Below are 144,179 nucleotides of genomic sequence, written 5' to 3' on the forward strand. Positions count from 1 at the left end.
ATTGGGATATCCCAAAAACTGACCAACAAATTTTTATGATTCCTAAAACACTAAGTTTCTTTAGTACGTCTTTACTTGTGCTGTGGATTTCATCAATTTCCTTTACAAAAAAATGTATAGCACCTTACCATAACGATTGTATTTTTAAGCACGTTGCGTATTATTTAACGTAAACATTTATTAGTGATTTTAATTTTAAACCGAACCAAAGCACGAACCGTTCTTGGAAAGCTTTTCCGTTCAGTTTTCGCATTTTATAATAATAAAATAAATTTATACATTTAGTTATTTATTATTTCTGATTTTGGAATTCTTTGAATATGAGCGATTTATAAATACAGTCAAATGAACTGCATAGTTGCTTCTGTGAAAAACAAATATTAAGCAATTATTTTACGATGTTTTTAATTTAAAGAATTCACTGATAAATTTAAGAAATAAAAACAATCGGCAAACAACATCCATCAAAAATGATAAGGAAGTCATCTCTGTATTCAATGCGAATAATTCTGTTATACATTGTGACAAAAAAGTACCCGGATTTAAATCAATATTTATTTTGTCGCCTTGAAAGTAATCCCCACCAGATGTAATACATTTATGCCAAGAATTTTTCAAGACCTCGACCTCGATTCACTTTTCATAAGCACTTTTTGGTATGGTCTTAAGTCCTTCAGAGCCAAATCTGGTGAATACGGTGGTTGGTCGATGGTATTTATTGCATTTTTGGCATTAAATTTGGTCACAATTTTACTCTTTTTGAAATAAACTGAGCTTTAGCGTACATACATAAACACGAACACTTATCATACCCAAAATATCCATCAAAATCATTCGAACAGACTTGCGAGTGATGTGAAGCTCTCCTGCCATCTCTTTAACACTTGCATGACGATTTTTAAGCACCATATTCTTCACTTTTTTAATATTTTCATCAGTTCAAGAGTTCGAGGCATGCCTTCAACGATCTTACGACCGTTTTTAAATGCTTTGTACCACTCGTAGGCATGAGTTTTTGATTAAACTGAACCTTTTCAACAATCGTACCTATTCCGCACACAAAGTTCTGTTGAAATACAAAATTTGAGACAAACTCCTTGTACGGTATTTTTCTTAAAATCGCAATGTACTACTGAGGGGTACCGACTTAAGCAGCTCCTGTAAACAAACTGATTGACAGATCGCCCTCATATTTGACACGGAAATTAAGGACAGTCCTACCAATTTAGCGAAATATTTTTTTTTCTAATTTAATTACAATTTCCGGGTGCTTTTTTATCCCAATACAAATTATCGCAAGTGTGAAAAAATATACTTTTATATGAAAGAGATATGAACATCGTTTTCTGTCTAGGAATTTCAGTTACAACATTACATGTGTTGAGTAATTACATCTCTTGCAGAGATAAGAGTCACAAGCGCTGTAAAATATCTCTGCGTTGACATTCACGGTTTATTTAATTTGTGTAACGTTAGGTACATAGCGATAAAATGTGATAATTTCGGGCGATGATTTAATGAAAGTCGTTTGATTAACTTTTAGACTATAATAGATGAAGAATAAACAGAATAACAAAAGCAGTTTAATATTCTATCTCTTATTCGCCTAACTGTTGTTTAATCACCATTGTAATGTTCAATTAATATTTACTCGCTACGATGGCTTTGCTAATAACGCCTTAATGGAGGCGATATCTGCAGTACCTCTTGCATAAGGTGAATTGGATAACATCGAAACTCCCCAGAGCACTCTAATCGCTTCCAAAGCACAGTTATCAGACCGTACAATACTGAGATCTTCTAACGATGGTTATATGAAGACTGCGGTCTCAACATAACTTTAGATTCATGCCCGTACATAAGTAAGTAAGAAATAACTCTTCTAGATTTTTGCATTAGTTATCCCTTTTCATTTGATCTTATGACTGTATCTTCAAAAAGCTGTATGTGTACTCAAATCACGACATCAGAAGATCCAAATAATCACTTTAAACCTCAACCGCTTATGGACATCAATTGAAGCTTTTGTATTTCGTTATTATCTGTTATTTGGTTGTATACGTGTTACATACGGATATATCATAATTACTTAGATACCCTAGCCATTTTAGCATAGAACCTCAAATTTAAATGTTAATTATAAACGCACCATATATTAAAGTTCATCATAACTATTGTAATCGTTCGATAACATCAAAAAGTAGTAGAATGATAATAAATTACTCACATTCATGACAAAACATTTTCGTATATTTACTAATTATTTGGTGATATCAGCAAACCAATTATTTAAAAAAGTCTTCTATGAAAAAATATAATTCCGTCTGTCATTCCGAATGGAATTTTTGGAGATAACAAGGTATAGATACTTTGTGTTAGCGGCAAAACCAAGCCAAAAAATAAAAAAAACAGCAAAATTACGTTGAGTAATACTAACCGATTCATTAGAATTAGAAAAGATCTCAACAAGGTGCTCGAAGAAATTTAATAATTTATATAATATAAGTATGACTATGAGTTGATGTAACATCTGATCAAATATCAGAATCTGAGGAATCGTGGGTATCGTTTTGAAAAAGACAGCTTCGAGAAAACGCGTTTAAGGTTTCACAAACTGCCAGAACCAGTTTGGATACTGAGTGAGAAAAATACGAAATCTATCTTCGAAAATAATTTGAATTTTAAAAAATCCTCATATATTTTTAAATAGATAAACTTTGAAAGTATACATACAAAAAAATCGATTAGTTTTATTGCTCCTCTAATACAAATCTTTAATATGAGTTTCAAAATAGGTCTCTGAGGCAATACAAACATGCCAAAGCTTAATCCAATTTTCTATTTACTTGTCATAAGCCTCGACTGAGATGGTCTGTCAGTGACTTCAGCCAAATTAGATTTTTTCGGTTTTGGCTCATTTTTGGAGCTAAAATTGTTGGACAGTTTTAACGTCATATTCGTAAACACAAGGCTCTCTCCCAGTAGTGATGCATTAGATGAATGCAGGGTCCTCATCTACGTTCTCAAACATCTCTGTTGCGACCTCTTACCGACGTCGTTTTTGCAAAAGATTCAGATCTCTTGGTAAGAGTTTAGCAGTGAAACATATAAAACATCAACCACAACGATTTTCAAGATCTGTTTTTTAACTTTTTCGATGTTATTGTCATTAACAGAGTTGGGTGGATCATTCGCATGAGACAAATTTTGGGTGACTTCACGAAGTTCATTGAATGCTTTTATTCGTGATAAAGTATATTCCTCAAAAAAATTTTGCAACATTATCATTATATAGATGCTATTCCTTTGCAAAACAAAATTTTAAGCAAACTTTTTAGAGAAAAAGCGTCTGAACTCCATAAACATAACAAACATAAAGGTAGGGTATAAAATTATTGATCCGGTTTGCTCGCGCAGCTTAAACCAGTCCTGGTTAAATTCAGGTTAGATGATATTCCTTTGACATACCCTATCTTCTTAAAACGGAAATTACAATTTTTAGACTAATGGGTAGAGCTTTTCATGACGATTCTTTATAATGGTTGTAATATCTAGAATAGTTCTGAAGAAATAGCTACATCAAATTTCCATGAGATATTTACAAAGCTTTCAATAAAGTATTAAATTTTGAGCACTTTAAAATTTAAAACAGAGAAATTCTGTATTAAGCTTCAAACCACGTTTAACACAACAATAATTTAATTGACAAAGCCCCAGTGAAAGCTCAGTTCTACACATCACATCATAATTTGGATCTGAAATTCCACATTATATATGTAGAATAATTATGTACTATATATACTAAAAATACCTACATTATTATCATACATTTGTAGCATATGTTTGTCTTTCCCTACCGTCTGCAAATCACACCTTATTAAGCCTTTTAATGAGGCTTTCAACTTTTATTAATTACTAGTCGCGACCTTTAAAAATTTCATATCACATAAATTGTTCGTTAATGGAAATACACAATACAATATACATATATGTACACATATGTGCATATGTATGCAAGTATGTTGGAATTAATTAAAAAAGCTCAATTGAGTGACTTCTAGAGCTTTTTCACTTAACATGATTATTTCATAGCAAACTCTCAATCGGTTGAGTGAGTGCGTTCATAACTTTTGAGCGTGTGGGTGTAGCGACAAAATGCGACTTCTAACATTTGGTTGTGTTTGTTTATTATTGTTATGTTATTGAGTTACGTTTTCTGCTTTGCCATTGATGCTTTGGTTGCAGCTGCATTTCTTCATGTGCTTGTGGGAGTACATTGAAGGCGTTTTCTTGCATTCTTGCAGTTTATTTATTTTTTCTTGATAAGCTAATTAAAGTTTGTGTGGTTGAATACTTCACTTTCGGTTTCCACTTAATTTTAGAGGGTTCGAATATGTCATATACATATGTACACACACATATGTACATTTATCCATAAATTCATTAATATATGCATACATTGGGACAAAAAAGCACCTGGAAATTGTTAATAAATTCCAAGACGGAAGAAAATATTCAGTGGTGTTGTGGAATCTCATAGTTGTCGGAATCAGATTTGAAACCGATCAAAAAAAGAAGTAGGTGTCATGAATTCTGATATTATTCGTTTGATATTCGAAAAAGAATTTGTATCGGTTTCGGGTGTCCCCGAAACCAATTTTATCGGTTTTGCTATCAGAAACAAAGCAAGAAGATAGTCGCTCACAGATTTGAAATATAAGTTAAGAAATCAAGTTATTTTATTATTTCGAATTAATTTATCTTTATTTCTATAGGGGAAGACATAAGTATAAAACACAAAATGTTTTAATTATTGAGTTTTTGGAAAAAAAATCCGGATATTTAAAGACATTAGATTTACAAAACGTAATTTAATATCCAAAAGCGTCTTTATTCATTCGATAAATGTTATCTCTTAAAATCTTTCTTTAATTCGGAACTCATTAAAACTTTAATAGTACTGCTTCCAAATGTATTAATTTGCAAGTTTTGTCACATTAGTACACAGCTAATTCGAATATTGGTTTTGCGTATGTTCGAAAAGACGAAAATTCAATCAGATTCTGTGACTCCATTGAAAATCAGAATTGGTTTGCAATTCTGACAGCTAAGGAATTTTGTCTTGGATTCCACAACACCCCTGATTAAAAAAATGAAGGATATAGTGCTTGGAAATCGTCAGGCAAGTGTTACAGAGATGGAAAGAGAGTTCCACATCTCTCGCGAGTCTGTTCGTATGATGTTTCAACCACCATATTCACCAGATTTGGCAACATGTGATTTTTTTTTGTTTCCCAAACTGTAATTGCCGCTTCGTAGAACCCTTTTTCAGTCGATCGAAGAGATAAACCAAAATTCGCTGAAGCAACTGAAGGCCATCCCAAAAAGTCCTTAAGAAAAGTGTTTCGAGGACTAGAAAAATCCGGGCACTTTTTTGCCCCAATGTAAATCGAAGAATCAAGCCATATTATTATTAAAAAACTAGATCGTAAATTTAAATATTTGTATTCCATTTTCATGCAATATATATAGCAGTCAACTCATTTACCTTCGTTAAGATTCTATAACAATTAGATCACGTTGAATAGTAACCACAGGAATTTCCCAAGTGCAAATGACGTCACTAGAATGCATTTTCAATTGATATTTTCCAAGAAAATAATAATATTACTTTAGGGTACTTTAATATATTTAGTGCATATTTAGAGTGCACAGCATATGATGATTGAAACCAAAGCGTGAAAATATGCAACAGTCAGTTGAAAAAGTTATGGTATTTGGATTCGAATGCAATAATTTTCATCGATTAATTTGTATAGTAAAATCCATTATACTATTACAAAGCGCGGTCCAATTTGAAGAATAAGAAAGCTTTATTGTCCAAGAGAGCGGTACAATGGAAAAACATATAGTACGTATATATGTATGTAAGTTTACACCGTGTCGCAAATCAATGAAAACGATAGAAAACTGAATGAAAAATTAATTGGTATTCGTTTAGTTTCCACCGCATACTTTCTGGTCTCCAGCGAGCCACAATTTCTCTGGTTCTCCGATCTCAAGGTAATATTTGCTGGAAAGAAAATTATTGGTGATGAATAAGTAATCGTCTAAGGTTAACTAAAACCTGAATTAGAGAAAATGACATATCGTCCCATAAAGTCCTCATGTAGGGCGATGTCAACCGATTTCCCTTCGACATGAGACCATCCCATTTTGTCCCCGCTGTCCTGAAAGCAGGGTCCAGCTGCCCCGGAGCTTTTGCCAGCCTTTGGACAGGGTTACCGTCTGCTCTAAAATGGCGGTTTGCGAACTTATTTGTTCGTCTGTGACCGGGTTTGGAACCTTCAAAATTCGTGCCTCTGCCACAGCCGAAGCTTGGTTTACAACTTGTGTGAGTGACACCTGGAGTATTAATCCTTATGTTGTCACCTACTCTCATTTTGGTTTAAGCATTTTAGGTTTTTGCTAAAAGGTGGATGGGTCTTTCGCTTCTTTCTTTTAGCTTACTACAAGACAATCAGGACCCTTATCCAACCTTCCTCCTTTCACAATACAGGCTATAGACACTTTATTCAAGTAATCAAATGTAGTCTTGATAATTTTATCAAATCTCGGTTTGGTATTAAATATTTCTTTTCAGTGACAAATCTAGTTTTATTTTCATTTCTTTCATTTTATTACATAAAGTACATTTTACATTAATTTTTTTAATTTAAAGAATTGCTTCAAACAGAGATAAGTATCAGCCTAATGTGCAATAAGTTTTTATTTGGCAATTGCTCAAGTATAAACGAAAATAATAAAACCATAATAATTAATTTTCAAATGCTTTTTTGTCCCAAGAAATAAAAATTAAACCACATACACTAACATCGTTTGGTACGGAATTTTATGACATTAATTGTAGATATCCCGTCTTCAGTCTTCTTAATTCATTCTACCTTATTACTGCGTTGTGTTTGTGAAATTTTTAAACTTAAAAAATCTGCGTTCGAATCCAATATTTAGACAGATCCAAATGGAAATTTGTTCAGTTGTTGGAATCATGAGGAACCGAGATAGTACGAATATAATTACTGTGCAATAATTGGGTTTAGGGTGGTTTAATAAGTACTTATTCATACCGTTAGATGGCGAAATTTGCTATGGTATACATATAACTGTAGACGACTTTCTCAAGATTTCCAGCAGAATCGTACTTATAATTCCGTTTTGAACACATGTTAAAGCGGATCTATGCGGATTTTAGAAAATGGAAAAAGCAAATGTCGGGAATCCGATTCTTGTTTTTGGAAGGAAGTTCTCATTGAAGAGCTTTTGCGTGCTGAATACGGTGGCTCTTCTTCTTCGGTGGCGATCAACTTGGTTTCAACGTGCTTGCATACGTGGATTTGATGTACCAAGCATGAAGTAAAATCTGAACGCTCATCATGTGGCCATGTCCCCACCTTACAGCAGTATTTGGCGTCGTTTAAGCGCAATACGAAATAGTTCCTGCTTTGTAACAGTCGTGGCTCCATGGGTATGCAATCCTTGGGCTTTAGAGCGGTACAATTAGTAGATCCGTAAAATGTATGGCCACCATTTTCTTAGATTCACAAGATCACAGTGTTCTACCAATATCGATTTACTGATCGTTTCGATGCCCCATTGCACAGGAAAGTTACGCTACAAGGTGCGTTCCAAAGTAAACAGGATTTAAAAAAAAAACAGAAATGGTAATGGAAAAAAAATTTATTTTATTCAAAATAGCCTCCTTTTGCTTCAATACAGCTTTTTGCACGGTCCAAAAGCATGTCGAACAAATGTTTTAGCTCGTTGGCCGGTATGGCCGCCAGTATGCCGGTGCAAGCCTTTTGAATGGCTTCTACGTCTGCATAACGCTTTCCTGGTCAAATAATCGGTCACAAGCGTTAGTCAATTTGTGCGGAAGAAACTGTGCACACACCTTTCATAAGCCCAAATGTTCGGTCAAAATACGATAATTCGATGTTTTGGAGATGCTCAATTCCACTTCCAATTCCAATGATGATTTCGGCTGATTTTTGATGAATTCACGCACAGTTTCGATGGCATTTCCGGTGATCACGGATTTTGATTAGCCCACATGTTTATCGTCATTTATGTCCTCACGACCATGTCATGAAATTCTCACTGGACAATCGATAAAGATAGCAGATTCTAACGCACCAGTCGACATATAGATGACGCCACCAGGGGGCGCTAGATTCAAAAAGTCCTGTTTACTTTGGAGAGCAGGTCGCTTGTATTTGGCGTCGAATACTATGTTCGGACCGACAACGAAAACATGTTTTCGTGGGAAAAACTGGTTTTCGCACGAAAACTTGTGTTTTCGTGCATGTAAAATCTATCAAACGAAAACACAGTTTTCGCTGAAAACTACTTGAAAACTTACATTCCACTCATTATAATCGGTGCCTGCTCTAGTTTAATTGATGTTTTTGGAAGACATACATATTTGCCAGCTGCCACTTGATATTCTCATATTAGGGGAATTCTCTTGCTCTTGCAATACCTTGCACGGTGGAGAAATTGCAGAATTTTTCTCTGGTGTAACGGCACAACAACAAACACACGCAGAAAATTATTTGCAATGGCTGTAAAATATGTTAGACCAAAACCCATGTTTATTTTCGTGCCGTCATATATCACTAGATTCTGCAATGGGTGCTCTCTTGGCCTTGCATATTTCGGTATAGGATTTTTGCATTTTCTGTCATCGTGCAATCTTGCAAGAGCAAGAGAATGCCGCTATTGATAGTTGTCAGTGAAAACTCATCGAAAACACATATTGTCGGTCCGAACGACTTAGATTCCACAACATACAAATGTGTTTTTAAAATGTTTTCATTGTCGGTCCGAACATAGTAGAATAAAGTTATCTTTCCCCATCACAATACGCCAGATAACAGCTTCATTGTTTCCACAAATTGGTTCAATTACGTTATATCATATTCTCTAGATTTTACCCATTCGAGTTTTCATACAGGTTTATAAAGAATCGCGGTAGCTTATATCACAACAACTTATCATTTCATAGCACACCACATTCGGTCTCCTTTATATAATATGATTGTATATCGCATCACTTCTTACTACATCATAAGTCATCATCATATTCCAGCACATCACTTCCAATGACAACTTATCATATTACATCAAGTCACGCACATACGTCACATCACATCGTTTGATACAATGGAAGACAAATTTTACAAAATACTTTATAAGATTGCCAAAGCTGCTTAATTTTTAACTTAAGCGCATGATCTCATCATGATGTTGTTTTAACTCAGATTCGAAAAAAGTTATGTGACCAAACATTTCAAATTTCCTGTTGGGTCTCTGCCTATATACATATAAATATTTGATCGTTTCTCATGGCAACGATGTACTAAAAAACAATAACAATATAATATTTTGAAAACGAAAACAACAAATTTTAAAAGCATGAATATATTTGTCCACACCTATGATGACATACATACATATGTATGTATATATATGTATACTGTTTATACATACGCACAATGCTATAGTATTTATTTATGTTAGCGCTAGTTTGTTTGTATGTATGTATTTAACCCTGAGTAAGATCGAAGTGCTGCTGTTTTCATAATTAGCCCAACGCCGCTCCGCAATGCCCCGGCCAACACAACGAAGGTATTGCCCAGTTGGTGAGCAAGCGCTACATGTGCATTAATGGCATCTGTTTAGAGTCACAGTGTCAAAGTGACGTCATCACGGTACGCATGGCATAGAATAGTATGAACGTAATGGACGCGTTCGAGCGAAGCGAATGAGGACTTCAACGTTGGCGTCGACAGGCGGCATAGTCGCTAAGCTAAAGAAAAACTGAATACGCGGCAAGTGTTATAGGAAAAAACAACAACGCCACGGCGAGTCACAATGACAACAGCGGCAACAACCACAATAACAACAAGAGCAGCGGTGGCACTGGCAGTGGCGGTGGCGCCCGCGACCACGCTGACTTCAATGAAGCATATTCGTGAGCTTTTATATCAGTCGGCGTTTGAACGTCTAACGAAAAAGTTTCGAGATATTTTTTACTCCAAGTGAAAGTCGTGAAGAACGGAAATAAGAAAGTGAAGAGTGGTTTTATGTAAACATATTTTTATATTATATGCTCGTAAAATATTTGTATTAATTAAAAAAAAAAAAAAATTGTGAGAAGTAAAGCTTTTATAAATATATTTCTCAAGAACTCAAAACATTTAGAGAGCAGCAGTAATAAACGGCATTTTAATTAAAATAAGTGCATCTGTAGTATTGGGAGACCGTCGGAGCATCGCCTACGTATACTGAAGAGCTCGCCAAAACACCCACGCAATCGACGCCGCATTTGAGACAACTTAATTTAGAAAAAGTAAAAAAAAAATTAGAGCAAAATTTTTGGAAAATTGCGGTGAATTTTATGAGCCTGTTTAATTAACACAAAGCATATGTGTGTTTGTAGCTCATATTTAATTTTCGAACAGCAAGTGGCGTTGCAAAGAATTTGACTGCACCGATATTTTGTGGAATTCAAAAAAAAAAAAAAAATAAAATTATTTATGAGCTTTTAACAGCTGTTAACTGCTTGTGGTGATTTTTCAAAAGCAAACCGTGTTGGAAAAATAAATAAACTGCAAAGTGTATAAACAAATACACAGTGGTAACATACAAACCTAATAAAATCGTAAAATAAATAAACAACGATCCACTAGTAAGCCACTAAAGGTGAAAAATGGGCTGTGCTACGACCACCGTAAAAATATCTTCGATTCTCTTAAACACACTTTTGGCGGTAAGTTTGTTGACTTTGTGCTGTTGTTGTATTGTTTTTTTTTCAAACATTGTACTGTTATGACTGCGATTGGTGTTGCGCGTTGGTGGCGTTTGTACTATGATGTCATGGTCGTCACCTCAAAAGTAAAAAAGCTATAAAAAACGAATGGCCATTGGTATGAAAAAGACAAAATTAAATTGAAATTTTACTAGGCAATACATAGCAACTTAACCGATTTGGGGGTACAAATGAGATTTTTTGATGAAGTTTTGCGTAAATTCCCATTTTTGGTATAAACTTTAACTTTTGGTATAAAATGTTATAAACATAAACTGTTTCAACCGAAAAAAGATTTTTGGCTGGTAAATGAGGGGCAAACAACTCGAATATAATTAGAAATTCTTCCAGAAATGATTTGGAGTAAACTCTCAAACGCTTAGGAACACCACGGAATAATCATTCGAATGAGTCGTAACGAGTGATCATGAAAGCAACTCGAAGGAGAGACAAAAGTGATTAGAAAAAAAAAAAAAGAAAAATGGGGTAGAGAGATACTTTCTTAAAGGAAAAAAGAGAATCATATGTTCTGTATTAAGGATCCATTGCCATGAACTAGGCCAAGCATCAAGCATTCTACTTACCTGTTTGAGCTCGTTTCCAAATCCAGTAGACACCCTTTAGCATTATTTGAATGAATTACAAGTTCGTAATAGTGTACACTGGGTTAATATGAAACTATTTAGAAAGTATGTGTCATAAAAAAACGAGTTTTGAAAAATTAGTTAGAACACTACAAGTTTTAAGCCTACTTACGAATGGCTAATGGTTATAATAAGAAAATATTTGTGATGTCAGAATGATTTGATGATAGTTGGCAAGTGTTTGTCATTGCCTGCCGCTATTAATACAAGGTGCATTCCAAAGTAAACAAGACCTTAAAAAAAACAGAACAAATGGTTTTTTCGGCAAAATCAAATTATTTTATTCAAAATAGTCTCCTTCTGCTTCAATACAGCTTTTTGCATGGTTCAAAAGCATGTCGGACGAGTGTTTTAGCTCATTGGCCGGTATGGCCGCCAGTATGCCGGTGCAAGCTTTGAATGGCCCCTACGTCTGCATAACGCTTATCTTTCATGGGCAAATGCATTTTTCCGAAAAGGGGGAATGGTTAATGGTTAAAATGTGATTTTTGGTCAAATAATCGGTCACAAGCGTCGATCGTCAATTTGTCAATTTGGTCGACAGTCAATTTGTGCGGAACAAACCGTGCACACACCTTTCGTAAGCCCAAATGTTCGGCCAAAATGCGATAAATCGATGTTTTGGAGATGCTAAATTCCATTTCCATGAATTTCAATAATGATTTCGGCTGGTTTTTAATGAATTTATTGTAGAAACTTTAACGTAATACTGAATCTATAAGAAATTATTGCTTGTCGGGAATACACCTTCTATGCGGACTGAAGACTTTTAGAAGAATGAGTAGCTGGAACTATTTGAAAAATTTTGTTAATAAATTGTATTGGGCTAGAAGGAATTACTTTGGTTTCCTCGGGTAAAAACAGCATTTTCGAAAATTTTTTCACATATAAAAAATGAAATACTATTATATTTTTTAAAATTTTTTTATTGTTACAAACATACACAATTAACAAAGAAAATCCGAAATTTTTGGGAAAAAATATTTTAAACTCGCCAATTGTGACGCCATTTCCGGTGACCCCTCGGAAAAAATAGGCCTGCGTTGGTAGGATAACTCCTTACAGAATCATCTAAAGTGAAAAAATACGTTTTTTAGTTAAAAACTTTAACTTAGAACTTGGACGGGGGAAAAAACTAAAAATTGGATTTTTGGCAGACATTTTTACAAAATAATTAAAATTTCAGTGAAAATTTCGTAACATTTTTTTTTAAATTAGTTAGTTGTAATCGGAAAAAAACCTTCGCCCAAGTCTTTAAGAATTGTATTTCCAGGCCTTGTGTAAAATTTCATGAATATGAGCTTAATAGTTCTCGAGAAATCGTGCCACCGAAAACACAGTTTCGAGAAAAACGCTTTTAAAGACGGCGCACTTAGCCTAGCTAGCTTCGAGCGCACACGTTCTCAAGGCTGTATCTCCGAAACTATTACTCGGATCAACTTGAAGATTTAGGAAAATATTCTAGAGGTGTTGTAGAATTTAATAAGACAACAAAAAAATCGATTTTTTGAAACTCGTAGGCTTATTTAACCCCTTAAGAGACATGAGAGGCATTTTATTTAAATTGGATATCTGTTATAGAATACTTATATCTTATTTGAATACTGTAGTGCATTTTAATTTATATCTTATGTTTCTAAGAGTAACCGAAAATAGAGACAGACCTTGGAATATTATCCCGAAATGATCAGAATTGGCCAAGCTAGTTCTCAAATTCGTTTTTTATATGAGTAGAAGCTATAGCCTTAGTATTAAAGATATCCGATTGAAACTTGATATACAGTTGTATTGTAATAATTTCTTAAACACTTGTTTAAACTGATCAGATGTCCTTGAAACAAATTATGTTGAGTAAAAGTATTTTTACAATAGCCTTATTTGACAGATTACGCGTGCGTCGTGTCAAGCAGTTACGTTATTTTTGTTCAGTATTGTTTGGAATTTCATTATGAATAGACTTACGGGACCCAGCCTTCATTATTGTATAAAATTCGACCGAATGGACCACGTCCACTATGTAGTGAAGAAAATACAGATTTGAAGCCGCTGGACCATCCCAAGCGACATTACTTCGTTCTATGAGCTCTTGATCCAAGAAGATCCGACGTTTTCGAGCCAAATTTTGTTCAGCGATGAGGCCCGTTTCTGGCTTAACGGGTATGTAAACAAACAAAATTGCCGCATTTGGGACGAAGAGCAACCTGAACAGATTCAAGAGCTGGAATCAATGGATTCGGCCTTGGAGCAAAATATCACGCGTGTCATGCGCCATTTACCAGTCGAAATGCTCGAGCGAGTCATCGAAAATTGAACTCAGCGGATGGACCATCTGGAACGTAGCCGCGGCCAACATTAGAAAGAGATAATCTTCAAAAAATAAATACCAAAGAATGATCTTTCGCATTATTTCCATTGAATTTGAAGTTTCAGGGTGTATTAAGTTCGCTCTGAAATTTGTAACACCCAGAATAAAACGTCGGAGATCCTATATACAATATAAATGATCAGGGTGACGTGTTGAGTCAATTAGCTCTATCCGTTTGTCTATATGTACATACATACGAGAACTACTCCCACAATTTTTGAGATATTGAGCTAAAATGTTGCACACGACCCGCTCTAGCCAGGACTGCTGCTAGCCAACTGCTCATTTGTCGGAACCACCGATACAGATGCTATACAAACTGAGCGATCAAAATCAAAAAACTTTTTAATTTGACAAAATATCTTCACGAAATTTCGCATAAGTTATTATCCAAGGCAAAGATACAAGTTTCTAAGCGATTGCTCGTATTTAGCTGCCATACGAACTGACCGCGCAAAATCAAAATGAAGATCTCTTTATACCTTTTATGCTATAAGAAATGTACCTGTGAAGGGTATTAAGCTTTGGAGCAGCCGAAGTTAACGTTTTTTTAATTTTTTAGTTTTTTTTGGAAAAAATATATCCAAAGCTTAAAGCAATATATGTGTGTTTGTATGTAGTATCAAGGTCTGACTTTGCGCACAGATGGATATATGTACATATGTATGTATGGTAAAGCTCGATTTTAATGCTGACTATATAACAAAAAGTTAACATAAATTAACATAGACAAAGGTTAATCACGTTTTTGTTTTTGTTTGATCTTTTAACAACTCATTCAGTATCATTTATTAAAATATATACATATGTACATACATACATACATATATCTGCTATTATGATTGACTCCAATGTGTGTTTTAATTAAATGTGCACAAAAGTACAAAATGTATTTAGGCATGGCTAACCACAGTTATACGATCTGGAACCACATATATACATATTTACGAGTATAATTGTACTGAAAAACTATATTAATATATAGAAAAATTTGCGGTAATATTTTGCGATATGATTTTTTTGTTTTTTTCACAATTTTTTCATTGTCTCATTCGTTGAAGTTCAAAGAGACACATCAGTTGTGTTTGTTTACTAATAGTATGTGTTCTGACATACATATTATGACGCCAAAAGTAAATAGCAAAACTACAAAAATCAACTGTATGTAAAGTATATTAGGCTATACATAGCAACAAACATAACCCAACCGCCATTCATACGATTACGTGTACAAAAACCATCAAAACCACCACCAATCTCACTTGTGAACATTCGCCTGCAGACACCAACTTGTTAACCGCACCACCATTGACCTATTTACCGTTATTTACCAGAATTTTCCGCCAACACATACTCACGCAAACACATATAAGTACTACGTAGACAGTGAGAAATATGACAAAGTTGACTTTGGCGCCGTCCTTTCCACGGCAAAAATCATAGTTTAGTACAAACTTGTAAGCGCCACTATCATCGGCGCGCTTCTTCCCGCGCTAGACAAACTTTATTGCGCAGCAATCCAATTCTACCCAATTCATGTAATTGTGGCTTATTTATTGTTATATGCTTGTGTGTGTGCATGTGGGTGTGTGAAAATTTTCGAGCTGTAGTTCAAGTAAACACTGTATTTTCACTATAGTGCAGAAAAACTGTACTTTTGGTGTCATTTCACACGCTCTTTTGAATTTTGTATACCATTGGCATTCTCTTTCATCAGCAATATAGTTCTTACATCCTGAGCAGGGTATACATATAAAGTTTGCCACGATGTTTTTAAGACTCAAAAAAAAAAATGTCAAAGGAATATTCATCTCTCCAGCCCTCTGTATATACGCGAACTAGTCTCTGAGTTTTTGAAATATCAATCTGAAATCTTGCACACGTCCTTTTCTCTTCAAGAAGCTGCTCATTTGTCGGAACCACCGATATGGGACCACTATGGCATATAGCTGCCATACAAACTGAACGATAGGAATAAAGAGCTTGTATGGATAACTTTTTTTTTATGACGAGATATCTTCATCAAATTTAGCATGGGTTATTTTCCAAGGCAACGGCACAAACTTCGAAGAAATTGTTCAAATCGGGTCACTCTAGCATACGAGTATTGCTGCCGTAAAAACTGAACAATGAAAATCGAGTTCATATGACGAATCTTTCAATATAGCTGCGATTTTAGTTTTTTTTATAAATTTAATTTTTCTTCCATTCAGACTCGCATGAGCCTTCTTTACACTTGGCGTAGATTGTTTGAGCGTCATTTTTAATTAATATGACTAATTTCATTTGAAATTTAATTAATAGCAACATTTACGCTTGGTCGCGCTTAGGGGGTATGACGTTTTTAGATGTAAGAGTATAAAAATTAACTGTCTTTAATTCACAATTTTTCTCTCGCTACATTTGAGCATTATTTTATCAAAATTTTGTATGTAAAAGCAACAACAAAGTTAGTTTGTTGAATTTGGTATACAAGATACCATATGGTAAACCGCTTTCTTCAACGCTACCGAATTTTGGTTTACAAACTTTAGACAAGTTCTACCATTGTGAATGGAAAATTCTAGTTTGATACAAATATTTTATTATTATTAAAAAATAATTCTTGAAATAAAATGTAATTATTTTGCAAAATATTTATAGCGATACATGACTAGATGAATTGATATATTAGAACCGTCAGTTTGTTTGTACAACTGATATCGTTTGTTTGATTCGCTACTCTCTAACGTTTGTCAAATAAATTTCAGTCAATATTCTTAAATATAAGGTTATTAATCAATAAAAGTATTCAAATTATACTTTTCTTCCGAGTGACTTATGGGAACCCATTGTTTATTTATTATAATGGGCTAAAAAGTTAATAATCAGTTTAATTTTGATTTGACAGTTTGTGGTCTGTTAGAGTATTTCCAATGCTATACTTTTTTCATTTGTCGCGAAATTAGTTAACTGATATTCGTTGAGTTGCACATTTCGTTTCATCAAAAAAATTCCGCTTAATTGGAAATCTTAATGAATTAAATGATGCATTCGCGCGCTTATAGAGACAAGACTACGACATGCAATGTCATTTACAGAAGAAAGCGAAGATGCTACAAAAAAAAACTATCAAGTTGCATTAAAATTGTAAACAAAAACATAAGCCTTTTGTAAAATCGTTCAAAAAACTTTATCTATTATCTTTTTGCTTTGATTTCTTCCTTTTTATGACGTAATTTCTGTCAAATGCGAACCAAAAATAGTAATGGAGCAAAATTGTCGTAGTTTCGATTTCTATAATTTTTTACCCATTGTAAGATACAATTTAGTTCTGAATGTAACTTCATTCAAATGACCTCCTTCTTTTCCCGGAACGAATTCAATGAACCCAATTTTGGAGTACTTTTTTCACTAAATCAAGTCATTTGTCATGAATAGCACTTTCAATATTGACTTCTAAAGCTTGAAGAGAGTCTGGTAAATTGCTAAAGACCAATGATTACAAATAGAAAGAAGTAGTCTAATGGTGCTAAATCACAACTTCTTGAAGGCCATTCAATGCCAAAATTTTTTTAAATAATCAAATCTTCAAACTTCTGGCAATAATTTGGTTGTTGCATATGCTGTGTGGCACATATCCCCGTCTTGTTGTAACCTGACCTGACCTGATCTAAAATTAAACCAAATTAAACCAATGAAATGTTTGTTCATGTACATATGTTTTGTGGATTTTCTTCGTACCAAAATCGTCAGTTTTGTCAGATGAAAGTGAGCCTCATCCGAGAAGGTGATTTTCTTAAAAAATTCGTTATCGTTTCCAAGTTTTTGCAAAGTAAAATCAGCTAATTCCCGACGTTTACGGTGGTCCAATGACTTCAGTTCTTGAGTGAGAACAATTTTATATGAATGCAAAACTAAATCCTTTTTCAAAATCCGCCAAGTTGTGGTTTGGGACAGTCCCAATTCTTGAGAATCTCAAGAAGCTGACAATTCTTTCATAAAATGGCGGCTACTCAAAAACAAAGGTCGATTTTTTCACAAATTTTTTAACTTTGTCGAATTTTTTCAAAGTAATGCAAATTTGTATTATTATTTTTTTGTTGCTTCATGAGATAGATAGTCATATTCGAAGAAAATCGGCTGATTCTAGATTTTCTATCTGAACAGTGATTCTTAAATATATGAGAAACTATTTCGGGGAACTCTCGTACATAAATGAAAGTAGTTATTATATGTTGTGGTGGAGTTACTTTGATGCACTATATTAAATGGTTCCAACAGTTTTAACAAATTGTCAGCTTTTGGATACTTTTCTAGCAGATATTGATATAGTAAATTATTGACGCTCGTTCGCTCACTTGGCAATTATATAATATTTACGTGCTGTGGAAAAATGAACAACTGTTCTTCCCAGCTGTGGCCGCTTGTTAGTTCTCTTATATAGTATACCTGTATGCACTCGTATACATGCATATATAATAAACTGGTGAACTAGTTTTCGAGCAGTGAATTGAGTTAATTTGTTGTGTACTAATCGCTATATACTTATGTGAAAGGATAATTTTGTTTGCATTTATAATTTTCCTGCCATTATAAAAAATAGTTTTATACTCCAATATCTAGGTTGATCAGCTTATCTGACTAAAATTAAAAAAAAAAAAATAAGTAACAAATCTTCACATATTAAAAGTCGAAAAAATGTTCTGGCTTGTTAACAGAGAATGTTTGATAAAAACTCAATATTTTTTAATCGAAAATTTTAAATATATTTTCTCCTAATCTAAATTTTTAAGAATTTATAAAAAATCCAAGACTGTAATTGAATTTTTTGCTCCTGCAACAATGAAGGATATTAGCTTTAACATCATCATGGTTAATCAATAATTACAATTTTGCTTAAAGTCATCCTTAATATATATAAATACACTCGACAGTAATTTAAAAAATTAATTGAATTATCCTGATCTTCAAAAAAATATGCTTGCGCTGGATCTTATATTGGGACACAGTGAATTTCGAAATTTGGTTTATTGTATGAGGATAGTAGATCTATATAAAAGTCGTACCTATTACACTGGTCAACAAATTTGTAATTTTTTTTGTCACATGAAAATTTATATAAAATTTTAATATACTAGGGCCACCAAATAATAACATATCAATGAAAAAAATGTGCACATCATGTTTTCTTGTGACATCAAAACGTATATTTCCGTAAAAGGTACAAAATTCAGCCACACTTTCAGAACTATATCCTAATATCTAATAGATACTTATGATTTTCTTGAATAACAATAATCTGCGAGCATTCCTGGACTCAATTTCCCTTGATAATGCTTCTCCATTAAGGAAATGTCTTGATGGAACCTCTCACCTTGTTCGTCACTCACAGCACCCAAATTTGCAGGAAAGAAATTGAGATGAGAGTCCAGCATATATATTTTCAAGGACATATTACACCCCAAAGCTTTAAATGATATCATAAGTTCATTTATTAAATCTTTGTAATTTTCCGCTTTATGGTTACCTAGAAAATTTTGAACAACATTCACAAAACATTTCCAGGCGAGTTTTTCCTGATCATTCAGTTTTTCTTCAAATTTCTTATACTTCATCAATTGCCGTATTTGTGGGCCTACAAATATGCCCTCTTTGATTTTCGCCTCGCTGAGTTCAGCGAATTTCTCTTTTAGATATAAAATCCACCTCCATCTTTAGGCATAGCTTTTACCAAATTTTTTATCAGGCCAAGCTTAATGTGCAACGGTGGTAATAGTATGTCATCAGGGTTCACTAGAGGATCATTTTTAACATTTTTATGGCCTGGAGTTAGTGATTCACGCTTGAGCCACACTTTCTTTGTATAGTGACTTTTTCTGTCTCTACTATCCCATTCACAAATAAAACAGCAAAATTTCGTATAACCAAGCTGTAGTCCAAGTAAAAGTGCAATGACTTTAAAATCACCACAAATTTTCCAAGCGTGTTTACTGTATTCAATTTTTTCAAGTATAAATCTCATATTTTCGTAGGTCTTTTTCATATTAGAACTATGAGCAATCGACACTGAAGGAAGTTTGTATCTGTTATGCAGTAACACTGTTTTCAAACTAGTTTTTGAAAAGTCAATAAACAGTCGCCAGTGACTTGGATCATATTCGAAATTTAATAAATTCATCACAACAGGAACGTTATAACAATAGACTAAATCACCTCCTTCAGAAAAGTAAGGTTTTATTTCATCGTCACGACGTCGAAAATAAGAAATCTTTGTATCACGAGAAAGTAAATTCCAGTCGTTTAATATAGACCCCAAAAGCTCAGCCTGTTTTTTATACAGATTTCAATCACGTACTAAAGCACGTTGTGTCAATAAGTGCGGTTCTTTTGAAGTTGAAGGTTCATAACTTGAGTCGCTATCTTCAGATACCTTATTATGCTGTCTGAGAACATATTCCGGACTAAAATTCTCAATTTTTGATCGATTTGGAGGCATCGGCACAGGCATTTCGGCACTATGTAGGATGGGTCTCTTGGCCGAAGACAAGTTTGGATACTGGATAGTGTGTTTGGATTTGGTAGTAATACCTTTTGTTTGAGTCAAACAAACATAACAATCACTTACATGATTCTTTGGTTCCGTCCAAATCATTGGTATAGCAAATGACAAATGTCTAGGTTCTTGTTTAGCCCAACCTAAAAGGAGCCTCACACATGTTACACAACATTTATGTGGAACCCAGTATTTGTCTTGATTCCTCACAGGAAAACCAAAATAGTCTAAATAGCACTGTTCAATTAGTGATGTGAAATTTCGACGCTGAGATGTAAAAGTTAATTCTCCACACACATAACAAAAATTTTCCGGGTTGTTTAAACACTTTCGTGGCATATTTACGATCTAACTAATGTAAATAAAATGTAATTTAGCAAACACAATAGTTCCACAGTCGACTAAATGCAGTTATGTAAACAAAGAAACGTATATGAAGTCAGAAATGAATATGTAGCTGTCACAAGAAAACTGGATGTGATAGAAACAAAACTGTTATATATTTTTAATGAGGGTACACCAACATGAATAAAAATCATAACAAAGTTCATGTGACAAAAACAGTGTTTACCAGTGTTTTTTTTTTTTTTAATTTGAGGGTGTTAGAATGCTTGAACGAAAGCAACATTGAAACATAGTACCAAAAAAGTTGGGCCTAAGTTCCAAATGGATACGGAGTCCTGAAAATAGTCCTCCCAAAATAATTTGGATGGTAACACAGACCTTGTACTTTCAACCACTTGATAAACAAATTTGTTCAAAATATGAGTATTCTTTCAAAATAGAAATTTCTCGCACAAACTTGAAGAAACTGTGGGCATGTGCATTTTTGTTCGACTTTTATCTATGGGTTTCTGCGATCAGTGCTTGTTTTCTAATTACACAGGTCAACAAATTTTTTTTTTTTCATCATGGTCCATCTCCACTTGTTCTTTCCAACGGAGTGGAGGTCTTCCTCTTCCTCTAATTCCTCTGTTTCGGATGACTTGACCTTGCCAACATAGCCGCTGCCTTTCTCTCGAAAACTCGTAGCATCGACTTATCAGATGTTGTCATCGTCTATGCCTCTGCACCATATAGCAGGATGGAAAAAATGAGTGATTTATAAAGTTTGATTTTTGTTCGTCGAGAGAGGACTTTACTTCTCAATTCCCTACTCAGTCTGAAGTATCACATGTTGGCAAGAGTTATTTTACGTTGGATTTCGTGGCTGACGTTACTGTTGGTGTTAATACTGGTTCCAAGATAAACGAAAAAATCTACGACTTCGAAGTTATGACTGTCAACAGTGACGATGGAGCCAAGTCGTGAGTGCGGTGACTATTTGTTTGATGTCAGGAGATATTTCGTCTTGCCCTCGTTCACTACCAGACACATTGGGTTCGCTTCCTTATCCAGTTTGGAGAAAGTAGAACTAACGGCGCGGTTGTTGAGGTCAATGATATCAATATCAACGGCGTTCGCCAGCACCTGTACACTCTTATAGAAAATGGTACTTTCTATATTTAAAGGACGATTACAAAACGAAAATATTCAATCATGAGTCCGAAGATTTCACCTGTATGAAAAATTATTTTTCAAAGCTTTCAGGAGCTAAAATGAAAACTGGAAACCCATAGGGCTGCTAATTGAGACGAATTGATCACTGACATGCTTACGAATTTCTCAATCATCGAATTTAGAATACCTTTAAAGATAAATTTAAAAATAATATAATATCTTGGAAAAAGAAGCAAAATATTTCCATTAGGTTATACCATAATGTGATGTGGTTTGAGAGACGTTACCAAGGCCAGTATACTGAAAGCATAATGAATGACGAGATATTTTCAACAAATTTGGCGGGACTATTGTCTAAGAAAATATGTAATGGAATGTCCAATGAAATTGTTCCAATCGGATATAGCTACCGTATAAACTGAACGATCAAAAATGGAAAACTTTCTCATTTGACGAGACATCTTCGCGAAATTTGGTATGGGTTATTGGCATTGTTATTGAAAATAATGCACTCTCCGAAGAAGTTGTTCAGTTCGGATTACTATAGCCTATAGATGCCATATAAATTGAACGATCGGAATCAAGTGCTTGTTAGGAACCTTGTGTATTATAGCTTCGGTGCAACCGAAGTTAACATTTTTTCTTGTTTAAATTTTTTAGCTGCTGACTGAGTGAGATGAGACTTTCTAAATATTTGAAGAGTCGGTTGAGACTATCGTTAACAAAGAAAAAAACAATGTGTCTGTAATCTTATGTGTTTATCAGGCAGTATCCAACTACACGTGCGTGTGATCTGGATTCGGGTTATCACTATAGCCAGCTTCTTTCACTCTGGGTATTTTTGATTTCATTCGGATGGAACTTGATTAGTCTAACCACAAATATTTGATCAATTTTGTAGTTGGTTTTCTTTTACTAAATAGAATTTGTTATTTCGATCATCTGATCTAAGCTGATTTTTAGGCAATAACGCCTAAAAAACTCGAATAATTGATTCATAATTATTAAAATATGCAAACATACCAAGTTTTCGAAACTAGTCTGCCCAGTGCTTTAAGTTATATAGTGAGAGTTATTATGTCATTCAGTAACCAAAATGACAACCTAGTTTCCAACCCAACAGGAAATTCGACATATATACCATTTACATATATTTAAATGCCTTTAAAGAATTCACAGAAAATATTCCATTCAAATTGATTGCTGAAACGCTGAAAACTAATTTGATTATTTCTCGCTTGCAGCTTTTTAGTATTGCCGCCATTGTGCTGATCGCCATCAATCCGGGTTCGGTGCCAGACGACTGGGACATACCGGCATACATCATCTTCGGCTTAGTCATAGTGTTCGCCGTAATAGGTTGTGTGGCAGCGCTGCGTGAGTCAATTTGCCTCACTGTGACCGTAAGCGTTATACCAGTTCAAAATTAAAAACTATTTATTACATAAATTCTATTCTTAGTGCGCCGTTTTCTTGCTGCTGTTGGCAATTCTGCAAATCGCCGTTACGATCAACATTTTGAACGATCGTCACACGCAGAGCGGCATAGCAATCGTGGAAGATGCCTGGGATCACGACAAAATCGACGCTTTACAGCGAGAGTATGAGTGCTGTGGCAAAGATAGCTCGCAAGATTATATTTTACTGAATCGTCAGATACCGCTCAGCTGCTATGAGGGTCAAAATGATGCGGATGCAAATAATATTTACACCGAAGGTTGCAGCGCCAAGTTGCAGCGATACTACGATAGCGAGACCACGAGCATCGCTGTGTCGTCGTGGATAATTGCGGCCATTGAGGTGAGAGAGCCATAATTCCTACAAATAAATATTTACTTTAATTTGATTACATTTATTCACCCACAGATAATTGGCTTTTTGCTGGCCGTATTTTTGGTCATCAATTTCCGCAATAAACAAAGACGCATGCAGTTCTAAAATGTGGCAGCGCTGGCTGTGGTACAGTACAAATTTAACCTGAACGTCTCGAATATTGCGATTGTGTTGCGCGAATAATACTCGTATTCCGCTTGAAGAAATTGCCTTTTTATTTGTGCAATAATTGTAATTTATTTGTTGTGTATTTATTGTATTCAATACTTATTGATATTGCTGCAGAGTAATCGATTATATTAAAAGAAAAATAATGTGTGATTAAGAATTTATTAAATATTTTATAATTAAAGCTATAATAGATGCTCATATAAAGGACTCCAGAAAATATGCTTTTCCAAATTATATGTATTTAGACTAAGCAGTTAAGCCAGTCTAGAGTTCACAAAAACGCCCCACTTTGATAATTTTTATCTGGAAGTAAGGCAAAAGGAGCCTAGCTTCGCTCCTTCAGGCTTTGTTAGACATGTAGTTAGATTAGGTTAGATTATTCTAACCAGCTGTCACGTCATGGAACATATATCTTCTGGTCTTTAATAATGCCAGATGGCGGTTCAGTTTAATTCAACTGAAGTATTAGTCATACCAAACGTCAACGCTTTTTGCCAACTTTAAGAGCATCTTGATACTTAATTTTGATATTTGATCTAGTGCCTGGAATTGTGAAGATATCTGAGACGAGTTCTAGCTAAGGCTGAACTGAAGCATAGAAGCTGTTCAAGCGTATCTCTCATGCCTACTGCCTTGCACTTTCTGTATTTATCTTTCTTATTTATGCCCATCCGGCTCGCATGTGTTCTCAGTAAGTTATGATCTGTCTTTAGACCAACAAGCGTTGTGTAGTCGTTTTGAGACCATGTGAGTAAAAATCATGCGTATTTCTATTCGGACTCTCTTGCTTTTCCTTATGGCATTTCATCTGACCCCTTATCCGTCGGTCAGAAATTTCATTGTGTATCGTTTTAAGTGACTTACGTATCTCCTCTACTGCTTACTAAGGATATTCTCTGGCATGATGCTATGTAAGATTATTGCCCTAATGCTCAACTTCTTAGCGACGTATATATTCATCTTCTTTAAGTTGTTTCTTGCATTGTTAGCTATCTCAGCCGCTTTCCTGATCGGACTTCCACCTAGAAAATACTGCAGGGTGCGAGCAATGCATTCTGGTTCCCTCTCAATGGGCAATTTTTGATCCGTACATAAACTTAAGTTAAACAATATCGACACATTGGCGTAGACACCGTGTACTCGGTTAATGCCGAGTTTACAACAGCGCGCCGGTCTTTATTCCTTTTTGCTCTTTGACGCTAATTGGAGATTCCACGTGTACCCAAGTCCTTCTCCACCTGATCTCTCCTACGGAGTGAAGGTCTTTTTCTTCCTCTGCTTCCCTCGTGGAGTACTGCGTTGAATACTCTCTGAGTTGGAGTGTTTTCATCATTCGAAAGCTCGTATCGTCGACTCAGAGTGACTTAAAAAGTTTGATTTTTGTTCGTCGAGAGAGGATTTTACTTCTCAATAGCATACTCAGACTAAAGTAGCACCTGTTGGCAAGAGTTAATCTGCATAGGATATCGTAATCCTAAATACGTTTACAGTGGTCGTCATCAAAAGGAAATCTTGAATATTAAATTAGTGAAAGAAATAAAATTTCAAAAATTTTAATAATATTTTAACGGGTAACGAATTTTTTATTTTTTTATTTTAACTACAATACAATAGTCATATAGAATTTAAAAATGAAAGAATTCTAACTTAAGTTACTTTTTTGAGCGATTTGAAGACGAATTTTTTGCTTTGTTCTCTGTAAGCCATTAATTACTCGTATTTGTGAGGTTAATGCACTCGTCAAAATTGAATGGTGTATAGCAATAATTTAAGGAGAGAATTAACTTTTCACAAATGATATTTTTAAAAAATTGTGTTGATTCCAAACATTAATATTTTACAGCAAAAAATACGATTTTATGTCAAAAATTCTAGAAAAGATATTTTGAAAACCTAATTTAATTTAAATATTTACAAATATAACCGAGTATGTATGCATGAAGAATTTAATCCATTGCGTTCTCTATGAATAAAATTATTGCCATAATTCGCCTGCACAGAACATGAACATAAAAATGTTACGTATACGCCCACGTGTGCGCCGTGGCAAATCACAGACAGTTTAATATGGCTTTCGCAAATATTTGCACAACAAACCGCTATAAGCTGCTAAAATTAATATCTCTTGTTTGCAAATATTTTCATACACTAATTCCCCGAGTCCATTTTCAGGTATTTTAAAACGTTTCAAAACATCAACGTTTCGCCACGGTGTTTATAAATAAACAAACATATCAATCAACGGTGTCACATAAAGCGAAACACACATAAATTAGTAAACACGGAGAAAATATTTACATACCGTAATGTGCGGTTTTGCAGTGTAAAAATTCTGCTCTTAACTCAGATGTTATTGCGAGTAGCCACAGTGGGGTTGTTAGTGGTTGTGGCAAACAAATGGTTTCAGTTGTGTTTGTGACCAGCAGTTGTAAAGGCAATAACTCGCCGAATACTCTCTTGAAAAGCGTCTATCGTCCCGCGCTTATCTGCGTAGGCAAGCAACTTCACGTAACCGTGTGAAATTGCATTATCTTGGAGGATACGCCACAGGCTCACGGCGCGAGACAATGCGCTCCTTAATACTTAAATTGATTGTTTCGTTGGCGTTGGTATGGCATTTGGTGTCGCCTTGGTGGAACCAACAGAATCAAAGGCACGAAAAAGTTATGAATCATGGTGCTATAGTGTTCCCCATTGACTCCAAAATTATGAACGTCTTCATTTTTGAAGCAATGTGGACCCTCTGCTTATAGAGCACACCAAACAGTGACTTTGTGAGTTGAATAAAACTTTCTTGTAAAAATCATGATCGGCGGCCATTTTTTTCTTGGGATTGATAGTCGTTCATTTCATTCATCAAATCACGTATCAGCTGTCAGAAAGATCAACTTCGAAAAAAATACTTTCCCATTCTTGACGTCGACCATAGGTGCTCCAACAAAAATCTGAATCTGTCACCAACATCCTAGATGGGTAAAAAACCATCCTAGTACTATTCGATGACGATTGTTGTCAAGTATCAGAAGGGCTCGTAGAAAAAACCTCGGGTAAAAAAGTCTTTTCTCATATAAAAATGAAATATTTTATTAGAATTTTTTATTGCTACAAACATACACTATTAACAAAGAAGTTCTGAAATTTTTGGGAAAAATATTTTAAACTCGGCCATTAAGACGACATTTCCGGTGACCCTTCTGAAAAAAGAATTGTATCTATACATATTCCTATACAAAATTTTATGAAAATCGGTTGAGTAGTTTTCGAGAAATCTTGCCAACCAACCAGTTTCGAGGAAATCGCGTTTAAAGACGGCGCCCTTAGCCTATTTAGCCTCGAGCTCACAAGTTCTCAAGGCTGTATCTCCGAAACTGTTACTCGGATCAACTTGAAAATTTAGGACAATATTCAAGAATATTTTAATAATATAGTAAGAAAATCGATTTTTTGAAACCTTTAAATCCACGCAACCCCTTAACTTAACTCTATTTCGTGCTAGGAAAATGAGAAGAGTTGCCATTGAAGCTATTTCATGTAATTTCTTGCAAAGTTTCCAATGTCTTTAAACGTAGTTTGAGACTGCGTATTTTAGTTCTTACATTTCCTTTTTCAAATGAACTCGACTTTTCTATATAATGCTCATTTCTAAATATTCATATAACCCTCGGATCATATTATTTTACCTTGCAGAGACTTAAGTCTATTGCATAAGATTAATTTACGGACAAAAAGTCAGTTTTAATTTCTTTGAGTATCAAGGGAGAAAAGGTAAAATAGAAATACGTAGGTTGCGTTTTATATTTCGGGATTCGGCAACCTTAGTGTTTCAATCTGAAAACTTGTGTTGTTTACAGTAACTTAAAATATTCATTTCACCTAAAATAAAATTAAATTGCGAACATTTTCGCACGATTATGTGTTACACTTTTTGACGCTGACTAACTTAATCTAATTTTTGGCGATGAAGCTCCATCAAAGGCCAGTGTTTAACGATGTTATATTGAATTCAATCGAGGTCTTAGATCACTCCAAAACGGATATCGTGAAGCTCGTCCAAAATCAGGTGCTGTGTACAAACTAATATTGCCAAGTAGCCATATATAGCAACCATACCACTAGAACAACGTAGAACTGTAAATGTGGTACATAACCATTTGTTTGGCAGTTGTTTTTCAAGAAATCAGGAAAACCAACCACCGAAGATGGATCACTCTTCACCACGACAATGCAGCCTCTCACACATCGACTGAAACAAATGCATTTTTGAATACTCAAACTTTTTAACACTTGACTTGGCACCGAATGACTCCTTTTTATACCCGTTCGTAAAAAATATACCAAGAGGTCAATATTTTTCGATACCTGAAGCGGCGGTTGATGCATTAAAAAGGCATATTTTCGAGGTACCTCATTCAGGGTGCAAAAGTATATTATAAATCTTAATGGAGAATATTTTGAAAAACAATAAAGCGATTTTCGATGATTAAATTTTGTTTTTATTCTCTAATCCCCAAATATAAAAGGCAACATATGTACGTTCTTTTTTGCTAAATAAAAATGCTGTGGGTTTTACTTTAATGTTTGGTGGGCTGAGAGCTTAAATATGAAATAGTATGTACGTAAGTGCGATTTAATACAATATTAGTAGTACTTAAAGTTGGAAAATTGTAAGGTGATATCAAGATTTCTGTTATATATTTTTTTGCTGAATTCTTAAAGAAGCAAAACAATTTTCGGGAACATTTCTTGTATAAAGATCATAACTTAACATCATCCACCTAAGACATCTTTCCAAACAATAATTCGCTACAAAAATTAATTAAAGATGAAATTCAAGATTTCGATTCCAGCAGTGCCACTTGTTACTGACATAATTGATGAACCACCGGTTGTCAAGGGAGCTTTAAGGGAAATCACTGGTGAGCCACAACCACAGCCACTTTAGCGAGACCATAACCTAAACAATGTCACGAGAAATAAGGATTTGATTACACAACAATATGGCGCGTTTCAAGAGCAAAATGTGTGTGAGTGTGTGCGTATCCACTACCGTTTATGTACACTTATGCGATACGAAATGCTTTTTGCACAATACGCCGCTAACAAGACAACCTCATATATACATATGTCATATGTATGTATGTATGTTTGTATATGTATATGATGTGTTGGTCTGTTAGAGCGCCCGCAAGAATGTTGGAGACAATGTCGGAGCCACTTGTTGCTTATACAATGAATGCTCTGGATTGCGATGACGCAGCTCACCTTGAACTTTCGCTTCATTCATTTCTATGTTTTTCTGCTTGTGTGTATGTTTGTTTGTGATTGCATTCATCTTTGTAAGTGACACACATAAATTGCATGCGAAATATCGTCACTAATCAAGTGATGATTAGAAGTGCGGCAACTGTCTGGCGCATGGAGTCAACCTTATAAATTGAAATAAATCGAATAAATTGTAGTTGCACATAATTGAGCATTCAGTGCGCTTGCAGTTGTGTACTTTTCTTTGTTGTCCGTGGCAGATGTTAGGTGAGTCAGCTTGTACGGTTAGAGACGATAGGAAATAAAAATTAAACAAAAAAAAGTATATGCATTTATGTACATATGTATGTCGTATACTTGAACCATATTGAAATTGAAGACTTTGGGTTGAAAAAAATATTTGAAAGCGTTTTTGGCTCGGAAATAAGGTTCAATCTCGCACCTCTGAGCACAGGAAAAAGTCGCTCGAGATCAGACCCGCTGATAATTGAGAATGAAGTAGCTATTGAAAAAATATTCATGCTATTTTGCTATGGTTTTCATTGATTTGTGTCGCGGTAAATCAGATGGCTGTGAGATGGCGCGTCACCAACTTTAAACAGACTTTTTGCATACAAAAATTGTGATTAATGCTATGTCTAACAAAGTGTAGTGTTTCTTTAAAGTGTTAGCTATCCTGATCAACACCTTTTTAGGGCCATCTAAAATAATTTTGCGAATTTGGACTTTCCACTGCGTACATTGTTTTTATGTGACATGTATGGAATTCAGCAGCACCCTTATGAATGGTTTCTTCGCTTGCCTTGCAGAGCCGGTAAACAATAATCAAAATATTTTCTGGCTGCTGAATTTTTTCATCAGAAATCATACTTCAAATTTAAAAAAAATTGTGTCTTTGAAAATTTTATTATCATGAGTTAATAGTCAAGTGCCTTCACCTTTTAGAAACAAGTACTGTGGACAAAAAATAGTAAGACAAAAACACATTCGTCGAAATTATTTTTTCTAGGCTGGTATGACTGTCAGTGATGTACTCTGTGCTTCAATTAAAATTTTGAATTTGTAATTTATACTGCGCGTGTTTTTTGAATCGGTAAATTTCTATAACCAGAACATGGTATATTAAGTTTGTCACGAAGTTTGTAACACCCAAAAGGAATCGTCGGACACCCTATAAAGTATATATATAAATGATCAGTATGTCGAGCTGAGTCGATTTAGCCATGTCCGTCTGTCCGTCTGTCTGTCTGTATATATACGAACTAGTCCCTCAGTTTTTAAGATATCATTTTGAAATTTTGCAAACGTCATTTTCTTTTCAAGAAGCTGCTCATTTGTCGGAACGGCCGATATCAGACCACTATAACATATATCTGCCATACAAACTGAACGATCGGAATCAAATGCTTGTATGGACAACTTTCACATTTGACAAGATATATTAACGAAATTTGGTATATGTTATTTTCTAAGGCAACAATGTAATATCCGAAGAAATTAATCAGATCGGTTAACTATAGCATATAGCTTCCATACAAACTGAACACATAGTTACTAAATGTAAAATTGTTTTTCTGTAAGTTGGTAGTACTGTTAGTGACATTTATGCTAAATTTCCTCAAAATATTTATTAGTATTTGAGATACAGGTCATTTTGTGAGGTTCTAAAGGGGAATTCTTCGGTTTTTCTATATCTGAATTTAATGAACAAAGAAGTGCGATAACGCAGCATCTCATACTGCATCGGTTATTCGTGATCACTTCGCCACATTCTAAACTAATATCGTGCCGCAACCACCGCATTCGCCTGATTTACCTTCGTGTAACTTCTTGCTATTCAGCAAATTAATATGACTACGCCGAGAACACCGTTTTAACTCAATTGAGGATATAAAAGCTGAATCGAAGAAGGAGGTTTTTCCAAGTGCTATGATGACTGGAAAATACGTTGGTATAAGTGTATTGCAGCGGGAAGGGATTATTTTGAAAGAGGTGAAATGGACAAATTCACCTTTCAATTTGATCACAGTAGTATGTGCCAAATGTCGCATCAAAATAATCATTAGTGTGTAGTATTAGTAGGCTTGCCTTTCTGAAGTACATAAAGGGCATTCGGCGATTTTCACGAAGAGTGAAATTTTTCAACAAAGAAGTTCCATTAAATTTTGGTTGCGCAATAAAATTTCTGATTCCGAAAAGTTCAGAATGTTGGAAAAGGTCTTCGGTGATAATTGTTTATCGCGAGCAAGTGTTTTTGATTGGTACAAATTATTCAAAGAGGGTCGAACCACATTCAGAACGGCCATCAACATCAACTGACGATCAACGCCTCAGCAAAATAAAGGAATTGATGCTTGAGAATCGCCTTTTAACAGTCAGAGATCTGACTGACATTGTTGGAATATCGGATCAGTGAAGCAGATAACCCATTTGAAAGATCACTTGAGCCTAATAAAAGTGAAAGTACGATTGTTACCAAAATCATTAATTTTTTCGAAAAACAACGTCACGTTAACATCTTAGAAACAATGCTTTCCTTCTACCAGCCTGTCATGAAATATATTATTACTGGCGACGAGTTTTGGATCGATGCAACGACACAGAAACGGGCGATCAATCGGCCGACTATTGTGGCAAATGTGAGCCAAAGCCGAAAAGCCCTAGTCATAGTAGTTCCAAAATCAAGGTGGACTCCGAATTCCTTCCGACCGGCCAAACTGAATACTATTTGAGAGTTTTACGTCATTTGTGCAAAGCTATCCCTAAAATGAGGAATTAATGGGCCGACAACCCTTGGTTTTTGCACCAGGATAATGCATCTTAGCATTCTGCATTCTCCATGGGTTCTTCGGCAAATTTCCACCAACCATCGCAACCACCGTATTCGTCTCATTTAGCTCAGTGTGACTTCTGGCTATTCAGCAAACTCAAACGACCGTCCCGGGGAAACTGCTACGCGCATTGAAGCCTATTCCGAAAATAATTGGCATTAACAACTGTTTCGAAGATTGGAAGAAACGTTGTCGCAAGTGTATTGAGCCAAGAGGGATTACTTTGAAGGGTGCGACATAGATCAAGAATTTTAAAATTCTGAACAAAGTCTTACTATTTTTGCTCATAGTAGTATGACTAGTAGTTGTTATTTATAATCGAGGCTGTGTTTCATCACAAAAAATTACTATGAACATTATTAAAATTGTGCTAAACATACGAAAAATTTTTACGTGACCCTACATCAAAACTCAATTAATGACAAGTGTACTAAAATTCTGTTGGATAAAAAAAAACTACGTTAGATGTTTTTGTCGCGACAGAAAACTCTTCTAAAATAATTTTTATGAAGAGTTAATAATACCTGGCCGGAAAAAAGCCCTCGTTCAATACGTTACTAAAAACCAACTGCCAGTGAAGATCAGTTTGAGCGTTTGGTATTATTAGATGTCATTCAAGATAGATCAGCTCACATAGACAGCTTATAACGCTTGTCCGTTGTGGTAACTAGAACTCTTACTATATAAGATTGATGATGAATAAACGAAGAGCTTTGATGTGATCGCAAATTTCTTGAGGCGGCTAATATCAGTTTTACTCTGTCAAATTCGCCGAAGGTATGACTGCCGAAGTTTTTCACACTCAGTCAACTATGGTATGCTTTAAATGGGTTTGTGATCTAGATAAATTATTGATTAATGTAATTTGAAGAGCAAATTTGAATACATCAAAAATAAGGTGATGATAAGGGAACTAATATCTGAACACAAGTTTAAGGTACGCCTTGAAGTAATTAGATTTCAGAATTGATACTAAATCGAAAATTTGTTCCATATAACATAACATTTACACTTCCAAAAGCACAATTTTGGAATTTTTCCAGTTCTTATCAGAAATTTGAAAATTTATACATCTTAAAAATAGAAGGAAGTATTTCTTAATGCTATAAAAACCCAGGGATATTTTTTAAGCTGGAAGGGCAAACCATTCGGATATATTTGGAGAATGCTTAAGCGAGTCAAAAATATAAGCATTCTAAATGTATTAAAAAGCGGAAATTAAATTAAATTTTCAGATATGAGACTTGAGAATACTATATTCTGAAGATAATTTTTTTGGATGTAATTGAACTCAATTATTTGCATTTAATATAGAAATCGATATTTTATCAGCAAGAAAAGATGGATTTGATTCACTTAAATTTTCTTTCAAGATGTGAACGGGTGATGTGCGTAGACAAGCAGCTTCACATAACCCCACAAAAATAGTCCAATGGTCCTAAATCGCACGATCTCGGAGGCTACATAACAGCTCCACAAGGTGAGATAAAAGACCCCCCTTTTGCAAACGTGTTAAGGATTGCTGATCGACTTTGCCGGGGTCCGAAATATGGTTATCTGTAGTACTAGATTCCAGCATAGAAAAATTCATCAAGCCTGGCTGTCTCCAGATCGAAAAATCACCAACCAGATCGATCAATATGGCTGTGTAAACCGACGTTGAGCAATACCAATAGCTCCGTAAGGATCGGGAATGACCTCTTCGAGCTGTTCGACACTCCTAGAGAAAATAATTCTAGCTGCAGAGCTGAATAGAAAAGGTAAAATCTTCCATAAGAGTGTGCAGCTGCTGGCGTACGCCTATGATATTGATATCACTGTCCTCATCTGCGGAAGATTTTATGGTCCTTTCCGCATTGTATGAGATATACGATGACATTGATAAGAGACAGCGGGTACGATGGCTAGCTCCAGCTCTGAGAGTATTGGACGCAGTACCCTCCGAAGGAAGCGGAGACCTCCATTCTGTTAGAAAGACCAAGTGGAGAAGAACCTGGCAATACTTGGAATCTCTAATTGGCGCCAAAGACTGCGAAAAGGAAGAATGACTGGCGCTCGGTTATAACCGCTGAAGCGGTGTCTACGCCAATAAAGAAGAAGAAAAATATTTAGATACTACTTTAAATTATTTCATAAAAAAAACGGCAGACAAAGAAACTGTCAAAACTTATTTCGAAATTGCTCGAATTTTCATATCACCGAACGACCAATCAACATTTTAGTGATACAATTTTACGAATTGCATTGCAAAAGCTCACAGGCGCCCACAACGAGTGGAATATGACGTCTGCCAACTGGTTCGAAGCTTAAACCATGACATCATTAGCAGAGTGAAACGTGAATGTATTTTCCACTCACTCACATGTATGTATGTGTGTGTATGCTCGAATGTTTGTGGTAGGATATTGAAAACAAGCGAAAGGAATTGTTGACCAAAAAGAAACGAAAAGCTGATTACAATAACAACTATGACAAATAAGACAAGAATATTTTAGACGCAGTTTATTGAATTGAAAGCTGCTTTAGCATGGAAAATAAGGGCTAGTCAGCAATTATTTGTTGGAATGTGTGCGTCAAAAAGATATCAAAGCGGAAATATGGCATAGAGTGCCTCCTTTGCTGTGGGCGGCCTATGGTGGGCCGCCTGCCGTAGTGTGAGCTAACCAAACGGACGAAAGTGAAGCAGTTCAGCGAAAGTGTTGACAAATTGACAGTTTAGTTGTAAGCGGACAACGGTTTGTGCAGGAAGCGTGTTGCGTGTGTGGAGAAGCCTGTTGATTAAAGTGAAAATAATATAAATTAATTGAAATTTTGAAAGAGCGTACAAGCGATATTTAAATGTGTAAATTAATTTGCTTGTGAAAAGTTTTCAGTTGATTTGGTGATAGAAGAATACAATTCTGAATAATAATTTCTAAACAATAAAAAATGCATGCATATAAACAAACATTACATGCAGACACACACACAATATATTGATTTTAGTTAGACAACAAAACAATTGAACGCACAAACATCACCACAAATGAAAACGCACAACGAAATATCCATCAATTAAATTAAACGAAAGGCGCTTCGGTGGAGTACTTAAAAGTGCCGTCACAAAAACAAACGAAATACACGCACTTTCAATAACAGTTCATAATTTTTGTACTATAATTAACAATGGCATTGAAAATTTCCTTATTAAAAGCCGTGCTGGCTGTTGTCAACACAGTGCTGCCGGTGCGTATGAGTAACCTTGTTGTAACTTCCTACGCTAACTGTAGTGTGTGTGTGGTTTCGACTAGTGATTGTTTAACTTTCTTTTTTACACAGCTGCTTGGCATTGGCTTAATTGCACTTTCCGTTTATGAGTTGAACACCTCAACGCCTGGAACTATGCAACACATTTCGATCGTAATACAAATATTTATTGGTTCGTTTGTCGTGCTAACTTCATTCCTGGGTTGCTTTGGTCTGTGTCGCGAGTCGTTGGGGCTAACGTGGAGTGTAAGTATGCATTTGTGGCTGGCTAACGTTAACTTTTCAAATCGTAAATTCGTTAACGATGAGGTTACGTTCTATAGTAATACAATATTATATTAAAATTTTTTGTTTATTATTTCAAAAATGTCATACTGTTTTGATGATTGGTGATCTATATTATTATAAATATTTTAACTAAGGATTTTATTAATATATCATTTCTCTATAAGTTCTTACAAAATTAATTATAGCTTAAGTTTTATGCTTTTGTAGCACTATTGTTTGTTGTAAGAACCTACCCTCCCGTTAACTATAAGTTGTAAGTGGGTGTTTGTTTTCGATCAGTACTTTAAAAATAAGTTCTTAGACACCTCTAAGAAAGTCTGAAAAATTAGTTGTAACGGAATGGTCCTCCGCCGTTTACTAGAAAATAGGTAGAAAACGTAAAATCTCCAATTTCATATCTACACGTTCTATATATAACACATGCATTCACCGATGAGGATAAACTCAGCTGGAAATTTTAATATTAGGTATATAGGGGCTAAGGGAAATATTGACCCGATTCAACCCATTTTTGATATACAGAAATACTATTATCAGAAACGAACTCTTCCTGAATCTCAATTATATATTATATCTTACACATTGACCGATATTTTCGGTCAAAAGTCAATTATAGTTACTGGGGTTCACACATTCGGTCCATAGGGACTTGAACAGTTTTGGTTGGATTTCGACAATTTTTGGTTACCACAAAGCTCTTACATTCAATCTCGGGTGTAAATTTTATTGTCTCTGGCGTATTTAGTTTCTGATTCTCATCATCCTGATCATTTAGATATACTTGTATACAACTCTATATCTATCTCGGTGATTCGTACAACCGTTAGGTGAACAAAACTGTTATACAAGAGCATAAAATTCTCAATCTTTCAATCCCCCACCCGTAATAAGATTTAAATAACTTGTATTGAGTTAATTGCATTTGGTCTTAAAACCTAATAGTTAGCTTTACGAAACAGATTTTTTTAAAGAGCATTCAATATTTTACGAAATTTCTGAATCCAAATATACTTTTTAAGTAGTTGGAAGCAAGATTTGAATTTTTCAATCTGATAACAAAAAAAAACAGAAAACTGCATTTACAATTAAGAGCTTATACTTGAAGACACTTTCTTTGAAGTGTCTAAGAATTTATTTTTTATTAAAGTATATTGAGTTAGGTCTAATTACATATGGATTAGTGTAATTTAAGCTGCTACAATATCCAAAACAAAATAAAAGCTTAGTTCTAGCAATAAATCCAGCATTTCAGCATCAACTGGTGATGGTTTGGCTTTGACCATTCCATTACTGGTAGAGAGAGAGTTAGTTAATGTGTTCATTGCATCTGTCGGCTATATATAAACCGTTAGAGGGTTGTGAATCGAACATACTACTTGTACTTGTGTTATATAACTATTAGGAGTAAAGTTTTTTTTAAATATTTTTTTTTATACAAATATATGTACACACGATTTTACGTAGTATGACAATGTAAAATATTATATATTAAAGATACTATACTTGCTATTAAAGTAGACTGACAGCACTTGTGCTGCAATCTAGCTTTAATATGTTGAATATTTTCCTTTATTTTTAACTATTTTTTTTATCTTCTTCTCACTTCTAGTATGTAATATGTATGCTGATCTTAGTCATATTCCAAATTTATTTGATCACTGTCGCTGGCGTCACCGACTACGTTCAGAACACAACTGATCATTTGGACCAATTATGGAGTAACGTCACATTAAATGCTGCCGAAATCGCACAAGTTGAGCAACAGGTTGACACTCAATAATATATAAGTACAGAGATAATACCACTTTTGAACTAAATACATTTTAATTTCCCTTCCAGTACGAATGCTGTGGTAGATTGGGTAAAGCGGATTATATGAAATTGGATAAACGCATACCTAGAAATTGTTACCGAAACTTCTCTGGCACCGAAAGTGATCTTTATACGGAAAGTTGTCTGACAGTGCTACAAGAGATGGCACGAAAGAGTGGCAGCACTGGATTGGCGATTAAATTGACATTATTTGGTTTTGAGGTAAGTAGTTTAAGGCTAAATTCTGCCAAACTATATAGATATACTTATGTATATTTTACACGAACCATTTATATGAGTATTATTATTTTTCTTTTCTCCAGGTTCTGGCTTTGTTCTTCTCTGGGCTAATGGGTATTACTATACGCCATAAAAGAAGAAGAGATCAATTCGTAGATAACTAAGGATCTACAGGAAAAACTTTAAGTGTGTGTGTATTAACACATAAATAGATAAAATAATTGTTCAAAAATAACGAATTAATTGGATACCTGAAATTATTCACTAAGTGGCCATTAACTGTCAAAAAACAATAACACAAAAAAGATTTAAAAATAATGACATCTGTTACGCAAGTGCAAGCCCTGCAGTAAAGCTCTGCTATTGGAGAAAGAAATTCTGCCATTACAGGGTTAGTCGTTTGTAGCACAAATTTGAGGAGTTGATTTGTTCTGCATGTGAAAATCTAATTGTTGTTGTACACATGTTGTACACATGTTGCATAATAATATGTATTATAGTATAAGTATTTGGTGTAAAGCTTTTTATAATATTTTTTTTTATACAAATATACACCCGATTTTACGTAGTATGCCAATGTACAATGTTAGATTATGTATTAAAGAAGTAATAAACAGGTATAACAAAGTATATATATATACATATATGTTGACACGTAGCAGGATATTTGCATTCAATACATTGACACGGGAAAGTTATAAAGATGCTTGAGTGTAGTGGGAATGGGCTCAAAACCTGAATAAAGTTCGCAACATCCAACATAACATATCACTTTTTTTACTTGACATTGGCATTCTTCATTTTAAAAATCGCTTACAACATCTCTTGGGAAATAATGAATATGATATAAGAGTTCCTTAATTTTGTGTATAATATAAAATATATATACACATACATATATATGATACTGTTATATAAATAATATCAGATATGCATTCCCTAAAGATAAAATTATAAAAGAGGGAGCTATAGAGCCTGAGTTCCAACAAAAATCTTATGAATTTGTCATCCACAAATTGATCCCTAATTGAATAAATAACACTCTTTAAATGTTGACCTTGATAGGAGGCGGTCGATAAGACTAAGAGAAGAAGAAGAAAGTAGCAGAACAATATTTAAACTATGTATTATACTACAGTAAGCGAAAATTGTAAATTCACTGATTTGCATATATTGTGACAAAAGGCACCGGAAACTGTAATTAAATTCCCGGGTAAATGATATTTCAAAAATTCTTTTTGCTAATTGGTAAGACTGTCATTAATTATGATGCCAAATATGAGCGCGATCTGTAAACCCCTTTGTTTACAGCAGCTGCTTAAGTCGGTACACCACAGTAGTGCTTTCCGATTTTTAATATGGTTAAAAATATCAAACAAAGAATTTGTATAAAATTTTGTAATTTTAATCAAATTTCGGTGCGGAATCGTTGCGCATTTTGGAAAAGGCTTACGGTGATTCAGTTTTATCAAAAACTCAAGCCTACGAGTGGTACAAAGCCTTAAAAGACGGTGGATCGTTGAAGACATGCTTCGTTCTGTACGAACATCGATCTATTCAACTGATGAAAATATTAGAAATGTGAAGGATATGGTGCTTGAAAATCGTCAGGCAAGTGTTAGAGAGATGGCAAGAGATCTCTACATCTCTCGTGAGTCCGTTCGACTGTTTTTTGCTGGATATTTTGGGTATAATTCGCGTTCTTGCTCGACTGATTAATCGTGCGAAATTCCGATCCCACATTCATAGAGAGCAATTTGGCTGCCAACGAGATGTGGGCTTATGAGTGTGACATGCAAACAAGTCAACAATCATCGCTGTTTTCATGAATTTGTTCCGGAGACACAGACGGTCAATAAGAAGTTCTATTTGGCAGTGTTGAGGCGTTTGCGCGAGAACATCCGTCGAAAACGGTCGGAATTACGGATGATAAATTAATGGATTTTACACGATGATAATGCACCATCGCAAAATCTAAAAGCGCAATGAATACCGAATCAACCACCATATTTACTAGATTTTTTTATCTTCTTCTTCTTTACTGGGGTAGACACCGCTTACGCGATTATAGCCGAGTTAACAACAGCGCGCCAGTCGTTTCTTCTTTTCGCTACGTGGCGCCAATTTTATATTCCAAGCCATGCCAGGTCCTACAGCTCATCGTTCCATCGAATGCGATATTCGTCGTGGCCAACGCGCAAAGGACCATAAATCTTTCGCAGAACTTTTCTCTCGAAAACTTGGAACGTCGACTCATCAGTTATTGTCATCGTCCAGGCCTCTGCACCATATAGCAGGACGGGAATTATGAGCGACTTATAGAGTTTGGCTTTTGTTCGTCGGGAGAGGACTTTACCTTTCAATTTCCTACTTATTCCGAAGTAGCACCTCTTGGCAAGAGTTATCCTGCGTTCGATTTCCATGCTGACATTGTTGGTGGTGTTTATGCTGGTTCCCAAATATGCGAAGCTATCTACAACTTCAAAGTTATGACTGTCAACAGTGACGTGAGAGCCAAGTCGCGAGAGTGACGACTGTTCGTTTGATGACCTGGAATATTTCGTCTTACCCTTGTTCACTTCCAGACCCATTTGCCTTGCTTTCCTGTCCAGCCTGGAGAAAGCAGAACTAACAATCAGATACAACAAGCAGATATATATCAACGGCATACGCCAGCAGCTGTACACTCTTATAAAAGATTGTACCTGCTCGATTAAGTTCTGCAGCAGATTGAAGAAGTCGCACGATAGGGAGACGCCTTGTCTGAAACCTCGTTTGGTATCGAACGGCTCGGAGAGGTCCTTCCCGATCCTAACGGAGCTTTTGGTGTTGCTCAAAGTCAGTTTACACAGCCGTATTATTTTGCGGGGATACCAAATTCAGACATCGCGGCATATAGGCAGCTCCTTTTCGTGCTGTCGAAAGCAGCTTTGAAATCAACGAAGAGGTGGTGTCTGATAAGGTCCAATCGGTTTGTTGACGGTGGGCTTTGGTTTTTCACATAATACGCTCGATAGAACTTTATGCGACGGATCTTTTCCAAGATTGGGCAGAGCACACTTAAATTAGGCTTTCGTAAAGACCATATTTTACAACTGATGATGCATCCTTATCAGTTCTTCGCCGCCGTGTTTTGTTGTCCACGGTGGCCTTTGTTGTTCTTCAGGCGGGTAATTGCTATTCGAACTTCTTCAAAGTCGAACAATTGTACATTTATTGCATCGTCATCGATTGGGGAACGGGTTCGCCTTTTGTCCTTGCGATGCCATTCAGCAGGCTGGAGAAGTGTTCCCTCCATAATTTAAGCATGCTGTGAGCATCGGTGACTAGATCACCTTTGGGGGTTCTACAAGAGTATGCTCCGGTCTTGAAACCTTCTGTAAGCCACCGCATTTTTTTGTAGAATTTTCGAGCATTACCCCTGCCGGCCAGCTTATCAAGCTCTTCGCACTCACGCATTTCGGTCTCTTTCGTTTTCTGTCTGCAAATGCGTCTTGCTTTCCTCTTCAACTCTCGGTATCTATCCTATCCCGCACGTGTTGTGGTCGATCGTAACGTTGCGAGGTGGCAGCCTGTTTTCTCTCCGCTGCGATACGGCACTCCTCGTCTTACTTTTGGATTTTCCGAAAACCAATGGTTTCGGTTGCAGCTGTACGTAAGGAGTTTGAAATGCCGTCCCACAGTTCTCTTATACCGAGTTGTTGACGAGTGCTCTCAGAGAGCAGGAGTGCAAGCCGAGTCTGTTGTGATTGCAGCTTCTCGCTTTTTTTTGATCCCCAAACTGAAATTGCCGCTCCATGGAACCCGTTTTCAGTCACCCGAAGAGATAAAACAAAATTCGATGAAGGAGTTGCTTATGAAAAGTTTTTCGAAGACTGGAAAAATCGTAGAGGTAAGTGTATTACATCTGGTGCGGATTACTTTGAAGGCGACAAAATAAATATTGATGAATAATTAAATATTTTGCATTTTATTTACAATTTCCGAAATTTTTCTTGTTTGTCATAATATAAATATCATATTTTTTTAAATCTTTTTATATCTCGACAGTTGAGGAAACCAGACTTCTCACCTCCTTTGTAAAGTTAGGTGAGGATATAGGGATTCTTGAATAGCTTTAAACGTTGGTCATTTGTGGTTGAGTAACTCATACTAAAGGGGCGACGAAGGGTTTAAGCCTACAAAATTTCTTAATCCTGCGTTAATGTCCAGTCCGATTCACTAGGCGCGCTGAAGGTATTAGATCTATCAAGAGGCTTACATTTTTTTGCTGAAAGGTAGACAATAGGGGAGAAAATGCCTGGCAACTAGTCAAAGTTCCAACAATTGCCTCGAGAAGAATCTTGCTAAGGACTAGTACCTTCTACAATAAAGTACTTGGTCTTTTAACTTTCACTCTGGGCTACGAAGTTCGCGCAGCGGCCTAAGTACGAGTATTGGTAGAAGATATGTAGTTGAGTCTACGAAGTTCTTTCAAGCGCGTTCATCGGCTTTGCAGTTTCCAGCGATCCCGCTGTGACTACTCGGTACCTATACATGTCCGATAATGAAGTAGCTTCCTGTTTGAAAAAAAATACATTGATCGATTAGTCTGAAGGTGAAGTTGATAGAGAGCTTCCGACAGAATATTCTATGTTTCCTATGAGATTTAATCCATATTTTTTTGCTACTTCTTTGGCGGCTTCGCTTTGAGCATGATCCTTTCATCCGTTGAGTCCAATTTTCGATGACTCGTTCGGGCATTTCGACTGGTAACTGGCGAATTAATTTTGCTCCTGCTCCAGGGATTGGCGGGATTGTCCATATATACTGTTAGACTTTACTTATCCCCACAGAAAAAAGTCTAACGGTGTGATATCATTCAATCTTGGTAGCCAATCGATCGGCCCAAAACATGTAATTATCTGCTCACCCAAGTGTTCTCTCAATAAATCCATTGATTGTTAGGATGTGTAGGACGTGGTGCCGTCTTGTTAAAATTAAATGTCGCCGAGATCAACAGCTTAAATTTCAAGTAACAAATCGCGCAATAACGGTTGCCATTAACGGCTACGTTCTTACCGGCATCATGTTTGAAGAAATATGGTCCGGTAGAATCATGACACTAAACTGTGGTTGTTTTTGTATGAAATGGCAGTTGAAATGCGGAAATTTTGCCAGAAGTGGGCCTCATCGCTGAACAACATTTGGCTGACAAACTTCGGATTTTCTTAGAACTTTTCAAGAGCCCATAGAGCGAAGCGATGTCACTTGGTAAGGTCGAGTGGCTTCAGTTCTTGCACAAGCTGCATTTTGTACGCTTTAAGTTTAATATCTCGCAGTAAAATGGTCCATATTTCTTTAAAAATGATGGCGGTGAGAACGTAACCGTCAATGGCGACCGTTATTGCGCCATGATAACCGACTTTTTGATGCCTGAAACTGAAGCTAAATGCCAAAGAAAGTTCTCTCGAATGAATCTTTAAAAAAAGTAGTGAAGTTCGAAATGGATCACGTTTTATTAGCAAATATCTTGAGATTTTGTAAAGTAATTAAAAAATAATGTATATAATTGATTTAAAATTTATTAATAAGAATAACAATTCGCAGATGTACATACATATATACATGGTTCTTATGAATATGAAGCATGATGAATACTTTAACAAATCCAGCGACTTGACCTAAGTGCTCATGAAATCTATCAGCTTGCGCGCAATTTTTCGCTATAACGGTCCTGACAGACGACTTAACAAGTGTCTAGTTGTATAAATAAAATGGAATTTGGAAAACCAAACGATCTCAACTGAGTCCATATATTTAAAAGCTAATGAAATGAGTTTAAAAATAAATACGTTGCGACTGATACATCTAATATAGAATTAAAAAATAAAGTAAAAATGAAATAAAAACACAAAATATACATAAACAAAACACACAGACCGAACCAGCAGCAGCAGAACTGATGAGTCTTTTTATTTGGCAATTTCAATTGTGACCGCGAAATTTTCGCGCCTTTCTGCGCCTCCAAAGCAGATGAGAGCAAACATACCTACTTGTACATACATATATCAACGTCGCCCACTTTTTGTAGCTAATAAACGCATAAGCGGCGAACGTGTGTCACGTCAGCGGGTCTGTAGTCACCATTTGGCGTGATGAGGCTGGGTAAAGAAGGCGGGGTGTGGAAAAGATATATACCAAAATTTTATGAATATGATTATGCTAAGACATGAGGCTCAACAACAACACACTCATCACACGCCCATTTATGCGCACACACTTACAAACACATCCACAAAGTGGCACGTTTCACACATCAATGAGACTCTGTTGTTCGAAATTTTTTGAAAATGCGAGTGTTTTGAAAATCTGAAATCGCTTTCAATGTGACAGTTTGTCGTTCGTCTTTAGAGGTGCCGCAAGCACCTTGTGCGTTCTGGAAATAAATTGTGATTGTGAAAAAGGCCTTAGTAGTCGCCAAATCAACGCGTAGAATTCAATGTTTTACAGAATTTAATAATAAAAACTAAATAAATAAGTTTGAAAGTTTTATGCAAAAAATTTCACAATAATACAGCACAAAAATGCCGTTAACAATGGCTTTTAGCAGATCTTGTCTGCAATGGACTGTGATCGTGTTCAACACGCTGAGTTTGGTGGGTTAAAGGTTTATTACAGAAAGAATCAATATATAATTGTAATCGTTTTATATAAGAAGTATTTTGTGAAAAAATGTTATATAAAAACATCTTCTATAATTTTATATTAATTTCGTGTGATCTCACTGAAATAGGGTGAACGAAAGAAAGTGGTCCATAAAAAAAATTAATAAATAATATTATATGTAGTATATGGGAGTTGAGGTAGTATCGACCCCTTTTTATCTATTAACTATTATCATGACACATACTAAAAAATATTCTCTGGGTTTCATTAAAGTACCTCACATACAATCACCAATCATATGGAGCAAAGTTAGCCGGATTTGAAAATGCTGATATTAGTTATAAGGGGGCTAGGTCAAGTTTACGCCTATTTTTATTTATTTTAAATATTGGCTTATATATGCAGTAAAGTCACTCGGAAGTTCCAAAATCTTTATATTAGATATATGGAAGCTCAGGGACCCGATTTTGGCACAGTGCTACTATTCACACGAAAGGACTCTCTCTGAATTTAAATTGTATATCTCACTCATTGACCAATATTTTTTATCAAAAGTCAACTATAGATACTGGAGGCCACATATTTGGTATCTAGAAACAGTTTTAGTTGGTTATGAGCAATTTTTTATCATAAGGTGGCATACTTTAATGAAATTTTTGGTGCAAAATTGTAACCCTTTATATTAATTACTTCTTGATTGGTGTACTGGAAACTGAACGAATCAAGAATTTAAAATTGTGCTATATGGAAAGTAGGCGTGGTTGTAGTCCGATTTTCACACTGTGATAAGAGGTTAATGAAAAGAATGGCACGTACTAAATTTAGTCGAATTTAGTAGGGCGGGTCCCGATTTATGTGATTTCACCAAAAAGTGGGTGGCTCCACGCTCGGCGACCAACTTTCACAACGGTTTCTATAAACGCCTCTCATATCATCTCGGAGGTAAAATTTAATGTTTAGTGATAATATTTACTTTTTTCAAAATTCTTTTCCTACATGCGCGCCTTACATCTTATCTTAGTGCTTAGTTATGGCACTTTATAGCTTTTCGGTTATTGGTGTTTTGTGGGCGCAGTGGTCCGATTACGTTCATCTAAGAACTCTTAATTTTTCTGTTACTAGGGAACACATACGCCAAGTTTCATCAAAATATCTCAGACAGGATAGACAGCATTCTCCCGTATTTGAATTCTATTCGTTATTCTGATCATTTATATATATGTATGTAAAGATATAACTCTATATCTTCTCTTCTTAATTGGCGTAGACATCACTTACGCGATTATAGCCGAGTTAACAACAGCGCGCCAGTCGTTTCTTCTTTTCGCTATGTGGTGCCAACTGGATATTCCAAGCGTAACCAGGTCCTTCTCCACCTGGTCCTTCCAAGGCAGTGGAGGTCTTCCTCTTCCTCTGCTTCCCCCGGCGGGTACTGCGTCGAATACTTTCAAAGCTAGAGTGTTTTCGTTCATCCGGACAACATGACCTAGCCAGCGTAGCCGCTGTCTTTTAATTCGCTGAACTATGTCAATGTCGTCGTATATCTTGTACAGCTCATCGTTCCATCGAGTGCGATTTTCGCCGTGGCCAACGCGAAAAGGGCTATAAATCTTTCGCAGAACTGTTCTCTCGACCTCTGCACCATATAGCAGGACGGGAATTATGAGCGACTTATAGAGTTTGGTTTTTGTTCATCGAGAGGACTTTACTTTTCAATTGCCTACTCAGTCCGAAGTAGCACCTGTAGACAAGAGTTATTGTGCGTTGGATTTCCATGCTGACATTGATGGTGGTGTTTATGCTGGTTCCCAAATATACGAAACTATCTACAATTTCAAAGTTATGACTGTCAACAGTGACGTGAGAGCCAAGTCGCGAGTGCGACGACTGTTTGTTTGATGACAGGAGATATTTCGTCTTGCCCTCGTTCACTACCAGACCCATTTGCTTTGCTTCCTTGTCCAGTCTGGAGAAAGCAGAACTAACGGCGCGGGCGTTGAGGCCGATGATATCAATATCATTGCCAGGTCTAAAGCCACACTGATAAGGTCCAATCAGTTTGTTGACGGTGAGCTTTAATCTTTCACACAATACGCTCGATAGAACCTTATACGCGAAGTTGAGGAGGCTTATCCCACGGCAGTTCGCGCAGATTGTGGGGTCTCCCTTTTTGTGGATTGGGCAGAGCACACTTAAATTCTAATCGTTGGGCATGCTTTCGTCCCACCATATTTTACAAAGAAGCTGATGCATGCTCCTTATCAGTTCTTCGCCGCCGTGTTTGAATAGCTCGGCCGGCAATCCATCGGCCCCCGCAGCTTTGCTGTTCTTCAGGCGGGTAATTGCTATTCGAACTTCTTCATGGTCGGGCAATGGAACGTCTGCTCATCGTCATCGATTGGGGAATCGGGTTCGCCTTCTCCTGGTGTTGTACGTTCACTGGCATTCAGCAGGCTGGAGAAGTGTTCCCTCCATAATATAAGTATGCTCTGGGCATCGGTGACTAGATCACCTTTGGGGTTTCTACAAGAATATGCTCCGGTCTTGAAACCTTCTGTAAGCCGCCGCATTTTTTCGTAGAATTTTCGAGCATTACGAATCTAGTCTGCAACAAGATAATGGTCCGAGTCGATGTTAGGACCTCGGAGCGTACGAACGTCTAGAACACTGGAGACTTGTCTTCCGTCCATCACAACATGATCGATCTGGTTGGAGGCTTTTCGATCCGGGGACAGCCAGGTACCTTGATGTGTTTTCTTGTGCTGGAATCTAGTACTACAGATAAGTATATTTCGGGCCCCGGCGAAGTCGATTATCCTCAACCCATTTGGGGATGTTTCGTCGTGGAGGCTGAAATTACCGACCGCCGTGCCAAATATACCTTCATTGCCCACCCTGGCGATAAAGTCGCCAAGCTCGATTTTGACATCGTGGCGGGAGCAGCTCTCATAGGCGCGCTCCAAGCGCTCATAGAAGGCATCTTTGGTCACATCGTCCTTCGCTTCCGACAGGGCGTGGGCGCAATTCAGCGATATGTTGAAGAACCTCGCTTTGCGGATTGTGGCTAGACGTTCGACTTTTCGTGAATTGGCTTCCTAATAAATCGATTGCGACATTCGCTGTTCTGTTGGCACCACATAATGTCCAAGTCCATATCATCCAATTCGGTCCAAAAATATTCGGTTATCATTGAGCGATAGCGATTCCCATTCATAGTAACGTGACGGTCTTGAGCATCACGGAAGACCAATGATGCCGCCGGCCTTTAAACCGCACGAAACCGTAATTTTTGCGGGATGCAATGGTGACTTATGAAGTACGTATTAATGTAATTTCACAAAAATAAAGAATTTCATTGATATCCCAAACCGTTTTGTTTTAGCCTTTACATACGATATAGTGATTACCGAGTTTCTAGTTTAATTTAAACAGTTTACTTAGGTCATTTTGTACGATATTTAAAAGAAACTTAGTGTTTTCTTTGCCACCAGCTGATTCTGAACGGAATAAATCTAAACTCCAAACCATAATATATGGAATCCGCTGCATCAGTTACTTTGGCCCCATTATTTTCAATTTCGAACCTTTAATTCGCAATATAACATATCTGATATTAGAAATAAGCATTATGTCATTCAGTAATACAAATGATTTCAAATGTGATTGTCACCGTCACAATTTCGTCGAATAATAGGTGTTGATTTGTACGTAACATTTGTATAATATAAACTTTGGGTAACACTTGAAAATATAACCCGGACTTTGATCTTTGAAGACTACGCGAATATAAAATGTTCGGTTGCACCCGAACTTAACCCTTTCTTACTTGTTTTTCATTCTTATTTTTAATCTCTGACAGTAATACGGTAGCCTTGTGACTTCGTGGCCAATAATAAATCAGAGGATATTTCTTTATAGCTTCGCATACTTAAATAATTGTGAATATACTACATTAGGGTGTCCGTTATGAATAAAAAAAAACCTAGCTCTCTGAAAAAAGGCATTCAAACAAGTGTACTGAACATACATACAGTACCATTAGACCAGTTTAAAACGTCTTGAAAATGGTAAAAAGTGAAATTCATAGTGGGTTTTCAAGAAGTGAAAGATGAAGTAAGAAGAATTAAAGGAAAAATTATGTACGGGTGACTTGAGGTCGGAAGAAATGGTTATATTTTTCAAGGGTTAAAAACTGCCGAGAAAACTGAGAGCCCTATAGAAAAAAGTTATATGGAAAAATTATAGTTAATAAAAAATATATGTAGTTTTTGGATTATAAAATTTATTAATATAATATTTTATTAAATCACTTAACTTATTATAACTTTACATTTCGTTTTTGATTTATTAAGTTTACATTTTTCACAACTTATTATAAATTCAATTGTCAGGCAGCGGCTTGTCTGCCTCTCTTGAATACTTCTGTACTCCTGTGCCACTCAACTATTCTCAACTATGCTCGACTGCATATTTCGAATATTGTTCGAGTGTCGTTGGGCTTTATGTTTTTTACTTCGTACGTTCCGAAATACTTTTGTTTTAGTTTTAAGTTAGGTCCATATTGTGTACGTTTAATCTCTTCTAAGTCTCCTACCTTATATGTGACTTCCGCTTTACGCTTTGAATTAATTTGTTTTATTAATCTGTCAACTACCGAGTCAGCGTCCGTACTTTTAGTAGGATAACATCATCGATTAGTACCATTGGAAAGTTATCGCGTATTATTTTTTCGTTTATTTGTCTAAAGCAAAGCCTTTCGTACCATCTTTTTTTTTGATACCAAAACAACTGAAGAAGCATACCCAGAGTTGCTTTGTCGAATTATTCCTTCAATCAACCAATTATCTATTTGATTATCTATTGTCTTCTGATCAGCGGGTGAAAAACGTCTTGGTGTTTGGTAAACAGGAATATCATCTGTTACTAGAATCTTCATGTGCACAGGTGATTGTGCCTGCTTTACTGGTTTAAAATCATGAACCATATTTAAGACTTTAATCGCATATTAGTTTTTTAAATATATAACTTATGTTTATACATTCTCGTGACCTCAAAATTTATCTGAAAAATTCAAATATCCAAATATTTTGAGTATTTTATTTTTACTCTGCAAAAAAAAATATTTCTCTCTAATGTTGCAAACACACTGGATTTTTAAATGAAATATTAAACTCTACGAAAAATTATAATTTTGTTTCATTCAAAAATTACACTACTCAACAAATCTAATGAAAATTTTGGTACTAATGTGCTAAGAATGCTGTGGGGTATTAGATTACTAATTTGAGTTAAAAAATTTTTCATCACGTAAAGCTATTTTTGTCCTTTTAGTAAATGGTGGTGATTTGGCCCACACCCCTTGACTAGAGCACAAAAAGCCCGAGGTGTTGGGAGATTTTTACTATCGTTTGCGGTTTTAGTAACTCAAAATTAGCAAGAAACAGCCTCTAACATCATATGAGTAAAACGACCGAACGAGTGTTATTTACCCTGGTCTATATGTCGTATGAACAACATCGAGTTCATAAGGCACTTTTATGAATGCTCCGTATATGCGATGCAAAACTTTAACTTTTAAGCGCAAAAACTGAAACTTCATTGCGTTTGCAAAATAAAAATCTGCTTGAGAAATAACGGGCACCCTTATATACATATATGTATGTTTGCATAAATATTTATTAATCTGCCTTTAATCCACTATTTTTTATCCACAATGTGTTCATGCATACATATATCTTTTTTGCATATAGTTAAAATGGCATTACAGTTTTATGGATGTTGTCTCATTTTAAGTTGAGCCCCATGAATTTCGCTTTTTTGGTTGGTGCTCAAAATGCTCTTTCATGTTTTTGACACCTTTTATTGTGCGTGGAAAATGAAAAATATGTTTTTAACTAGACAATGTCAAGTTGTCACACTGCAGACATATATAAAAATACAAACACACAAATAAATAATGTTTGCGAGACTTGTATACGAATCCATATGCATAAGAGTATATATATATATATATATATATATATACATAGCATTTACAAGCATGTATTCTCTTATATTTTAAACTAATTTAAGATTTTTACTCACATACATACATACTCCTGTACTATAATATTAATCGCACGAAATTAATTTTATTTTTTTATTGTGGTTCCCGTTTTAATTTCTTATCATTTAGCTTGTTTCCATTTTTTATGACGCACATAATTTTATTCGCTGAAGATCGTCTTATGCCAATTTTCTTGTGGTTTGGCCAAAAGTAGGACGAATACAAGGTTATTTGAGCGTTAAAATGTCTCAAATGCTCCATTAATTATTATACCTTTAAACTAATAACTTTCGTTTAAAATTAAATTTATTTAAAAGAGCTAATTTTTCATTTTTATTGGAATTAATAAGTGTGGCAATAATCTTGTTAAACAATTTAAAGATATTTTTGATATTTTGTTGTAACACTTTTCAAATAAAAATTAACATTTTCATTGAAATTTAATTTTGAACAAATTTGTATTAAAAATTTGTTTGCTCCACTTCTTATTTCAACCACCTGCTTTGGGTGTTCAGATTCACTTTCAATTTATGTAACGTGGCGTATACGCAACCTAAACTATTCAACCTTTACTTAAATATAGATATACTTGTATTTGTGATTAAACAAATTTTTTTGTTTTTAGTTAGGATCTGCAAATACTAATATCAATATCCTAAAAGTATAGCACCAAACTGTATCAATCCTGTCGTTTTTCTCCAACGAAAATCAGGATAGTGTGGACTACCATGCCGTATGAGTAATATCTCAAATCAACTATTGAATGCCCAAAGGCATAAATTATCGACTCTATATGCATCGTTGCAGATAAATTTGAGTTTTTGCGAAAACTAATGCTAATTGTAATTATAAAATAATTGTTGCAAAATAAGTAAAAACAAGAAAACATGGTAACTTCAGTTGTACCGAAGCTAAAATAGCTTTCACAAATGCAAAAGAGTCTTTTGTTTCCGATCATTATTGAGTAATTTCTTCGAAGAAAGCATTATTGTTTTTGGATAGTATAATCTGCGTGTAAAAATTTGACAGCTGCCGGATGACTAGTTTTTGATTTATTTAATGTTGAGTGAAATAACTTTTGTTATTATGAAAAAATGAATAAAAAGAAATATCGCATGTTGCTAAAATATTGCATTTTGCTTGGAAAAGACACAATTGCAGTTAAAGCTTGATGACTAGTTTCCGGATACTGCCCCAGAAATCAACCATCTAGGATTGGTATGATAAATATAGACGTGGTGAAATGAGCACACAATGGAGATGTTAGAGATAGCAGGCACTCTAAAGATATCAACTGAATATTAACGTTATATCATTCATGAATAGTTTGGTATAAGAAAGCTCTGTGCAAAGTGGATGCCGCGCGGGCACACATTTGACCAAAAAAACTACGTTGATGATTCGGAGCAGTGTTTGGAGATGTTCAAGGAGAATAAACCTGAGATTTTGTGTTGCCATATGGATGAAAGATGGTTCCATCATTTTACTCCAAAGTTCAATCGTCAGTCATCCGAGTGGACTGTACACCATGAATCCGCACCAAAGCGCGGTAAAACGCAACAGTCGGCTTGCAAGGTTATGGCATTTGTATTTTGTGATGCGCATGGCATAATTTTGGACTACCTTGAAAAAAAAAGAACGTTAAAATTGACATTGCGTTATTAGGCTGTTTGAATGACCGTTTGAATCGTCGAAAAACGGCCGCATTTGAAGAAAAAGAAAGTGCTGTTTCTGCAAGATATTACACCGTGTCACAACTCAGTGAGAATAATTGGGAAAAACCCTTGAATTGGGCTTCGAATTCCGCATCCACCATATTCTTTAGATCTATGTATATCACTCTTGAAGAGAACTATGTTGAATACAAAAAAGATTTTGCTAAAAATATATATTTTACAGGCTAGGGATTTTTCAATTGGTCTGTTAATGTTAGATAGAGAAGGATCCTAAATATATATTACAACACTTAATATATGATTTTCCGGAAGAATCCGAACTTGATCTGGAAAATCCTAAATCATTCTAGTTTCAAAAAAACGTTTTTTTCATTATTTTTATTATAATTACCTTAAGTACTCTATATTACTTTACGTTTTGAAAATTGGCAGACATCAAGCTAAAATAGACTTAGGTTGCTGGCACCTCTTTTCCGTATGGCTATACATATAAAGTTCTTTCCTCGAAAAAAATTTTAAAATTTGACTACTTATTTGTAAATAAAACAAAATGATTTAACTAAGGATTTTGTTATCACATCTCCTATCAGTATTACAATCATAATTTTACATAAATTGTCTCAAATTGTACTAAAAACATATTTTCTCGAATAAAAATCTTGATTTTGATTTTCTACTACAGATTATTGGCATACTCTTAGTGGTTGCCTGCATATATGAATTGGAGAAATTCACAGAAGGATCAGCTGAGCATAGAGAGAAACTTGTACAGCTGGCTTCCGTCAGTTTATTGGTACTCTCCTCATTTGTCGGCTGTTTGGGCGCTATTAATGGATCCGTTAGGATACTCTGTTGTGTGAGCGAAGATTATACAAAAATCAATAGAAAAAACAAATAAAAAAAAAAACAATTTTGTTGATATTTCAGTACGTCACAATGCTAATAGCCATGATAGCTTCTCATATCTGGAAGTTATACCGTTACAATGAGAACAAACAAATGGCTGCAACAGGGAAAATGCTGACCGCAGCCTGGATGTCGGAGCTGGTTAAGAAAGGCGCTATGGATACCATACAGGAGACGGTAAGTTGTGAGATTTTGCTATACTATACACATACTTGTATATCAACTTTGATGACAATGAAGCTAATTTTTCCTTTTCAAAGTATGAATGTTGTGGCGTTTCGAGTAGTTTGGATTATGTGAATCTCAATGTGAAAATACCGCTCACTTGCTATCGTTCTCAGAGCGGCTTGCGCAGCATTTATCCATATGGGGAAGGCTGTTTGGTGGCGCTAAAGCGTGCTTATATGGATATTTATCGCTATGAGCGTTTGGGTCATTCGCTGCTTATTGGCTTTGAGGTGAGATTCACAATTGAAAAAAAAAAAATTAATAAATATATTATATTAAATATATTATTACTTTTGATTGTACTTCACAGGGTATCGGCATATTGATATCACTCTTGCTTATCTGCAAGTTGCTGACAAAGTCACGTAGATATAGTTACTAGCATTCTTTCTTTATGTTTAAGTAGTTGTGTAAGATAAAGTAACCAGAAACAAAATTATATTATAATGTCCATAATTAATAATAATTTATAAAATTTTACAGTAAAAAACTTTTGAAATACTTTGACTTATATAAAGTCTGTCGTAAATTGGACCATTGAAAAGTATTTGGTCTGACATTGACAGACAGTCCTTGGAAACAAATGATGACTTTATTCTTCGATATTATATTTTTAATTTTTATAATAATAATTATATAATATACAGTAGATTCCGGTTATAACGACTTTCAAGGGACCGACGATTTTACGTCGTTATACCCGGAGGACGCAATAACCAGAAGGAGCAAAGAAAAATTTTTTTTTGTTTATTTTATGGTTGCCATGTTCGTAGTAGGCTTTTAAAATAAAACAAATTAATTTTTAAATCAAAACAAAAAATTTAATTCAATAACCTTGGTTTTTCAAAATAGGTCGTATACATATAATGGATATTCATAAACTTAATATAACTAGATTAATTTCTTTTCTTTTACTTTTTATTCTTAATTTAAATAATCAGTAATTTTTGATTGTTTTGCAGTCATTTTTGACATTTAAAAACAGTCGCGCACCGCATTATTTAAACGAGAGATGCTGTGCGTTAAACTCTCGTCATTAAAATTCGAATGGACAAATCTATTTAGTAGTTCTGCAGCCTTCAGTGCCTCCAAAACGCTAGGTGCTGACTCATCTTCATTTCGATCTTCCACGTTGTCGTCGCTATCCTGTCCATCATCTAATATATTTTCAACAATTCTGTCTTCGGAAGGTTCCTCACAAGTCGCCACACCATTGTCAATAAGAACATATTCATCCAGTTCTTCCTTTGAAATCGGTAGCTGATTTTTTAGAGCTCTTGCCCAAACAGATAGAGGAATGTCATTTTCGATTTCAATATAATTTGAGCATGAGCTGCTGGAACCATCTAAATTTTCTACTGCAAGCCCAGAATGCTTAAAACAATTCGCAATTGTCAATGGTGAAAGTTGTTGCCATGCATCATTTATCATTAAAATGGCATCAAGTATGGTTATTTTCGGGTAATTTTCATCTTTGTTTTCATCCATATTGCTGATTATTTTAAGTACAAGATTTTTCCGAAAAGTTGATTTAATCACTCGAATTATGCCTTGATCCATTGGTTGTAATACAGATGTCGTATTTGGTGGAAGGAAAACTAATGTCATATTCGTTTGGTCACTAATTTGGGGATGGGCTGGACAACTATCAACTAATAGCAATATCTTCTTTTTCCGCTTTTTAAGCTCAGCATCCCAATCCCGTACCCAATTAATAAAAATTGTAGATGTCATCCATGCCCGGCGATTACTATAGTAGTCAACAGGCAAAGACTGAACATTTTTAAAGCATCTAGGTCGCTTTGATTTTCCAATGACCAATAAATGCTTTTTCATATTACCACTCATATTGACTGCAAAAAGCACATTTATCCTTTCCTTGGACAGCTTCCCTCCAGTGCATTTTTCACCTATAAATTAAAATTTCAATAAACAGATTTCTTCAAAATAATTTTCTTTCTCACCTTTAAATTTTAATGTTTTGTCTGGAGTTAATTTGTAGAATAGTCCAGTTTCATCGGCATTAAAAATTTCCTCATCAGTGAAATCTTTTCGTAGTATAGGCCAAACCTTTGTAAGCCACTCGCTAGCATCAATTTTTTGTACAGACAAAGATTCTCCACTGACTGTACCGCCGACAATATTATGCCTGACCTTAAAGCGGCTTATCCAACTCACAGTACAATTGAAATTTTCAATTTTAAATTGCTTAGCGAAAAAATTTGCTTTTTCTTGAAGCAGTGGACCACTTAATGGGATTCCTCGACTGCGTTGCAATATGAACCACTGTAACAATGCTTTGTCCACTTGATCTTGAGTTGAAGCTCTGACGCGTTTCGGCTTTAAGATATCACTATTAAATAACGTTTTAATTTTTTATTTATTTTTTTTGATTGTGGCAATTGTTGTGTGGCTTACGCAGAATTCTTTTGCCAGAGTAACGTTACGCTCACCGGCTTCCAGGCGCCGAATAATTTGCATTTTTTCTTCAACAGAGAAGCACTTTCGTTTTTGAGACATTTTGCGGGTGTAATGCGCAAGTGTCGAGCTTAAACTGAATGACTTCCTTATTGCGCATTTTGCGCATTTTACGCATTAACTCACATTTGTCGAATTTACGCATTCACAAAAAAGGGAAAATTGGAAAAAAAAAAACTAGAAATATAACGGGACATCCTATCGAATAGGCTATGTTTTCTGCACACGCACGCTGTAAACATTTGTATGACGTCAGCATTGCACTTCGACTATCTCTCTCTAGCAGCAGGGTTGCTAAGGCGACGGCTAAAACTCTCAGAGAGTAGTGAGAGTGTAAGAGCCTTCGTGTCGCTGCTACGCACACATGCAAGGGTTTCTAATTACGTCGTTTGATGCTTAAATTTGTTGGCATTATTTTGCTGAATTTTTTTTTTTTCGTCGCTATATCCGGTTGAATTCTGAAAAATTTCGTCGGTATAAGCGGTTAGTCGCTAAAAGCGGAGACATACTAAACGGAGGCCCTTTCATATAAGTTTGTATGGGGACCAACCAAGCCATCGAGTTTTCGTCGCAATAACCGGACGGACACTATAAGCGGAGTCGTTATAACCGGATTCTACTGTACTATATATAGAAACTCAGCATACATAGCATCCGTAATGACAAAAGTACTTCTCGTCAAATTTACATATATTTCTACAGACCCTATATGAAAGCAATGACAGGTTTGACAACAAACCAAGTACGTTTTCTAGAGCTTAGCGAATAATATCAGTCGGCAGCGAATGAATGGCGATCGATTTTTGTGATCCACCGCCAGCCAGACGGCGACAGCGCATGTCAATTTGTTTACCGTGATCATTTTGCATTATTTCTCTTCAAAAATACTGTAATTGATGTTGATACGAGCCAAACGGAGTCTGCGTGATGTTGCTGAGAACCAAAGCGTTCCAAATGAGCTACGGCGTGAGTAGCTTTGATTTAGAGTAATGCATTTTTTGTAATGACCCTCCAACATTTCGATATGGGTTCGCCAGTATGAAGCTATGAGACTTTTAAATTTGACGTTCGTCCTTTTGACCCCTTAAAATCAGTCATTTTTGAGCTTAGGAAAAAGAAAAAGATAATGAAAAAATAGAGATTATGAACAGAATCTTGAAAAAAAATTTTCGCCATGAAGTTTGTAACACTCTGAAAAAAATTTCGAAGACCTCATAGCTGTTTGATTTAGCCTGTCCATTGGCTTATGCGCAAACCGTTTTCTCAGTTTTTGAGATATTGATATGAAACTTAGCACACGTCAAACCACTATAGCATAAAGCTGCAATACAAACTTAATGATCGGAAGCAAGTACTTGTATGGAAGAGTACATATTTCATTTCACGTAGTATCCGCAAGAAATTTGGTAGAGATTATTATCTTAGAAATTTTTTCAAACCGGACTACCATAGAATTTAGTTGTTATACAACCTGACCGATCAAAAGCCAAATAAAGATCTTTTCACACCTTTGTGTGAAATGCACATGTTAAGGGTATTATAGCTTCGCTGAAGCCGAAGTTAAAATTTTTTCCTGTTTTTGTTTCATTTCTTATCTCGTTGCGCCATCAATGATTTATATACATAAATAGAATACATTTGACTATCTAAACCTAAACCATCCTCCCCTATTTTTTCTGTTTTTTATGGTTCTAATGATATGGAAAATATTTAAATTCCCTCAACTTACGAGGGAGAATTAATAAGTTATAGTTTGGTTAAATGTAAAAAATTCAAGTCAAACAAGTAAGGAAGGGCTAAGTTAGGGCGAAACCGAATATTTTAAACTCTTGCAACTTGAAATAATCAAAGTCCGGCAAATTTCTTCAGGTGAAGGCAAAGTTGTATATTAAAATAAGAAAGCTGGGGGTAGTCTCGACCCGGTTTTAAACATTTAAGCCAATAATACTACTATGACCAACAAATAGTAAGACTTAATTCATAATTTTAAGATTATTAATTTGTTCTTCAAAATCTATATTGTCCCCCTCAAAGTAATCCTCATTGGATGCAATAATTCCGTCCTCTTTTTAAGAATAGTTCGCGCAAACCATGCATTAAACTCAAATAGTATTCCTTGTTTGGCCCATCGGAAGAAAACTGTAAACATAGCCTTGATTTTTGACTGCTTTGATGTGGTATTTTCGGTTTCTGCTCACGATATTTGGCCGATTGATCGTCTGTTTGCGGGTCGTAAGCATGAATCTTAAACTCATCTGCCGTAATAAAACGTTTCATGACATCGTGGTAGCCAGAAAGCATTGTTTCACAGAAGTTAGCGCGACGCTGTGTTTCGAAAAAATTAAGTGATTATGGAACCAATCGTGCTTTCACTTTCCTTAGGACCAATGACCTTTCAAAATGGGTTTCGCCGATCCTTCCGATATTCCAACTTAAAATGTTCCCTGGGTTTCAATAAGATACCTCAGTTACTATCACCAATCAGTATGGAGTAAGGTCAGCCGGATCTTCGAAAATACTGTTATAAATTATATGGGGGCTAAGTCAAATCTTCACACGCTTATATCCATTCTACGTACAAAGTTACGCTGTTATCAATAAAACACGCTTTTCCTTTTCATTGGGATAACTCACATATTGGGCGATATATACGGCATAAATTCACCCAAAAGTTCGAAAACCTTTATATTAGGCATATGGGGACTAAGTAAAGCTTTTAACATTTGACATAATATTATCGGGAAAGGAATCTCTCCGAATTTCACTTATATATCTCACACAATGATCGATATTTTCGGCAAAGAGCCAACTAAAGGCACTGGGGTCCACATATATGGTACCTAGGGGCTTGATCAGTTTTAATTCGATTTGGACAATTTTTGGTTAAAAGGTGGGCTACTTCAAAAGCACTATTCGTACCGATATATGTATGTACTTGATTTGCATACTGGAAAACGATAAAATCTGATGGAATTTTAAAATATGTTTATGGAAAGTTGGCGCGGTTGTAGTCAGATTCCGCACATTTTTGCACTGAAACATAAGATAGTCAAAGATTTTCACCAAAATGTGGGCGGTGTTTCATCGTCTTATTTTGACACTTATTTATTACATAAAAAAATTCTGAATATATTTTGAAAAATGCTTTCATGGCAGTTCTGTTGTTTGTGAACTGAAAGCTCGGATTTATCGAGTGTTACTCTACCACGCAAAGTATATACTTATATATACGGCACGTAATTAGTTGCCCTTATCAAAATACTCATATTTTTGCTTATGAATATAAGTTGGCTTTTCCTTCAACGTCTGGCACAAAACCGATAAAAACTACACTAACATATGTTATGTGTGTAGTCACGTAAATATAACAGTAAAATATATAAATAAAATGTGTATTGTCGGCTTAGTTAATGATTCATCGTTCATAGTGCATCTGGTCTCTGTTTATTGTTGTCTGAAAAATATGTTTCTTTTATTCAATCAATATGGACTTGAGAGTGCGGTACATACATAAATATACGATACTTTTGAAGTATATTCTCTTACATATATCCTTTGAGATATTATCTCGTTTAAATGTAAATTAAAAATATCGGTAATTTTTATTGATTTAAAAAAACTTAAAATAATCCTGAGAAATTTGAAGTGAAGAGTTCTTGACTTTGAACTTATTCAGTTAGAAAACTAGAGAGTCATAACGTCATTTAGACGTTGAGTCAGATGTTAACCTTGGATTGGAACATCTAAATAGAGTAAAATTAATACAGACAAAACATTCAGTGGGATCTTTGATAGAAATTTTACTATAGAAAAATTGATAAATGTTTCAAGGTCGGCGTCCTCCATGGTTGTATGACCATCTCCACCTGCCATATCCATCGAATCTGAAGCCTGAGGGCCATCAGTTTTACCATCCGACGGAAGTATTCTAAGCTTATGGCTTCCTAGATTTTGCTGAGAGGACCGATGGACTCCGCATTTAGCCGAATCAGCGCTTGTCGATATGGTTCTTCGTTTCTCTCCAGCCTTATTACTGTCCTGTCATGCGTGAGTAGTGAGTACTATCTGAGGATCTCCTCAATCAATTTCGCTGGGGAAGGTTCAGCTGGCAGCCAGACGTGAACCATAGGGCAAAGCGAAAGGTCCGGTTTGTCCGCAGCTTCCTACTACTACTATGGGGGTGACCCCTCTGACTACCTTTAGGAAGTATGAGGAGATAGCCACCGCCACTCTCTTCCATTCCACGCGGAAGATGTCACCATCCACCGTGCTGCGATCGAACAGGCCTAGCTCTATTGAGCCAGCGGGGAAGGTACACTGCGGGCTACCAGGGTTTTAATGGAACGAGGGCGGTTGCGACATTAGTCTGTCAGCTATTTCTGATGAATATCACCCCATCATGCTCAACCAGCTCAGGATTCTACCAAAATCCTTAAGAGCTAATCCTACTCATAATCCGGTTTCACAGTTACAGTAGTGAGGAGTTGAAAAACCGCAGGTAATTTAGCGTTACTTAGGATGCGCCAACTTGGAGAGGACCTGCACTACATTCCCATCAATAAATATACATTTTTTTTTACAAAATTTTCTATTCTGAAGTCCACAATGCCGCGTGTAGAGTTCTGCGCAGTCTTTGACAAATACCACAAAGGCATTCTATTCGAGTTATCGGCAGGCAGTGCGTTGTAAATCCCGTCTGCTCATAAGTATATATGTAAATAAGTATATGTATACAGTTGTTAAGTATTATGCGAATTCCCCGCAAAATTATTTTAGTTGATTTGCGCGCTTCACAGCGAATGAGTTTGACGCCGTCCATCGGCAGACGGTCGCAGTTCATTGCAAATGGGCACGCGTAAAAACTCTATTACGTCGAAGCAAGGAATTCGAAAATAGATTTAATACAAGCAAAGCTATTTTAGTGAATGAAATTGACCAAAGTGCAAATAAAAGTTGTATAAAAATACGGAAAATGCCAAATTAGTGCAAATATAACAAAAATAAATAAATTAATGAAAAAAGTGTTCAACAATAGCAATAAGTAAACAAATTCGCAATGAATTTCGCAACACCTTTAATAAGGCACATGTACTTGTGCGCCAACACGCTTTGCCTAGTGAGTCTTCTCCGTCTTCTCGTACTTGCAAGGTTTTTTCTTTTGTTTACACTTTTACACTTCTTATCTTCACGTTTCTAGCAATCTAACTGCTCATTCACCTATATTTTTTAATTACTTGAAATCGTCGTTACTTTTAAAAGCTTTTGCAAAAATATACGTGTATATAAGTATGTGTGTGTTTACAGATCGTCGGTTTGATTATGGTGTTACTGAGTGCGCTCTTCATGGACTCCGTACAGAATTTGCATTTGATTTATTGCATACTTGGCTTAATGGCGGGTCTCCTAACGGCTCTGACCTCTTTAGTTGGCTATCGGGCCATAAAGCCACCGAAGGCTGCCTTGATGTGGCTGGTAAGAATGTATTGCTAATTAACCATTTTAATGTTGAAAAGTTTCATAGAATTAAGAATTATAAGGAAATTAGAAATTATACCACTATTTGACCTAATTTTTGAAAGAATCTGGAACAAAATTCTTCTACTTATTTTTACTACCTGATCCAGTATTACTCGGACTGACAAAAAAGTTTTCACGTACTTAATACAAATCTTTATTATCGTCTGCAAAATATGTTCCAATTTTCCATGCACTTGTTCTAAGTCAGGGCAGATATGGCCTTAAGCGAATTTTGATTTTTTTGATTGCAGCTCATTGTTGGTCCGCCATTCACTAAATTGTTGGAAAGTTTCGGCGTCATATTCATAAACCCACCTAGCCTTAGCAATAATGATGTGTTTGTAAAGTGAATGTAAAATCCTCAGTTACGTTGTCAAACATCTCTTTTGCGAGCCCTACTCGACGTCGTTTTTATAAAAAATTCGTATCTTTTGGTAAGAATTTAGGTTTGACACGCTTTATACTCAAAACGTTAACAAAAATGTGTTCATAAGAGATGTTCAGATCCTTTGGTATGACTGTCAGTGATATCTGTGCCAAATTTCACATCAAAATTATAGTAAGTATTTAGTATACGCTCGTCTTTCTGAAGTACATAAAGTGAATTTGTCGATTTTTACGATGAGTGAAATTATTCAACAAAGTAGTTCCATGAAATTTTTTGTGCGAAATCAAATTTGTGGTGCCGAAGTGTTGATAATATTGGAAAAGATCTTCGGTGAAAATTGTCGCGAACAAGTGCTTTTGGTTGGTGCAAATTATTCAAAGAGGGTCGAGAAGGCGTTGACGACGAACCACGTCCAGGATGACCATCAACATCAACTGATAATCAAACGCGTCAATAAAATAAAGGAATTGATGCTTGAGAATCGACGATTAACAATCTTTGTTGTGAAAACCATTTTGAAGGATCATTTGGTTCTAAGAAAAGTGAAAGCACGATTGCTTCCAAAATCGCTCAACATTGCCGAAAAACAGTCTGTGAAACAATGCTTTCCGACTAAGCCGAAAAAGCCATGTCAAAGCAGGTTGAAAATCATTTTTATGCTGACAGTTTCCTTCGGTTTTCGATGCGTGGTGCACTCCGAATTCTTTGTAACCGGCTAAACTGTCAACAAGGAATACTATTTGGGTGTTACGCGTCCTTTGCGCGACGCTATTCGTAAAAAGAGGCCGGCATTTTGGGCCGACAGCTCTTGTTTTTGCTCCACGATAATGCAGCGTCGTATACTGCATTGGTTTTTCGTGAGTTTTTCGCCAAATTTTCAACCAATATTGTGCCACAATCACCGTATTTATATTCGTGTGACTTCTGACTTCGATACGCACATTGAAGGGGAATTCCAAAAATGGACTTTAACAACTGTTTCGAAGAACGTTGGCGCAAGTGTATTGGGGATTACTTTGATCTATGTCGTCCCATAGTTTTTAAAGAATAAATTAAGAATTTTAAATTTATGAACAAGTCTTATTATTTTTGTCAAAGTAGTATTTGATGCGAGCCTAAAGGTTTGTGGAATCTTAAAGTTAGTCAGTTGTTTCATAATTTCAAAATGATTTTAATAGTATTACTAGTTATTGCACATACTTATATAAAAATTATTCGGATTTAAATTCATACAAACAGATAATTATTTCTTGACAGTCAAAATTGTACATATATTAGCGCTCCATCCATATTTTACAGCATATAGAAAGCTCTAAACCAAAACTTTCACAGAACTAGACAGGACAAGAGGCTCTGAGAAAGATTTACTTAGATCCGAAATTACTACTAATTTTCAAGTTGTGTCTCTCTACAGCAGGAGGAACCTGAACAAATGACCCAGTAGTAGATAAAGTAGAGGCTATTTTGAAACGTTGTTTCGACTTATTTGTCGATAGATTGGTAGGGTACAGATCAGCAACATTGGGAAAGCTCTCAATAATATAAGATTAATACTGGATGAACTATGGACTTGTTGGTTAAGCAATCAGGTTAACCCACAAATTGCATGTGGATTTCTTCCATTTATTCATTGTTCTCGATTGAGTCGGCCTGCAAAGTATCAAAGTAAATAAGTTGTCATTTCTTTAGAGGTGTTCTGACCATTATGTCTATGCGGGAAACGTAAGTAGATGACAATCCAGAAGGAGGGAGAAATCACGTGAAATTTCGAAGTGAGGTCAAAGCGCATGTTCCTCTTTTTGAGAAAAAACACCTTCTCAGTTTAAGAGATGTTAAAAAAAATCTTTTTGTAAAAGGGATCAGATATATCTCTAAACACAATAAGGGATCAACTTCAAAAAAAAAAAACTTGCATAAAACGCGGCAACATTGTAATCAAACCCCTACTTTTAAAAACAAACATTGAAAAAAGGTTGCATTGGACGTAGGAAAACATCAACCGTAATTAGGCTAATATAATATTTACAGATCAGCCAACTTTTATATTGTTCAAATCTTTGGTACGTGTTTGGCTAAGAAAAAGGAACTATATTTATTCAAAGGAGTGCTAGGGGGTTATATACAGTTAGAAGGCCGAAGAAGCGAATTTCCAGAATTTTTTTTGAGAAAACTTTTAAATTTATTGATCCAAATATTTATACACACATTATGGTATCTTTTAACTGTATTTTAATACTTAGTATTAGTAAAAATATTTATTTGGAAAGGAATTACAGCAAATCTCCGAGAGCTCCTCTCAAAAAAGACGTTTTGCGGTGACCACTATATCCCTGAACTTGATCCTCTGAATTTTAAAAACCAAACAGATTTCTCTAAAGTAGATACTGTTAAATCTTGTAATTAATCGAAGGAATAAGGACTCTAAAACTTTTTGACAAAATGGCGGTTTCTAAAAAAAAATCGATTGAACACAATTTCGGCTTTAAATTGTTTGTTAAAAAAATATTTATCGGTGAGGAAAAATTTTCATTTAAATACTAAAAAATATATTTAAGCAGCTCATATTAAAATTTAGACTAATCGGTTTGGCAGTTTTCAAGTAATGTTGGTCATCGACTTTGATAACACCATTTTGAGAAAACCGCCTTTTTCAAATTTCCGTGTAATTTCGAAAATATTCACCGGAACGTTATGCAAATTTCTGTGTGCATTCTTCAATATACATATGTATGTACTAAGAAAATAAAATAAAAAAATATTGCTCATGGATTGCGGTTTTGAGGTGGTTCACAAAACGCTGAACGCCGTTGGAATAATAATTGTGTAAAAAGGTTTTACTGAAGTCAGCTGAACTGCTAAAATGCCAAAATAGCCCTGATTGGATACTGCAAGAATACAATAATCGGAAATATAAGAGTAAACTCTGTGCCCAATGGAAAGAAGAAAGCCATATTGTTAATTCATGTTGTCATCACAGTCAACAGACGTCAATCCTATAGAGAATTAGAGAATATTTGGGCTTTAATGAAAGCCAAAATAGATTTAACATCAAAAAACGTTATAACTTGGGCACTCAAAAATACCCGAATATCGCTTGCTGCGGAATATGTGAAAAATTTAAGTATTGCAAGATGCCATCAAAGATGTCAGGCTTTAATAAAGAACACGAGAGTAGAATAAACGCCCGATATAACAAAACAATGTATTTTCTTTAATTGCAACATTTTTCCTAACTTTTTAAAACGAAAACGTTATTTTGTGAACGCACTGTACATAGTTTGGATAACAAACATCTTCAGCCTAACATACAACTGATCAAAGAACATACTCATAGGTGGGATTACTCATTCGAACTAAAGAACAGTCGATATCTTACATTTACTTACATTCTTTACATTGTGGTTTTTTCTATATTAAGTAAATAATGGAATGTGAATTACCTGAATACTGGACAGCTTTTTTATTTCTTTTAAGTATTGTGCCTTGGTTACAATTATATTCGTCACTCAAATGTATATTGTAACACATCTCGAAGCCACGAGCATAATCACGAGCACAGTGGAAGCCGTAGAGTTACTGTGGGAAAGGGAATTGGTGGAAGAAGGTCCAATGGCTGATATCGAAAGTCGGGTAGGTGGGGATAAAATTTATAAAAATTAAACAAATATTCAGAAATATTTTATTTCATTAAAATAATTTTAGTAATTTTAGTGAATATTCTTTAAATTTTTCTTTAATTGTTTAGTTTCATTGCTGCGGTCTGCACAATTCTAGTGACTACACATCCATAAATTTGCCACTGCCTGCTAGTTGCTTTTATGCCGAGAATGACGCCTGGGTCCATTATAATGATGGCTGTTTGGAGAAGGTGAAATTTGCCGCTGGGAGAGCGAGCAATGCGTTATCTTACGCTGGCTATACACTGGCTGTGGCGCAGGTAAATTTTAAGCGTAAATCAATATATTTTTTATATGAAGTTAATAATTATATATTTTTGCCACCGGCCACCAAATAAGCTAACAAAATGAAAGATCTCCCTTAGGTTATGTTCGGTTAGGTAAATAGGCAGACTACTCATCAGGCCGCGAAGAATCCCACTTGGACTGCTAGAGACTCTTGTCCGTTGTGACCATCAGAACTGCTAGGCATATCGACAAAACGCCTAGAGCCTGCCACAATTTATGGAGACAGCTAATATCAATTCAAACCAATTCGTCGGGTCTGTAAAAAATATGGCAACCGAGATGCTTCAACCTTAGACTGGTAAAAGCTTGAAAGTGGAGAAGATTGCATCTAGATGTTTCTACCTCTTCTTTGTAGCTTTGACAAGTTGCGTCCTCCAAAAGCTTTAGTCTTACCGCGTTAGGCCCAATGGGGCAGTATCAATTAAGAACCCCTATCACTATCACTCGCCTATCAAGGTCTGTATATCACCTGTTCTACCGAAGTGCATGTACACTTTAATAAAAGAAGCCGCTTTTTGGAAAAATATAGTATATCTGTTGCAGTGGCATAGCTACAACTTCGGGCGCCCGGGGCCAAGGATGTTCTGCCGCCCCCCTTTATCTACCTACCTACAAGTTTCATGAGGTGGTTCGAACAAAAGTGAATCCAGTTTGTAAAAACAAAGTATCTTCGATATTAAGTATATAAAATTTAGGAACTAGAGCCACGCAAATTCTGAAGTTCCAAAATTCTCACAATACGGTTTTTGAGGAAATTGATAGTAAATTTACAAGACATCTTATTAAAAGCCATAGAAACCCATTTTCGCCCTATATCTTGTACACTTTTAACACAATTTGCAGGAATTTTTGCCCGAATTGGAGTTTTTAAATACCATTTTTGAAAATTTGGAGAAATAAAAGTTTTCGTTACATTCGAAGCCTAGGGTAACTGTGAGGGTGACACGTCGCTAGACAAAGCTAGAAAAGTGCATCTTTATGTTCTATCACTATTTTTAAGAAAGATACGAGTATAAGACAAATTCAAAGACTGAAGAGTGAGTGTACAACTCTTTATCTTTTATAATAAATTTTGTAAAAAAATTTGTTGAAGTATTTTTCTGAATATTAAAAAACGGCGAAGATCGTTTTGCCGCCCCCAAGACGTTGCGCCCGGGGCCGCTTTTTTCCGCCCAGCTCGTTACCACATTGAGGATTCATTGAGTTAACCCTAGCTGAGATAAGTATCCATTTGTGTAAACAATGGGCAATTAACAACACAATTAATGCCTCATGCAGTCCTAATACTTCCGCTCTCTAGCCGACCATATAACATAAGTCTGTACCATATACATAGCATAGCAGAGCGATAGACAGGAATGATGTGGCCTTTAGAATTTTGAACATAGAAAATTTGCGAAAGATTTATTTGCACATTGTCACAGAAGATGGAGCGTTGAACCGCATAAGCTTTACAAAGATACTGTAGACAGCTTTTATCAAAATCAGAGTACAATGCACACGAACTTAGTACAAAAAAATTGGACGGTCAGCAAACTGAGTCTTTTAATTGAACTAAAATTATGCTACTCATATTTAGCGGCGGAATTTTTATTTAACAAAGCTCAGCTCGAGTCATTTATTGTGAGTCATTAATACCATACGTATGTATGAAAGCGATCGGACAATCACTTAGGTTCACCCCGCGATAGCACTTCTAACGCAAGAGCAATGTTCTCGTCGCCGATCACTGTAAAAATTTCAAATCGAACTTGTAGTTTTGTTTTGAACTGTAGTGAAAGCGAGCGTGCGCAAAGATTTTATAAAAGTGGGATTAAAGCAATGTCCGTCGCTGATTCGATTCTTGTTTCCAGAAGGGAAATCGCAGAGTTAAACCACTCTTGAAAGAGGTAACGGTTATACTTCAAAACAATTTTAACAAACGGCAAAGGATCGCATCAACTATTGGGCACGAGAAAACCGTCGGCGAATATCGTCTAAATATGGATCCAAAAGTAATCGAAACAGTGGATTTCAACTGATAATCTGTTTCAAAGAAGGCAAAGACTATGCTACGGGCTGGGAAGGGAATGGTCACCGTTTTCTGGCATTCGTACCGTGGGATCTACACTGACTAACTGGTGAAGTTCAAGTTACTTGACTCCTAATTGAAGAAAAACGATCCATTAGGGGAGTAGAGAAGTGTCCGTAGATGTGACCCACTTTTTTGCTATATTCAGGCTATACTTCTGCCACTTTTGCTATTAAACGAAAACCTATAAAGTGCCATAACTCAGCATTAACTTAGATACAAAACTCTAATTTGGTACAGGGGATCGCAGAAACAAGAGACATCTGTAGGATAAAATGTTTTTTAAAGTATAAGTGCTCCCGCCGCGTAAATGGTTAGTGCTCCTTAGTTTAAGCTTCGCCCAAAAGTGGTCGAAATAGGACTATAACTTTTCAATAGCCCACCAAAATATCTGGACCCCAGTGCATTCGACCGATTTTTTTATGTTGCTGTTGTTGCCAACTTGACAGTTCTCGGCCGGATAAAAATCCGGGTCGGTTTCGATTACGTTGACCCGACTGTCGTGGGAACGGACTGATATTTTGATCAATCTATGAGTTCTAGTACTGCAAAAAAAATTTTGTGATGACAGCATGCCCCTGTTCCAAAAATCGGATCAATACCTCCCTTAGCCTCCATATGCCTAATATAAATATTTTCGAACTTTTTCTTACTTATTTTAATATTAAGATATTTTGCATTTTTTTCCAGCTGCTGGCTTTGATATTCTCATTCATACTGACTTTAATTTACCATCGAACTGGAGATTATGAAACCTTATAGTATAAACAAACATACTGATTTGTGTAAATATTAGTATTCGTTAAGTAGAAAAAGTAGTTTTTTATTAAAAAAAAGTATATATACAATACAATTCTAGTATACATACTATTTACAATAAAATATTTTGATACTAAATTTTGAGAAATGAAGAAGTGTGAAAGCAGTAGGATGTTGTGAATTTACAAACATATTTTAATTAAAATAGTTTATTCATACCTATATTATGCACTATATATATATGTTTATACAACATATCTATAATTAATTTAAGATAACCTATAATTTATTGGTACTAGTGTATATAACAGTATTTTTGAAATTTTATATAATACGTATAATTTGAATAAAAAAATTAGTTTTTACCAGACTTTTGCATTTCATACTTGTTTTACTACCATTTAGTTAGTTAGACAACAGGTGAGTTCGAGAATTGCAATGATTGATGCGTTGCACCGGCTGCGGTGGCAGATGACCATCCTCAGCTGTGTGAACTGTTGACTGAGTGCGCTTGAAAAGCAAAATACTGAGTACGCACGAGTAGAGGAAGACTGCGCACTACAAAACGAGCATATGGTCACATGTTTTTTATATATTTACGGTATTTAATTAATTTTCTTCTTCATGTTTAAGTCCTACTTACTTCACAGATTAATAATGACCAGTTGAAAATATTTTCACGCTCCATGGTCTTGTGATATGACGTTTCCAGTGCTTCCACACAGCCGCGCGAAAATAAATTCGATTCAAGCGTGACATTTTGGTAGCGATAACAACTCGCGGGCGTCTCCATACGTCTGTACTTGTAGTCATTGGAATTGTAGAGACCACAGCAGTGATACTGAAATGGAAATAATGAAATGTGTATACATATGTATGTATGTACATAATGTTATGAACATATTGAAAATGAATTGAGGTATATACATAATTAAAAATATATAGTAAACTGAAATTAATTATTAAAAAAAAAACTAATTTTTAATAGAAAAATAAATTATAAATTAACCGAAAACAAGAACATAAATAACATATCAATCAGTTAAGCGAAAAATATATATTTAAACAATAAAAAACTATATAACCTATAACTAAATAAGATAAAAATTTAAAAAATAATATAGATAATTATATTATATTAAAAAAATATGTATTGTATTGAAAAAATATAATAAAAAATAAAAACCACGAAAAAGTGAACTAGAAAACGATAACATTATTTTAAAAATTTTGAAATCAATTAAAACTCTGGATATAAGTTCCTTCTCAACAGCTACATTTTTTTAATTATGAATGAAAAACATTTCGAAAAATATAACCAAAATGAAAATGCAAATTATAAAATAATTATACAAACTAAGTACAAATGCTTTTTTAATTATCTTGGCAAATAACAGCAACAATAATAAAAATTTTTTTTTTGATCTAATTTAATAATTTTTTTAGTTCTATTGTAAAACTACATATAATGATCAGTGGTCACCTTTATGCCGTTTAATTATGCCGCGTGATCGTGAGATGCACATTAACTCTGACTACTTTGCAGCTTTCAATTTTAAATCGACTTTCGAATTAAAATTTATTTAATTCGTCTACATTATATTAAGTATAAGTAAGCTATTCTAACTCAAATTTACATATGAAAGTATAAAAACAAATTAAATGAAATAGATAACAATTTCATAAATAAAGGAATGTATAAAGGCAAAAATTATCCTAAATTATTGAAAAAAAATAATGGTTGTCAAAAAAGTCTTGCGGTATTTTCGCTAGTTGGCGCTGAAAGCGCGTAGTTCTAGTTTTATTCGTCGCATCGGGTCATGCTATACATTTTTGGAAAGCTCATTTCACGCGCTAACACGACTGATTGATTGTCGCTTCTTTCAAGTCGTTCGTGAGTTATAGCGTCGCAAACATGGAGCAAAATAAAGAGAAAATACGGCATATTTTACAGTACTACTACGTTAAAGGCAAAAATGCATCTCAAGCCGCCAATAAAATTTGTGAAGTTTATGGACCCGATACAGTTTCCATTTCCACCGCACAATGATGGTTTCAACGTTTTCGTTCTGGTGTAGAGGTGGTCGAAGATGCGCCACGCTCCGGAAGGCCTGTCGTCGAAAATTGCGATGAAATCGCTGAATTGGTCGAAAGAGACCGGCATAGTAGCAGCCGTAGATCGGTCAAGAGCTGGGCATGAGTCATCAAAAATTCATTTCAATTTCAATAAAAAAAAAAATTCAATAAAAATACCGGAAGACTTTTTTGACAACCCATTATTAATAAAAGTAATTAATTTGTATAATAAAAAATGAAATATTATTATTCTAAACAAATACTTCTAACACACTTACATTTATCTCTACCGACTGCATTCCATTCGGATCCACATCCACATCATCCCAGGCATCCTCCAATAGATCCAGCGCATTTATGAAGAATTTCTGATGTTTATACGTCTGCATTTGCAACAACTGCGTGCACAACAACATCAGCATAAAGAACGAGTACTACAGTTGCATTTTTTTTTTTCAAATAAATAAATAATTAATAGATAGCAATAAAAATTGAAAGCAAAACATACAATCACATTGACGCCCAACGACTCGCAGATGACGCCATAACAGCCGAATAATGTGGCCATGCATACGAATGAGCCCAATATGATACCAACTATGCAGTATGTGTGCTCATCGGTATTTGGCACGGCAAACTCCAAACCGAAAATATTCAAACAAACAATACAAATGCCCAGTAACTGCAAAAATAGTGGAGAAATTAGCGCAATGAGTGTAGAAGTAAATAAACAATAATAAATAATAAATGGGTCACACAATTACTAACAAAGTAAAGTGTGCAAAACAGTCGTAGAATGCCAACAACAACACTTAAGTACAATTGCACACAACGGCTTTTTTGATTTTTGCTCTCATATTTACTTTTTTTCTTTTGCGCTACACTTACCAAACTAAAGAAATTGAAAGCGAAGACGAAACACTTGACTGCCGCAAAAATCACACTCATTTTTATTTTATTTTGTAGTTTCGCTTGAATTTAACTGAACTGCCGTAATTTATGTAAATTAATGAACGTAAAATATGAAATATTTAGAATATGCTGGCGATTTGTTTCCTTACGGCTCGAAGTTGTTACTGAAATCGGTGTCAGAAAATTGTATGCAAAGAAATAAATATTGAACATGGCTTGTCAATGACACCGGGCGATATTTTATTATTATTCTATTTTTTGTTTTATGCCCAACGAACATTTTCGTATTGATTAAAGAAGTTGTTTGCGCGCTTGACGCCAGAATATGATGATGTATGGAAAGAAAAGATCAAAAATAAAGGAAAATGTAATAATGACTTAACTACTGATTGAATAAAGCAGCTGCTAATACAACAATGAAAGTTTGATGAAAGGTTTCACTGTCTTAACGGGGTAAGCAGAATGGAGTGCAAAGCTATTTGGCGTGTTTGTACACCACTACCATAACAAAAAAAAAATACAAGAAGAAACGTTAACTTCGGATGCACCGCTGCTGTAATACCATCTACAGGTGCATATCTTAATGATGTTGATCCGTCAGTTTGTATGGCAGCTATATGCTATACTCATCCGATCGGACTAATTTCTTATGAGATTATATCATTCCTTGACTTTTAATCCACTCCAAATCTTCTGAAGATATCTCGTAAAATAAAAAAAATGTTCCATGTATTTAATCATTCAGTTTGGTTTGCATGGTTTGTTTGTATCTCCATATAACCCCACAACGCTCCGTACCATCATATTGATTTGAATTACAAGGCATTCAAATCACCATTTGGTTTGTTGGGTGTGTAGTTAAATGTACATAAATATTGCTGTATCGTCTCCTATCAAGTAGCGCATGTTAATGAACTTCATTACTGATAATGAGTAATATTAATATGCAGTACACTAACAAACACTAACTCATAAGATTTGGCAGCAAAACATTTGGCTATTAATACGGTAAGCGGCGTTAGCGTTCATCGCTCGTTAACACTCAGGCGAACATTTTGCATGTTTATGAGAGCGCATACATTAAATATAAATATGTAATTATAATTAAACAAATTAAAATGATTTTAATGCTAAAGTGTTGTTGTCTGATAGGCATCTGCTTGTATGGAAGTAATGAAGACGTTGGTTTCAGGTTTTATTTTTTTTATTTCTTGGAAAAACAATTTATTTCATTTTACTAGCAGCAGTAGTAATAATTAGCGGCGATAGCAATTCAAAGCTTAAAATTGTTTTAATAGCATATAGTCATCTGACGAGTTAAGCAGCAAGAGTATATGTTTTCTCGCTAGGCTTTAGTAAAAACTTATAAGCTAGAAAATATAAATTAGTTTTTATAATAGGTATGCAAAAGTGTATGCATAAGTTATAAGTGTTTTTTTTTTGTTTACAAAATTTCATATAAAATAGTGTTAAAATAAATAGTATAGTATAATTTAGTAAATAACGCCTACAGTAAGTCAAACAGGTATTTAATTCCATATATAAATACATATAATTCGTGGGTAAAGTATTGATGATGTTGCTTGGTGGTTATTGTTTTTGTCGATGTTATTGTTATTTTTGTCGAGTTTTCACAAATTGGTGGTTTTAGTAGTATATATTGTGGACACGGTCGTGTTGTACGAACATAAAAACTCGTATTTTTATCTCCGAAATTTTCAAATAAAAAATATCACAAGCACACGGCGCTGGTATACATACATATGTATATAATTCACTACATGTTTTTCTACGTGTTATCGCACTTCACTTTTACTACTTAACTGTTTAATTCTAATTGTATACTAAAATTGTTTAATTTAATTGGCATTTTTAATTGTGTGTGCAAATCCGTGCTTTCATACTGTTTTTTTTTTATTGTTTCTTTTTTTGCAAATTGCGTTGTGTTTGTTTGTGTATTTGTATAACGTTTTTTAAACTCTCCATGGCAGTGGTATGAGACCCCACTTCTGCGTGATGTCTTTGTAATCACAATTAATGGCAACAACGATTTTCTCCACCTTTTGGGTGCGTGGAATTTTGGCTGCCTTCAGCGTGAGGCAGAGCTTCGATTCGCGATGCGAAATGTGCTGAGTCTGCAAAATAAACAATAACACGTACATAAAAGCATATTAAATGAATAAAACTGAAAAATAACATTTTATTAGCCATTAAAACACTCTTCTACTCACATCCATGTCGTAACTCCAAACCTGCCGCGGATCGTCCAGGCACTGGGTCAGCTGTACATTGCTGGTTAAATTGCGACTCTTCAGCTGCTGTATGACGCCAAGTTTCGGCTCACTATACGTCAGACACACATTGTCATTGGTCATTATCTGACCCTTCGGCGTTATGACATACATATCCATAGATTTGCTATGTACATTGCAGTCGCCAACTGTGACCGATTGCACTGATGTGCGCGGCACATCTCTCTCCAGCGGTCGCAAGCACTTGTCGCGATCCAAATCGATTAGCGACATAAATTGCTCAGCATTATTGTCGATCTCTTCGAATATGCGTGGCCATTCGCGTGACAAACGACGCCCCGGTATGTTCTTCATGTGCGTCGTGTACGCTTGCGCACATTCGGTCTCACCATCTAGCCAGATTATTTTGCCAAAGAAGCGATTTGGTGCGGGAAAGAAATGCTCCGGCCAGATATGCTCCAAATACCACGAAAATGGTTTGCATTTGAGCTTCTCACGCAGTGACAAGCGCTCAGTGACATCGATGCGTTCACGTGTCTCTAACGACAGACCGGATGTGTAGAGTAGTATGAAATATTGCCAATCGTCCATCCAAGTCATGGCCGCACGCGCCAAGTTGTTGCCCAGCACTTCACTCATGCCACCCGGGAAGGTGTATGGTGTGGTGCTGCGGAATACGTGGCCAACATGTGAACAGGGACAGATTTCAATACGCCCGCCACACTGCCATATGCGAAAGGACATTTCAACGTTTTCGCCACCCCAGATCTGTAAGGAATATAAAAAGATATATTATGTCATGTAATATACCATGCAAAACTTGCAAACTTACACGCATCTCCTTATCGTACGCGCCAATATCAAAAAAGTACCGTTTGTCCACTGCAAAGAGTCCACCAGCCATTGCCGGTGATGCAATTGCCTGCGTTGGATCAGCATTGGCCGGCGCTATGCTGCGCTTATTGCCGAACCAGCGAAAACTCAGCTGCCAATTGAAGGCACCCCAGTGGTTCTCGAAAGTTTTCGTATAACTGAAGTTATCATCGGAAATTATATCAATCACAGGCGCTACCACACTGTTGCGCGACTCCTTCACACGCTGCAACAGCGGCTCCAGCCAGCCGCGTGTACACTCGCAATGCGCATCCAAGAAGGTCAACACATCACCTTTGGCATGCTCGGCGCCGAGCAAACGCGCTGGCACCAAACCGCCGCGTTTCTGTATGCGCAGCAAGCGCGTTGGCACGGTGAGCACTTTAATGTAGGCCTCGAGTTGCTTCTTCAAGTAAGCTGTAAGGCAAAGCGAAAGGTTAAACTAGCTCAAAAAAAGGTCAACTGTAAGATGTTTAAATTACTGCTTTGCAGCAGCAGTGAACAAATTAGCTGCAGATATGCAAAATACAACAATGTGTTAGGTTGCAATGCAGTTTTCGTTTACTGTTGGAGTGTTTTGTTTTTGTGTTTGTTTGTTTAATTTCTGATGACACTTACAGCGTTCGCTAGCGTCGTCGACTAGTATGATTTCTTTGAGTAATTTACGCGGCGATCGGTTGATAACGCTCGTTATGGTGCGCAGCAGTACCGACCAAGCCTCATTATGGAAAACTATAATCACCGATGCGGTGGGCAGCTCGTTGTTGATATATTTCTTGTCGCGACACCTGCGTAAGAGACAAATGAAAATAAAGCTAATTAAGTGTGTGCGACAGCGTAAATGATTTGATGATTTTGTTTGTTAAAAGATTTTATGCTTTGTCAGCAACTCAGGGCCATTGCACAAAATTTATATGCATATGTATGAGTGGAAAACTTGTTGTTAAATGCTGTTAGGCTTAATATTCACTGCCTTTTGGCACTGACGCAGCTGAAAAAGCTGCTAATGTTTGCTTGATTTCTTCGCTGATTTGTTCAATTGTTTGTGGTCATTGATCTGTTGTGCACTTCACTTACTCCTTTATTCTGTAATCTTTTAATGTGCGATTCAAGGGTATGCGGTCACTGGCCAAAATATTAAAACTATTCAGTCTGAAAAAACGCTGCATGCGGAAACTTTCGCGCGCTGGTACCACGACCGGCCTGCCCTCCGCCCCCTCGCCAGCAATGGGATTGAAAAGATTTACGTTGTAGTCATCTGAAAAGAGTTTCTAATGTTAAACGAATTTTTATAAATATTGATTAGTAGGCCCACACAAAACGTGTGAATAATAATGAATTCAAATTAAAATAAATAAAATAAAATATATAAAAAGAAATAAATAGACATTGTAGTTTTAGTGTTTAACTCAAGTTTCATAAAACTATTTTTTTCTTTTTTTTTTTTATTTACCTTCAGTCATATTGCCGAAAATATCGCCTTTGCCAATATAATGCGCCACTATGTTCTTCGGATGCCATAGCGAACGGCGGCGCGGCTGCGGTTTCGGATGGCTAAGTGTTGCGTTGTTATAATGGTGATTGCGAACGCGTGAAGAAAAAAAAAACAAAACGAAACATTTAAAATTTACATAGAATTGCTAAATAGTGGAATACAATTAAATGAAGGCGCTCAACTGTGATGGTCTGTTGCCACAGCACATTACACAGCACTAAGAAGCGTGGCTGCCTTGCAATACTCTTGCCAAAAATGCGGTTGTAACGGTTTTTAACCAATTTGCAATTTATTAGCACTTTGTGCGCCATATATTGCACGTGGGCTACTTTTATAGTACAAACACCTGTTTCAATTTATATATTATTCAAATATACTTACACCTTATCCTGATCATTTGTTTGTATACTGGCCACATATAGATTGATACTGAGCGCAAACATGAAGAATGCAAAGAATAGTAGAAACAGGTAGAGCAGCCATAGCTTCTTCAATTGTTGAAATCTCAAACCCATTGCTAATTATGATTTCCTTCTATTTTTGCTGACGCTACTAATATGCTAATGCGTTGCTTGCTGTTATTACTAGAATTGATGACCACTGTCTGTGCGATCACTTTGTGTAATGAAACGTCTTCGTAGCGGTATCTTCGATTTGTGTTTCAAGTTGTTGCGCCGACTACAACAGTTGCTTGGTCAAAGCGTGAATGAGCTCTGTACGTTGTCGACAGCTTGTTTTTGTTTTGATTACAAATATGTTGAGTCTTTAGTGGCAGTGGCAGAGGAAGTTGTTGTGGCTGGTTTGTTGGTTGGATGGATGGCTGCTTTTTTGCTGGTTCCTACAGCTGGCACTGGGTCTTTTATTTGCAGCGGTTGCATGCAAAGATTGCAGTCGAAAAAAATTTGCTTACTTCGTGCTTTTCCCGCATATTTTTGTTTATAAGCCGCAAACGAAGGAGCAAACTAAATAAACTACAAAAAATATTGACAAATTAATTTTGTTTGCAAAACCCGTCTTGTTGTGTAAACGTAAACAGTTGTTGATGAGCCATCACTCAGCAGGGTTGCTTTTTACGGATGAGGAAATTCTTAGCGATCAAACACAATTTTACGAATTTCATTTAAATTCTTATTTGAATAAAATAAATTAAAATTTAATATTTTTTGTGATGAATTTTCAGCTGTTTAATATCTTTTACAATTTGTATTTGATAATCTGTGAATTTCACTGAACTGTTGTTGGCGTGTTGTGCAATTTTTATGGGAAGCCCTTCGCTTAAACGAAGCAACACTGTAAGCGAGGTCACAGACCCACGGCGCTGTGTTTATTGCGCAATCGGCAGTTCCTGTTAACGCTGAGCAATTATTTGCATACTTTTAGGCGTTAATTTACACATAACTTGAGGTTAAATAATAAAATTTTATTTTCGTTAAATAAAAAAACAGGTATAACAACAGTATTAAGCGATTATATGTGTTCGATAAGTATTCGATAATCGATTAGTGTTATTTAAAATAATGAGTTCACAAAACAAATTTGAAAAAATTTTATTCAAATAGAAGCTGCTGAGTACTAAAAATTAATTATTTGCACTCAACACAGTATTAACATATGTTTTTCTAATGTTGCTGTTTGTTGTTGTTGTAGCGGCAGAAAATATTGCTGAAGTAATTTCCAGGAATGGTGCCGAGTTAACAGTCCTTGGCCGAATAATAATCCGTGACCGTTCTAGTTGTTTAGACCCGACTGAGGTGGATAAGGTTTTTGTAATGCCTAATACTTTGGCTTCAATTGTATATAAAATTATATAAAATAAATATTTTATTATTATTATTCTTTAAAATAAAGCTGCTAATTTAAAATACTATGAAATTTATGCAGTTTAAGTAATAATCTACTAGTAATAGCGCCTTCTTTCCACGTTTTTGAAATTGATGCCCAGAATGCATGCGACAATTATGGTAACACCCTGTAAAAAAAAAGAAATATATGAGAATAATTTCATGAAGTATTAAATTCCGCTAGTTAGAATCAATAACGTCTTTGCAATAACATTAAATTTTGTAGCACTTCATACTCACCTCCACGCCCACCAACGTCCAATCGCTGATTATTTCAATACGTGATCCGTTAGCAAAGGCTTGAGTTAACTTCCCTACGCAACCCGCTGTGTAGAGATCATTTGGAATGGATGTCTTGCGGTTGAGATAACAGCTCGTAGGTATGGATAGACCACTGTCGATGTAATCGTTGGGTCCATTTTTGCCACAACACTCGTACTGAAAAATATTTACATTCTATGTATTAAAAAATATGGTATAAAAGTTTATTTTGAACTTTTTTGCTACCGAGGTGAGAAATCTGGACTAGTTCCGATTCGTAGTTGCGTTAACTTGCCTGTCGTGGTAATATAAGGAAATTTTTAGGTTATGAAAAACTTGATTCGCGTGAATATTTGTTATATTGATTGAATTTATGACTGGACTGATCTCACTGAATCATAAAATTCGAGCTGAAGGTAGAGGTCACGCAACTTTCCCCCAGACGTATTCTAAAGAAAACAAATAGTGTGTGCAAGGCTGCACAGGCCTCTGGTCACAGGCAAGACTTACTCAGTACTAGCTATTTAAAGATGAGACGAGATCTATTCTGCCAGTGCAGAAGAAAGAGCTATGTCACTTCTGCGTGAGCATTTCCAAGAGACAATTCGGGAAGATCAGTGCCAACTTGATGTCAAACACCAGCCATCTCGCTCGGATTGGATCGTAGCAAGACAGCTGTTTACTGCGGACTCGATCAAGTAGGCTATAGCTTCGTTCGCTAAATACTAGTCTCCGAGGGTCTTCCAGTGTTTCTGCAACTGTGAGAGCAATTTTTACTGCCCTACCTTGTTCGGTTGATGAGAAATATATTCTGGTGTATATCACAGAATCATGGTGGACTGTAAAGTTGATCTTCATACCCAATGTAGGAAGAAAGGACTGATCACTGGCGAAATCCTTTAGGCCAATTAGTCTAACATCCTTCTTACTAAAGAGTACGGAAAAGATCGTTGATTATGAAATAATGTCGAAGGTGCTGAAAATTGCATCCTACTTGCGAATTTGCTTGCTTGCTTACAGAGCAGGTAGTTCAACCAATACTGCTCTGTACCAGCTAGCCATGGAAATCCAAAGTTCGATGGAAGGAGGAGAGGTGATGCAAACATTTCCTAGACATCGATGGTGCTTTTGATAACAAGTCTCACTTGGTAAGATCACTGGGGAAAAGGAATGTGACAACACCGGTACGCAGATGGATAGAGGCCGTATTGTACACCAGCTGAGACCACAGTAGGGTATATCAGCATTGGTATCGGCAGTACAACAGGCTGCTCACAGAGTGGAGTGCTATCATCCCTATAATGAAGCATATACGTGACGACCTACTTGAACTGTTAACTAATAATGGGATCCGCTGTCAAGGATATGCGGTTGATATTATTATTTTAGCTATGGGAAAATTCGGGAACACTCTCTGTGACATCGTACAAAGAAGATTAGGTCATTCTAAGCTTAAGAAGCACTTATTTAACATGGGCCAAGCCCGTTGTTCAAACTGCCGGTTATGCGACATGAAGCTGGAAACTGCAGAACACCTGCTGATTGACTGCACTGTAGTCTCCAGACGCAGGATAAAGGCTCTTGGATCACATCGCCTCAACATCGCTTAGGAGTACATTGAAATTCATCAATTTGCTGGAGCTGTGTGAGTTGTTGTGAAGTAGAGGGGAGCACAATAGGCCTTAGAACGCAGTGCAAACCTCATTTATTAGCTATTCTATCTATCGTCTAAGATCCCTAGGGCATATAGTAGCTGTCATACAAACAAAAAGATTGAACTTAAGTTCTTGCAAGGAAAACTTGAATCGGTGAAGGTTATTACAGCTTTGGCCGAAGCCGAATTTAACATTTTTTTTTGTTTTTTTCTTATTATTTGCTGATGTTTCTACCGTAAAATACCGTTACATGTATTTTCAAACCACTGGTTTCTAGAATTTTATAGACAGAACTTATTACACAATCGGGTATTCTTAATTGGTATTCGGGATGGACCCGATAGTAAACATGGTCAAAAGTTTCGGTCTCAATAACCAAAATCTATTCGAGGAATGATTTGTGGTGTTACAAGAATAACAACATGTAAATTTTCGCAATTTTTCTGTTGTTATTGTATTTTAAATAACGGAACTAAATATTACTCATTGTTAATTAGTCACTGAATTATCACCATTTTTTATATTTTGAGCAGGAGGAACAGACGGACACGATAACATTAATTCGTCTGTCTATTAGAAGTTTCCTGATATTAAAATACATATATGTTTACATGTGTACACATTTCGATTGCTGTATACTTTTTTGTTGTTATTGCGACAAAAAACTATTCCTGAAATAATTTTGAAGAATGCTGTCGAATTTACAGTCTTTGGTTGGATAAAAATCCGGGCACGTTTCGGTTACGTGGCTTCGACTGTCGTCAATACGGTTTGTTTTTACTATAGGCTAGGCTAGGTTAGATGGCAGATCGATGATCACACGTGGTATATGTAGTCTTTTGTGAAGCCATATACAACTGTCAATTGTGTTTTACGTGGGATCCTGCTTATGTAAAGCTTAACTCCACGGTGCTCAAAAGCACAACGGTCTTTTGTGTAAGGACACACTAACTGAAGCCATATACAATAAAACTCCTGTGTTCGGACTAACAGATTGGCAAAACGCATAGTAGCCAATACAAATTTGCAAAGGCGCTTAATTTTAACTCCCGCCAGACAGTTAAGAAGGAAGTGTTGAGTTGTTTCCACTTCATTTTCTTCCAAACAACTTCTGCAAACGGCGTCTGCATGGACGCCAATAGGGCAATAGGCTTTAAAACCCCACAACTAGGGAGAGGCTAGCTTTACTGAAGGCAAAGAAATCGGTAGATCTCCTGCGATCATTCTTGGGCCACAAGGCTTTTGCGACTGCGCCAGGAGTAGAGCACAAGAGGATACTGGAGCACCGACCCGCTCCCGTTCTACCGATAGCGGTTCTAGGGTGCCTTTCATTGCTAGCTCAACAGCTTTACAATTTCCAGCGATTCCGCTATGTCCCAGCACCCATACCAGTTTTATCACAAAGGCACTCGATGCTATTGATAGCGAGGTTAGGCACTCCTCGACCATCCCAGAACACATTGTAAATGCGTTCAAGGCTAGTATCGCCGCTCTGTTATCTGAGTGAATGATCACTTCTCTGATGGAGGCCGCACGCCGGAGCAGTAGATCTACTGCTACCTTGATGGCTGCAACCTTGCAGTCTTGGAAGACACTGCAATAGTCAGGAAGTCTGAAACTGGAGCTTATAGAGAGTTCCCAACAGTAAACCCCTCCATCAAGCTTCCCTCCAAGCTTTGACCCATCCGTAAAGAAGCTCACTGCCCCTCTCCTCCAACGGCTTCTTCCCACCCATAGCCCTCTCGTCGGTATATGGGCTGGAAAGGAGCCGCCAGTTTTCGGTTTGGCGACTCCATGATCTAGATGATCCGGTATGTAGTCAAAGTTCGTGAGTATAACCGATTGTTCAGATACGCATTCTTCTAATAACACAGATTCTCTGAGTCTAATAGGCACTTTCTCGGCCATACACCTTTCGGCAATATGTTCAAAATGGCATTAAGTGACATGGTTGGAGTGGACCTTAGTGCACCACACATGCTGATGAGCCCTCCACCACTATTGTTAATATATACTAACACAAACAACCGTTATGTGAACAGAACTGTAAACTCAAATTTTTGAAATAACTGTATACAATTCAACGCATGTGTGGTAAAACGAATATCAGCTGGTATAAATTATCTGGTATAAAGAAATATAGAATGATTAATGATAGATAGCGGTTATACTACTCTAAAAACGTATTTACATACTCTCTTACATCGAACTGAACTGGTTAAATTACTTGTCACTTGCATGTCAAATATTACTCGGCAGATCACAGACATAGCGAGCGCGAGCATAATGAATGTGTGAATCGAACACTCCTACTTAAAAAAATTGCAGAATTTAGTGTCAACTTACTCTAATTTGATAATTATCCATGGCGTCATCGCTCATCTGCCGATTCCAAGCGTTCTGTATCGTCTCCTCGGCTAATTTGGAGAAATCTATTGGTAGCGCGAAGATGACGGCGATTTGTGCGAGCAGCAGCAGCAGCAAAAAGATGGCATACTACAAAAGTGCTTGAGTTAAGTGTTTAAAAATAAATATGAATGGAAAAAGACTTGCAGCAAATACTCACAACCAAAATAGTGTGCGGCGACTCGCGTATGGCGCCACAGCAGCCCACTATGGTGGTGGCGAAGAGCAAACCGCCCAACACCACGCCCATAATACAGGGTATCTTAATGGATTCGCTGGCGTCGAATTGCACCAAGGAGTAAGCGCTGGCCGATAACATGAAAGCGCCCGCTATCTACATGTTGAGCCAGGTATTATTTTTTTGTGTGTAAGTGTGTGTGTGCAAGTGCAGTAAGCAGAAAAAACAACGAAAATGTTTGTTTAGTAGGGCTATGAACTGAATTGTATATAAATAAATATTAATAATTGGAGCAAATAACTGGCCAAAGGGACACACAAATGACATATCAGAGCTTAATTGATAAACACCATGATTTATTACATACGTATGTATTACTATATGTGCCTATGTATTACTCACACAGCAGAGCACATTCATTAGAAAGGCTAAAAATTTCACTGTGGACGTTGCACAAGTCATGGCGCTGTATTTTTATTGTTAAATTTTTGTTGACAGCGCAAGGTACCGTTGAGACGAGTAATTAATTAGTGCAATATAGTAACAAAATAATAATAAATTTTCTGTTTTTTGAATTTATTACGCCAATTATGGCCTTCGCTCCCTTTCCACACACAAGAACACAACAAACCGATCCTCAACTATGCCTTTACGACCGCTTGGCACTGCAGTAACTAAACGACTAAACAGCATTGAAATCAAAAAAGATAATATTTCCTCCACAATTACATAAATTTCCTATAATACGGCGCATACAAACGTACATTTTTATCATTAACTTGTCAGCTGTTGTTGTTTCAGTACGTTTTCGGCGGGCTTAACTCAAATTCGCATATGAATTATCATTTGTCGCACTGATAAGACGGTGAAAATGTGCTAAGTGTTTGAGTAGCGCTCAGCGTTGTCGTTTGTGTGGAACCATATGTGTTTACACAGTGAGAAATGTGAGCGCGGCAAAGAGAGCGAAAAAATTGATGTAAAAGCAAAATACAAAAATATTAGAAGTATTTATACCACACACCTTGACAAATTTTTCGGAGTAAAGACGCCTTTGGCAATGAAAGTGCTTTCAGAAAAAAACAGAATAGACAAATTTCTGAAAGTAATGAAAATGTTAAAAGCTTTTTAAAAATTACTACACAAATTGAAGACAACTGTGGATAGTTTGGGTCTTGCGAAGCATTGAATTTTTTAACAAGACAACGATCCAAAATACGGAATATTTTTTCCCGCTCATTTGTCATTTCTCATCAGTAAAGTTTGCCATTTCATCATGGAAATATAAACTATCCAATAACGAGTCGAAATTATTAAAATTTATTACCGAACTTCGGAGTCAGTGGCCTCAACTTTAAGAGCGCTTATTCAAATTTATGGCTGTCATAATTGTCCTGTCAGATCAACAATTGACCGTCTAGTGGAAATATTTGAATCTATAGGCACAGTACAAAATGTTTCCGTGCCAGTGAGACAAAGAAGGCCATAGTGTCGAGAATATTGCTGCCGCTGGCGCATCAATTGAGGAAGACCTAAATATGTCTCTCATACGTCGTTCTCAAACGCTGGGCATCTCAGTGACGTCGCTTGTGGCGAAGTTTGCGAACAGATCTTGGCCTACATCCTTACCAGATTGACGCAAGAACTGAAGCCGCTTGACCACCAGAATCGTCGTATGTTCGCGAATTGGTCTGAGCAAAAACTTGAAATTTATCTGGATTTTCATCGAAAAACCATCTTCAGCGATAAGGCTCCTTTCGGTCTGAATGGCTTCGTCAATAAGCAAAATATGCGTTATTGGTTTGGCAGCAATCTACACATACTCCTTGAATCACATCTTTTTTTCCAAAAAAATTACGGTTTGGTGCGGTTTTTGGGGCGGCTGCGTCATTGTACTTTAATTGTACTTCTTCCGTGATGATCAAGATAGAGACGTTACTGTGAATGCGAATCGCTATCACTCAATGATAACCGAATATTTTTGGCCCGAATTGGATGGTATGTACTTGAACAATATGTAGTTCCAACAGGAACTTCAAGCCACACAGCAAATGTCATAATCGATTTATTGAAAACCATGCTTGATGAACTTCACGAAATGGCCCAGTCAATTAGACGTCTCGGTTGTGCGATTTGACGCCTTTAGACTACATATTACCTATGGAACTAGTCAAGCCTATGGACATAAAGACTTTTTTGATTTTCATATGGATTTGCCAAATAGAAGGGTCGTAGGAGTGTTCGAGAGAAAGGTTTGGCAGAAGATTTGCGGTCATTTGCACTATGACAACGGCGAATACCGCAGTATATGGAATAAAGAGTTGTACGATATATACGGCGACATTAACTGCAAATAAAGAGACAGCGGCTGTGCTGCCTAGGTCATGTTGTCATGAGATCTCTGTAGCTTTGAAAGTATTCGATTCAGTAGTCGTCGGTGGAAGCAGAGGTAGAGGAAGACCTTGTTTCGTTGCAAAGATCTGGTGGAGAAAACTTGGCTGTACTTGGTATCTCGAGAAGTAAATGGTGATATGGTGGAGGATGGAGTCATGTGTAGAAGTTCACGCAAGTGCGGAAAGTTCTCTGATCGCCATTCACTTGGGCCAGAAACGATTCTTTTACATATGACTCAAGCAGCTCACGACTTCCGGTCTTTGACCAAGTATCCTCTGGGTAGCCTAAGAACATCCGTTTGATGGCGGGCTAAAGTGAGAAGGCGAAAAATCCCCTCCGCAGGGTTGTCCGCTGGGTTTGGGCCCCGCCACGTAAAAAAATCATACCAATGAAGAATTAACAATCAGCCTCGGATGAGAGACCCCCCTTTTGATGACGACCATGGCAAACGAAATAAGGACTACGAATTAAGGGCATGCACCTGGAATGTCCGGTCCCTTAATTGGGAAGGTACCGCTGCCCAGCTGGTTCATGTCCTCGTGAAAATAAAGGCTGACATCACCGCCGTTCAAGAAAATCGATGGACGGGACAAGGACAGAGACGAGTAGGTCCTACTACAGTTACTACAGTGGCCTTATAAAGGAGCGCAAGTTTGGTGTGGGATTCGTGGTGGGAGAGAGACTCCGTCGCCGAGTACTATCATTCACTCCGGTGAATGAACGTCTAGCCATAATCCGCATCAAAGCGAGGTTCTTCAACATATCGCTGATTTGCGCCCACGCCCCGACGGAAGAGAAGGACGATGTGACCAAAGATGCCTTCTCTGAGCGCTTGGAGCACGCCTGTGAGAGCTGCCCCTGCCACGATGTCAAAATCGTGCTTGGCGACTTTAACGCCAGGGTGGGCAAAGAAGGTATCTTTGGCACTACGGTCGGTAAATTCAGCCTCCACGACGAAACATCATGGAAAATATGAGGCTGATCGACTTCGACGGGGCCCGAAATATGGTTATCTGTAGTACTAGATTCCAGCACAAGAAAACACATCAAGCTACCTAGCTGTCTCCGGATCGAAAAGCCACCAACCAGATCGATCATGTTGTGATAGACGGAAGACACGTCTCCAGTGTTCTAGACGTGCGTACGCTCTGAAGTCCTAACATCGACTCGGACCATTATCTTGTTGCAGCCAAGATTCGTAATGCTCGAAAATTCTACGAAAACATGCGGCAGCTTACAGAAGGTTTCAAGACCGGAGCATATTCTTGTAGAAACCCCAAAGGTGATCTAGTCACCGATGCCCAGAGCATACTTAAATTATGGAGGGAACACTTCTCCAGCCTGCTGAATGCCAGTGAACGTACAACACCAGGAGAAGGCGAACCCGATTTCCCAATCGATGACGATGAGCAGACGTTCCATTGCCCGACCATGATGAAGTTCGAATAGCAATTACCCGCCTGAAGAACAAGAAAGCGGCGGGGGTCGATGGATTGCCGGCCGAGCTATTCAAACACGGCGGCGAAGAACTGATAAGGAGCATGCATGAGCTTGTTTGTAAAATATTGGTCGGACGAAAGCATGCCCAACGATTGGAATTTAAGGGTGTTATGTCCAATCCATAAAAGGGGTGACTCCACAATCTGCACCAACTACCGTGGGATAAGCCTCCTCAACATCGCATATAAGGTTCTATCGAGCGTATTGTGTGAAAGATTAAAACTGATTGGACCTTATCATTGTGGCTTTAGACCTGGCAAATCAACAACCGACCAGATATTCACTATGCGCCAAATCTTGGAAAAGACCCGTGAAAGGAGAATGGACACAGACCACCTTTTCGTCGATTTCAAAGCTGCTTTCGACAGCACGAAAAGGAGCTGCCTTTATGCCGCGATGTCTGAATTTGGTATCCCCGCAAAACTAATACGGCTGTGTAAACTGACGTTGAGAGACATGAAAAGCTCCGTCAGGATTGGGAAGGACCTCTCCGAGCCGATCGATACCGGACAAGGAAGCAATGCAAATGGGTCTGGCAGTGAACGAGGCCTAGACGAAATATCTCCTGTCATCAAACAAACAGTCGTCGCACTCGCGACTTGGCTCTCACGTCACTGTTGACAGTCATAACTTTGAAGTCGGAGATAATTTCGTCTATCTTGGAACCAGCGTAAACACCACCAACAATGTCAGCCTAGAAATCCAACGCAGGATAACTCTTGCCAACTGGTGCTACTAACGACTGAGTAGGCAATTGAGAAGCAAAGTCCTCTCTCGACGAACAAAAACCAAACTGTATAAGTCAGTCATAATTCCCGTCCTGCTATATGGTGCAAAAGCCTGGACGATGACAACAACTGATGAGTCGACGTTCCGAGTTTTCGAGAGAAAAGTTCTGCGAAAGATTTATGGTCCTTTGCGCGTTGGCCACGGCGAATATCGCATTCGATGGAACGATGAGCTGTAGGACCTGGCTTTGCTTGGAATATCCAATTGGCGCCACGTAGCGAAAAGAAGAAACGACTGGCGCGCTGTTGTTAACTCGGCTATAATCGCGTAAGCGGTGTCTACGCCAATAAAGAAGAAGAAGAAATGGTGACATTACGTCACTCTGCTCTTATCACATCAACAATGAACACAATGTAGAAGCACTTGCTTTGGAGAATATTTGAAGAATAATGATAACAATAACATAACAATGAAAGCTTTATACTGTGAAGAACTCCCGTTAGTCTCTCTGCGACTGAAGTACAGCTTTTATTGTTTATTGAGTGCTTTGGAGGTAAAAATGTAAAAAAAAATTTTAGTTGTTTTTTTAACTAGCCTTTATAGTTAGTATTTTATTAGAGAACCAGAAAAGTTGATAATAATATACTATTTGCCATATACATATAAATAGTTATAATAATATTATTATTAACGTAAAGAATTCTCAAGTCGATCTTATAGCATCTCTTCACTGGCACTCTCGCAGTTTAGTTACGGTTTAAAATGTCTTAAATACAAGTACAAGTAAAACAGAGACTCCGACAATTTTGACAAAAAATACATTGTTTTGTGACGTCATAAAAGATGAAAATGTTTAATTAATACAATAATTAATATATAACGGTTAGTTCAATACTTACACCACACATTTCACTCAAGAAAAAGGCAAAACATTTTACTTTATCCACTGCGTTAGTCATTCTATGTATATTTTAATAGTTTTTGACAGCAAAAGTTTGACAGTCCACCGATACAGTTCAACGGTACAGCTTTCTACCCAAAATATTTGTGCAAAATTATTATTTATAGAAAAAATTCAAAAAATTGAAACTCATTCGAAATTGTTACTTTCAAAGTTTACTTCTTTTTTGGTTCATAACACGCAAACCTAAAATATTATTGCGAAAGTCTAAAAACATACACCGATTTAAAAAATGCCCAAAAGATACCGATAAAATTATACTGATCATTTGAAGTTGAAAGCGATTGATGAACTGAACTTCTATTGTCCATTTTATCGAAGATATTGGTTTGCGAAATTATCGACAGTTATTTACATTATATACATAGATTTAACATGTATGCAAATATATAACATTTATGTACCTATGTATATACAGATGTATCGTATATACATATTTTTATATAAAGTCCTACCAACAGGTGTATGTATAGTTCAATATTAATGGTATATGTTGACTTACTGGGGAAAATTTCGATAAGACTAATCTCTACGCACATTTCCTTCTGGATTTGGTTTTATATACATATATTGATATACTGGATGATCCAAGTAGAGGCACTTTTTTCCATAGCCTTTTTTTTGACAGATCACTCGTGAGTCGTGTCAAGCTGGCACGTTATTTTTGTTCAGTATTGTTTGGCATTTGGTCATGGAAAGAATTACCCCTGAATAACGTTTACAAATCGTTCGACTTTATTACGAAAAATCACGTTCTGTAAAGAATGTGTCGTGTGCATCACTCAACTTAAGGTCAACATAACAGACCTACTAAGCGTACTATTCGCAATATTATCACCCATCTTGGGACCCAGCACTCATTATTGGATAATATTCGACCGAAACGCCCACGTCCACGCAGTGAAGAAAATACACAGTGTAGCCGCAGTAGCTAAGAGAACAAAAACCATGGAGAGTCGATTTGGCGCCGTTCCCAGCAACTCGGACTGACATATGGATCGACTTGGCATAGCGAGATCTTCAATTGAAAGCATACAAAATACAGGAGGAAGGAATGAATTTATTAAGCTGGCCACCAGCATCGTGTGATATCACTAGACTTTTCTCTATGGGAATAAGTAAGGCCTAAAGTCTATGCGGACAATCGATTCGATTTAGACCTTGGAGAAAAATATCACGCGTGTTACCAGTCGAAGTGTTCGAACGAGTCGATCTGAGACGTAGCCGCGGCCAACATTTGAAAGAGATAATCTTCAAAAAACAAATGCCAAAGAATGTTCTTTCGAATGATAATAAACATTCCCCATTAAATTTGAAGTTTCTGTGTCTTTTTTCTTTAAAAAAGTAAGAATGGATCACCCTTTACTACTATAGTGTATAATATAAATAGATGATCGCAGAGAAAATGCCGCGTGAAATATAGCTGACTCACAATTAAGGATGAACATAACATAATTTATAGGTATATTTGTCAAGATATCTTACAATATCTATGGATATATGAAAGTATGAAGTAAATAGCTAGTCTAAGAAAGTGGCGAACCGAACACACCATAACAGCTGTTCAAAGAGCGATTCTACTATATTAATAAGGTATCCGATTACTCTCTTGTATCGAATTCAACTCGTTAATTTTGGTATTGCATTTGATAATATTGTTGTTGCATTCACATGTATTTAAACAGGAGCGAAATGGCAAACCGAACGTAAGTATAGATATTAATTTTTACCGTCACTGTAGTACATAAGGTGATAAATGACATTTTGCAACACTGTCTCAAATATCTTCATTTCCATTTGTAACTAACATTTTTAAATATTCGTAAACAGCAAACGAAATTTAAAAATTTTCTGTGATTATTTGTAGTTTTGAGAGAGTCTATTTCTTAATCAACCAAAATGGATTGTCTAATGATAACAATAAAGTATGTTGTGGTGTTTTTTAACTTTTTATGTGCGGTGAGTATCGGGGTTTTGAAGAAAATCATAAGGGGAGTGTGGTTTTGAAGACAAAATTTTATTGTTTTGATATTTTGTTTTGAGAATGAAAGTTGGAAATCGAAAAAAGTATGCGATGTATTTCCTCCAATTGTTTTGCCTCTTTTGTTTAGCTTTTTGTCTCAAGGGTGATCGAAAAAAAAACAATAGGGTGACAATACTAAAAAATAAAATACAACCCATTGGTTGAATTCAGAGTAAAACGATTTGCTTCTTTTCACAAACAAATACAAGGGGATGCCTTGTACCTTTGAACAAAAAACTCTTTTGGAAGCACTATGTGGAGGGAAGAGTATGGAAGTCCGGCAATGCCCCAAATGTATATAGGGAGATACTCGGCACAACCTGGGTGCTGTGTGCCAGGACAGTTCTATAGAGAGTACCGGGAGCTGTAGGAACCTTCCCAACGGCGGCTCTTAAATTAGTAGTAAACCTGCCTAGAAACTTGAAAATCGGCAAAATTGCCGGAACGACGATTCGAAGTAAACTAAGAATGAGAAGATTGTCGAATAGTCATGGTACCGCACCTCCACGCCGCATATTAAGTACCATAATTACAGGGATGGATCGAAATTGGAGCGCGGTGTTGCGGAACTATAATGTCCGGAACTAAATATAGGCAGCCTTTTAAGCTGCCGGATTACTACAATATATTCTAAGCTAATATTTTTGCTCTTGGGAAAGCCGCGGAGCTAGATTCTAATGGATCAGCGAGCAACTCCAGAGTTAACAACTATGTATACCGCCAAAAAGCAATCAAAGCCAAAACCACGATTCGCATATCGTCCAGCAGTGCCTTGGGAAGCAGCACAGCAGGGGAGAGTGTTCCTAAGAAGAAACGACTTCTCTTCCACTGTGTGTAATTCACAAAGGCATCGAAGACAATGAGATAGGGGACAAGATTGCTAATATTTCCTTATTCGTGGTAGAATATTTCAAAAAAGAATTAAGTGCAACCCAACTTGAGGAAAACCTGAGGGAAATAATTCAAATCAGTATTTAAATATATCATAATATTGCTATATTATATTGCCCCGGTGGTTGCCTTAATGATAAACTTCAATTAGGTGGTACTAGCCGTCTTCGATACGTCATTTCTCTACTTCTTGCGCTCTTTTTAAAATAATGGGTTTTTCCATAAGAGCCCTACTAAAGTTTTCAAATGAAACAAATACGATTTGGAATATCAATGAAATTCTTTATTTCTGTAAAAGTACATTCGATGCTATCATGTATGGAACCGCAGACAGGAAATGGTCTAACGTCGTCAAATCGCACAACCGAGGCGGCCAATTCACTCGGCCATTTCGTGAGTTAAAACTATCACCAAACTTGGTTTTCAATAAATCGATTGTGACATTCGCTGGGCGGCTTGTGGCGCCTGTTCCTGTTGGAACCAGTAACGTCCTGGTCTTGATCATCACGGAAGAAGTACGGACCATTGACGTCGCTGGCCCATATTTGGTGCTGCAGACCTTAAGTTCTTCGGGATGCAATGGTGACTCACGGAGTACGTGTGGATTGCTGCTTGACGCATATTTTGCTTACTGACGAAGCCATTCAGCCAGGGATGAGCATCATGGCTTAAAATGAATTTTCAATAAAAATCCGGATAATTTTCAAGTTGTTGCTCAGTTCAATTCGCGAACATACGACGATTCTGGTGGTCAAGCTGCTTCAGTTCTTGCTTTAATTTGATCTTGTAAGGATGTAGGACAAGATCTTTTCACAAAATTCGCCACAACGACGTCACAGAGATGCCCAACGCTTGAGATCAACGTGTTAGAGACTGATTTGGGTCTTCCTAAATTGATGCGCTAGCGGCAGCAATATTCTCGATATTACGGGCACTTCGTTGTCTCACTGGTACGAGAGCATTTTGTACTGTGCCTGTGATTCAAAATTTCCCACTAGACGCTCAATATTTGATCGGACAGGACGATTATGACGACCATAGATTGAACATAGCGCTCTTAAAGTTGAGGTTACTGACTTCGAATTTCAGTAGTAAATTTTAATAATTTCGACTTGTTGTTGGATCGTATATATTTCCATGGTCAAATGGCAAACTTTACTGAAGAGAAATGTTGAAAGAGCGGGAAAAGAATGGCGTCGTTTGCTGTCCCTATCGGTCTACTTTTTTCCCTATTAAAAAACCCTTTATTTATTTGTGAAAGCAAAGTAGGAATTTGAATATCTTAAGGAAGTGATACAACAGTATACTAGTTTTGCCATAGTGGATGCCTCAAAGGATAAGTTACTAAAATATATTTTTTTGGATAGAAGAGGTAAAGCATAATCGGTGCCAGCGCTAGGCTGCATAGCAAGTGCCGCCAATCTGTTTAAACTATCGGTATTGTTTGTTCGATTCACCATCCCCGAGGGCTTGTCGCATCAAAGATAGCTAATATTAATTTCGGTGACATAATATTTAGAACCGAATTTATTTCGGAATCATTGAACATTGCATTGCATTTCCTGAACTTCATTTCTCTGTGTAATGCTGTCCTACAGTTGAACATCAACCACCGAATTTTCTAATACCTTTCTTTACAGGTGTTTGGAATTGTCATAGTAGTTTTGAGTGCATTGGTGATGAAGGAACTTGGTGCCGCCAGTAAGCCAATTTGTGTTAGTTTGATCGTCTTCGGCAGCATAATACTTTGCATCTCATTTGTTGGCTGTTGCGGTGCGCTAACCGAAAGTTTATGTTGCATATGGACGGTATGAATAACGAATCTATTTTATAGTTTTTTAATAAACAATTTCAAACTTTCTTTAATAAATTTATAGTACGTCCTATGTTTGTTGGTACTTCTCGTGTGTAATGTGATAAATATAATATATATAAATAAGGCTGATAGCGCAGAGCATGCACGTCATGACGTCAATTTGGCGTGGCAGCATATGAAAGAAGGTAGCGATGTAACAATGCATATGTTCCAAAGTACGGTATGTAAAAAATAAATAAAAATCTTTTAATTTTTTTTTTGTGCTTGTAATGATTTCTAATTTCTTTTACTTAGATGGAATGCTGTGGCAAGACAAATTATAATGACTACATGACAGCAGGTATACCAATACCGATATCTTGTTATAGGGACGCCAATATGTCACCTGAAAATTTATACCAAAGGGGCTGTTTAGCGGAACTCACCGATAGTTATAGCTCTTCCTTCAAGCGAATGTATAACTTCAGTTGGGTCGTATTTGCTATTGAGGTGAGGGATTTATTATTTGATTAATTTAAATGTCTTTCAATAGTATATATATTTTTTATATGGGTCATAGAGATATTCAGTAGCAGGTAATGCGCTATAGGTTGAGCCTGTGAGAGCGCCTTGTACCTTTCTAATGTTGATAAGATTTTTTTTATTTCGATCCATTTTTGATTGTTCTCAAATTTTGTATGTTTTGTAATTGGTACATTTTGGTCTTTTTCGGCCCAGTTAATTTGTAGTACAGAATAGAAGGTAACTAATTCGAGTCTATAGAGAAATTTACAGTTGTTAATTAGTTATGTGTCAGTATAAAAATGTTAAATGTTAATGATTGTCTGATAAAATAACATTTATTAATATAACCATTTTATAACAGAAACTGGAATTTTGTTCCAATATTAGTGGTTTCTATTACCTGGTTTTTCTTTCGGCTGTAAACTTGTGAAAAGTGAGAGATTTTAATCCTTTTTATGTTTCGGGTTTTGAGAACAAAAATGAATTTTAATCATCGAAAATTACTTTACTGCTTATCAAAATATTCTCCATTAAGATCTATATACCTTTGCATGTATTTAAACTAATTGTCATAGTACTTTTGTCTCTCACACTGAGGTATCTTCAAAACATACAATTTGAATGCATCAACCGCTTCTTCAGATGTCAAAAAAGGTTAACCTCTTAGTTTATTTTTTACGAATGAGAATTAAAAAAAGTCAATCCGCACTCGATGTTTTGAGTGCTCAAAAATGCAGTTGTTTCAGTCGATGTGTGACAGCTAGCATTGGCGTGGTGAAGAGTGATCCGTCTTCGGCGGTAGGTTTTCTTCATTTTTTGAAAGACAACTGGCAAGCAAATGGTTTTATACCAATCAGCGACATATTCAGTCTTTCTAAAAAACAGGCATCCATTTGCTTGGATGTGTTTAGTGCACGAGCTCGCATAAATCCACGATTCATCACCTGTCACGATGTCACAGACGTGTTTCAGAACACCGTTATCGTATTTTGTTAACATTTCTCTGGACCCATAGACACGACCGATTTTCTGAGCAATTGACAAATTGTGTGGGATCCAAAGTGAACAAATTTTTTGTATAGTCAAATGTTCATTCAATATTGAATTTATGCTAGTACTACTAATGGCCATAGTTGTCTCAATCTCACGATCTGACGATCTTGCAATATCAGTTTGCGCACAGCATCAATAGTTTCTGCAACAAAAACTGATTTTGGACGACTTTCCCGAAATGCGTCTTGAAGTGATTTACGAATTCAATTGAAACCACCATAAAATCGATAAGCACTGGTTCTTGAAATTGAAGTAGTTCATCTATTCAATAATAGTCTAATAGCGAAATAATTTTATTGGCTATTTTTGAAGTAAAATAATATCGATAATTTCTTTGCTTATATTTCAGGCCGTTTCTTTAGTGCTTGCTATAGCTTTGGGTGTTGCTTATCAGCTGGAGGACTAGCAGAGTAACCCGAAAAAGCGCAATGCCAAATCCTCAGAAAAAAATTTTATTATAATTCCTAATTTTAGCATTTTGTAATAAAAATATGTATTTTTAAGAATCTTACTTGTTTTCACTTTCTTAATACGTTTCTTTTGGGATACACTTAAATACCGAAATTCAAAATATCGACAAAATTTAAATATGCAGCTAAATCTAAATACCGACAAATAAAACACCGACAAATCAGAACACCGAAAAATCAAAATACCGAGATGTGAAAACTATTTTATCTGGTCCGCCCTTATTTCTATCGAAGCACAGAAAGAGATTTCTACGGACTAAGGGTTATGATCCTGAACTTGTTCGTGGCCGGAGGCCGAAATCCGCAGGGCCTAGAACGTACAACGCCACCTTTTCTTGATTTGTCCGTATTTCGACTGTCGGAATTCTAAATTTCGAGATTTTGATTGTCGGCATTACGTTATACATTCCTTCCCAACATGTTTTACGAGGTATGATAGATTAATTCACCTAACGGTTGTTCGTATTATCTGAAACTAGGTAGATATTAGGATAACGAGACGAGTTGAAATCAAACCTGTCCGTGCAAGTGATAAATTGGTTGAAAATTGAGACATCTTGATAAAACTGTGTACACAAGTTTCTTGGCTTGGTGTTGCAAATGGACACAGAGGAGTGCAGTAGTAAGGGACACCTGTAGATTAAATATCCTCTTGTGCCAAAAATGTGCAAAATCCACTCAATACTTCAATTAGCCCCATATATGTAGTACCTTATTTTATATATAGCTGTCTGTTGTGATGGTCCACGTCGTACCTTCCCTGTGTTTGCTGACGGGCGATCTTTGCTATACAGATGTGGGCGCATATCTTCGCTACCACAAGATAGTGGTCGGAGTCGATGTTAGGTTCGGAGAGAACCCACATCAAGAACACTGGATACAAGTCGTCCATTTATCACAACATGATCGTTTTGGTTTAGAAGTTTTCGATCCGCAGTCAGGCAAGTAGCTTGATGAATTTTTTTTGCTGGAATCTAGTACATACTACAAATATTTGGCGCTTCTTTATATGGCCGCTGCAATAAATGTTACAAGAACCTTTTCAAAAAGCTAGGCTTAAGCACTTTCTCAATTTAGGGACCGGACATTCCAGGCGCATGCCCTTAAATCATAGTCCTTATTACGTTTGCCTATCCCTAGCGACTATTTCCTGTTCTCAAACCTCAAAAGAGTGCTGTCTAAGATAACTTTTTCGTCGAAAAAAGAGGTAATCGGTGAAACTAAGTCCTTTTTTAAAGCAAAGGACAAATCATACTACTGGTATCGAAAAGTTATAAAGGTTGTATCACCTTTGAAATGAACTATGAATAAAAAAAAGGTTAAAGAGTGGCGAATCGAACAAACTAGATTATATCGAAACAACTCGCTAACTTTGCTGTTGTTGCATTCAACTGTAATTTTTTGGTATCATAATTATACCCTGAACAGGGTATATTAAGTTTGTCACGAAGTTTGTAACACCCAGAAGGAAGCGTCGGATACCCTATAAAGTACATATATAAATGATCAGTATGTTGAGCTGAGTCGATTTAGCCATGTCCGTCTGTCCGTCCGTCTTTCTGTATATATACGAACTAGTCTCTCAGTTTTTAAGATATCCTTTTGAAATTTTGCAAACGTCATTTTCTCTTCAAGAAGCTGCTCATTTGTCGGAACGGCCGATATCGGACCGCTATAACATATAGCTGCCATACAAACTGAACGATCGGAATCAAGTTCTTGTATGGAAAACTTTCACATTTGACAATGTGTCTTCACCAAATTTGGTATAGATTATTTTCTAAAGCAACAATGTAATCTCCGAAGAAATTGTTCAGATCGGCTTACTATAGCATATAGCTGCCATACAAACTGAATGATCGGAATCAAGTGGAATCAAGTATTTGCATTTGACAAGATATATTTACGAAATTTGGTATAAATTATTTTCTAAGGCACCAATGTAATCTGTGAAGGGTATATTAGCTTCGGTGCAGCCGAAGTTAACGTTTTTTCTTGTTTTTTTTATTAATTTTGTATTGTCTTTGTACCTATGTATGATAGAAGGCAGCACTGCCTCAAATATATTTATTTTTATATTTTACCAACACTTGTAAATTATGTGTAAAAAGAAACCGAAATTCAAAAATTTCCTGTTCTTATTTGTAAATTGGAGAGATGCTCTTTCTTAATCAACCTAAATGAATTGTCTAAGAATAACAATAAAGTATATTGTGGTGTTTTCTAACTTTTTGTGTGTGGTGAGTATCGGAATATTGAAGAAAATCTTATGGAAAGTGTGGATTTGAAGAAAAAGTTTTGATATTTTTTTTTTGAGAATGAAAGTTTGAAATGAAAAAGTGCTTGTGCGATGTTTTGCTTTTCATTGTTGTGTCCCTTTTGTTTGGTGTTTTGACACAAGAGTCTTTCTAATCAAATTAGCTCTTAGAAGTGTTCATAAAAAATGTACGGGACTTCATGTATATGGCACTTTTTTACTTTTGCAAAATGTTGTACCTAATAATTCTTTCACAGGTGTTTGGAATTGTCATAGTAGTTTTGAGTGCATTGCTGATGAAGGAACTTGGTGCGGCCAGTAAGCCAATTTGCGTTAGTTTGGTCGTATTCGGCAGCATAATACTTTGCATCGCATTTGTTGGCTGCTGCGGAGCGCTAACCGAAAGTTTATGTTGCATATGGACGGTATGAATAACGAAATAACTGTTATTATGTATTTAAAAAAAATCATAAGTTCTATTTCTCAAAATTTTAGTACGCCACATGTTTGTTGGTACTTCTGGTGTGCAATGTGATAAATTTAATATATATAAACAAAGCTGATAGCGCAGAACATGCACGCCATGACGTCAATTTGGCGTGGCAGCATATGAAAGAAGGTAGCGATGTAACAATGCATTTGTACCAAAGTACGGTATGTAAAAAATAAATAAAAATCTTTAAATTTGTTTTGCTTTGCAAAATTAGAAAATAATTTTCATTTACGAAACACATAATTCCCAACTTCGAGCTTGTACAGATTTCTAAATTCTTTAACATAGTTGGAATGCTGTGGCAAGATAAATTATAATGACTACACCAACGCAGGTATGCTAATACCGATGAGCTGTTATAGGGACTACACTATGATGCCTGCAGATTTATACCAAACGGGCTGCTTAGCTGAACTCACCGATAGTTACAACACTTCCTATAAACACATGTATAGCGGCAGTTTGATCATATTTATCATTGAGGTGAGTGATTAATTATTCGAACAAGTTTAATCCTTAATATAATAATATAGCATTTTTTATATAAATCTCAGAGTTATCCCGTAGGTGGTAATGGGTTACAGGTTAGGCCAGTGAGAGCGTTTTCTATCTTTGTAATGTTGACAAGACAAGTAAAGTTTAATTCCATGCCTCTTTGTTTGCTTTTGAACTTAGTATGGACATGTTTTATAACACAGGCCAGCAAAAAATGGTGTTTTTGGTTATACAGGCAAATGTATGTATAACAAAAATGACGATTACGATTCGAAAATATCAGCTTTTTAAGCAATTATAACGACTTGGCCATCGCATCTCGCAACAAAGTTGCTAAGGAGAGTATTATAGTTTTGTTCACATAACGGTTGTTTGTAAGTCCTAAAACTAAAAGAGTCAGATATAGGGTTATATAAACCAAAGTGATCAGGGTGACGAGTAGAGTTGAAATCCGGATGTCTGTCTGTCCGTCCGTCCGTCCGTGCAAGCTGTAATTTGAGTAAAAATTGAGATATCATGATGAAACTTGGTACACGTATTCCTTGGTTCCATAAGAAGGTTAAGTTCGAAGATGGGTAAAATCCGCCCACTGCCACGCCCACAACATGGCGAAAACCGAAAACCTATAAAGTTTCATAACTAAGCCGTAAATAAAGATATTAAAGTGAAATTTGGCACAAAGGAGCGCATTAGGGAGGGCCATATTTGGACGTATTTTTTTGGAAAAGTGGGCGTGGCCCCGTCCCCTATTAAGTTTTTTGTACATATCTCCGAAACTACTATTGCTATGTCAACCAAAATCTATAGAGTCGTTTCCTTCAGGCATTTCCATATACAGTTCATAAATGGAAGAAATCGGATAATAACCACGCCCACCTCCCATACAAAGGTTATGTTGAAAATCACTAAAAGTGCGTTAACGGACTAACAAAACACGTCAGAAACACTAAATTTTACGGAATTTTTAGAAATAGCAGAAGGAAGCTGCACCCAGGCTTTTTTTAAAAATTGAAAACGGGCGTGGCGTCGCACATTGGTATTTCCGTGGCTGAAATTCAAAAATGGCATGTTGTCTGATTTGAATGAAAATTTCACAGTTTGTTACCAACTATCTATACATTATTTTCCCAAAGTATTAGGATTCTATCTGCATTAGTTTTTTGTCCAGAACTGCCCAAAGTTGGTGAATGTAGAAAACATCAAAATTAGCAAAAAATTTACTCAAAAGTCAAATCATTGATACAATAAAACAACTATTGAAATTCAACTTTATTATTATTTTTCATTTATAATATGTATCAAAGAAAAAATTTGCATCAAAATCCATTAAAAAAAATAATGCATAAAAAATATTGTGGAACAACATAATTTGGACGTCAAAATTTCAATGTTCTTCAAATTCAAAGTGGTGCATCTTTTTAGCGCTGTCTACCGCTGTCGACATACATACACCGAATTAAAGCCTGAAGTCTCAGCTAAATGATAAAAAAAAATTCAGCTGCCCCAAATTGCCCCCCTTGAAAAAAACAATGAGATACTCTAAAATGGCAAGTTACCGCCCAAAAGTATGCAATATATATATAACAAGGATTACAGGAACGCATATCCACTAACAAAGATGTAATGCATCACTTACTAATGTCTTCGGATCCGTATATAAACATTTTTCGTACTAAAATAAAATTTAAAAAATTAGATTGTCACGAAGATGTAAAAAAGTTGCTAAAAGAGACTTGATAAAAGAGAATTTAGTTGTATTGGAGGTGGGCGTAAAAGTGGGCGGATATTATTGAAATTTAACACCAACATATATAATGTCATACAAATGCTATGTACTAAAAATCAGTGCTGTAGGTCAAAAATTAAGTTTCACCTTATATGGGAGGTGGGCGTAAAAAGGGGGGCGTGATTTTGATTTTTTAATTTTTTTCTTGATTGGAATCCAAAACAATGATGTACCAAATGTCATTGTCCTGCGACAACTCCTTATATTTTTAGCCGCAGTATGCACTAGCAGAAACCTATGTGCGTCGCCCACTTATGGACCAAAAAGCATATCTCAGGAACTCCTCGACCGATTTCAATGAAATTCGGTATATAATATTTTCTTAACACCTGATGACGTGTACGAAATATGGGTGAAATCGGTTCACAACCACGCCTGCTTCCAATATAACGCTATTTTGAATTCCATCTGATGCCTTCTCAGTATAATATATACATTAGGAACCAATGATGATAGCGGAATAAAACTTTACACAAATACGGTATTTGAAAAATATGTAAATGACGGATAATGAAAACTCGATTATCACTTTATCATGCGAAAGTATAAAATGTTCGGTGACACCCGAACTTAGCCTTTCCTTACTTGTTTATTTTCGGGTCCATATAGTGTTTTGACCTTTGAACCGATTCCGAATTCGCTCTGGAATCTGAACCAAAAATACCACCTCTCATCAACTCTGAAGACTTAATGATTTAACAAGAGTCTTAAGTGTACCATTTAGGTAATAGCTGAGGTATTGGTATCGCTATTAAAATAATGGAATTTACTGAACTCTGCTGTTTGAATATCACATAAAAGAAAATGGCATGGCATGGCATGAAAAATGTTCCTCTATCTTCATAAACGAAGATGCACTCTGAAGCTCTTTCACATAAATGAAAAACTTTTTTCCAAAGTTTTTATAGACAAAAATTGAAGCTGAAATCATTGTGGGAATATTTCAAATCAAAAAAATTCTGGCTTGTGATATTTTCCCGAAGTAGAATCCTTACTTAATTGAATACTTTTGAAGTAAAAATAATATCGATAAATTCTTTTCTTTTATTTCAGGCCGTTTCTTTAGCGTTTGCAGTAGCTTTGGGTGTTATTTATCAGCTGGACTACTAACAGAATAAGCCAAAAAAGGCGCAATGCTAAATCCGTTGAAGGAATACAAATTAAATTGTTATTCCTTATTTAAGCATTTTGAATAAAAATATATTTTTCGGAATTTTTGCATTTATTCTTTAAATGTTTTTTTTTATTTTTTTGTGTTTGAAAAATAAAATTAATCATAAGTTTAAATATGAAAACATGGCTACTCTTGTAAGCCAATATTTTCTAAGCGCAGATTTGTAGTAGCGTTTTAACAGTACAGCTGAGTCACTTTAATATCAGTGTCTTCCTCTGCTGGGTATATTAGATCCACATACGATTTAATATTTAGATATGCTATGGGTGTATGTGATTACATACTATACTATGTGTTTCCTTTGCTGTCGTTTGGTGTGAAAAGCAGATAATTTGCTTATGCTGAAACTTTCTTGACAAGTAATTGTACACGGCTGTCAAAAAGTCTTGTAATATAATTACTTTTATTTCAATTTTCATTAAACAAACAAATAAATATTGTAGAATGTCTTGTAAATAGTATAAAAGAGTCTAAGTCAACTTTTCGATAATAAAAATAAATTGTTTTTTCATTAAACAAACAAATAAATATTTTTTCAATTTTTATTTTAAATACATCACAGAGATAGTAATGATGTTACTATAATTTGTAATAGTACCTTGGACTAGCAAACCTTGCAATAGAGTAACTATTTCTAGGCACAAGCGGACTAAGAACATCGTGTGGTTCGTCGTCAACGCGTTCTCGGCCCTCTTTGAATAATTTGTGCCAATCAAAAACACTTGCTGGCGGCAAACAATTATCACCAAAGGCTTTTTCTAACATTCTGAACGTTTCGGCACCAGAAATTTGATTCGGCACACAAAATTTAATAGAATTTCTTTGTTGAATAATTTCTCTTATCGTAAAAATCGCAGAATGCACTTTATGTACTTCAGAACGACAAGCGTATATTAAACACTAATGATTATTTTGATGCGACATTTGGCACAGATGTCAGTAACGGTCATAGCAACCCGAAAAAAAATATTTGGACGAATTGGTTTTTGCGTGAAATTTAAATTAAAAATCCTTAATATTTTTTGCCCACAGTAGTATTTCAACATCTCTGTGCAATCGTGTGAAGAAGCCCGTAGGTTGAATTAAGAAAAAATGACTCATACGTCTAGGCTAACTTCAGATAAATAAATTATGCGAACGGTACACGCAAACTAGTTGCTCAGCTTTTGAGAGAGATATGAGAGATATGAAATCTTTCGCTCGTTCTTTTCTGCCTAAGAAGTCAATAATTTAATATCTTTAAAAAAATTCAGATCGGATCATTATAGCACATGACAGTCATACGAACTGTTCGATGAAAATCAAGTTTTTTGTATAAAAAACCTTTTTTTTTATAAGATATCTTTACAAAAGTTCACATGGTTTATTTTCCAAGGCATCAATAAAATTTCATAAGGAATTTTTCAGGTTGATTTCATATTACTCAAAGGCTTTTAAAAGCCGCAGTGATGACCTTAATTTTTAAAAATGTCCCAGAAAAGCCACTAAGCTAAAACTTAATTTTCCATATGAAAAAGACAAGACCAAATGTATTGACCAGGTTCGAGGCCAGGCTTTACATACTGTTTTCTTTTATTACCTTGATGCATAAAAATTTCAACTCAATTAATCAAGTATATGCAAGTAACAATTTCAAATGAGCAGATATTAAGCACCCTGTAAGCAATATCTAAATATAAAAAATTGAACTTTTGGCACCTCAAAATAGGCGAAATTACTAAGGCACATCTACAAGCACACTAAAGTAATGGAAGCAACTACTTCTTTCGGTATGGCGGATGGAAAACACATTAGAAGCGATAAAAGCGGATAGTTAATGGAAAACATTTGAGAATCGAGCACGCCTACAATAGAATTAGATTTCAATAGAAGGATAAACAAAGCGCTATACTTTTGTAAGTGTGGATAGCTGATGTAAAGAAGAACAATAGCGGCGAAAAGTAAGTGGCCAAAATGCGCTTTTCCGTCAGCGCGGCAATTCAGTACAATTTACGACGGTGGGATCAACGAACGTGGGTGTACGAAATAAAGCGCGGTGTTGGCAAATGGATCGAGTAAAGGCGTGAGTACTGGGAGGGTTGTGCTAAATGTAGTGAAAAACTTACTGAAAGCAAACAATAACAAAATAATAGGCAATTCAAGAAAAATAGATACAAAATAAGAGTTAAAAGGAAGGTTTGGAGATATATTGGGCGCAAAGATAAGAAATTGAACTATGAAAGAAAAAATGGTGTTGCAAAAAAATTGATATACTTGCAAAGGAGTTGCACGTATTTAAATAAGTCTAAAATTGTCGTTAACTGCTGTGCTGATATGCCTCTACCGCGTTCCGCTTGTCGGTGGTTGCCTGCCTTCTGACTGCCAATTGCTACAGAGTTTTACCGGGAAAAAAGTTTAGATTTGCTCGCCGAGCCGCTTTCTCTGTGCGTATGTATGTGTGTTCTTTTTCGAAACTTTTGCGGTTAATGTGTGAAAAGTTGTGCTAACTTCAAAAAAGTAGGATTTTCTGTGTTGTGTTTACCTAAGGTCTGAACTTCTATAGACAGCCCACACATTTATACACACACATGAAATTCTATGGAGAGGCAGTATGAGTGTGTGTGCGCTTGGAAGTTCGCGCAACACTTTAATTGCAAATTAAAAGTTGTGGTATTATTGAAAATTGGCATGTAAACAGAGTAGTAATTTGCCTATCTGGCTTGTACTGAGTTACATCGGCTCATGGTTTCTCATACGCCATTGCATACACTTGTGCAGCCATGCCAGCAGTAACCTGCTTTGTAGACAGCTTTGATTTGTAAAGTAAATATGTGCAGAGCAACGTGTGTGTAGCTTTGTAAGTTGTTTCCCTCACGTCATTGAATCAATAACAATTTAGAAATTTCAAGCAGCAATGCCAGCGTTGTAAATGAATACTTTAATAGCGCAATAAAATTGCAGTGTCTTGTATGTATGGAGTATTCGCTTTTGCATATTTTTATACCTTGTACATTAAGTTTGCAATCAAGTTTTTGATACCCAGAAAAGTGTCGGAGATCCTATAAAATATGTATATAAATGATCAGGATGACGAGCTGATTCAATTTAGACATCTCCGTCTGTCTGTATATACGCCAACTACTCCCTCAGTTTTTTAGATATTGATTTGATTTCTTCTCAAGAAGTTACTCATTTGTCGGAACCGACGATATCAAGCCACTATAGCATCAGCTGCCATACAAATTGTAAGGAAAACTTTTTTATTTGAAGAGATATCTTTTTCAAATTTGGAGTGGCTTATTGTCCGAAGCAACGTTGAACTCCCAAAAAAGGTGTTCAGATCAGATAAAAAATGTTCATGTATGAAATATTTTTTACTTGTGAAGGGTATTATAGCCAAAGTAAACGTTTTGGTTGTGTTTTTTATATTTGAAAGGGTATATCCATACTGTGGAGTTTTCATTTGGTACCATATTTTTGTTAGTAAAATTCATTGAAAAAGTAGCTTTACTTATAAAGATAGAATTATTTTATTGAAAACGAATAAATAACACTATTTTATAGTAGTTTTGTTGCTCTAGACAAAATATCGAATTTGGATTTATTTGTGTTTAAATCTGAAACGATGAATGAATAAAACAGATATATAGTATATAAGTATAAAGCAGTTGAGTTTTGAAAAATAAAAATGCATTGAAGTAGACAGAGAGCTCAGTACGGAATACATACAGAATTTGTCCGGAATGTAACAGGACTGAGTCGATTTAGAAAAATTTATTGAACCAATCTTTACAATTCTTTAAAAAACTTTCAAAATAGAATCCTTCTGCGTCGATGCAGCGCTGCATTGAAGGGGTCATGGAAGGGATTCTCCGGAATAATCTTGAAAGCCGAGGTGCATGCTGCTGGGATCCCCTCTGTCGTCTCAAAATGCTTGCCTTTCTCGCCTCCAGTCTCATCTAAGGTGATTACGTTATTCAAAAATTGGGAATCACTTTCACACTTGTTCAAATTTTTTTGGCACACTTCCATTCGCTGCAATTTCTGGTCATCAGTGAGCACTTTAGGGACCATCTTCGCGCACACCTTGCGCATGTTCAAGTGCTCCGTCACAATGTCATGAGCCACAGATTTTGATAAATTTAACATCTTGGCAAATAAACGAATACTTAGTCGACGGTCTGAGTTCAAAACTTTGCGCACACGAGTCACATCCCCTCTCCCTCTTCCCTGCCCTCCAAAAAGACCTGGTGCCACGGCAAACACATCACTTCTTGCTCAAGCATTATCTGAGTAAGCCTGGTTGATCATATTAAACGTCTCTGTTGCAGATTGACAGAGTTTCACCCAGAATTTAATCGTGTACCTCTGCTCTAATAAACGCTGCATTTTCGGCTTGCAGCTTGACTCACAGAAACACGTCGCGCGAAAATGTCTGTCCTGACTCTCCAGGTGCTCTGAGACAACTGACCAGTCTCTCGTTCATTAGCTAGGAACGCCCTCTACCGAATCCAATGGTACGCGCACGCTTCGAAGTACAGTCGCGGCGAAAGAAACTTAGTCCAAACAAGTAAGGAAGAGCTAAGTTCGGGTGTCACCGAACATTTTATACTCTCGCATGATAAAGTGATAATCGAGATTTCATTATCCGTCATTTACATATTTTTTTATTTTGCTGTAAAATTAATTAGATTAGTAGCTCCTGAGATATGGTTTTTGGTCCATAAGTGGGCGACGCCACGCCCATTTTCAATTTTTAAAAAAAGCCTGGGTGCAGCTTCCTTCTGCCATTTCTTCCCTAAAATTTAGTGTTTCTGACGTTTTAGTCGGTTAACGCACTTTTAGTGATTTCCAACATAACCTTTGTATGGGCGGTGCGCGTGGTTATTATCCGATTTCTTCCATTTTTGAACTGTATATGGAAATGCCTGAAGGAAACGACTCTATAGAGTTTGGTTGACATAGCTATAGTAGTTTCCGAGATATGTACAAAAAACTTAGTAGAGGGCGGGCCCACGCCCACTTTTCCAAAAAAATTACGTCCAAATATGCCCCTCCCTAATACGATCCTTTGTGCTAAATTTCACTTTAACATCTTTATTTTTGGCTTTGTTATGACACTTTATAGGTTTTCGGATTTCGCCATTTTGTGGGCGTGGCAGTAGGCCGATTTTGCCCATCTTCGAACTTAACCTTCTCATGGAGCCAATAAGTACGTGTACCAAGTTTCATCATGATATCTGAAGTTTTACTTACAGCTTGCACGGACGGACGAACAGACGGACGGACGGACAGACAGACATCCGGATTTCAACTCTACTCGTCACACTGATCACTTTGGTATATATGTATGTATAACCCTATATCTAACTCTTTTAGCTTTAGGACTTACAAACAACCTCACTATCGAAGCTTCCTCCAGTTTATCATACAGTGGGGACGGCAGATGCTCACAACGTAGTCTTGCCAATGCGGGACAAGTGCACAAGAGATGTTCCATTGTTTCCAAGGTGTCATGCTCTAAACTTTTCCTGCAGTCTCCTCGTTCTGTCAGCTCCATCCTGCGGGCGAGTGTTGCCAGCAGACAATGGCCAGTTAATGTTCCCATCATGTTGACTGAATCTCTTTTAGCGAGTGCGAATAGAAATTTTCTGTACTTCCGATCTACCGTGCACCGCGCACATGAGTTTTGCAGGTTTGCACCCATGTAGGTCGTTCCATCGGGTTTTTTTTTCTTTACCATGCCTCTGTTGAGATCGTCGTATAGTCAAAGCATGGATTTCCCAAAGTTGATCACGTTTTTGGATGTTAGCCGTGCACCACTCTTGGCTGTCTAGTCCACTGTTTTATTGCCGTGGATGCCTTTGTGACCTGGCACACAGTAGAAGTGAAGTTGCACTTCTACACTTTCCACTGCCGCCCTGCTCACTAAGGCACTTCTGGCCGATATGCGATACGATGTTACTGCCTTGATTGCTGCTTGGTTGTCTACGCAGATGTATTAGAAGCCAGCTCTGCGGTTTTAACAATAGCAAAGACCTCAACTTCGAATATACTGAAGTGATTCGGTAATTTAAAAAGTTGTCTTATGCCTAACCGTGGACTGTATATACCCGCACCAACTTCATTACCAATTTTCGAGCTATACGTATAAATGTTTAGAGTGCTGCGCGCAGCTAACATATCTTTACCCCGTTGGAGTTGTGTTAAACTATGTAGCAACCTTAACATCTTTATTCGTTAGATTTTTAGATTATAGTGCAACTGGTGTCTCTGTTTCTCACTATAATTATCTAAATCAAATTGTAATAAATAATTAAATAAAAATGCATCCAAATGAATTTAGATATACTCCAACTTGAAATTCTTTTTTTCTCGTAGAATCTTAAGTTTGTCTGAATATTTTGCAAAAGTTCTTCATAATTTTGTGTGATATAGTTACCTAGGAAAATGTCCACTATCAGCACTAAACGCTTCCAATATGCGGACATGGGGTGCAGAACTCGACTAAGGTTAGACTCTCGATTTTTGGGATAAACATTTTTATATGAGAACCCACTTTATCAATATATAAGTAAATCATTTTGGTATACCACACATATCGTTTTTTTGAAATTGTCATAGTTATACTTATTAAAACGTTACCCAGAAATTTAAAACGTGTCATTTAATTATAATATACTTCTCGAAAAAAGATTCAGAGATCCATACTTTGCATGAAGAGAAGTTGTTAAAAGTTTGAATATACATATGTACGTCAATACAACTAGCTAACTATGCTAAATTTGGGTAGATATCTGCACTGTAACTTGCTAAATAGAATATCCCCACAAAATATCCTTGTGAACTGAAAAAAAAATTAAATGCTTAAAGCCAATTAATCAGCCCATAAAGTCTAAAATGAAATAACAAAGTCAATAGAAAACTTGGAGTCAAATTTTTCTTGATTTTTGATACGTCGTCTATCAGTCTAACGGAACTTACTGCAACATTTCTAATACGTTTAAAGCCAGTCTACTTAATTTAAACTGATTTCCTCTAAGTTCTTTCCAATCCCAAGTTTCTTCCAATCGGAGACAGGTTATGTTTATAACTATCAGAGTTGATTACAAACCAGTGTGATTACATGTCGATTACTTGGGTTGCGGCTAATATGACAGTATTCATAACTATTACACAGGCCCCCAAAATAAATCTTTGAGGTGTTCCTTCCACCAAACCTGGTGTATTACATGTTTTTGGGGTCACTCAGCATGATCCGAAGTCGGTTTTGTCTCATCACGTCATAGTTTTTTCTAACCTAAAAAACATGGTAGATTTTGATTGGCAAATTAAACCCTTTTAAACTTTTTGAAATGTTTGCTTGAAACTTGTTAATCATTTAAATATGCACTTTATAGCGTCTCTGACGTTTCCACTAGGTGCTGTAAACACCTTGGCAAATCTAATAGACCCTCTTCAGGGTATAAAATACAACTATTCCATTAATGATTGTATTTGAAACCTCGAAACGACCTCAGACGATATGCATATATGTATATATATATATACGTATATAGTACTTTATTTTCAAAACAATTTATAAAATTGTTGCCATAATGCACATATGCCAACACCATTGGACTGAAGGTCTTTTGGAACATCCCCCTACTTGTCAAATTCTTGCTCTTACAGCCGATCGTTGGTCGCAACTCAGCGACTTATCGACACGGCAGTCTTGTGGGTGGCGTCATAGTCACAGCTAATGGTGATGATTTATGGTTTGCAACACGCCAATAGCAGCGAAAAGTAGCAAACCTCAAATGTCACAATCTCGCAGAAATCAACGTAAGTTATATGCAGCCAAAGGGAGGAGAAGGAGAAGGCGATTGACTGGAGGTAGTGAAAGCTTGGCATTGAAAGCAGACTGTCTGCCGCTATCTGCTATCACAGCTAGTTGTATGTGTAAATAATTTATTTGGCTGTGTGTGGGCTGTCGACAACGAACAACTCAATTGTCGGCGGCGAGCATTTGACGCGTTACTGTGGCTTTGTCGCAGTGCGGCGCCACAACAGCGATTCAGTTGCATGCGCGTTGCATTTCTGAAGGCTTGTCAAGTGGCAGTTCCGGTGTTTTTGAATAACTGATGACTTTCGAGCGACAAATTTTAGTGAAATTGTTAAAAATATATATTTGCATATATTGATTGACGGATTGATTGATTGTCCAAAATGTCCGCTTGGCCTGCCGTGCGAAAACAGTAATATGAAAATAGAGTTTTTGAAATATTTAATATATTAAATTTCCAAAAATATTTTATTTACAATTGAAACTATTCTGCTGTGTTGTTGTAGAATAACCGCCTCAGTGCGCACCACAAATCGCATGAATGCTTTGCTCATGGAATCGATGTTGGGCAAGAAACGCGCCTTACAGAAGCTGCATTCCACCGCCGGTGAGGGCGAAGAAGTTGAAAGCGCTACGGAGAAACCGAAGCGCGAGTGGGAATACTTTCGTAATAATTTCAGCATGGAAGCGGTTTATAAGCTGATTGAGACGGCTATTGAGGAGCGTTTAACGTGGGATCGCTTTGGTCGTTCCTATGACTCGTGGCGTTCGCTACAAATGGCCGAAACACTGGCGGCGGATATACGAGATCGTGTGAAGCGTTTACAGCATAAGAGGTGAGGGGGGGAATAAAATTCCACGATATATTATATTACCTTCTATATAAACAAAAAAATATAAACTTAAGGTTCATTTTATAGTTTTATCTTCAATTGACTGATTTCCTCTTTTATCCCCCACAGACATCGCATCGTTTGCCTGCTATCAATAGTGGAAAAACAAAATCAGGGCCTTAGCTTCCGCATGCGCCATTTACTGGATGAAAAGATGGATAATTTTACGAATTTGGTTTATGAACGTCCGTCTTACTACATGGTGGTGACTTTATTTTTGGTGTACAAGGACTGAACAAAGAGATTTTCGTAAAGCTTTTACGGCCTACAAAGCTTTCGTTGTTGATAAGTGGTTTGATGATTGAATATGCAAGCAGCTTGAAAGCTTTTGTTGTTGTTTATATTGTTGAAATTCGATTTAGCATAGTTTAGAACCATATAATAAATATAATAAGCAAAAGTTTGAGTATAACTATAGCAAACGAAGAACGAAAAGAATTAAACTTTAAAAAATTTAATAAAAAAAAATTGTAGAGTTATCCATTTACAAACGAAATTAGTATTTTTGAGTTTTTTCAATGAAAAAGTTTTTAAAAATTAACGTTAACTTCCATTAAAGGCCCCGGCGAGATTCGAACTCACGATCTCCTGTTTACTAGACAGGCGCTTTAACCAACTAAGCCACGGCGCCATGTTGGCAACCCTGCTGAATAGGAATGTTAGAAAACTACCACAGATAAATATGTATGATAACACGGATGCATTGATTTTTTTGAAAATAAAGCAATTTTAAAGAAGTTCCATTGAAAACGTAAGATAAACTAACAAAAATTAGAGGAAAAATCATTTACGGGCAATTTGTGGTCGGAAATAGGAAAGGGATGTTCGTTGATGAATTCTGTTGAGGTTTGCTTTTGCATTTTCTGGTAAAATTCAACATAGTATTGTACATATGTTTTATATCAACAGAAGGTAGACGCTTCAATAAATATAAAGCTTACAGATTTAAAAAAAAATCTCCTATATTTTTACGTGGGCATTTTTGTTTGAAAACGAGGAGAATTTTTTTGATTTTAAGTCGAAGTAAGGCTTACTCCTTAATATTAAAAAAAAGCAATTAAGAAAGGGCTAAGTTCGGGTGCAACCGAACATTTTACACTCTTGCAACTTGCAAGAATGAAAGTCAGGGAAAGGAAGTATAGGTCCTATTCAACCCATTTTTGACATACAGATACACCATTGTAAGAGAAGGATTATCCCTTAATTATGTATTAGAGTGATTAAAAAAATTTTTTTTTTTTCGTTTCGTACTTGGAAAAATAGGTTCTTAGACACCTCTAAGAAAGCCTTTCCAAACATGAGCTTTTAATTGAAACGGGAAGGTCCTCCTACATAAAGTTTTCTATTTTTTCTTATTATCAGATTGAAAAATTTATATCTCGCTTCCAACTACTTGAAAAAATATCTTGTTCTTTGGATTTTGTAGGAAATTGAATGCTCTACAAAAAAGGTTTATTATGATTTTTTCGTAAACCCAACCGTTTAAAAGATATTACCGGTTGAAGTTTGATTATTTTTGGGAAAATGTTTTATTTCAATGAAAAAAATCATTATGAATAAGGTTTTTGGAGAGGCTTTCTTAGAGGTGTCTAGGAAGCTATTTTTCAGAGTATCAAACGAAAAAAAAAAATTTTTTTTGATCCACCTTAATATGCATTGATGTTTGACGATAAATATCTTGTAAACGCTTAACTTAATCGAAGAATCATAAGAACCATTTTTATAGAGCAGCAAATTTCCTACAAAATTATGAGTTTCATCATTCATAATAATTTTTTTTCATTGAGTTATAAAATTCATAAGAAATAAAAAATTTTCCCAAAAATAATCAAATTTTAACTGTTAATATCTTTTAAACGTTTGGGTTTACGAAAAAATCATAGTAGACCTTTTTTGTAGAGCATTCAATTTCCCACAAAATCTAAGAAACAAGATATTTTTTCAAGTAGTTGGAAGCGAGATATAAATTTTTTCTATCTGATAATAAGAAAAAATAGAAAACTGTATGTAGGAGGACCTTCCCGTTACAATTAAAAACTCATGTTTGGAGAGGCTTTCTTAGAGGTGTCTAGGAACCTATTTTTCCGAGTACGAAACGAAAAAAAAAATTTTTTTTTTTTTTTGAATCACTCTAATATGTATATCATACTTTGACCGACATTTTCGATCAAAAGTCAACTACATACACTAGGCATCAAATGAAAGTATAAATTTCACAGACGTTATTTCAATGCAGTTTTATTAAAATAAACAACTAATAATTCATACATTTATATTACATTTACATTAGTATTTAAGTAACAAATTATATATTAAAAAAAAATTTTCCGGAATAGAAAGGAAAAAATTTTGTTCCACTTTAAAAAAGGGACTCTTATATAAAAGTGGTCAAATGAAAGTATAAATTTTGAAAAAAATACGAAACGTTTGATTTAAAAGTAAATTTAGTAATTCATATTGCCTTTTTTATTCTGAATTACTGCAGGAAGACGTTTTGGCATGCCTCGAACCAAATTTTCTAATATTTTTATTGGAATAATGTCAAGTTGACGCTTCGTCTCTAAGAAAAATTCTTCCAAGTTTGTACGGCTGCTTTTTGGTATTTTTGAATCAAAAATTAACTACAATGCTTAATTGGATTTAAATCCGGTGACTGAGTTGGCCAGGCCAGTTTTTCTTTAAGCCTTCTTCAAAAAAGCGAGTAGTCAGGCGAGATGTGTGTTGGGGGTCGTTGTCTTATTGGAAGATAAACGACCCCAAGTTAACTTTTTCCGCATTTATTTTAAAATTTTCGCTAAGAATGTTAACATATGAAGCAACCGTCATTCGTCCATCGATTTTAAGTACACAACCTACACCAAATTTTGAGAAACAGCCCCAAACCATGAGAGAACATCCTCCACGCTTCACTGATGATTGTATGCACTGTGGCTTAAGTGATTAGAAGGTTTACACTACACTGTTTTTTAACTCCTTAGCTCGAATTTGAATTAATCGGACCAAATTACTTTATCTCAAAATGGGGTTGGCGTATTTGGATATTGTTTTGCAAACTCTAGTCCTTTTTCCTACTCGAAATGGAAAACATTGCTCGTTTTTTTGCGACATAGTTCTTAAAACCAGATGTTTGTAGTTCTCTTTCCATTGTGCTAATGGAAACATCCAAACCAAAACTTTCGGTCAACTCCTGCGATAAAATTTCAGGGTTTTCAGAAGCCTTTCTTCGTGCAAGTTGCTCAGCGTGTATAGAAATTTTGGACTTTGTACCTCCACCGTATTGAGTCTTGCTTCTTCTTTCTTCTCTTGGATTATTCAAAAATCTTTCTTCTTCCCTCTCTGTTCGAAATGGAATATTTTTCATAAATTTGTTTGATAAGTTTCACCCCTCTTCCCATCTTCTACAATTAAGATCCGATTCTCTTAAATTTTTTTATATTTTTTCTAAGAGCAGAACAAAAAAATTTCACCATGACATAAATTCCCTTAATAAATACAAATGAATTAAATATATAGTAAAATTCAGTTTTACCTTGAAAAAAAATGGACCAAAACTAAAATTATACTTTCATTTGACGCGCACTCATAGGCTCACCAGCGAAGACTAATCACTCCCGATGCAGTAAATATTTTTTTCGTCTAAATAATAAGTGTAAATATTACTCCAACTGTTTATTTACATAACGGTGCTTCTACATAAAATGCTTTATGAATTTATTCTTAAGCAAAAATGTAGGAAGTAAATTAATGATCTGAGGTTGCCAGTATATACTACATTTATACTTTCATTTGACGCCTAGTGTATGTATAAGTGCCGGGGTTTAAATATTCAGTACCTAGGGGCTTGAACAGTTTTTATTGGATGTAAAAAATTTTTGCTCATAAGGTGGTACACACTAAAGACATTATTCGTGAAAAGTTTTATTTTGTTATATTAATTGCTTCTTGATTTGTGTACTGGAAAGTGAAATAATCAATTGGAATTTTAAATTATGTTATATGGGAAGTAGGCGTGTTTGTTGTCCATTTCGTCCATTTTCACAATGTGAATAAGAATGTCAGAAGAATGCCACGTACTAAATTTTATCAAAATCGTCCAATTTTCACGACGGGTCATATAAACCTCTCTCTTATACCATATCGGTGATAAAATTTAATGTCTCTGGCGTATTTAGTTATTGATTTATCGCGCTTTTAGTAGTTTTTAACAGTACCGTTATATGGGGAATGGGCGGAGTTATCATCCGGCTTCATCCATTTTGACAATGCCGGTAGAAGTTGTTATAGAATTTGTACAAATTTGGTTGTTGTAGCTTAAGTGGTTTAGGAGATATGTATGTACATTAAACTTGTTAGAGACTTGTTTTCGGTTAATGGTGATTTGTGAGCGTGGCAGTGGTCCGATTATGTCCATCTATGAACTCGAATTTTTTTTTAGAACTAACCCACATACCAAGTTTCATCGATATATCTCAATTTTTACTCAAGTTATAGCTCGCACGGACGGACGGACGGACAGGCAGACAGTCAACCGGATTTAAGTTTTTCTCGTATATATATAACCTTTATCTACTTCGCTTATAGCATTGACATAAGGCAGCGTAAATCCGGATTAATGCAGTTAATTCAGGAGTTAGTGAAGATAACTCCGTTGCTAACTCGCATTTAATCCTCAAAATTTTAGAGAGTTAGCTGCATTTTCGTTGGCAACTTTATTCAAAATGGCCAATTTTGATCTATTGTAAATGAAATACAAGCAACACTGAAAACTGTTTTTCAAATCCTTAATAATAAAACAAGAACTTTTATGTCACTATGTTATGTTATGATGCAGTTTTAAAAATAATGTGCTGATACGTTTTTGTAAAAATTGATCTGTTAACAATAACAATGTTTATCTTCCATCCATTTTTATTGAAAATATTATAAAAATGACAATCAGCTGTTTACGAGAGTTTCAAACTCGCAAAGCTGCCGTCTGTCACCTACACATTTGGATCTGATTAAGTGTGCAGTTAATCCGGTTTAACGCTGCCGTCTGTCAATTCAATATTAGTCTAAGGTGATACGTACAACTGTTAAGTGAACAAAACTTTAATATTCTGTAACAATTGGTTGCAGGAGTATAAAAATACAATGTTTGTGGGACATAAGAAGAGAAGTGTACAACCGATTCAAGATAAAACAACTTCTGCAGATGACGTGTGGTAGGATTTCTAGCCTTACTGCGTGGACGCCAAAAGGGCAATGACTTGTTAAAAGCCCCACAACTAGGCAGACGCTAGCCTTACTGAGTGCAAAGAAATTCCTAGATCTTGGGCCAAAAGACTTTTGCGACAAGCTTTGGCGCTTTCGAGTAGTAGAACACAAGATCTAGGATGCCTTTTATTGCTAGCTCTTCAGCTTATATGAAGGAGATGAAGGCCGTCCCAAAAAAATATATTTTGGAGTGTCGAAACAAAGGTTAGCAGGATGGAACCAAATGGCAGAATATTTGTACATAGTCTTAAGTGCCAATAATATATTCCTAGGTACACTCAGAAGACGATAAAGCAAGGTGGCGGAAATATTATAGTTCGGGGAGCATTTTTTTGGCATGGTGTAGGTCAGCTCGTAAGAATCAATGGAAAGATGGACAAGTTTCAGTGCTTGCACATTTTAAAAGACCATGTGGAACCATATGATTTTGAGTCTATGCCAATTAAATGGAAATTTATGCAAGACACCGATCCCAAACACGCCTCGTAGCTAGTTAAAAATTGGTTTTCTGAAGAGAGGATACATATTTTGGATTGGCCAGCGCAAAGCCTTGACTTAAATCCAATTGAAAACCTATGGAATGAAGTCAATACTAAAATTGCAAAGGTTATAAAAAAATATGGACGATCTCTGGTCTGCCGTTAAAAAAAACTTGCCTAGAGTTAAGTGTCAGAATCTCGTAGAAAGTATGGGTCGCAGGTGTGAAGCAGTCATTAAAAATAAAGGTTACAGCACAAAATATTAACAGTAAAAATGTTTGTATGGAACAAAATTTATAAAAATGCAATATGAACTAAATTGTCCACCTTTTTTTAGGTGTTAGTTTTCGCATTTTGATAATTATTTTTTTAGCAATGAATTGCAACTTCATTTTGTACCATTATTGAAGACAAAGAATTAACCTTTTAAAAAACCCAAACACTTGTTATTTATTAAAAAATATAATGATACTATAACACAAAAAAGAGATATAAAAAATGTGCCATTTATGTATGTGTCCATAGGCTGTATATGAAAATTTATATATGAAATAAACTATTAAATACGCCAATCTTAAAAACATTTATCAGTACATTAATTTACACAACTTTCAATATATACTTTGGAGCTTCTTCTATATATTGATGTAATCTATTCGAACCCTTCCATAATTTTTCTGCATATTTCGTTTTTTATTCAATCTTTGTCAATTTGAAATTGTACCTTTAATTTATTGCTTTAGAACTTTCTCAAAAACTCGCAGATTAAAAAACCGATTTTGTTCCAGTGACTCTCACTTGATCACTGTAGGCCCCGGCGAGATTCGAACTCACGATCTCCTGTTTACTAGACAGGCGCTTTAACCAACTAAGCCACGGCGCCATGTTGGCAACCCTGTTGTATAACAAAGTGAGTAAGATATCATAGATTTTAATGTCACTGGGGATATAAATTGATATTTTTTAACTAAAAGATAAATATTTTTAAACTGGCATTGGTTTCTACAATATATGGTTTTTTGTTTAAGGACTTTAATTCAAATATATATAATATTCATTTAAACTTTTTTCTTAATTTTAAATAAATTTTTTTAAATAAATTAGCTAATATTTAAAACCCAGCAAATTATTTATTTGTATACATAGATATAGTATGTTTTAATTTTAAATACTATATATGTATAGTCTCAAAGTATAACTTAGATAAAATATAAAAAACTCTTATCTTAAATTTAAACTAGAAATGTATTGGTAGTACAACAATGAACAATAACTTCCATATTATGCTTTAGGCTTTATATAAATTAATGGAATATAAACTTTCAGCAATTTTTTTGTATTTTCTTTTCTATTATGTTATTTTTTCATATTTTATTTTCTACTATGTAACCATGAATTTGAAAATTTCACGTTTTCCTTATTTAAGTATTTGTTCAAAAACTCGTTTACTAAAAAATCTATTTTCCAGTGACACCTAAACTTGGTCACTGTAGGCCCCGGCGAGATTCGAACTCACGATCTCCTGTTTACTAGACAGGCGCTTTAACCAACTAAGCCACGGCGCCACATAAAAAACATTGCGCTAAGAAGTCAACAAGCGTAAGCAGGTGGAGAAGAGCTAAAATTAAATTAATAGCACGCATATCATTGGAATGGGTTTTTAGCATTTTATTAGAGACATATTTATAAATTATAGATAAGTTTTGAGAGTTTTGTTTCAAAATATACTTTCATTTATAAATTTGGGGTTTTTGACCCGTAAATTATAATTGGCATATACTATGGTATAATATTTTTCATAAAATTTAAATTTTTTAGAATAAAAGTTTTGAAATTAATGTACGAAGGTAATGAATAACCTTCCACATCTTAGATTTTTCCCAATCACATTCGTTACGCGATTATTTGATAACCAAATAAAAATATATACAAACATACACTCATTCATAAATATTCTAACCTAAAAGTACCCAGTTCCTTGTCGCATTTGTTGCTGCGTATACGTAATATCCGTTAATACTCCCGCCCGGATGTGCTTAGCCAGCCGATTTCGAGTTAAGTACGTTGAGTCCGTTGAGTATCCGCCATTTTCGTGATTTTTACGATTATTGAAACAATTATTGAGGCAATTGCAACATGTTAAGTACCGTTGCCACGACCATTGCTTCGGCGGTGAGAGCGTCAGTTGGCCTCGAGTGTCGTTTGACGTTTCAAATAAACAGCAGCAAATATCAAATATAAACAACTACAAAAACAAAAAAAAATGCAAATACAACTGAACTGAAAACAGCACAAATGTACAACAACAAAAATAAATAGAAAACTTCATAGCAACAACGTCAAAGAGGCCGTTCAACGGTGGGAGTCTATGTGATAACATACATACATGTGCGTGCGTTCTTTTTGGTATGTTGGACCGGCTAGCAGCACATTTAGTGCGTCGTTCGGCGTTAAATGCTGTCGCGTGGTTTATTTTATGGCTATAGCGAAGACTGTCGGCGGTTGTTGTTCTTATTGTTGTCGTGCAGGCAGTGTGAAGTGCTTGGGGCTGAGATTAAAATTCAAGTACCAACTTTATTGTTATTTTTATGAGTGGTTATTTTGGAGCTACTGCCAACTGTTTTAGCTGTTTTTTTTGTTGGGCTGAGATTGCAGTTAGCTGTTCATAAAATTTCCTGATTATTGTTAAACCGATTTGCGCAGCTGTCATATGTCATTAATTGTTGGTTAGTTGTTTCAGCAGTTTGGCTGTATTTTTGAGATACTTATAGATTTCTTTGTGTATGTATGTAAATAAATGGTAATGAAATTTACACTTGAACACTGAAACATATTTGAATACATAAATACATTTAAATAGTATTGTAAAATATGTTTTTCAGATCCCAGCACACCAAACTGTCAATTTAGGACAATGTAATGGCTGTTCATGTATAATTTGTGGATTTTCGAAGTGACCATCAATGGAGATGATTTTCTTAAAATAATCGATATCATTTTCAAGTTGTTCCAAAGCAAAATCAGCAAATTCACGACGTCTATGGTGGTCCAATGGCTTAAGTTCTTGAGTGAGAACATTTTTATATGAATGCAGCAGTGCTTTGGGGAGTCTGCTTTACCACGTATACAAGTACTAAAGTGACACCAAGCATCCAGTGGAGGTCGAGAGATCATCGAAAACTTGGCTCATGCGAGTCGTTTGAAAAAGTTAAAGAAACAGTGGTTGAACATCGTCGTGTTGGCATCAGAGCCATAGCACTGGACCTCAAAATCTTTTATGAATCGATTCAACACATTTTGGTTATTGTTACAAAAAGGATCTGAATCCTTTGCAAAAACGACGTCAAGTAGAGGTCGGAAAATAAATGTGTGACAAGGTAGCTCAGGACCCTGTATTCATATATTACTGGTGACGAGACTTAGTTTTATGAATATGACGTCAAAACTATCCAACAAACTAGCGAAGGGCTGTAGACCATTCCATCTGAGTTTACATTGTTCTATTGGCTTGGGTGCTTACCAAAGATTTGAATTAAAATTCATGAAAATGTAAGGTTTTTGCCAGTCCGAGTCAAATTTGATCAGGTGTCATTTACTAGTTTTTTCTTTATTTCCATTTGGATTTCTATTATTTAGAAGCTGGAGACTATTTGTGCAATATTATGTATGCAAATTTATATACCCGAAGTATTCTTTGGTAACCTTTGTCTTAAAACCTTTTATTTCACAGGGGTTGGGCACTTTTGAGTTCATGGTGTACGAACGTGTTTTTAATTCGCTCCGTGAATTCTGTGATTAAAACTCAAACAAGCAAAAATTAAAAAAATCAAAAAAATCATTAAATAGAAAATAAACAAATAGCAATCAGTGCACACAAGTTGTTATAATTAAACATAAACAAATTGTGCACGAAACAAAAAGAAAAAAAAAATAATCAAACAAACAAAAATGAGTGCTACTCAGGCTCACCAGCAAGGCAGTAGGCATTCTTTAAATGCCTTCTTTAGCTTTGTCGAGCCAACTGCAACTCCTGGCAAAATCAAAATTAACGCCGATAACTCATCATCGCAGCGATCAGCTGAAAGAGCAAGTAAGCAAGCGCAGTCAGCAGAAGCAGCAAAGAACAGCAAACGGGCAACAACAAATGCGCTGACAGCAACCAGTATGCAGGTACCAGCAAGCACACGGACAGCGAAGGAAAACAAAATGCAAGGTGAGGATGTACCAAGCAAAAAAGGGCCGTCTGTTCAGACTGGTATTGATCGCTATATTAACGTAAAAAGGAAACTAAGTCCAGTTAATTCAGCGGTCAATACCAAAAAATTTCAACCAGGCACGCCAAATGATAGAAAGCCAGAAATCCTAAATGGCAACAGATTTGCCATACTAAGCAATACTTCAGACGACGATGCGAAGGGTACCACCACAGTTGTTAATGCCAAACCAGTAATAATCTTGTTGCGAAATTAAGTGAAATTGTAGGTACTAAGATTTTCCATATAGTGCCTTTGAAAAAAGGCTGTATAGATGAAACAAAAATTCAGTCCTACAGTGAAAGAAGTTTCATGAAAATCGATAAATTTTTGTCAAATAAAAACAAGAATTACTATTCATACCAACTGAAGAGCTCAAAAGGCCTACATAGTTGTTGTCATAAAAGGTATAGAGGCTTCGGTAGATTCTAACGATGTGAAAGAAGCACTGGAAGAAGGTGGTTTCGCATTAAATCAGTAGTAAATATTTTTAACAGAAACAAAGTCTCACAACCAATGTTCAAAATAGAACTGATGCAAATCTGATGATCTTTGTAACCAACTAAAGAAAAATGAAATACACCCGATTTACAATTTAAAATATATGCTCCATCGCAGAATCATCGTTGAGGAACCACATAAGAGAAATGGTACAGTACAATGTACAAATTGCCAAGAGTATGGACACACGAAAGCATATTGCACTTTGCGCAGTGTCTGTGTGGTGTGTGATGATCTACTTCAAAATGTACTCTTAAAAAAGAGGATTTGAATTACAGGGTTGCCCTGTATATAAAGATTTGAAATCAAAGTTGTCAGGGCATTCAAGCACGTCGTAACCAAATGAAAATAATAATATTGAAATCCCCGTCCATATTTCAAAACCAGTTAATCCTAAAGACAATGCTATACAAGTGATCTATGCAAAGGTGGTGAAAGGAAATACTGCACAAATGCAATTGCCCCAAAACCAACCAAAAGAAGCGTTGAAACTATGATTTTTAACCTTACCCAATGTATGACACAATTTATGGGTTCAATGCAAAATATGATTCAAGAGATAATCAAATCACAAAACCAAATGTTGCAAACTTTTTTAAGTAAAAAATGAGTGTATTGAACATTTTTTTATGGAATGCTAACGGTGTTAACCAACATAAACTTTAACTTATTATTTCTGGATGAAAATAATATTGATGTAATGCTAGTATTGTCAGAAACGTATCTTACGAACAAAACCAAATTCTTTATACCGGGATTTAGGCTCTATGTTATAAACCACCCAGATGGAAAGGCACATGGAGGAACAGCAGTGTTAGTTAGAAAACGTTTAGATCACCACGCATTAGAATTCGCTGCGAGGACTTAAACCTGACGGCTATATACTGCCCACCTCGATTTAAAATTACAGACATCCAATTTAAAGACTTTTTTGGAACACTAGGCCATAGATGTCTAGCAGGTGGAGATTACAATACAAAACACACATATTGGGGCTTACGACTAATTAACCCGAAAGGACGACAGCTGTATCAAACTGTTATAAATAGGCCCAACAACCTTGCCGTAATAGTGATCGTAAGAAAATACCAGATTTAATTGATTTTGCTGTAATCAAAAATATAGATAAATCGCACATAACAGCTGATACATGTACTGATCTATCTTCTGATCACTCTCCTGTACTAATACAGTTATGTGAACAACCCATATTCGTTAATCCAAATTCTTCTTATAAAACGAATTGGCTAAAATATAAAAAATACATGAGTAGCCACATTAATATTGAATACAAAATAAATACAGGAAGAGATATTGACGAAAGCATAAGAGAAGTCAATGATATAATAACCAGCGCAGCTGTCTTAGCCGCTTGGTCCCAGAAAAATCACAAATAGTGAAATAGAAAAGCTTGTAAATGAAAAAAAGGCGTGCAAGACGTGAATGACAGATATATCGCTCCCCTTCCACTCAGCTTCAATTGAAATCTGTGTTTAAACGCAAGGAAGAATTTAACACTGAAATGTATATAAAGAAACTGTGTCCAAATTCCAACAAGCAAAACTCCCTTTGGAAAGCCCAAAAGTCCATGAAGCCACCAACTTACTCCAACATGCCTATATGAGACTTGGTTGGAAATTGGGCTCGAAGTGACGAGGAAAAGGCAAATTGTTTTGCAAATCACCTAGAAAAAGTATTTATATAATTATTATATAAAACTTTAATCTGTCAATCTTACCCAACACAGCTATGGAGTCGCTCGAGTCTTTTAAGACTTCACCTTCTGAAATTATTGGAATCATCAAAGAACTTAATCCAAAAAAGTCGCCGGGACATGATAATATTTCACCAAAAATGCTAATTGAGTTACCAACTATTGCTGTAGAGGTGCTCTCTTTGCTCTTCAATGCAATTCTTAGATTCGGATACTATCCAATTTCATAGAAAAAGTCGCAGATTATCTTGATATATAAACATGGGAAAGACTTAACACAGCCGTCTTCACAATCAGTCTTCTACCCTGTCTTTCTAAAGTATTTGAAAAAGTATTATTATCACAGATGTCTCCTTTCCTCCACGTAAATAATACAATACCAATGCATCAATTTGATTTCTGCCACATTCTTCTGTCGAAGAATGGCTAGCGAACTGGCGTATAAATGTGAATGAACATGGATGTTACATTTTCGCTTAGACCAAAAATGTGCCCGACAGTAAAAATAAACAATATTTTAGTACTCCAAGTGAACGAAGTAACATATCTTGGTATTCACTTAGATAGAAGGCTTACGTGGAGAAAACACATCTCTAGTAAAATAACATGTATGAAGATTAGAGCTGCAAATTTAAATTGGCTTTTAAATAAGAACTCCAAACTTAGCCTAGGAAATAAAGGGCTTTTATATAATGCGGTCATAAAGCCGATTTGGATGTATGGCATTCAACTGTGGGGTACGACCTGTGCAACTAAATGATATGATACAAAAGTTCCAATCGAAACTGCTTAGAACAATTACGTATTCACCGTGGTACATGCATAACGAAAATATCCATAAAGACCTTAGTATTCCTATGGTAAAGAAAGAGGTAGAAGATAGCAGAATTCAATACACATCTAAACTCCGAGATCACCCAAACCCTTTGGCTAATGCTTTGGTACATTCCTGCGATCAAACACGCTTTAAAAGAAGAGACATGCCTGCGTATTAAAGAGCAACGTATCACCAAAACAGCTCAATCACTTGCTTGAGCCTGTCTAGTTATACTCTCGCAACAAAGTTGCTAAGGAGAGTATTATAGTTTTGTTTACATAACGGTTGTTTGTATGTCCTAAAACTAAAAGAGGCAGATATAGGGTTATATACACCAAAGTTATCAGGGTGACGAGTAGAGTTGAAATCCGGATGTCTGTCTGTCCGTCCGTCCGTCTGTCCGTCCGTGCAAGCTGTAACTTTAGTAAAAATTGAGATATCATGATGAAACGGTACACGTATTTCTTGGCTCCATAAGAAGGTTAAGTTCGAAGATGGGCAAAATCGGCCCACTGCCATACCCACAAAATGGCGAAAACCGAAAACCTATAAAGTGTCATAACAAAGCCACAAATAAAGATATTAAAGTGAAATTTGGCACAAAGGATCGCATTAGAAAGGGGCATATTTGGACGTAATTTTTTGGGAAAAGTGGGCGTGGCCCCGCCCCCTACTAAGTTTTTTGTACATATCTCGAAAACTACTATAGCTATGTCAACCAAACTCTATAGAGTCGTTTCCTTTAGGCATTTCCATATACAGTTCAAAAATGGAAGAAATCGGATAATAACCACGCCCACCTCCCATACAAAGGTTATGTTGAAAACCACTAAAAGTGCGTTAACCGACTAACAAAAAACGTCAGAAACACTAAATTTTAGGGAAGAAATGACAGAAGGAAGCTGCACCTGCAGGCTTTTTTTTAAAATTGAAAATGGGCGTGGCGTCGCCCACTTATAGACCAAAATTCATAGCTCAGGGACTACTAGACCGATTTCAATGAAATTCGGTATGTAATATTGTCTTAACACCCTGATGACGTGTACGAAATATGGGTGAAATCAGTTCACAACCACGCCTTCTTCCAATATAACGCTATTTTGAATTCCATCTGATGCCTTTTCTGTATAATATATGTATACATTAGGAACCAATGATGATAGCGGAATTAAACTTTACACAAATACGGTATTTGAAAAATATGTAAATGACGGATAATGAAATCTCGATTATCACTTTATCACGCGAGAGTATAAAATGTTCGGTGACACCCGAACTTAGCCCTTCCTTACTTGTTTTTAAATAGATTTAAGATTTTATAAGGGTTTGGTTGTTTCTTTGGTTGAGTTAGAAAGTAGAAGATGTATCGTTTCTTGGTATTCTAACTTTTCATTCACTCGACTCTACTTTATCAAGTTTCTGAAGGTGGAGTCTTGGTATAAATACACTCATTACTATAAAAATATTTATATTGTGACAAAAAAGAACCCGGAAATTGTAATAAATTAATTATTAAGCACTATTTATTTTGTCGCCTTCAAAGTAATCCCTACCAGATGTTATACATTTATGTCAACGATGTTATGCACTTATGTCCTCGAAACATTTTTCATAAGCACTTTTTGAGATAACCTTCAGCTGCTTCAGTGTATTTTGTTTTATCTCTTCGATCGACTGAAAACGGGTTCCATTCTGGACTTGTTTGTATATAAAATTGATAAATCTATCGGTAGTTATAATGTTCTCCTTGAATGTGGGATCAGAATGCGCAGCATGTCCAAAGAGATATTTGTGAAAAAAATAACATTTGTCGGCACTAGTCAAGTAAGAACGACTATTCATACCCTTGCGAGAGATGTCGAGCTCTCATGCCATCTCTCTAACACTTGCCTGATATTCAAGCACCATATCATTCACTTTTTTAATATTTTCAGCAGTTGCAGAGGTCGAAGGTCGTCCAGAACGAGGCATGTCATCAACGATCTATCAACCGTCTTTGAAGATTTTGTACCACTCGTAACCTTTTCATTCCATTCGCAATGATTCCGCACACAAATTTTTTGTGCGATATTTTTATCCATAGTAAAAATGTCAAAGCACTACTGCGGTGTGCGAACTTAAGCAGCTGCTGTAAGTAAACTGGTTGACTCATATTTGGCATGGCCATTAAGTATAGTCCTATAAACTTAGCAAAATCGATTGTTTTTTTAATATCATTTAACGGGGAATTTAATTACAATTTCTGGGTGTTTTATTGTCACAATGTAGTATGTATGATACATCCTAAAAGTAGAAGCCTTTTGGTATGTCCACTATCAACACTTCCCGAAATTACTTGGTATACCTTTTTTTATATTGTTTCTAGACTTAAGGTGTTACATAAGGATACATTGCTTCAAGCTAACCATGAAATAGTCTCCATCTAACACCATGTGTATTTTCTTTTGAAATTAATGGATTATTCGCTTGGCGTTGTATTGCCTATGCAACATGCAGAAAGAATATGGGAAATATTAAATACACTAGTCTACAGGCAATATGCAACTGATTGGCTATTGGTGTTTTTATATTAAATTAGGTGTACTAATAATCAATTCATATTTAAAAATCCCGTACCACGTAAGATTTTTAAGAATTTCAAAATTATTTTTTTACGTAGTATTAAGTAAATTTTTTGTTCTACTTACGCCAAATCCATATATACTTTGAGTTATTTGTTAGTCGAGGGTATTTATGACATTTCTCGTATGTCTTATCTGTATTCTTTCTTGTTTATCAATTTAAAACTTGAAGGTAGTTGTATATTTATTGCGATAGCCGTGGAAAGTGAGATTTTTTGATTAAAATGTCTAAAGTACGAAAACGTGGTTGTAATACATTGACTGATTCATTTTGATATGTTTGTGGCTTGTATACACCTAAATCTCATGCCAGATTAATAACTAAAGTGACTGAATTAGCATATCTCAAGTATTTTGGTTTTCCTATAGTGAATCAAGATCGGAATTGGACTCCTCATATTTGTTGCCAGACTTGTATGTCAAACTTAAGCCACTGGCTTAATGGAAATAGATCATCAATGCCCTTTGCTATTCCGATGATCTGGTGTGAACCGACAAATCATGCTACCGATTGCTATTTTTGTATGACAAACGTATGTGGATTTTCAAAAAAAATAAGCACAAAATTCAATATCCCGACATATCTTCAGCTAAACGACCCGTTCTCATGGCGAAAATTTACCAATTCCCGTTTCAACATTGCCACAGGACTTAGATACAGAACTTGGACGTTGTGCTGTTGATGATGCTATAGAAGAGAATATTATATCCCGTAAAAGAAGCAAAGAGTCTCCTGTGTATCAGATTTCCGAAGATGAAGAAGAAAAGAAAAAAACACATTTGATCGAGCAGCCTGAACTTAATGATTTAGTGCGTGACCTTAACTTATCTAAACAACAGGCAGAACTTTTAGCGTCAAGGTTACAGCAGTGGAATTTACTGGCCAAAGGTACAAAGGTCACCGCGTTTAGATACCGTAATGAAGAGTTTGCCTCTTTCTTTACATTACGAGATAAAATTTGCTTTTGTACAGATCCTGCAAGTGTTATGGAGAAATTAGGCTATCAACATAATCCAGAAGAGTGGCGTTTATTCATAGACTCATCTAAAAAAAGTTTAAAAGCCGTTTTGCTACATAATGGCAACACTAAATCTTCAATTCCACTTTCCCACGCTGTTGATATGAAGGAAACTTATGAAAGTATGTCATTGATTTTGAATTGCACAAACTACAACACATACAAGTGGCAGATATGTGGTGATCTTAAAGTCATAGGACTACTTCTTGGGCTTCAAGGGGGATTTACTAAATACTGCTGTTTTTTGTGCCTTTGGGACAGTAGAGCAACAGAAAAACATTACAAAATAAAAGATTGGCCGCAAAGAGGTGATTTCGTGCGGGGTGAAGCTAACAGCAAGAATATACCTCTAGTTGACCCTCGTAAGGTTTTGCTGCATCCTTTACACATAAAACTCGGATTGATGAAAAACTTTGTTAAAGCTTTAGATAAGAATAGCGAAGCTTTCAAATACCTCAAAGAAGTTTTCCCGAAGTTAAGTGACGCCAAGCTAAAAGAAGGAATTTTCATTGGACCCCAAATCCGAAAAATTCTGAAGGACAAGCAGTTTGAAGAGAAACTAAACCCCGTTCACGTAAAGCCTGGATATCATTTAGAAGCACTGTCACAGATTTTTTAGGAAACAAAAAGTCTAACACGTATGAGGAACTAATCGACGAGTTGCTGGAAAACTACCAAAGAATGGGTTGCAGAATGTCACTAAAAATTCATTTTTTACATTCACATTTGAGTTTTTTCCCACAAAATTTGGGTTCCGTCAGTGATGAACAGGGAGAGAGGTTCCACCAAGATATTTTAACAATGGAATAGAGATATCAAGGCCGCTGGGATCCTGCAATGATGGGGGATTATTGTTGGTTCCTAATGAGAGAAAGTAATAGAGAATACAAGAAAAAATCGCCATTTGCAAAAAGGAAATCTACAAAACAGGTTCAATAGTTATATGTAATTATTACACGATATAATAAACGTCTTACATAAAGTAAAAACTTTTTTTATTTTTAAATTTTATCAGTATATTAGTCAACAGGGCATTTTTCAAATATTTCTTCAAAGAGACTTTTTTTTGATGTAACTGGAAAACTGTACGTGATGTTTTTTTTACCTTCTAATTCAAACTTAGGAACCTTCAAAGATAACGATGCACGCATAGCCAAGACAGTTGTATTTTTCGCTTTTTATTTGTAGACTTGTGATATTAGTGCTTTTCCAATATTTTCGGTCAAATATGTTTTTACCATAAAATTCTAATTTAAAATCGAGCACCTGTTTCAAATATATACTATACTATAACGCAGAATTAAAGTTTTTAAATGCGATAATTGCTTTTCCCATAAATTATAATTTTTCTTGAATTTGAAACATTTACTTTGTTTTTGTATGTATGTATATAGTATGCAAGTTTAGAAAAGTTTTAAAATATTTGCAAGTGTTGAGCTTCCAGTTACACTATAGGCCCCGGCGAGATTCGAACTCACGATCTCCTGTTTACTAGACAGGCGCTTTAACCAACTAAGCCACGGCGCCGTTATGTTTGTTACTATTACCTTTTCTTTGAAATTCTTTTAACATTTAACTCTATATAAGGGTTTTCAAAGATAATTTATAACTAAGCAATATCTAAAATGGAACGCTGTGCTAAAAATACATTATCAATGGAACTTATGAAATCATAGATACGAAAACAATCATAGACATTTATTTTTGACAATTTTTCAATTTTGCTAATTTCATTATTTTGTTAAATATTATCACTTTTATCTTCTCTTAATTTGTTTGAATTTTGAAACTCCAAATCCAACCCACCACACAGTCTTGCAACAATTTCCTTGTGCCGAATTCCTCAAGAAGGGATTATACATATGTATCTTCAAAGACTTACCAATATCGGACCCTATAGCTGCTACTGATGATATGGAAAAGTTTTTTATGCGGCGTTTTGGGTTATTTTCCAAGTCAACGGTGCAATCTCCGAAGAAATTACAGAAAGTAGATATTGTGTTCTCTTCGAGAGTGAAATGGGAAAGGGTTGAGGTGAACAAGAACAAACAGAATAATTGAGCGGGAAGTGGTGTTTTATTCAGCGAAATTAGATACGAGAATTGGCTTCCGAGTGCACGAGTGGTTTCAACGTTTTCAAAGTGGTTGTGAGGACATAAATGACGATCAACATGTGAGCCAATCAAAATCCGTGATCACTGGAAATTCCATCGAAACTGTGCGTGAATTCATCAAAAATCAGCCGAAATCATCATTGAAATTCATGAAAATAGAATTGAATATCTGCAAAACATCGATTTATCGAATTTTGACCGAAAATTTGGGCTTACGAAAGGTGTGTGTACGAAGGACGATTATTTGACCAAAAATCACATTAACCATTAACCACTCCCCGTATTCACCTGGTATGGCACCGTGCGACTTCTATCTTTTCGGAAAAATGCATTTGCCGATGAAAGGAAAGCGTTATACAGACGTAGAGGCCATTCAAAAGGCTTGCATCGGTATACTGGCAACCATACCGGCCAACGAGCTACAACACTCGTTCGACATGCTTTTGGACCGTGCAAAAAGCTGTATTGAAGCAGAAGGAGACTATTTTGAATAAAGTAAATTGATTTTGACGAAAAAACCTTTTTTTCTGTTTTTTAAAGGTCCTGTTTACTTTTGAAAGCACCTTGTATAATAAACAGTGTATATACATATAGCTGTGTCTCGATATTGTCAATCCCTAACTTGCTCAACAAGCAGGCAAGCGTGGCATGAATGGACTACGGGTCACAGATGATGACTATTAACATTCAAAAGAAATTACATAAGCACTCTAGTAGGAGTGACAACAGGTCGCTGTATAATTCGTAGACATTCCAACAGACTTGGAATATCATAGAACGACTATTGTAGAAGCTGTCAGGAGGTAAACTAAGAGGAGACTATAAAACATCTTCTAAGCAAAATCAGAGCTTTGTATAAAAAACAATTGATCGAGGGTTTCTTGACAATTTCTCGATGGTTGCACATATAAACTTTTTGTATTGATGAACTTCACACAAAGGGACTCCTAAAACTTGTTTACACAAATTATATAATTTATATTATGGATTTTGGGTCCACATGAAAGTGTATGGTATATATTATCTTTTCAACTGCACTATCGTTAAATTCACTCGAATATTATTCCGAAAGTCATATAAAAATTTCAAACGGTTTCAAAAAATGTTAGGTTTGGTAAACTGTGGTTCTAAATTTTAAAATGTTTATATTAAAATTTGAAAAAATATATGCAAATTTTTCCGTGAGAGAATTGGGAAAAATGCGATTCACGTAGGAAGATTTTGACGTGAATGGTATTTGCACTTGAAACATCAACAGAAGTCCAATCGCAATTAAGTGTTTTTTGTAAATCGGACGTTCTGCTCTTAACGTCAAGCTTTTCCAACTTATGCCGGATACCTTCTAGTAACGGGGTTTTCAATAAGAGCGGTTTGAGATATCAATAAAATTCTTTATTCCTGTGAAAGTACATTCGATGCCATTATGTATGTACAACATATTGTCGAAGTCCATATCATTAAATTCGGGCCAAAAATGTTCGGTTATTATTGAGCGCTAGCGATTCCAATTCACCGCAACTTTTTCAGGATGCAATGGTAACTCATGTATTACGTGCGGATTGCTGCCAATAACGTATATTTTGCTTATTGATGAAGCCATTCAGCCAGGAATGAACCTCATCGTTGAAGATGATTTTTCGATGAAAATCCGGATAATTTTCAAGTTGTTGCACAGTCCAATTCCCGAACATACGACGATTCTGGTGGTCAAGCGGCTTCAGCTCTTGCGTCAATTTGGTCTTGTGAGAATGTTGGTCAAGATCTTTTCGCAAAATTCGCAACAACGACGTCATAGAGAGGCCCAACGCTTGACGTGTGCGAGATTGATTTGGATCTTCCTCAACTGATGCCCTAGCGGCAGCAATATTCTCGACACTACCGCCACTTCTTTGTCTTACTGGCACGGGAACATTTTGTACTGTGCCTGTAAATTCTAATTTTTCCACAAGACGCTGTATTGTTTTTCTGACAGGACGATTATGACTACTGTAAATAGGACTTAGCGCTCTTAAAGTTGAGGACTCCGAGTTTCGGTAGTAAATTTTCATAATTTTGACTCGTTTTTGGATCCCATGATGAAATGACAAACCTTACTGAAGAGAAATGCGGGGAAAAATATAGGGTCGTTTGCTGTCCCTATTGGTCTACTTTTGTGGCGTCCTTATTGAAAAACTTGTTATTTATGTATATTTGACTAAAATAGTTTTTTATAAAGTTAAGTTGTCTAATAATTTTTTATGCCTAAGCAGTTTTTCTTAATAAGAGAATTTGAACTAAGTTACCTTTGTTTAAGTAAATTCTGTGCAGAACAAGGTCATAAAATTTCTGATGCTTGATATTGATAAACATATCTCGAAAAATATTTCTTACAGTTTTTTAAAGAACAAAATATTCTGCTAATACATTTTCAAAAGTGATCTAGTTTATTTTAAATTGTAGAAAAATCGATGGCCGAAAAGCCGTAGTGAGAATTGCACGTATGCCCTTTTCATAGTTTGAATTGGAAATTGCAGTTGATCATAACCTCTCTATGGTCTATTGCTTCTGACAAAGAAAACTTCATTATTTATATTAAATACTAATTAAAACTTTGATGATAAATATTCTTTAGTTTTTTCTTTTAAGTCTTATTGTACGGATATTGTATATTATTATTTTCACTTTATACTACATTTTTTATAAGTTCTTTTCATATCGATCGACCTACACGGCTAACATAAACAATTACTCTACCTTAGTCCCACCGCTACCTGTTATACGCGCCGTTAGTTCAATAAAGCTACGAACAATAAGGAATTGGAGCGACAAAAGTTTTGTAAAAAAAGTTTATTAAGTCTTGCCATTGGCAGATTTTTTTTTTTATTTCAAATTTCTCGTATTTTTTGTGTTTGTCCGCATTCACTGTCTTCCTGCCATGTTCGCCAGCTCATTTGCATTTACTGCGGACCACAGTAAGGCGAAGTTCCATATGTAGGTGCAAGGAGGCTGCGGCAGTAGCTCCAAAGCGCTGCCAGCAATTTGATGCCTGTCTTGAGTTAGTCGCTCTTTCTCCACTTTTACGGTTCTCGGCTTTCGCTCTGTTTTGCCTGTGAGCCGTGGAATTTTCGACTTGCCACTTTTATCAGCGCACATGTATCTTTATATCGGGCATAAGTACATATACTATATACATATATATGTCGGTATATGTCTATTTCATGCTACATCTGGCCAGCTGTTGGTATTGTCAATGCGGAATATGAAAATGCTTGTAGGTCGTTTTCGTCTTATTGCAGTTCTTTTTTGTGATTTTTTGCATTGCGAAATATTGCTTCCTTTTCTGTGGCTTCCACCGCCGTCGCTGAACGCCGTTATCCATTTCAGCCGCAGGCACTTACTGAAATTTATATCTTTTGTTTTCCTCTCTTCACTCTCTTCCTTTGCTTTCTTCGGTCATTTGGCATTGTGGGCTCGCACAGTAGCCGCCTAGCTGTGCGCTTGGTAATATGAAAATGCAAATTTCATTGATAACATTCTCTCATCTCGAAATAAATGCTGCTCACTTTATGAAAATTACCAGTAGTACTCGTATGGAAGCACAAGAGCGACCGGTTAGGTACTTAGAGTTTCAAAGTGGTTACACGTCGGTGTTTGAGGAGCCATGCCCAAGTGCTTAGAAAATGGAGACCATACAGGATTGGTCTAAAGTCTAAGATCTTGCTGATTTAAGGTGCACGCGATGTCTGAGCCGTTAGATATTCCAACAGACCACGTCGGCTTGAGGATTGTACGAAAGTTTAAGATCTCGCTGGTTGTAGGTTCACGTGACGACGCAGTACCACGTGGGCCATGGAAGTGAGATTCCAAAGTAATTTCTTTACTCTTTGTAACTGCTGTCGGAACATAAAGCCACTGCTACTTACCAGACATCTAGGAACCGTCGAAACAGTGGACTTAAGTCGACAAGCCTACTCCGAGCAGAATGAAGACATCCTATCGGTCGGTGCTGGCCGGCGTATTATGGAATTTCCATCACCTCAGCTAAATCGACTACCTTGAGAACGGCCAAACCATCATAGAGCTCTGGTTAGACGAACTTTTGGGTGTATTTTGATTAAAAAAATGTACTCTTCCACCCTGATAACAAATCGGCTTAAACATCCGCCGACGCGGATCGCGGTAGAAACGATCGAATTAGGCTACGATCCACCGTTTTCTCCAGATTTGCCCCGTGCTACTATTGTTCGAACTTAAATCGAAACTCCGCCATAGAGGTCTACTGGCAGACCCCCAGAAATCGTGTTTTTGAATTGAGTTAATGAAGTTGATGGGTCAGGTATACCGTTCGAAACCGGCTAAGTACTTATCGGCCCAGTTTCGTAAATGAAAAGCTGAAGTAACTGGAATAGAAGCAGTGAACAGCAATCTTAAGTGGCAAGCTTGTTGACTTGTCGGTTAGTTGTTGTTGTCGGCTTCTCTAGTTGTCAGACTTGGCGTGATAATGAAAAATTGTAATAAGAAGCCATTTAAAATATTTATGTTGCTACATCAACAGCAACAACTAAAACAACAACAAAAAGAGAAGCAAGTTGCAACAAACAATAAACGTGAGTGTGTGAGCAAAAAATGCTCCACAAGCTCTGTGCAAATACTTACTACGGATATGAATATCTATTGCGCAATAACAGTAGCGGGTTGTTGTTGCTTGTGTTTTCACCATTTGCTGTTAACTCGGTAACTGGCTTAAAGAACTTGCCGCACTCTTTATTGTTATTGCGTAGACAAGTCTTATAACTGCAAATACGAAAATAAAATCAAATAGAATTACAAACACATACATGTATTTATATGTATATGTGTATATGTATGTATGTACGTTGCCGTAAATGCCATCAGATACGCGTGTGGAGCTAAATCCGCTTAACGCTCTTGCTGTTGTTGTTTACCATATGCAAATGTAAATTGTAACAATTTGGCAAAACGGCAGATGCCAAAGGCAGCATCTTACAACGGATTGTCAGATAAGGTAAGTGCATTTCAAGTGGGCTTAGTCAAGGAAAATAAAGAAATTTCTAGAGGAAACCGAAATAACTACGATTTCTTTGGAAAAAATGAAAAATATGGAGACAATTTTCGTTGGGATATTTGCTTTTCCTAGAAGTTCTTATAATAAAACATAATAACATTCTGTAATATTATATATATTAACACAGCAGTATATGCATATGTACATATATATCTGGGTACCTTCAAAACGGCTATTAATGCATACCTTCATTCCAAAATCATTTAACGGTAACAAACCGTTAGAGTTCATACTCCTCGGTGCTCATATGACTTCTAAGGAATTTAGCAAACTACTTTCTAATGTGTAGCCTATAGCAGAGACCTTCTAATCCAGTTGTTTTTTGTTTTTTTTAATACCAAACTTTGCGTCAATCAAACGGTATATCTCAGGAACCTTGAATTGTACGACATTTGTGAAACTTCTATTTGTGTCTCTTGATTGTTAGGTCATACTACAAAATATATGCATTCATTTTGATCAGAAATTTTCACTTTGAGAGATAGCTATTAGATGGTTAGATTAGTTCTCGCTTTTTTTTTTTAAGAAAATGCAATTTTATTTCAAGGAAATAGTTACCAATGAATGATTGGAAGTTCTGACAAAATTCAAGAAGCCTTTCTCGATGTCGTCTTGTGAGTGGAACTGCTTCTGAGACAGACCGTCTGTCATCGAACGGAACAAATAATAATTGGACGGTTCAATATGTGGCGCATATAGCGGGTGGGGAATGTAAGACTTCCCATTTAGGCGTTTCCAGTTAGGTTTTAACAACGGGGGGCTCAGCGTTGTCAAGTAGCATAATCACTTTCTCGTGCCTCTCATGATAATCAGGTCATAAGGAACCCAAGTTTCTTGTTTCTGAATCATTCCCAGTGCATGAAGTCGCTTTGAAATGGCTTAGCGAGGCCCAATACTGGAGCAAGCTCTTCTTGCGTTTGACACGGATTGTCATCGAGGAGCGTCTCCAATTCACCGTCTTCGAAGGTTGTGGTAACGCAGTTTCTTTTTCAAATGTCTAAGTTAAGATGAGCTCGTTTTGGATACATAAAAATCGATCACCACTAATGTGGGAGCCATTACTGCGTTTTTGGTTTAGTCAGTATCCTTATAAACTTCAATGATTTCTGTTGGGATTTATGCGATTAGCTACAACTTTTGTAAGAAGTCTTGGTATATGTTGAGAACACTTTGTCAATGTTTAGAAAAGGTACTTAGAGATTGTGATGCACCTGACACAAAATGATAGTCCGTGTAATTGAGTTTCAATTAAAATGCAAGGAGAGGGATTTGGTCCGACAGTTGGAAAATTCAGCTTTTATGATCACACTACCGACAACGGATTGATGATGATCGGCTTCGCCGCAAGAACATTTTAGTAAGTGTCACCAAGTAACATTCGTATTAAAGAAATGAAGTCAAATTAAGCATGTCGTTATAGACGGAAGGAATACTTCCAGCATTCTGACGAACGCTCGATACTTTGGACTCAAGGTTCGTACTCACCACAGCGATATTTTGAGAGTGAAAAGAGTATTTTCAAACGGAAGATGAAAGAGGCAGAAATATGTGAGTGCGAAGAGCTTATGATGTTGGTCGAAGAACATGGCCTAATACTTCATTCGAGAGATCTTCCGCCTAACTAGGGGCTTTAGATCCTGATCGGAAGACGCCATGCCAAACGACTCAACGAATGGAATCTGCTATGCGATATCCTCAAGAAAGGAGATCAAGCAATCGATGCTAACTTCTGCGTTATCAGTCTTCTGAATATTGCAAATAAGATCTGATCGAACGTACTCAGTGGAAGACTGAAGCCCATCAACAACAAATTGATTGAACTATCAGTGTAGCCTCCGACTAGGTAAATCAATCATCGATCAGACATTCACGATACGGCAACTCCAGGAAATGATTCAAGATAAAAGGAACGGCAAGTACCAGCTTATTAACGATTTCAAAGTTTCTTTCGATAGCACAAAAGAGATCGCCTCTAGATTTGCTGCAAAGTCTGAATGTGTAATCCTTACCAAACTTATACGGTTATGTAAAATTATTCTAGGCACAACGATTTTGCCATAGAGCCGTGTGTGCAACATTCTCAGTCTTAGAAGAATAGTTGAAGTAGATGGGTCTGATGGTAAACGAGGACCTCGTTTCATGAAATAAAAGGTCTCAACAGTTGGGGGATTTCGTCAGTTTTGACAGCTATAATTCCGAAGTAGTGAAATACTTTGTCCGTTTAGGGTCTCGCACACATTATTACATCAGCCGCGATAATTTACAGAGAATTTCACTTGCTAACATGTGTTATCATAGGCTCAGCAAGCAATTGAAAAGTAGGACAACACTAAACTAACGCTCTATAACTCACTCAATTATATAGGTACGTCTTGCTATATGGCGCGGAAAAATGGAGCATGATGCACAGCGGTAAGCAGTCTTTAGGAGCGTTCTAGAGAAAAACTCCGAGGGAAAGGGAGTACCGGGTTTAAAGAAATGATTAGCTGTATGAGCCCTTGGTGAAATGGACATAGTGCAGCGCATATAAAAATAGCGGTCCCAACTTGACAATTTTGCCCGAATAAAAGAACACTGCAGCTCGTAAAATGTACGATTCGGTGGCCGACGAAGAAAAGGACGACGTCAGATAGAAGGATCGAGTGGATGAAGACCTGGTGAAACATGAAAATTCCAACTGGTGCCGTGGTGCACCATGCAGAGACGACTGACAAAGGCTTATCGACGCGGCCAAGATCAACACTCGTTTGTAGTGCCAATCTGATGATGATGCTTTTAAATTCTAACATTGTGGAGAGGTGTGTGAGGTATTTTTAAATTTCATAGTTTTCATGGCCATATGAGTATGCCGATGATATTATAATAATAAAAAAATAAAAAATCTCTGCTGCTTTCCCCGAAAATTGTCATAAAGTCAGTGCTACTGATATTTGTAGCTTACTTTGACTTGATCCTCGTTTTTTCTGTAATATTTTCTTAATAAGAAAGGCAACAAATTAAAACTCTTGTTTCTCATATAATCTAACCTGATCCATCCATTTGTATACTAATTTAGAAAGTGAAATTGTTGTGTCCAAATTTCCCTTTCACTATCATCCTTAATCAATCTACGTAATTTATTATGGTTTAACTGACCTGGAAAATAACCAGTTGGTCATTATTCAACGACAAAGCGTTTACCCCCAACAGAAAAAGAGCGAATAAAGTCATGTCGTTTGTACAAGAGAACTAATACAATTTGTAACAAATAGATCTTCGCTGATTGCGAATGTCAATAAAACATGCGAATCATTTGGCGAGCGTTAACAATAAAACATTTGCCCCGGTTTGTTAGATTGGCCAATGAAGCATAAAATAACATTTTGCCAGCAGCAGAAAATGCCCACAGGATCCAAATAAATGCGAGAATACTGACGCACATTTCAAATACAATCGGATGATTAGCACATTTGTATACATAGTTGTTATACGTATGTAGATGGTATTGCATGTGCCTATGTATATTTCTCCGCCTATCGGGGCTTGTTGATCTAATTGCCAAACACATCTTCGACGTTTTGTGCGTCAATTTGCCAATTCATTTTGTGCGTTTTTATTCTCTGCTCATTGCACGCTTTCTCTCCATATTATTTCTGTTTATACGAGGGTAGCTCGATACATCTTCGGCTTGTAGATTTTTTCGCGCTGTGGGTTTGAATATAACACTGATGATGTTTTGAAAATGGTGAAAGGCACAACTAGAGATTTTGTCAAGTAACTCACTTCCGAGAAAAGGGTTGATGAATGTTTAGTCAATAATTTTTGTACCTGTTTGTAAAACTTAACAGTATTTTGGTAAGGAATGACGTAAAGCTATTATGGGTCTGTGGATAGAAGGGCATAAGGCCTGACTATTAGACTAGCAAAGCGGGCACCAAGTCGATTATTCTAGAGCCAGCTATTGGAGCGGTGATAAAGCACAGTTTTGTCTTACACCGGCTTAAACTTCGATGTCATTACTGAATCTGAGTATAACTCTTTTATATGGGAGATACTTACACTCCTTTGCATACAAGAGCTCGCCAAATCGAGATATGTTTATTGTATTAAATATTATGCTTTTTTAAAATCGATGAAGCAGAAGTGAAATGGCCTGCGCCATTCAATCGACTGCTCGAAAATTGCTTTCAAGATGTTCAGAAAGGGTGATTCATTTCGAGCTTTAAAGAAAAAAACACAGAAACTTCAAACCTAATGGAGAATGTTTATTATCATTCGAAAGATTATTCTTCGGCGTTTAGATTATCTCTTTGAAATGTTGGTCACAGCTACGTCGAAGATGGTCCATTCGTTGAGTCCAATTTTCGACGACTTGTTACGATTGCTATACAAGGTGCTATTCAAAGTAAATAGGACTTTTTGAATCTAGTGCCCCCTGGTGGCGGCATCTATATTTCAACTGGTGCGTTAGAATTTCGATTGTTCAGTGAGAATTTCATGACATTTCATTGACTGGAAGTGAAGTTATTGCGTTTTAAGTGTCAGTATGTTTGTGTTATCGGTGCGAAAATGAGTTTCGAACAAAGAGCCAACATTAAATTTTTGACCGAACATTTGGGCTTATGAAAGGTGTGTGCACTGTTTGTTCCGCACAAATTGACTGACGACCAAAAATTGCTCAGAATCCACAATTCGAAGGCCTATTATTTGACCAAAAATCACATTTTTACCATTAACCACTCCCCGTATTCATCTGTTATGGCACCGTGCGACTTCTTCCTTTTCAGAAAACTGCATTTGCCCATGAAAGGAAAGCGTTATGCAGACGTAGAGGCCATTAAAAAGGCTTGCACCGGCATATTGGCGGCCATACCGGCCAACGAGCTAAAACACTCGTTGACATGCTTTTGGGCCGTGCAAAAAGCTGTATTGAAGCAGAAGGAGACTATTTTGAATAAAATAAATTGATTTTGCCCGAAAAAACATTTTTTTGTTTTTTTTTTAAGTTCTGTTTACTTTGGAACGCACCTTGTATTTTCTTCACTGCGTGTTGTACGTGGTCTATTCGGCTGAATATTATCTAATAATGAGCGCTGGTTCTCAAAATAGGTGATGGTGTTGCGAATAATACGCATGTAGTAATTATGAAATGCCAAGAATCTTTATCTTTATAGACAAGACAAGGCAAGAATACTGAAAAAAAAAAAAAACATGATAGCTTCACACGGGATCTGTTAAAAGGCTTTTGAAAAAAGTACCTATACTGAGATCACCTGACATGATCAATACTTCTTATTATTTATAAATTCATTGAGATATCAAGCGGACCTCGTTGTACTTTTGCTATAGCTGTTGTTTTTGTAGTAGCCTTTGAACGCGCCTCTGCTTTATCTTAATGACTTGGCAGCCATGCGTTTCCTGCGTACGCATTTCTGCTTTCAATATTATTGTATTTTTATTTGCTTTTGTTGTGCTTGCGGCAAGTTTTTCTAACTTCTTTTACTTAGTTATTGTTATTGTTGGAACTGTATATTTATCTTCGAATTTTCGTCGGCTTGCAATGCTAAGGAAATAGAGTATACAGGTACAGACAACTTAACTTTTTTCTTTGACAGTTCTAAATATACACGTACATATGTATGTATGTGTATGGTAAGTATGTATTAACTCATATGTGAATTTTGTCCCTGTTGACTGCTTATCAGCAACAAGCAATAAATTCACCACTGTCGTTTACTACCTTCAGCCTTCATTTGATACTCTGCTATACAAAAAAAAAAGCTTTCCTGCTTAAAGTTCTGCCTTTAGCCATCTCCATCGTCGCTGCGATGTCATTGTAGCGATTGGTTCGAACAAAATCGCAAATCGTTTTCTTCGCTGCCGCAGCTAAGGGCGGCAATGTGTTGGGTTTTCGCACGTTGTTGTTGCTGACATACTGCCACATATGACTGTGTCTTTATCTGCAGAGCCTTTAAATGTTTTCGTTATTGTTGCTGCTGTTACTCCTTAGTTATGTTGTCTTATTTATACGAGCATTTTGCGCGTTTTGTTTCCTTTTTGTTGTTGTTCAGCGACAAATCTTCGCGCGGCTCTTGTTTTTAGTGTTGTTGCAGGCTTTTATCAGATTTCATTTGGTTTGTGCGTAGTCGCCGATATGTTTTTACGTTTCACTAAACACGCTTTTGCGAAGCGGAATGTTGACACGTGATCGCAATAGAGAGGAAACACCCGTGTGCTTGCATAAAAGTTGAAATATTTCGGGATTAAGTAATCCAATGTTGTTGATAAATCGTATACTATAAGTACGTTGCTATGGAGAGAACTGTGATTTTGAGATTTCTCCAATCTATAAGAAATGCGACTATTGAATTTACACCAAGATCCATGAATTCTTTATTGCCGTAGACATCGCTTATGCGGTTATAGCCGAGTTAACAACAGGATTCTACCTGGTCTTTCCAATGGAGTGGAGGTATTCCTCTGCGTCGAATGCTCTAGCTAGTGTAGCCGCTGTCTCTTTTAACTCGCTGAACCATGTCAATGTCGTCATATATCTCGTACATCTCATGCTTCCATCGACTACGGTATTCGCCGTTGCCAATGCGAATAGGACCATAAATCTTCCGCAGAACCTTTCTCTCGAAAACACGAGCTGATTCATCAGATGTTGTCATCGTCCATGCCTCTATATGATATAGCAGAACGGGGATGATGAGGGGGTAGTGAATATCTGGTCAGTTATTAATTTTTAAGGCCTGAAGTCACATTGATAAGATCTAATCAGTTTGTTGACGGTGAGCTTTAATCTTTCACACAATACGCTCGATAGAACCTTATATGCGATGTTGAGGAGGCTTATCCCACTGTAGTTGGTGCAGATTGTGAGGTCTCACTTTTTGTGGATTGGCAGAGCACACTTAAATTCCAATCGTCGTGGATGCTTTCGCCCCACCATATTCTATTAAGAAGCTGATGTAAGCTCTTTATTAGTTCTTCGCCGCCGCATTTCAATACCTCGGCCGGCAATCCATTGACTCCTCCGCTTTGTTGTTCTTCAGACGGGTAATTGCTATTCTGACTTCCTCATAGTCGGCCAATGGAACGTCTGTTCCATCGTCATTGATCGGGGGATCGGGTTCACAACCTTCTAGTGTTATGCTTTCATTGCCATTCAGCAGGCTGGATTTTAGTATGGTCTGGCCATCAGTCACTAGATCACTTCTGGGGGTACTAGTACATTCATAATTTGTTAGTGCTTGAAAAATATGCTTTAGAATCATCATTAAATTCGACAATTCTTCTTGAAATGTGGTAGATTATTCTCTTATTTTGAGAAAAAAAGTGGTAAGTAAGTGGTGAAGTAAGGGATAAAATACAGACATAAGAGCTTTGTAAGAGTATATCAGAAAATATATTTTTTCTTTATTTTTCAGGACTTGTTGCCGTGGAATTCATTTGTTAATATATTTTTACTCTGATGGGTAGAAAAACGGAAACACCTCTATAGACTCGAAAGGTAAAATTAACGGATTGAGCCAGTCTCGGTAATATTGTTTATTGGTTATTTTACTAATAGCAGTGACAGACGGCAGCCTTAAACCAGATTAATTGCATTTTTCGGGATTAATTCAGGAGTTACCACAGCTAACTCCGTTGCTGAATCCAAAAATAACTCTCAAAATTTTAGGGAGTTTGTGAGATTTTCGTTGACAACATTGTTAAAAATGGCCAATTTTCATCTATTCTGAATGAAATACAAGCAACCCTGACAGCTGTTTATCAAATTCTCAATATAATATCAATAAAACTTCTATGTTATGATGCAGTTTTAAAAATAATGTGTTGATATGCTTTTGTAATATAGAATGGTTTGGTAAAATATGGTCGGCTAACAACCGTGATGTTTATCTTCTATCAATTTTCATTGAAAATATTATAAAAAGGACAATGAGCTGTTTATGAGAGTTTCAAACTCGCATAGCTGCCGTCTGTCACCTACAAATTTGGATCTGATTAAGTGCGCAGTTAATCCGGATTAACGCTGTCGTCTGTCAAGGCTATAAGTTCGACATTGTTCTTTGGTTGGTTGAAAAAGAAGGTGTAGAAATCGCAGTCGGTCGCACTTAGGCTATCATTAGAGTCATTGAGCTCGCGTGTGGTAACCAAATTAAGCCTTGTCTAGGAACTCAGCAGATAAGGTAAAATACCTATATTCTTTCACTCCAACTGCCCAATATCTTTAATGTTGGAACATTGTGAGGCGAATATATCTCGTCTCAGCAAGCTGAAAGTTAGGTATTCGCATTCCGACGAATCCACTTTCCAATTGTGCCCTGTCATGATCCTTACAATATTGTTAAGCTCCCTTTTGTCTAGAAGTAGAAGCTTTTTGGTTTGACTACCACTAACACTTCCCCAAAGTAAAAAAAAAAACCACTCCGGAACAATGTGTGCATATCGTGAAAATTTCAAGCCGATAATTCCAGTAACTATGCATCATTTTCGCACCACGTTTACTTTACTAAATAATACATAATGCATTTTCAAAGACGCAGTACAGTGCTTACCGAAAACTCTATTGCTGCTGTGGAACAGAGTATCGAAGAAGACCCGAATGAATTCATCCGGGTAACAACAGGTGCTTTGTCAATCCGCTTTATGAAAGATTTTGTGGAAGGATCTTGGTTTGCATGCTTACTAAATTAAACTCGTTCAAGAATTGAAGTTGAACCAGCATCAAGCGGGTCGCACGTCCTGTGAGTGGACACAAAATGAGATGGCCACCAATCTCGATTTTCACAAGACAATTTTGTTCACCGATAAAGCTCAAGTTTGGTTGAATGGGTACGTTCATAAACAAAATTGTCGCATTTGGAGTGATGATAATCCTCAAGCCATTGTGGAGAAGCCATTACATTCTCAAAAGTTACCGATTGCTGTGATCTAGGGGCAAAGGAAATCATAAGCCACGCATATACCAGTTTTGATCCTTTGATATACCAGATGGAGTGTAGTTGCTAGGTTCAAGAGAAGTAGTAATTCTTAAGGATGCCTGCGCTTGATGCGAATTTTTGACTGCTGCTTAGATGTCCATTTACTTTGGAATTGTCTGCAGGTGCATTAGAGGCCAGCTCCACGGCTTTCGCAATAGCAAAGACTTCAGCTTGAAATATACTGCAGTGGTACGGCAACTTAAAAGGTTGCCTTATGCCTAACTACTATGTGTCCATATATACATATATCCATCCGTATAGATATTTAGAGTGTTGCGCATGCACATGGGATTATGTGGTCGGTGTTTGCCTAACCGCCATTACCCACCGAGCTATGCCTGAAGGTTCTATATGTAAATTCTCCTGCAGCCAGTAGTCGCCCCGCCGATCCCGCGCAGTTTTCAGCGAAGAGGTCTGTTTACCAAACTACTGCACCATAGAGCAGAATTGGTCTTACAATACCTGTGTAGTACCAGTGAATGAGAGAGGGAGAGAGCCAACTGGTTTTGCCGAGCATCCGGATACTTTAACACTGCATCTCGGTAATCTTACTTTTTGCGATCTCGACGAATTGGTTGGAATTACATATTAGTCGCTTCAATAAATTTATGGCATGCTTTAGGCCAAATCCATTTTTAAAAATTATAAAAATTCATACTCGATTTTTCGGTATTTGGAATTTATCTCTATTTTACATTACAGAAATCGGTTTCCCTTGTGCCGTTAAACGAAAGCACATACTCACACTCGTAGAACTTTAACCTACTCGTAGCTTATCCTTGTGAGAATGACGCCATTTGCGTTTTTAGCTTTTAGCTAAGCGCAGCATTGAAAGTTATTGACATGGAAAAACGTCGACACAGAAAAAGAGAATGTTTTTTCTCACACCCGCAAGTAAAAGAATAAATAGATAAAGGTGCAAAGCTTAACACTCAATTTTCCGCACATAAAATGAAAAAAAAAAAATCAAGTAACATTTTTTTAGATGCAGAAACTTTAACTCTCCAGCCTGACACAACTCAATTCTATGCCGTCAACCTCACAGTGCGCACATTGCGAAATTCTCAGAAGATAAATGTGGAAAAAAGCCTAAATTGTGTAGCAACATATTAGTATACTATATGTATATATACATACACACTAGTCTGGTTGTTTAGTTCAATAAATACCTTCAAGCTCATCACAGCGCCCCACAAATCTCTCGCTTGAGCCCTGTCTAAGCGGTTTTAGTTTTTCGAAAATTTCTCTGCTTCTCCGCTATCAGCAAATAACTTAGTATAAAGGTATTAAGTATGTATAAATATGTCGGTATATTTGTGTGCGCCATAGTATGTGTTAATTCTATGCATTTCCATTTCAATTTCCGTTTGTGGTTTGACAGCGGCTCGCAACACCTTTCAACACACATTTTGACGTACTCGCACACACAAGCTCATTGCCGAACCAACCGCAAAATGGCCCCTAACCTATGCTCAAAGTCTTAGCAGTACTCTCGTCTGCGGCTAGTGAATTGCCTGCTGTCAGACTATCATATCATTTGGAGTGTTTAAGGCCCGAAAGATTCATTTGCGTATTGTCAGTTGGCAGTTGATGGGTTCTCGGCTCGATACATTAGCTACATACATACATATATACTTATATAGCTTGCATATATTTACATACATAAGTATATAGTATATGTTTATGCCCGTTGCTTTTGTTTCACTCGTTTGCAATCAGAAAATTGCTTTTCACATTCGGCTTACCCCGACCTCTTCTAATAGGTTGCCATTTTCTATTTATTGTCATCAACCTCGGCGCTGGGTAACACCAAATTGCACCGCATCGATTACGGCGGATTTATTTTTATGTGCCTGTAAATTGTGCGCAATTATTTGTACATTAGTGCCAATGGTAT

At 36.2% G+C, this 144,179-nt stretch overlaps 9 protein-coding genes and 4 non-coding genes across 17 annotated transcripts; 6 read left to right on the forward strand and 7 right to left on the reverse strand.

Moving 5' to 3' along the window:
- Positions 1-10,038: 10,038 nt before the first annotated feature.
- LOC126757113 (protein late bloomer) lies at positions 10,039-24,075 on the forward strand. The gene is made up of 4 exons (XM_050470737.1): positions 10,039-10,831; positions 23,159-23,317; positions 23,376-23,714; positions 23,781-24,075. The coding sequence occupies exons 1-4, from the start codon at positions 10,772-10,774 to the stop codon at positions 23,850-23,852; spliced, it is 630 nt and encodes a 209-aa protein (XP_050326694.1). The 5' UTR covers positions 10,039-10,771; the 3' UTR covers positions 23,853-24,075.
- A 5,280-nt stretch (positions 24,076-29,355) lies between these two features.
- LOC126757110 (protein late bloomer) lies at positions 29,356-38,361 on the forward strand. Of its 2 annotated transcripts, none has more exons than XM_050470731.1 (5): positions 29,356-29,447; positions 35,330-35,503; positions 37,155-37,310; positions 37,385-37,579; positions 37,681-38,361. In XM_050470731.1, the coding sequence occupies exons 2-5, from the start codon at positions 35,393-35,395 to the stop codon at positions 37,759-37,761; spliced, it is 543 nt and encodes a 180-aa protein (XP_050326688.1). In that variant the 5' UTR covers positions 29,356-29,447; positions 35,330-35,392; the 3' UTR covers positions 37,762-38,361. The 2 variants fall into 2 exon arrangements, with proteins under 2 accessions (XP_050326688.1, XP_050326687.1); XM_050470730.1 differs by lacking the exon at positions 29,356-29,447 and adding an exon at positions 34,360-35,236.
- A 5,639-nt stretch (positions 38,362-44,000) lies between these two features.
- Positions 44,001-53,524, forward strand: LOC126757108 (protein late bloomer). The gene is made up of 5 exons (XM_050470727.1): positions 44,001-44,235; positions 52,650-52,823; positions 52,895-53,050; positions 53,134-53,331; positions 53,412-53,524. Exons 1-5 carry the CDS (start codon positions 44,164-44,166, stop codon positions 53,481-53,483), a joined length of 672 nt encoding a protein of 223 aa, XP_050326684.1. The 5' UTR covers positions 44,001-44,163; the 3' UTR covers positions 53,484-53,524.
- A 6,847-nt stretch (positions 53,525-60,371) lies between these two features.
- On the forward strand, positions 60,372-68,383 carry LOC126757109 (23 kDa integral membrane protein-like). Of its 2 annotated transcripts, none has more exons than XM_050470728.1 (5): positions 60,372-60,695; positions 60,884-61,051; positions 64,959-65,114; positions 65,230-65,421; positions 68,190-68,383. In XM_050470728.1, the coding sequence occupies exons 1-5, from the start codon at positions 60,636-60,638 to the stop codon at positions 68,280-68,282; spliced, it is 669 nt and encodes a 222-aa protein (XP_050326685.1). In that variant the 5' UTR covers positions 60,372-60,635; the 3' UTR covers positions 68,283-68,383. The 2 variants fall into 2 exon arrangements, with proteins under 2 accessions (XP_050326685.1, XP_050326686.1); XM_050470729.1 differs by having other exon boundaries at positions 68,211-68,383.
- On the reverse strand, positions 68,301-72,314 carry LOC126757106 (protein late bloomer). The gene is made up of 5 exons (XM_050470725.1): positions 71,244-72,314; positions 70,864-71,037; positions 70,634-70,789; positions 68,923-69,120; positions 68,301-68,837 (listed from the first exon to the last, which is right to left on the reverse strand). Exons 1-5 carry the CDS (start codon positions 71,301-71,303, stop codon positions 68,685-68,687), a joined length of 741 nt encoding a protein of 246 aa, XP_050326682.1. The 5' UTR covers positions 71,304-72,314; the 3' UTR covers positions 68,301-68,684.
- Positions 72,315-72,453: 139 nt separating this feature from the next.
- LOC126757089 (polypeptide N-acetylgalactosaminyltransferase 3) lies at positions 72,454-76,929 on the reverse strand. The gene is made up of 7 exons (XM_050470695.1): positions 76,269-76,929; positions 75,846-75,946; positions 75,470-75,650; positions 75,011-75,180; positions 74,352-74,809; positions 73,499-74,287; positions 72,454-73,402 (listed from the first exon to the last, which is right to left on the reverse strand). The coding sequence occupies exons 1-7, from the start codon at positions 76,400-76,402 to the stop codon at positions 73,241-73,243; spliced, it is 1,995 nt and encodes a 664-aa protein (XP_050326652.1). The 5' UTR covers positions 76,403-76,929; the 3' UTR covers positions 72,454-73,240.
- A 480-nt stretch (positions 76,930-77,409) lies between these two features.
- LOC126757111 (protein late bloomer) lies at positions 77,410-82,921 on the reverse strand. 2 transcript variants are annotated; one of them, XM_050470734.1, is made up of 6 exons: positions 82,631-82,921; positions 82,211-82,384; positions 81,991-82,140; positions 77,969-78,166; positions 77,753-77,856; positions 77,410-77,672 (listed from the first exon to the last, which is right to left on the reverse strand). In XM_050470734.1, the coding sequence occupies exons 1-5, from the start codon at positions 82,688-82,690 to the stop codon at positions 77,785-77,787; spliced, it is 654 nt and encodes a 217-aa protein (XP_050326691.1). In that variant the 5' UTR covers positions 82,691-82,921; the 3' UTR covers positions 77,410-77,672; positions 77,753-77,784. The 2 variants fall into 2 exon arrangements, with proteins under 2 accessions (XP_050326691.1, XP_050326689.1); XM_050470732.1 differs by having other exon boundaries at positions 77,410-77,856.
- A 6,718-nt stretch (positions 82,922-89,639) lies between these two features.
- On the forward strand, positions 89,640-94,502 carry LOC126755702 (protein late bloomer-like). Its single transcript, XM_050468450.1, has 5 exons — positions 89,640-89,768; positions 92,364-92,531; positions 92,601-92,759; positions 92,834-93,028; positions 94,446-94,502. The coding sequence occupies exons 1-5, from the start codon at positions 89,709-89,711 to the stop codon at positions 94,500-94,502; spliced, it is 639 nt and encodes a 212-aa protein (XP_050324407.1). The 5' UTR covers positions 89,640-89,708.
- An 8,247-nt stretch (positions 94,503-102,749) lies between these two features.
- On the forward strand, positions 102,750-109,967 carry LOC126757114 (uncharacterized). 2 transcript variants are annotated; one of them, XM_050470739.1, is made up of 3 exons: positions 102,750-102,833; positions 109,085-109,414; positions 109,541-109,967. In XM_050470739.1, the coding sequence occupies exons 1-3, from the start codon at positions 102,817-102,819 to the stop codon at positions 109,704-109,706; spliced, it is 513 nt and encodes a 170-aa protein (XP_050326696.1). In that variant the 5' UTR covers positions 102,750-102,816; the 3' UTR covers positions 109,707-109,967. The 2 variants fall into 2 exon arrangements, with proteins under 2 accessions (XP_050326696.1, XP_050326695.1); XM_050470738.1 differs by lacking the exon at positions 102,750-102,833 and adding an exon at positions 108,782-108,990.
- A 61-nt stretch (positions 109,968-110,028) lies between these two features.
- Positions 110,029-110,102, reverse strand: Trnat-agu (transfer RNA threonine (anticodon AGU)). Its single transcript has one exon. It is a non-coding gene; the product is annotated as a tRNA-Thr (tRNA).
- A 5,913-nt stretch (positions 110,103-116,015) lies between these two features.
- Trnat-agu (transfer RNA threonine (anticodon AGU)) lies at positions 116,016-116,089 on the reverse strand. Its single transcript has one exon. It is a non-coding gene; the product is annotated as a tRNA-Thr (tRNA).
- A 608-nt stretch (positions 116,090-116,697) lies between these two features.
- Positions 116,698-116,771, reverse strand: Trnat-agu (transfer RNA threonine (anticodon AGU)). The gene has a single exon. It is a non-coding gene; the product is annotated as a tRNA-Thr (tRNA).
- Positions 116,772-127,584: 10,813 nt separating this feature from the next.
- Trnat-agu (transfer RNA threonine (anticodon AGU)) lies at positions 127,585-127,658 on the reverse strand. Its single transcript has one exon. It is a non-coding gene; the product is annotated as a tRNA-Thr (tRNA).
- Between the last annotated feature and the right edge of the window lie 16,521 nt (positions 127,659-144,179).

Source organism: Bactrocera neohumeralis, chromosome 4, assembly GCF_024586455.1.
Source record: "Bactrocera neohumeralis isolate Rockhampton chromosome 4, APGP_CSIRO_Bneo_wtdbg2-racon-allhic-juicebox.fasta_v2, whole genome shotgun sequence".
Lineage (NCBI taxonomy): Eukaryota > Metazoa > Arthropoda > Insecta > Diptera > Tephritidae > Bactrocera > Bactrocera neohumeralis.

What these genes read in the sequence shown, in the direction of transcription:
- LOC126757109 (XM_050470728.1), top strand. Translation starts at nt 60,636, where the DNA reads ATGAATTTCGCAACACCTTTAATAAGGCACATGTACTTGTGCGCCAAC. An exon ending in GCGCCAACACGCTTTGCCTA is followed by an intron (nt 60,696 to 60,883) that starts GTGAGTCTTCTC and finishes GTGTGTTTACAG; the next exon opens with ATCGTCGGTTTGATTATGGT. An exon ending in AGGCTGCCTTGATGTGGCTG is followed by an intron (nt 61,052 to 64,958) that starts GTAAGAATGTAT and finishes ATTTCTTTTAAG; the next exon opens with TATTGTGCCTTGGTTACAAT.
- LOC126757114 (XM_050470738.1), top strand. Translation starts at nt 108,962, where the DNA reads ATGTCCGCTTGGCCTGCCGTGCGAAAACA. An exon ending in TGGCCTGCCGTGCGAAAACA is followed by an intron (nt 108,991 to 109,084) that starts GTAATATGAAAA and finishes GTGTTGTTGTAG; the next exon opens with AATAACCGCCTCAGTGCGCA. An exon ending in AAGCGTTTACAGCATAAGAG is followed by an intron (nt 109,415 to 109,540) that starts GTGAGGGGGGGA and finishes TATCCCCCACAG; the next exon opens with ACATCGCATCGTTTGCCTGC.
- LOC126757089 (XM_050470695.1), bottom strand. Translation starts at nt 76,402, where the DNA reads ATGGGTTTGAGATTTCAACAATTGAAGAAGCTATGGCTGCTCTACCTG. An exon ending in TTTCGGCAATATGACTGAAG is followed by an intron (nt 75,651 to 75,845) that starts GTAAATAAAAAA and finishes AACTCTTTTCAG; the next exon opens with ATGACTACAACGTAAATCTT. An exon ending in AAAGATTACAGAATAAAGGA is followed by an intron (nt 75,181 to 75,469) that starts GTAAGTGAAGTG and finishes TCTCTTACGCAG; the next exon opens with GTGTCGCGACAAGAAATATA.
- LOC126757108 (XM_050470727.1), top strand. Translation starts at nt 44,164, where the DNA reads ATGCCGTTAACAATGGCTTTTAGCAGATCTTGTCTGCAATGGACTGTG. An exon ending in TGTTCAACACGCTGAGTTTG is followed by an intron (nt 44,236 to 52,649) that starts GTGGGTTAAAGG and finishes TTTCTACTACAG; the next exon opens with ATTATTGGCATACTCTTAGT. An exon ending in CCGTTAGGATACTCTGTTGT is followed by an intron (nt 52,824 to 52,894) that starts GTGAGCGAAGAT and finishes TTGATATTTCAG; the next exon opens with TACGTCACAATGCTAATAGC.
- LOC126757113 (XM_050470737.1), top strand. Translation starts at nt 10,772, where the DNA reads ATGGGCTGTGCTACGACCACCGTAAAAATATCTTCGATTCTCTTAAAC. An exon ending in TCTTAAACACACTTTTGGCG is followed by an intron (nt 10,832 to 23,158) that starts GTAAGTTTGTTG and finishes TCTCGCTTGCAG; the next exon opens with CTTTTTAGTATTGCCGCCAT. An exon ending in GGATAATTGCGGCCATTGAG is followed by an intron (nt 23,715 to 23,780) that starts GTGAGAGAGCCA and finishes ATTCACCCACAG; the next exon opens with ATAATTGGCTTTTTGCTGGC.
- LOC126757106 (XM_050470725.1), bottom strand. Translation starts at nt 71,303, where the DNA reads ATGAGTGTGATTTTTGCGGCAGTCAAGTGTTTCGTCTTCGCTTTCAAT. An exon ending in CTTTCAATTTCTTTAGTTTG is followed by an intron (nt 71,038 to 71,243) that starts GTAAGTGTAGCG and finishes CTATTTTTGCAG; the next exon opens with TTACTGGGCATTTGTATTGT. An exon ending in GGTCATTATTAATCTGTGAA is followed by an intron (nt 68,838 to 68,922) that starts GTAAGTAGGACT and finishes CTCGTTTTGTAG; the next exon opens with TGCGCAGTCTTCCTCTACTC.
- LOC126757111 (XM_050470734.1), bottom strand. Translation starts at nt 82,690, where the DNA reads ATGACTTGTGCAACGTCCACAGTGAAATTTTTAGCCTTTCTAATGAAT. An exon ending in TAATGAATGTGCTCTGCTGT is followed by an intron (nt 82,385 to 82,630) that starts GTGAGTAATACA and finishes CTCAACATGTAG; the next exon opens with ATAGCGGGCGCTTTCATGTT. An exon ending in GGACGTTGGTGGGCGTGGAG is followed by an intron (nt 77,857 to 77,968) that starts GTGAGTATGAAG and finishes TTTTTTTTACAG; the next exon opens with GGTGTTACCATAATTGTCGC.
- LOC126757110 (XM_050470730.1), top strand. Translation starts at nt 35,177, where the DNA reads ATGGCATTGAAAATTTCCTTATTAAAAGCCGTGCTGGCTGTTGTCAAC. An exon ending in TTGTCAACACAGTGCTGCCG is followed by an intron (nt 35,237 to 35,329) that starts GTGCGTATGAGT and finishes TTTTTTACACAG; the next exon opens with CTGCTTGGCATTGGCTTAAT. An exon ending in TGACATTATTTGGTTTTGAG is followed by an intron (nt 37,580 to 37,680) that starts GTAAGTAGTTTA and finishes TCTTTTCTCCAG; the next exon opens with GTTCTGGCTTTGTTCTTCTC.
- LOC126755702 (XM_050468450.1), top strand. Translation starts at nt 89,709, where the DNA reads ATGGATTGTCTAATGATAACAATAAAGTATGTTGTGGTGTTTTTTAAC. An exon ending in TTTTTAACTTTTTATGTGCG is followed by an intron (nt 89,769 to 92,363) that starts GTGAGTATCGGG and finishes CTTTCTTTACAG; the next exon opens with GTGTTTGGAATTGTCATAGT. An exon ending in GTTTATGTTGCATATGGACG is followed by an intron (nt 92,532 to 92,600) that starts GTATGAATAACG and finishes ATAAATTTATAG; the next exon opens with TACGTCCTATGTTTGTTGGT.